Source organism: Oncorhynchus masou, chromosome 1 (genome assembly GCF_036934945.1).
Source record: "Oncorhynchus masou masou isolate Uvic2021 chromosome 1, UVic_Omas_1.1, whole genome shotgun sequence".
Lineage (NCBI taxonomy): Eukaryota > Metazoa > Chordata > Actinopteri > Salmoniformes > Salmonidae > Oncorhynchus > Oncorhynchus masou.
Genome location: NC_088212.1, coordinates 40149664 through 40270643, shown reverse-complemented (window position 1 = coordinate 40270643; position 120980 = coordinate 40149664). Strand labels below are relative to the sequence as shown.

The window sequence follows — 120980 nt, the reverse complement described above, 5'->3', positions numbered from 1 at the left end:
TTAGACCGTGCACTGAGTCCATAATGTCCCGTGCCATGGAGCCCCAAGCTCCGGAGCCTTTGGCACCTGCTGGCCAACTCTTGGAGAACACTGTCCCCCAGGTGGCTGAGCCCATCACCCTCACCCTAACCTCTGCACCTGCAGTAGCCCTGGAGCAGCCAGGCCTACCCAGAGGGAAAAAGGGAGAAACCCCTGGAGTGGACTCGGACTCTGACCCAGGGGCCCCTGTTGCTGAGCAGATGCTCTCCTTCGTGATGGATGATCTTGACTTTGAGTCTGAGGAGGAGGCAGTCATCCAGAAGATAACTAAGGTGGCTAGGTCAAAAGGATGTTATTTAGAGTTGTAGGTTACAAGTCATCATAGTTAGATTGAGTAGTCAACCTATTGAAATGACTTTTCTCGTAAAATATGTCGTGCTGAATTTGTGAAATATCCAATACATTTTCAATAAATTATTTGATGGGCCTTTTTGGTTCGGATGCATGGTTACAATGTATATTTGCATTTGTAATAGTTTGGACTTCATTATTTCCTTCTGCATCCATCCACAGGAGGTTTTCCCAGTCAGGGATGAAGTACTGTCTGATCTGGAGCTGTCAGATGATGACATCCCTCCAGCCACGCTGATCCCAGAGCCTCTGAAGCCCACACCGGTCCTGAAGCCCTCCTTTCAGAGCAATAATGAGACAGACCTGTTTGGCTTGGGCATTACGGAGGAAGCCACCAAAGCCAAGGACAGCAGTGAGGACCTAGAAGGCAAGTCCACTACCACAAATCTATAGAGAACAGGGACGTATTCATTAGTGCATACTGTATTTCAAAGTTTAGCAACGTAATATGAAAACAATTGTTTATTTTTGGACAAGAGTTTAGATAGTCCTTCTCTGTTTAAATCAGTTTTCTTCGGTTTGGCATCTAGTGAATACAACCAAGTGCCATAGAATAGTATCCTAGCACATGACAGAGAACGGTACCAAAGTGTATCACATTATAAAACAAAATTACATTGTATTCATTCATTTCTCAAATTCTATTAATTGCTTTTCAGAGAAGGAAAGCAAACACTCCGCAAAAGAAAAGAAGAAAAAGAAGAAGAAAAGCAAAGAGGTAAGGGAGTGGATGCCTTTTCAAATGGCGATCGTGTTTATACAGCATAGTAGACATACGTTTTAAAAACCTTTTTTCTTAGGAGGATGAGAAGAGCAGCAAGAAGAAGCATAAAAAGGACAAGAAAAAGGAGAAGGATGAGACCGGAACAGAAGATGACAAAGAGAGGAAAAAGAAGAAATCTCGGACCAAGAAAATGGATGACTTGGAGGATTTCTTGGCTGGAGGGGAGGGGTCAGCAAATAGAGAGGGCGGAGACTATGAAGAACTCTAGATCCCAAGTCATCCTTATTTTTGGACCTTGACTCTATAGAGATGCGGAAGCCAAGTTGTCATTTCAAACTTGTTTGGTTCCTAGAACCAGATTAATTTGTGCACAAGCAGCATCCATAAGCCATACCCAAGGTTCATGGTCACCCATTCCCAGGCAAAAATCTAGACTCCGCTGTGGCTGTATGATGCGTTAATATTATTTCCCATGAGCACTATCACACATTATCTTTGAATGAGATGAGAAACTAGGTAGAAGATACAATCTTGTTACCATCAACCTTTGAGGAGAAACAGGAAGGAGATGACTGACACTCACTGTGGTGTGATACAAACTATATGATCACTACTGGGCATGATAATTAGTAGAGCCACTAAGGAAAGATTTGACTTTTTATATTTTCAGACGTTTAACTTCAAATGTGTGTTTGCTTACTATTTTATTTTAACTTTTTAAATGATGCTCTCCTGAAGTGAACCACTCCAAATGGGCTTGGCAGGGCTAACGTTTTTGTTTGAATGTCCTGTATTTGGTGTAAGAATTGCTTGAGGGCATATTCCTGTAAAGTGATGGTTGCTTGACGGTGTTGATATTTCACATATTGAAGATTGTCCTCTTACTTTGATCCACTGGTTTTGTTTCTCCGACTCAGTGATGTAATGGTTGTTGAAAGTTTTGCTGCTTTAATTTACTTTTTCTATTGTTTTCTATTTCTATTTTCTATGTACTATCTCACTCCATTTGATAATTTACTCCCCTCCACTCCCACAATGGAACAGGTCCCCCAATGCACCATTTTACAGTGACTGTAGTTTTCAGTTTGTCTGCATTCCAAATTGGCACCTTATTCCCTATGCACAATATATATATATGGAATAGGGTGCAATTTGGGATGTGGCCTTTGTCACCTTTTCTACCGCCTCAGTACACATTTCAGTGTGTTTTAATTCGATGCCTTAAATGGAAGTGTAAATGGAAATGTAAATGTAATGGAAGTGACAAACAACACACGTACATGTCCGCAATCCTTATCAACTATGTGTCAAGTGTTCTTATGGGAAGTCAAGACTGTAATGCATCAGAACTGACAGGTTGTAGCTTCAGACAGATGTGATATGTCTGGTGCCTTCTATTGGTGAACTGTAATGTATCATATACTGTCTTTTTTTGTTTGTTGCTGAAGCCAGTACCAAAATCTTGGCAGCACACTATACAATATATGTAAACATTTGCTTTTAGATAATAATCTTGATTTATGTTGTTAAGGGACTCATACCAGTTTAGAAATGAATGATTTGCTAAAGTCATAAACTGCTTACACAATAAGGTAACTTAAATAATGAACTGCTAGTATATATATATATTCTTTCTCAATATTTTGCTGCATTCCAAGGCTCCTACTGTTCTTGTGTTAACTTTACATAACCGTTATCATGTCTGTCTCATGAGATTCCATGAACTTTACCTGCGCTTCAGATGTCCATTTGAAATACAATTTCTTGCAATAGCTGTAGTTCTTGGAGATATTTCAATGGCAGCCTACTAACATAGAATGCAGCTATTTTTGGACTGAAACATGTCGACAACTATAGTGCTTCATTAATGCTACTCTCGTCTATGGTATTTATCATGGTCATATTTTCCTGACGAGGAAATACAAATAGGATTGATTAATGCGTACGATGTGGTGGATTGTCATCTGGTTTGACTTAAACATAAGGTTTATATTGCCTGCTCCCAATGTGTACGTATGTCCCATGTGTTAGTGTGCTAAAGCAGGTTGACTAGTTGCATCACCAAAATGAGTATGTAATTGCATCACTGCAGATGAAAGCAGTCATTGAAATCTGTTTACATTGCAACGATACCATGCTATTCTGTAATGATGACAGACACCCATCAATTTAATTAAAAGCAGCATGAATTCATATCAGACAAGAAAATAAATGCAGGTGGTATTCAGGAATGATATACAGTACATGAAGCTTTTATTCCGACAATGTTACAAGGTATGTTTATTAACTGACGAGACAGACTTTTAGATGTATTATATACTTGTCACGTTAGATTACATTCCATGGTTTAAAATGTAAAAATGTATCTTTCAAAATATGAAACTATGCATTAATCCAAAGTACTGCTGCATTGTCTGTCTATTGTTGTCATTCAATGAGTGGTTCATGAGGCAAAAATAATGCTAAGAGCAAATTTCCAATTGGCGCATGAGGCTTATGTTGTACAATAAGAAAATAATGTATAGAAAGGTCCATTGATATTTATTTTCATCCCATGAAATGTTTCCATATTTTCACTGGATGTGAACCTGTATTTGGCTCGTCCTAATAAATACAAACGTATTTCTTCATAGATGGCATTTACCTTTTTTTCCCATTATGAAAATCATGAAAGCTACGACAAACTATTGGTTTATATTCTTTTCACTTAGCTCTTGTAACCACCAGGAAGGAGGACTAATACATTTTCTTGAGGTACAGTACTTCAGTTTGTGTAACTGTAAAAAGCTGTAATGCTGTCTCGTTTTGTAGCATAGAATTGAAAGCCCCTTTAGCATTTGGTGTGTCCTTTGGCAATGCCCATCATTCCAGCTCAGTTATCTCTTCTTCAGTATGTGGATTATTTTGTGCCAGATCTGAGATCATAGTGATGTTCATGTATACTCCCATCTCCTTCTGAATTAAGAAATACCAGGTGTATGTTATAGCTGTTGAATAACAGTAGCTACATGGCAATTGCCATTCTCTTTCAGGAATTAAATGTTTTAATGTCATACTTTACCTTGTTTTGGTCTTTTCCTGTTGTTTGGAGAGAAAGCGTTGAAGTTAGTTACTTAAAATGTTATGGACCAGTATTTGTCAATGGAAGAGCAGTACTTTATGGATGCATTTGGGCTCATTGCATGATTGGAGGTTGTAAGGACTTACTTTTTAAGTAACAGTAAGAAAAGATGATTGCCAGGGGGAGCAGAGGCATCAGAATCCAGCGAAGAATGTCCCAAACGTAGGAACCTGAGGCCGATGCGAGTAGAGGAGATCCAAATTAAGTCAAATGTTCTCTACAGTGCATTCGGAAAGTATTCAGACCACATTACCCTTTTTCCACATTTTGTTACGTTACAGACTTATTCCAAAAATTGAATACTTATTTACAAAAGTATTCAGACCCTTTGCTATGAGACTCGAAATTGAGCTCAGGTGCATCCGGTTTCCATTGATCATCCTTGAGATGTTTTCAACTTCATTGGAGTCCACCTGTGGTAAATTACATTGATTAGACATGATTTGGAAAGGCACACACCTGTCTATATAAGGTCCCACAGTTGACAGTTCACGTCAGAGCAAAAACCAAGCCATGAGGTCGAAGGAATTATCCGTACAGCTCCGAGACAGGATTGTGTCAAGCCACAGATCTGGGGAAGGGTACTAAACAATGTCTGCAGCATTGAAGGTCCCCAAGAATACAGTGGCCTCCATCACTCTTAAATGGAAGAAGTTAGGAACCACCCAGACTCTTCCTAAAGCTGGCCGCCCGGCCAATCGGAGGAGAAGGGCCTTGGTCAGGGAGGTGACCAAGAATCCGATGGTCACTCTGACAGACCTCCAGAGTTCCTCTGTGGAGATGGGAGAAACTTCCAGAAGGACAACCATATCTGCAGCACTTCACCAATCGGGCCTTTATGGTAGAGTGGCCAGACGGAAGCCACTCCTCAGTAAAAGGCACATGACAGCCCGCTTGGTGTTTGCCAAAAGACACCTAAAGGACTCCCAGACCATGAGAAACAAGATTCTCTGGTCTGATGAAACCAAGATTGAACTCTTTGGCCTGAATGCCAAGCGTCACGTCTGGAGGAAACCTGGCACCATCCCTACGGTGAAACATGGTGGTGGCAGCATAATGCTGTGGGGATGTTTTTTAGCGGTAGGGACTGGGAGACTAGTCAGGATCAAGGGAAAGATGAACGGAGCGATGAACACCTGCTCCAGAGCACTCAGGACCTCAGACTGGGGCAACGGTTCACCTTCCATCAGGACAATGACCCTAAGCACACAGCCAAGGCATCTCAGGAGTGGCTACGGAACAAGTCTCTGAATGTCCTTGAGTGGCCCAGCCAGAGCCCGGACTTGAACCCGCTCAAACATCTCTGGAGAGACCTGAAAATAGCTGTGCAGCGACGCTCCCCATCCAACCTGACAGAGCTGGAGAGGATCTTCAAATAAGAATGTGAGAAACTCTCAAAATACAGGTGTACCAAGCTTGTGGCGTCATACCAAAGAAGACTCAAGGCTGTAATCGCTGCCCAAGGTGCTTCCATAAAGTACTGAGTAAAGGCTCTGAATACTTATTTAAATGTGATTTAGAAACCTGGTTTTGCTTTGCCATTATGGGGTATTGTGTTGATTGGTGAGGGAAAAAAATGTGGGAAAAGTCAAAGGGTCTGAATACTTTCCGAAGGCACTGTATACATAAAAAAATCAGAGAGGACCATTTACAGCAGAGCACATGTAATCCAAGACCTTGTGATGGACTTGTAAGAGGTTGGATAGCAATTAAGCTAGCAGGCCTATCAGTGTCGGTACCTGAGGCTACATTTCAGGGTTCTCGCTTCTTCACTCATGGTTACTTTGACTTACATCATCTGGCACAGTCAAGGACAAGTATAACACTTACTGCTGTAGAAGTACTCCTCAGCGAGTTTGATGATGGTTTTATTGCTGCTCAGCACACCGCACCAATACATTCCCTCTCCCTGGGCCAGGCCCAGGACATCCACAGTGAAGGAGTCAACACCCTGAGTCACCTTCAGCCTTCCTGCATCCAAAGACTGGCTCTCCCTGCTGAAGCTGAAGCCTGAACAGCACTGTGGGGACGTCTCCTTACACCACACCCTGGGGAGGTCCTCGTCCTTTAGATCATAAGGACAGGCCAGTCTCTGCACACCATCACATATGCCTGTGAAATATAATTATAGATTAATATTACAAAACCTAGACTCATATTGGAAAAATCCGAATACCTACACTCCCCTCCATGTGTACTGTATTTGGACAGTGAAGCTAAAATAATACATTTGTCTCTATACTCCAGCATTTTTGATTAAATGTTTCATATGAAGTGACAGTAAAGAATGTCATCTTTAATTTGAGGGTATTTTTATACGTGTATTTTTGACCATTTAGAGATGAAAAGACTGTCTAGTCCACCCATGCGAAGACAAAATTAATGTATAGTGTATTAAAGTAGTTGAAAGTGTAGTATTTGGAACAAATATCCTAGCACACAATGACTACATCAAGCTTGTGACTCAACACACTCATTGGAAGCATTTGCAGTGTGTTTTGGTTGTTTTTCTTATATTTTTCTTGTCCAATAGGGAAATTAATGGTAAATAATGACTTGAGTAATTTTATTTCTGGGAGTAGATAAGGTGTTTCTAAAGAGTTTTAAGTTAATCCTGATAATGCCACGATTAAGGAAAATCATGAATAAATCATGATTATTGATAATGTTACAGAGGGGTAAATACATTTGAATTCAATCACTTTTTGACAGCAACCCTTTTTGTTTTGAACGAAACCTTCCATATATATATATATATCCGTTATTTAACTAGGCAAGTCAGTTAAAAGCAAATTCTTATTTACAATGACGGCCTACCCCAGCCAAACCGTAACCCGGACAATGCTGGGCCAATTGTGCGCGCCCTATGGGACTCCCAATCACGGCCAGTTGTGATACAGTCTAGAATCAAACCAAGGTCTGTAGTGACGCTTCTAGCACTTAGATGCAGTGCTTTAGACCACTGCACCACTCGGGAGTCCGAATGCAAGGTGCCATATTTGTCCATTTATAGAAGAGTTTGGAAGGTGCCTTGAATACCAAAACATTTTTGGACCAGAATTTTTTTTTTTACCTGAATGCCAAAACATTCAAGGGATAAAGGTGCTCAAAATGTACTTATTTTCCATACCTCACCATACCATGAGACATCCATGTTTTCATCACTGGAAATGACAAACGGTTGAGATTTATATAATTTAAAATATTACAAACAGGGTTGTCACACTGATTTAATTCTTTCTTTAAAGTTTTTTTAATAGACAATTATTTAAAATGCATAAATTCCACATCAAAATGTACATATTCGCATATGTTGTAGCTTAGACCCAATTTTATATTATTGTAGGTTTTTGTATTGTGTCTGCCATCGGTTGAGACACAACATGCTTTTGAATACAGAGTGGGTGTCCTTTCAATCATAGAAATAGCTGGTAAGGTAATAGCTTGACCACTATTAGTGAATTTGTCTAAATACTTGTGAAATATGAAACATTTGATCTCAAATCCAAAATTCTGGAGTGTAGGGCAACATTTTAAAATGTTACTTCACTGTCCAAATACATACAGAGGGGAGTGTATATGATATGTTGATGAAAGAATTCCACTGACCAACCTATACGTTACATACAATACATGACCAAGAGTATGTGGATAACTGCTCGTCGAACATCTCATTCTAAAATCATGGACATTCATATGGAGTTGGTCCCCCCTTTACTGCAATAACAACCTCCATGCTTCTGGGAAGGCTTTACACTAGATGTTGGAACATTGTAGCGGGGACTTGCTTCCATTCAGCCACAAGTACATTAGTGAGGTTGGGCAATTAGGCCTGGCTCGCAGTCGGCGCTCCAATTCATCCTAAGTTGTTAGATGGGGTTGAGGTCAGGGCTCTGTGCAGGCTAGTCAAGTTCTTCCACACCGATCTCGACAAACCATTTCTGTATGGGCCTTGCCTTGTGCATTGGGCATTGTCATGCTGAAACAGGACATGGCCTTCACCAAACTGTTGCCACAAAGTTGGAAGCACAGAATCGTCTGGAATGCCATTGTATGCTGTAGCGTTAATATTTCCCTTCACTGCAACTAAGGGGCCTAGCCCAAACCATGAAGAACAGCCAAAGACCATTATTCCACCTCCACCAAACTTTACAGTTATCACTATGCATTCGGGCAGATAGCGTTCTCCTGGCATCCGCCAAACCCAGATTCGTCTGTCGGACTGCCAGATGGTGAAGCATGATTCATCACTCCAGAGAACGCGTTTCCACTACTTCAGAGTCCAATGGTGGTGAGCTTTACACCACTGTAGCCGACGCATGGCATTGCGCAAGGTGATCTTAGGCTTGTGTGCGGCTGCTCAGCCATGGAAACCCATTTCATGAAGCTCCCGACGAACAGTTTTTATGCTGATGTTGCTGCCAGAGGCAGTTTGAAACTCGGGAGTGAGTGCACTTCAGCACATGGTGGTCCTGTTCTGTGAGCTTGTGTGGCCTACCACTTTGTGGCTGAGCCGATGTTGCTCCTAGTCATTTCCACTTCACAATAACAGCACTTACAGTGGACCAGGGCAGCTCTAGTAGGGCAAACTTGTTGGAAAGGTGGCATTCTATGACAGTGCCACATTGAAAGTCACTGAGCTCTTCAGTAAGGCCATTCTTCTGCCAATGTTTGTCTATGGAGATTGCATGGTTGAGTGCTCAATTTTATACACCTGTCAGCGACGGGTGTGGCTGAAACACCCAAAGCCACTAATTTGAAGGGTTGTCCACATACTTTTGTATATATAGTGAATCTATCAAGACAAAAGTTCCCAGAAAAGTTTTTAATTTCCTGTCTCAAATATCACAACCAACCATGTAGCATGTTTCAAGCGCAAAGGATTTTTTGTACAATGTATCTTGTTATTCAGCCCAAATTGTTTCATCAAGTAAAATATTGAATTGTTCTTTGAATCATTTGGAGTAAATTACACTGACAATTTAATCTATGATTTTCTCATCTCCATTCTGCAGTGGTGGAGAAAATGAGAAAATGACTCAAGTAAATCATATTTACCCAGTAAAACCCTACTTGAGTAAGTCTAAAAGTATTTGGTTTTAAATATACTTAAGTATCAAAAGTATAAATAATTTCAAATTCCTTATATTGAGCAAACCAGACCGCACCATATTCTTGTTTTTTTTAAATTTACGGATAGCCAAGGGCATGCTGCAACCCTCAGACATAATTTACGAATGAAGCATGTATTTAGTGAGTCTGCCAGATCAGAGGCAGTAGGGATAACCAGCGATGTTCTCTTGATAATTGTGTGAATTAGACCATTTTCCTATCCTGCGAAGCATTCAAAATTTAACTTTTGGGTGTCAGGGAAAATGTATGGAGTAAAAAGTACGTCATTTTCTTTAGGAATGTAGTGAAGTAAAAGTATAAAGTTGTAAAAAATATAAATAGTAAAGTACAGATACCCAAAAAAAAGACCTAAGTAGTACTTTCAAGTATTTTTACTTAAGTACTTTACATCACCGCCATTTTGACAGATGAGTTGTAACTTTGTAACAAACACTTAAAGAATTGTGAATACTATGAAATTTATATATTATGAAATGTTTTGACTTGACTCATTCCATTATTGAAAATCAGTTCAGTCAAATCAATAATCCCTCTGTTATCCATGTTTTTGTTGCTATGCCTTCATTTAGTTTACATTACTGAAAATGTCAGTTTGAACTCCATCATTGGTCAGAATAAAGATGGCAATATGCAAAATAAATACATAGTCATAAGCTATTTACTAGGAAGTGCAGGCAACATACAAATGTACATGGCACACAGATGTGGTCCTTACCAGCAAGCCAGAAAACCAATGTAGTCAGTAGAAGCATTTTTGTTGCTGAATGTTGCTGGAGTCAAAATATGAAGTAAAACACAGAAGAAAGTATGTCAGGCTCTGCTATGGAAGATGTCAGGAAATGGCCAACCACAGTAGTCTTGCCTAATATAGAGAGAACTGTTTTTTCTTTTTTGCATAGTTAGGTTGACTTGTGATTTTTTTTTAAAAGGCAAACCGATAGGCTCAGTACGCAGCAAGGTTATTATACACTGAACAAAAATATAAACACAACAATCCCTAATCTATGGATTTCACATGACTGTTGGTCACAGATTTGTTTTATTTGTATTATTTCACCTTTTTTTAACCAGGTAGGCCAGTTGAGAACAAGTTCTCATTTACAACTGCGACCTGGTCAAGATAAAGCAAAGCAGTGCAATTAAAACAAAAACACAGTGTTACACATAAACAAATGTACAGTCAATAACACAATAGAAAAATATATGTACAGTGTGTGAAAATGCAGAAAAGTAGGGAGGTAAAGGCAATAAATCGGCTACAGACCCGAAATTATTACAATTTAGCATTAACACTGGAGTGATAGATATAAAGATGATGATGTGCAAGTAGAGATACTGGGGTGCAAAAGAGCAAGAGGATAAATAACAATATGGGGATGAGGTAGTTGGGTGTGCTATTTACAGATTGGCTGTGTACAGGTACAGTGATCAGTAAGCTGATTTGACAGCTGATGCTTAAAGTTATTGATGGAGATATGAGTCTCCAGCTTCAGTGATTTTTGCAATTCCAGTCATTGGCCGCAGAGAACTGGAAGGAAAGGCGGCCAAAGTAAGTGTTGGCTTTGGGGATGACCAGTGAAATATACCTGCTGGAGTGCGTGCTATGGGGGGGGGGGGGTGTTGCTATGGTGACCAGTGAGCTGAGATAAGGTGGGGCTTAACTTAGCAAAGACTTATAAATGACCTGGAGCCAGTGGGTTTGGCAATGAATATGTAGTGAGGGCCAGCCAACGAGAGCATACAGGTCACAGTGGTGGGTAGTTTATGGGGCTTTGGTGACAAAACGGATGGCACTGTGATCGACTACATCCAGTTTGCTAAGTAGAGTAGAGTATTTTGTCAAGTCAAGGATCGGTAGGATAGTCAGTTTTACGTGTTGTATGTTTGGCAGCATGAGTGAAGGAGGCTTTGTTGCAAAATAGGAAGCCGTCTAACAAGACACCTAAGTATTTGTAGTTGTCCACATATTCTAAGTCAGAACCATCCAGAGTAGTGATGCTAGTAGGGCAGGCTGGTGCGGGCAACAATCGGTTGAAGAGCATGCATTTCGTTTTACGAGTATTTAAAAGCAGTTGGAGGCCAGGGAAGGAATGTTGTATGGCATTGAAGCTTGTTTGTAGGTTTGTTAACAGTGTGCAAAGAAGGGCCAGCTGTATGCAGAATGGTGTCGTCTGCGTAGAAGTCGATCAGAGCATCACCAGCAGCAAAAGCAACATCATTGATAGATACAGAGAAAATAGTCGGCCCGAGAATTGAACCCTGTGGCTCCCCCATAGAGACTGCCAGAGGTCCGGACAACAGGCCTTCCGATTTGACACACTGGACTCTATCTGAGAAGTAGTTGGAGAACCAGGCAGTCATTTGAGAAACCAAGGCTATTGAGTCTGCCGATAAGAATGAGGTGACAGAATCAAAAGCCTTTGTCAGGTCGATGAAGACGGCTGCACAGTACTGTCTTTTATCGGTGGTGGTTATGATATCGTTTAGGATCTTGAGCGTGGCTGAGGTGCACCAGTGACCAGCTCGGAAACCAGATTGGTAGGGGGTAGCCAGGGGGAAAGCATGGCCAGCTGTCGAAAAATGCTTGTTGAAATTATTGATTGTCGTAGTTTTATTGGTGGTGACAGTGTTTCCTGGCCTCAGTGCAGTTGGCAGCTGGGAGGAGGTGCTCTTATTCTCCATGGACTTTACAGTGTCCCAAAACTTTGTGGAATCAGTGCTACGGAATGCAAATTTCTGTTTGAAAATGGTCACAGATACCATTAAAAAAAATAGGGTGTGAGCCAGAAAAACAGTCAGTATATGGTGTGACCACCATTTGTCTCATGCAGCATGACACATCTCCTTCACATAGAGTTGAACATGCTGTTGATTGTGGCTTGTGGAATGTTGTCCCACTCCTCTTCAATGGCTGTGCGAAGTTGTTGGATATTTGCAGAAACTGGAACACACTTTCGTACACGTCGATCCATAGCATCCCAAACATGGTCAATGGGTGTCTGGTGAGTATGCAGGCCACGAAAGAACTGGTATATTTTCAGCTTCCAGGAATTGGACATGGGGCTGTGGGATGTACACAAATCTGTGCACCAAATTCTAGAGAAATAAGATTTTTGTGCATATGGAACATTTCTGGTATCTTTTATTTCAGCTCATGAAACATATTTTTGTTCAGTGTAGTTTTGTGTTTTTATATGAGGCTCTTTTTCTATTACAAATTCACTTTAGTTTCATTTAGTTTTCAGACCCGATTTGCTAGTTTTTATTTAGTTTTAGTTCAAAATGTGGTTTTCCTGCCTGCAGGTGTCGATAGTTTGCAGGTAGACATATTTGGTGAGCAACGAACGTATTTTGACATTATAACGCTAGCAAAGCTGGTGAATTGTCGGTTAAATTGTCGTTTTATGTGCAGAGAGGAGGTGACGTCATATTCGTCGTCTCCTTAGCCCTGGTGGTTCAGTACGCAGCCACACAATTAGAAACATATGGCTTATTTAAACATTTTTCTGAGATCTGGGAAAATAAAAAGAGCTAATGAATCACACATGCAAATGTGAAATGCATTTTCCGTGTATGTTCATGGCTTGTACTTGGGACTTTTACTTTGATAGCTCGTATTTGGGGCTTTCATTTTGAAACGTCTATCGTCCAATCTTCTTGCCAGTTTCGCACACTCCCATTGGATGTTGGCTTATCCAATGAAAAAGAATGTTGCTGACTTCCTCGCAGTTGTGGGTGTGTGTGGTTGTGAGTGCGTGCAATCCAATCAACAAAATGGTAACTCCATTGAGTATTTGTTTAGCTTTTCAAAACTTCGTATCAGCTTGAAGCATCTGATTATTTAGCTCCAGAGTGTTGTAAAGAAACATATATTGTCTGGTTGCTGATCCAGGTTACCATGCTACATTATTAACTAGTTTGCTAGCTAAATACTGCCAGATGGGCATGTTGGATTGATGTAATTCCGATTTCACTAGTACTGATCTTGGATTATAGAGTGGTCTTTCTGAGCAATTCTCGTGTTTGATTATTCTCGTGTTTTTTTCCCCCTGCAATTATTGTGTGTCCGATTACTATTCTGTATCATTTCTGAGCCATAATGAACAGTACAATGCTGATAGTCAGCTTTCTACTGTTCACCATGGTGTGTTTCTCTCTGATGATTGTAGCTTCGTCGAGAAACGAGACTGAGACGGGGGTACCTGTATAGGTAGTCCCAAGAGGACAAGGGTGCGGACGATTGAGGAGAAGAAACAGAAGCTGAAATCTGCTCTTGATGGTGAGGACTGTATGTAATGGAGGAGATTGGTGGGAGGATGAACAATCTAAAAGACCTTGACACTTTTTAAAATGGCAGCGCTAACAAATTACAATTTGGGAATCTGTGAAAGTCATTGACTTTTGTTTTCCCCTACAGACAATCGTCTCATCCCAACTGAGGTTCGCAGAGAAGCTGTGCAGTTACAGAAATTGCTGGAGTATGATGATGAGGGAGCAGAAGGTTTGTTTCTGCACACCAACATTTAAACAACACCCCATTCCCTATATAGTGCACAACTGTTGACCACCGAGACACTAGGCTCCGGTCAAAAGTATTGAACTATATATTGTATAGGGTACTCTTGGGACACATCCTCAGTGTTGTCTTGTTTATGACGTTGACAACACATCTCATGGAAAAGCAGCCTTACCACAGTTTCCCATAAAAACAATGTGCAAACAGTGACTGAGAGATACTCTGTGTGTGCATGTGTCAGCTCTCACATGGATGATGAGTATAAATGGGCTGGAGTGGAGGATCCAAAGGTCATGGTCACAACATCAAGAGACCCCAGCTCTCGACTCAAGATGTTTGTCAAGGTATGTTCATTTTATGTCTCAATTCTTATTCAATATCTATCCTCTGCTCCACCTCTATAACAGAGCATATTGTAACCAGAAAAAAATAATTCCCAAAGAAGGAGCTAACAGACAGTATAATAGATTCAGTTTTAAACAAGTAATAATGACTCACCCTCAATTTTTGCTGACGTGCAATGTTTGCTATTGGCAGGAGGTGAAGCTGATCTTCCCTGGGGCTCAGCGTATGAACAGGGGACGTCATGAAATTAAAGCTCTAGTACAAGCCTGTAAAGCCAACTATGTTACAGACCTGGTCATCGTTCATGAGACTAGAGGACAGCCAGGTAAGCCCATCTAGGCGTATAACAATCTTCTTTTTTAAATAAATTTGTATTTATTTATTTCCACACAAGAAAATACAAAACAATATGATCCGAGTTTAAAAGGCAAGTGAAACTTGCCTGCGCAGAAGTAGTTTAAAAAAAACGTAGGTTTTCAGAAGTGTCTTGGATGGTTGGAAGTGTTGGGCCAGAGGTCGCTGGTTTGGGACCCTGCGTCGACTGGGTGGGCAATCTTTCGATGTGCCCTTGAGCTGGGTGCTTGACCATGATTGTTCCCGTGGGTTACTCTGGATGGGATTCTTTGCTAAATGACTAAAATGTAATGTATATGTTGAGGGACTTCACAACAGGTGGATTTTATGTTTTAAAATTCAATAATACTTTTTTTAACTGAGGGGCTTGCAAAGCCCCTCCTAATTTCAAATGTTTAATTAACCAACTATAATCATCTCGAACCATCTATTACCAACACCAAATGATTATAGCCATAGCCTGGTTCAAGTCTGTTTATGCTCTTTCTAACTCCATTGCTGTCATTGTCAACATGTTTGGCATGACAATTCTATAAGGACTTGATAAGAGAGCAGAAACAGAGACTGTCATTCTTCAAATAGCCACCTTTGACATCTTTGCACACTCTTGGCATATGTGTTATTTCATAGTTTATGTCTTCACTATTATTCTACAATGAAATAACACATATGCCAAGAGTGTGCAAAGATGTCAAAGGTGGCTATTTGAAGAATCTCAAATATAAAAGATATTTTGATTTGTTACACACTTTTTTGGTTACTACATGATTCCATATGTGTTATTTCATAGTTGTGATGTCTTCACTATTATTCTGCAATGTAGAACATAGTAAAAATAAAGAAAAACCCTTGAATGAGTAGGTGTTCTAAAACGCTTGACCTGTAGTGTATAGATTTTTTTTTTACAGGCTGGAATGCATCAATCCAAGTAAAAACACTACATCAAGGGAACTTTAAAATAACTACTTTTATATTGCCTGTGTGAACTGTATAGATGGGCTGGTGGTGTGCCACCTACCTTTTGGACCAACTGCGTACTTCACTCTTTACAATGTGGTACTGAGACATGATGTGCCGGACATTGGAACCATGTCTGAAGCCTACCCCAACCTCATCTTTCACAACTTCTCCTCACGACTTGGCCAGAGGGTGAGAGACTTGGCACTTCACAATTCTCAGTAAATGTTTACCCTGGTACTGTTAGTGCATCCAAAATGTTCTGACACCGACTGTATGTAAATCTCTCTTAATCAGGTTTCCAATATCCTCAAGTATTTGTTCCCACTGCCTAAAGAGGACAGCAGACGTGTTATCACATTTGCCAACCTGGAGGATTTTATATCTTTCAGGTGAGTAGAGGGATGCTTTGAAAGAGCTATTTGCGAACATGTACCTAATCTTGGGCAGACAGGTTGACTGTAGACTCCTTCAGGTAGCGGAATGTAGTTACACATTCTTATTTACTTAAGTAAGGACCTATTTTTATTGCAGACATCACACTTACAAGAAAACGGACCACAAGAACGTTGAGTTGTCAGAAGTTGGGCCCAGATTTGAAATCAAATGTAAGTACAATGTTTTACCTTTCTCATCATAAGCAACACCATGTTTTTGAACAATGTGTAATTTTGGATTAATTGCAGTTTTAGCTTTTCCTGCACTGCTCCTCCTATACATTTAGTGTTTAAAAAAATATATATCTTGTGTGTATTGATAATGCATACGCAAAATTGTAATTGTTATATTATAATCTAGTGATAACTGTTTTTCTGTCTGTAGTGTACATGATCAAGCTTGGTACCCTAGAAAATGAGGCTACAGCGGACGTTGAATGGCGCCACCACTCATATACACACACTGCCAAAAAGAGGAAGTTTCTCAGCATGGAGTAATATTAGCTACGTCTCAGTGTGCCCCTCTCATTGACAGGCCATGGCCAAAGCAGCCTCACCACATAGTAGTCCTATGTTGTGTTTTCAGTTTTACACACCATACCTCAGATTTGTATTTCATGGAAATATGTCATCAGACATTGAATAATTTCATTGAAACAGACTCTACCAGAGAAGTTATGTATACTACAATTTTCCTAACTCCAAATTGGACTATTTTCCATGAAATTAACAGAACTAAAGAAAAGAAATATTCTTCATAACAAGGCTATTGTTGGCTTTGCTATATGTCTGATGTTTTAGTTATTTACCTATTTTCCAGGGGGCTACAAAAACACTCAATACTTTTTTTTAAATGGCTAAAATGTACATTTTTTCCTTTATCAACCTCACAATATTATAGGCGTAGAATTATGTACTACATTTGCACTGTATCTGAGGTAGTGACTCGCCCAGAGATGAACAGTATGTCAAAATAAAAACATTTCCTGGTTTTAACCTTGTTTTTCCTTGCTCTTATGATACATACTGCATTACTGTTGTTAATTTGAATCATACATACAATCTGAACATTTGCCTTATCACAGGATGCGTTGGTGGTCGGTGCCGTTTGAGGATGTTTATTTTTTATGAGCTTGGCCTTATTTCTATTACAGCATGTAGGATGACTGTCATTCATATTCCATTCACCCACTTCAATATAACAGGTTTAGGCTACTACATGATACTAAATTTTTCCCTATGGTTCCTTCAACCTAGCCTATGAATGAAAGTTTGCAACGTAGGTACACACTGATTCAGGGTGTAATCATTAGTCCAACAGTTGCAAATGAGTTTTTATTGGACAAATTCAGATATGATTATCCCCGTTCCATTTGCTTCTGTAAAATAAACATTTGTCAACAGAATTGGTGGAATGAATTCACCCCTGATCAAACACAAACCGTTAACTCTCATAGCCACATATAAACGCCTCATTGTATACCTTCTTGCATCTACGCACTCTCCTCTTACCTTTTCCCTTCACTTGTGGACTAAAGTGCACAACACATCAGCTGTCCATGACCAGGCGAACAAACCTTTCCAAGCCAAACCTTCATATCATAAACGCTACACACAGCCTACATCGTTGTCACCATATTAGCTAAAGTAATGTCAAGGTTAACATAGTTAATAGATATAGCGTGTAAGTAAATCCGCTACAATCATGCAGCACAGTGTACAGACAGTAAGCAGTTTAGCTGGAACACCGGTGGCAATACATTAGTAAAACCAAAAGCTTACCTTGGAAGAGTTCCAATGTTGGATAGTCATAGCCAGTTAGCTAACATAGCGTCCCTCTGTTTGAGTAGGCTAAATTATCCAGCTAAGTAAGTGAAAGTGAAAAACATTTTGAAATATAGCTCTCTCTTGCTCCTTCATTTTTGAAATTATTCATTTGTTCAAAACTGTTCAACTATTGTCGTTGTCTTTGAGTCAGCTACTCACCACATGTTATGCACTGCAGTGCTAGCTAGCTTAGTTTATACTTATGCTAGATTCATTTTGATCCTTTGGGTGGACAACATGTCAGTTCATGCTGCAAGAGCTCTGATAGGTTGGAGGATATCCCCTGGAAGTTGTCATAATTACTGTGTAAGTCTATGGAAGCACCTAATACACTTGCAATCAGTCGATATAATCGACAACTATCATCAGAAATCAAACAATATGAATCAGACAGTGAGGCGCCGCCTGACCCACTAGTTGGTCAGAAGGTTCAATGTTCCATATCGTGGTGTAGATGTACTGTAGATCGAATTGCATTCAATAGATGTTCTTCCCTTCTATGGGTCATTTTAGCCGGTTATCCCGGGGTAAAAACACTTTAAAAATCCATTACGTACCTTTGACGAAGGGAAAGGACATCAGAAGATCTTCTAGTTTCAGTTACAGCACAATAAAAATGATCTTTACCGCCTACTCGGAAATTACGACATGAAACGTTGATTTTAACCTTCTGACCAACTAGTGGATCAGGTGGCGACCCACTGTCTGATTCATATCACGTGATTTCTGATGATTGTTCTCAATTATATCGACTGATTGGTTCTGTATGGGGTGATGGAAGGGGGTGAGAACCATGGGCCTCCTAGGTTTTGTATTGAAGTCAATGCACCCAGAGGAGGACGGAAGCTAGCTGTTCTCCGGCAACGCCATGCTGCTACCCTACAGAGTGCTGTTGAAGCTACTGTAGACCGTCATTGCAAAACAGTGTGTTTCATATTTGGCGACGTGAAAATGTTTTGCATAGTTTTATCTAAAAATGATAACTTTTTAAATGTTTCACTATTTAAAAAAATGTAATTCACTGAGGAGGATTGTCCTCCCCTTCCTCCTCTGAGGAGCCTCCACTGACACTGAGGCCCTAACTCTATTTATGGTATGCAGCTGTTTTGCTTTTTGCTTCTTCTTTTTGTAGTTTAATTTTATACATTCTGATGTAACCAATGGTTACCCTGAATCATCCACGTAATTTGTCTGTGTAGCATACTGTGACATGAATTTATACAATGTAATTTTTTGTTGTTGCTTGTAACAGCCGCCCCCTTTATGTATCGATTCTGTCATCCAATGAGCGAGTGTAAATGTGAGAATGGCCCAATACAGAGCGTGCATCACGGAGGTGTTCCGCTATCCCAGAGATACTTGACAGATTCTACTTCAGATTGAGATAATTCAAGATGGCTGCTTCAGGTAAGACTTTATTCCGAAACCAAATATGCAATTAGTTGTTTATGATTGACTCGTTTTGCAGTTGTATTTAATTGCCTATTATGAATAAAACAGTTGCTTATGCGTAAACAAGCTTTTCATTACTTGATAAAGACAGCAAAAGTAGCAAGCTAACGCGCTACGTTAGCTCTGGTTTTACTAGCTAGTTTGCCATCAAGCTAACTAATCCCTTTCCGCCTCATGAAAGCGCTCAATCGAACGTGAAAAAACACCTGACAGGAATTAAGAAACTATTTATAATTTAGCCTCGTCGAAGCGGTATTGTCATTTCATCAAAAATAATTATAAATGAATAGTAATCTAAAGTGGTCAACTGAGACAAACATGGCTTCCAAATTGTCGAAATGTCATATTGCTAAGCAGTCAAATCCCACTATGCTAAACTAGGATACGTAACTAGTTATCTTATTTGCCAGACTTCTGCTAGCTATAGCATTTGTAGATAGCTAATTACTTTGGGCTATGATGAGCCAACTCTTACAATAACGTTACTGGTTAATGCCATTTCGCATACACATGAAATGTTTCCAGCTCAGAGTAAAAGTGCAGCGAGACATAGTGTAGCTAATGTTAGCTAGATGTCTAGGCTATGAAAAGTTGCCTATAAAGCTACTATATAGCTGGTTAGCTAGTACATTTAGTTGACGTGTCAAAATAGTAATCATTTTCATACGAGAATAACGTTTGCTCGAGTTATTGACCATTTACCCCAGCTCACTCACTTGTGTGGTGCAAACAACCCTAACAGTCAATGATTTTATTGTGAGCAGCTGGATTTTGGAATGTCAAAATGAGGCCTCTTCTGTTTATTTACCAGTTCTGTACACACACCAGTGTGGTATCATCCTAGCTAGTTGCAACATACTCTGTCGATCTAAGATCATGATTATGGGCACATTTGTTTCACTCGGTCATTGGCGTCAGATGGATTGTTGCTAATTAGTAGCGCTGTTTGTCTCAGGTTCCAGGTAAGGGCTAACTCCCCCGGATCCCCAGTGCATGAAGTTCTCCTGTTGTTGAAGGATCTCAGTGCTGCCTCCCTTGCTCTTCCTGCCTGTCATTATGTCTTCAAACTCTTCCTCCTGCTCCTCCTCGGGAGAGACTAGTCCAGAGGATGTGCCCCGAGGTGGGGGCACCATCCGTGTCTTCCTCCCCAATCAACAGAGGACCGTGGTAAGACATTCAGAATAATCTCTTGGGGCCCTCGCATACTAGTACATTTGAAATATTTTCAACAGTAATGTTTCACAACGTTTTAATGACTAGGCCCAACCCCTACGCAGCAGACAGTTAATGTTGTGCACCAGCTGGTGCCTAAGGCCCAGTTCCAATTTCTCATCTTGTCTCTCAAACATGAAAACCCATTAGGGTTGGGCGGTGTACCTTATACAGTATCCCGGGGTATTTTGAAATGCACTCCAAAACCATTTTTAAATACATTTGTATGTTTTAAATAATTACCTGCAGTCAACTTGTGCACTTGGTAATACACAAAATATGCAAAAGAATGTGGACACCCCTTCAAATGAGTGGATTCGGCTATTTCAGCCACACCCATTGCTGATTGGTGTATAAAATTGAGCACACAGCCGTGCAATCTCCAAAGACGAACATTGTCAGTAGAATGTCCATACTGAAGAGCTCAGTGACTTTCAACTTGGCGCCATCATAGGATGCCACTTTTCCAACAAGTCAGTTCGTGAAATGTCTGCCCTGCTAGAGCTGCCCCGGTCAACTGAAAGACTGTTATTGTGAAGAGGAAACGTCAAGGAACAACAGCTCAGCCAGGAAGTGGTAGGCCACACAAGCTCACAGAATGGGACGCAGAGTGCTGTAGCGCGTAAAAATCATCTGTTAGCCGAGAGCTTTTTGAAATTAATTTCCATGGCTGAGCAGCTGCACACAAGCCTAATATCACCATGTGCAATGCCAAGTGTCGGCTGGAGTGGTGTAAAGCTGGAGTGGGTTTGGCGGATCCCGGGAGAACGCTACCTGCCCAAATGCATAGTGCCAGCTGTAAAGTTTGGTGGAGGAGGAATAATGGTCTGGGGATGTTTTTCATGGTTTGGGCTAGGCCTCTTAGTTCCAGTGAAGGGAAATTTTAACGCTACAGCATACAATGACTTTCTAGATGATGCTGTGCTTCCAACTTTTTGGCAATAGTGTGGGGAATGCCCTTTCCAGTTTCAATGCCCCCTTGCACAATGACATTGTCCCCGTGCACAAAGTGAGGTCCATACAGAAATGGTTTGTCAAGATTGGTGTGGAAGAACTTGACTGGCCTGCACAGAAACCTGACCTCAACCCAATTGAACATCTTTGGGATTAATTGAAACTCTGACTTCGAGCCAGGCCTAATCGCCCAACATCAGTGCCCGTCCACACTAATGGTCTTGTTGCTGCGGGGACTTGCTTCCATTCAGCCATCTTCCAACATCTAGTGGAAAACCTTCCCAGAAGATTGGAGGCTGTTATAGCTGCAAGGGGAGACCAATTACATAATAATGCTCATGGTTTTGGAATGAGCAGGTGTCCACATACTTCTGGTCATGTAGTGTAGATAAAGCAGATCATGTTCCTAATTTCACCTGTTAGATTGTTTCATTATGAAGCTTACTAGAACTAGTTTCCCAAAACAGCTGTTTGAGCGATTCACATGTTTGTTTACAAAGAAACACAACGAGCAAAAACAGCAGCTTCGTGAGGTGAGTCACTCCTGCAGCACAACTTAAGTGAGGTGATCAGGTTACACTTGTATGAAATTCACTACTGTTTGACAGATATTTGTCTTATAACTATTACGTTATTTAGCTACTCTTAGTTATCTCCAGCGGGGTTTTTGCTAATATTAGGTAAGTGGCTCATGCTTGCAAGATCAAGCTTCTTTGTAACAGCAGCAGAGACAATCCCCTCCTGGATTAAGGTCCCTGCTGTCTAATATTTGTTTTGTGCGTTCTGCAAATTGCATTTTGATATACTTGCATAACCGTATGAGCTGTGTTGTCTGTCTTAAGGCCTTTTCTCACCAACTGCGTTGAGATCTTTTCGTCCTAATCACGAAAAATACAGACTCAAATTTTATTTTCTTCATAGCAAGTCAAATTTCTGTATGATATCCAAAACTAGTCTACATTATAGGCTACATTGATTTAGCATTATCCTATCATTTAAATTGATGAAGAAACATTTAAGGTGGAGATATAGAGAGACGAAGATGAAGATGAAATTGCAATAGAAACTCATGCTATCAAGCAGTCCATAGCCTAATGATCAGCCATTGATACATCTTTGAAGTAATGGGTGGTTATTTTGACATTTTAATTTGAGTGCGTGATTTATCTAAATCTGTGCAACCACTTATTGATGAACGTGTGTATATATTTTTGCCTCTTTGGGTTGCCTGTAGCACAGGTGGTCGCAAAGATTCACTTTAGCAGACCTATAATATTTTAACTTCCAACTTCCACATCTGTCTTCACTGTTCCTTTCTTGCGCAATTCACACCTCTGCTGGCTACTCCACTGGCACTATCATGACATTTGAACATTTTATGCTACAGATGACAAACAATCTCTTCTATTTAGGACTTATTATATTGGCAATGACTAAGAGTACATTATTTTGTATTGTACTGATTAACAGCATTTGCATGGAAGAAGCAATATCTTTTCGAAAACGGTGCGCTGTCTCTTCAAGACGTTAATTGTCATTTGCAGGCATAATGTGTCTATGGAATCTAGTGAAAACCCAAAGGGAGGTAAAAGAAAATGAAGTGAATGTGTTTTTCTTTGCGAGGGATATTCCGTTGTAAGCTAACAAGGAAAGGTAGCCTATAATTCAAGCTGGAAGCTACCTGTATCGTGTTGCATTGTAAATGTGTCTTAGCCTGTGTGGATATATATTTTTTGCGACAGTAATGAACCGTTTCGATGTTTACATACTGTGTTGCATTATTCAAGATTGTTAACTTCTGTGCAGCATGAGTGGGGACAGGGAGATAAATGCTGGCCAGACAGCCCTAGCAATGAATAAGTGGAGCAATAAGTGGAGCAGGTACTTTGCTCATCGCGCTACAAAGGGGCTGCGCTGATACAGACTTTATTTATTTATTTTTATTTCACCTTTATTTTATTTTTTTTAACCAGGTAGGCATGTTGAGAACAAGTTCTCATTTACAATTGCGACCTGGCCAAGATGAAGCAAAGCAGTTCGACACATACGACACAGAGTTACACATGGAGTAAAACAAACATACAGTATAAACAAGTCTATATACGGTGTGAGCAAATGAGGTGAGATAAGGGAGGTGAAGGCAAAAAAAAGTCCATGGTGGCAAAGTAAATACAATATAGCAAGTAAAACACTGGAATGGTAGATTTGCAGTGGAAGAATGCGCAAAGTAGAAATAAAAATAATGGGGTGCAAAGGAGCAAAATAAATAAATAAGAGGTAGTTGTTAGGGCTAAATTATAGGTGGGCTATGTGCAGTGATCTGTGAGCTTCTCTGACAGTTGGTGCTTAAAGCTAGTGAGGGAGATAAGTGTTTCCAGTTTCAGAGATTTTTGTATTTCATTCCAGTCATTGGCAGCAGAGAACTGGAAGGAGAGGCGGCCAAAGAAAGAATTGGTTTTGGGGGTGACTAGAGAGATATACCTGCTGGAGCGTGTGCTACAGGTGGGTGATGCTATGGTGACCAGCGAGCTGAGATAAGGGGGGACTTTACCTAGCAGGGTCTTGTAGATGACATGGAGTCAGTGGGTTTGGCGACGAGTATGAAGCGAGGGCCAGCCAACGAGAGCGTACAGGTCGCAATGGTGGGTAGTATATGGGGCTTTGGTGACGAAACGGATTGCACTGTGATAGACTGCATCCAATTTGTTGAGTAGGGTATTGGAGGCTATTTTGTAAATGACATCGCCGAAATCGAGGATTGGTAGGATGGTCAGTTTTACAAGGTTATGTTTGGCAGCATGAGTGAAGGATGCTTTGTTGCGAAATAGGAAGCCAATTCTAGATTTAACTTTGGATTGGAGATGTTTGATGTGGGTCTGGAAGGAGAGTTTACAGTCTAACCAGACACCTAGGATTTTGTAGTTGTCCACGTATTCTAAGTCAGAGCCGTCCAGAGTAGTGATGTTGGACAGGTGGGCAGGTGCGGGTAGCGATCGGTTGAAGAGCATGCATTTAGTTTTACTTTTATTTCAGAGCAATTGGAGGCCACGGAAGGAGAGTTGTATGGCATTGAAGCTTGCCTGGAGAGTTGTTAACACAGTGTCCAAAGAAGGGCCAGAAGTATACAGAATTGTGTCGTCTGCGTAGAGGTGGATCAGAGACTAACCAGCAGCAAGAGCGACATCATTGATGTATACAGAGAAGAGAGTCGGTCCAATAATTGAACCCTGTGGCACCCCCATAGAGACTGCCAGAGGTCCGGACAGCAGACCCTCCGATTTGACACACTGAACTCTATCAGAGAAGTAGTTGGTGAGCCAGGCGAGGTAATCATTTGAGAAACCAAGGCTGTCGAGTCTGCCAATAAGAATGTTGTGATTGACAGAGTCAAAAGCCTTGGCCAGATCAATGAATACGGCTGCACAGTAATGTTTCTTATCGATGGCGGTTAAGATATCGTTTAGGACCTTAAGCGTGGCTGAGGTGCACCCATGACCAGCTCTGAAACCAGATTGCATAGCAGAGAAGGTATGGTGAGATTCGAAATGGTCGGTAATCTGTTTGTTGACTTGGCTTTCAAAGACCTTAGAAAGGTAGGGTAGGATAGATATAGGTCTGTAGCAGTTTGGGTCAAGAGAGTTCCCCCCTTTGAAGAGGGGGATGACCGCAGCTGCTTTCCAATCTTTGGGAATCTCAGACGACACGAGAGGTTGAACAGGGTGGTAATAGGGGTGGCAACGATGTCGGCAGATAATTTTAGAAAGAAAGGGTCCAGATTGTCTAGCCCGGCTGATTTGTAGGGGTCCAGATTTTGCAGCTCTTTCAGAACATCAGCTGACTGGATTTGGGAAAAGGAGAAATGGGGAAGGCTTGGGCGAGTTGCTGTGGAGGGTGCAGTGCTGTTGACCGGTGTAGGGGTAGCCAGGTGGAAAGCATGGCCAGCCGTAGAAAAATGTTTATTCAAATTCTCAATTATAGTGGATTTATCAGTGGTGACAGTGTTTCCTATCTTCAGTGCAGTGGGCAACTTGATCCTCTCATTCATGTGAGACACATTTGACAATAACACAGACCTGTCAGTGGCAGTGTCCCAGCTAGCAATCTCTATTGGTCAAAAGCTTATCTTTGCATGTGAAAATATTATAAAATCAAACACGTACCACATTAATAATTGGCAGATTGCGGCAGGACGATATTTCTCAATTGCCAATGAACAGTGTCAAAAACAAGACATATGCTGGCATATATTGAACCTTGGTGAGAAAGTGTCTTTTGTAGTAAATGTTTGCATGCACTTATCATTTTCCTAGAATCCGTTATGGGAATTCATTGGTATTTGTAAGAATTTTGTTATTATTCTGGTAAGTGAACACCGCCAGTTTACATTTGAAAATAATTGCTCCCCTTGTGCACTGCCTGTAATACTGTATATTCCGGGACGGCACATTATGAAGGTATGGAAATCTGCATACCGACCAACCCTAGAACCTATTGGGGCAGAAGTCATGAGTTGTTTTTAATCTGGATGGCCAGATGGTGAGCAACAATGACCTGTCATGTGTGGAATTGAGTGGCTCTTGATACCATGTCTTGTTTTGACTGATTTCATATCGATGCTAAAATTCGCTAGCTAGCTAACCAACAACTGTAACGATGTGCACTACATTACCAAAAGACTTACACGTCGAACGTCTCATTCCAAAATCATGGGTGTTATATGGAGTCAGTTTCCCCCCTTTTGTTGCAATAACAGGTAAGGCTTTCCACTAGATGTTGGAACATTACCTAGGGGATTTGCTTCCATTCAGCCACGAGCATTAGTGAGGTCGGGCACTGATGTTGGGCGATTAGGCCTGACTTGCAGTCGGCATTCGAATTCATCCCGATGGGGTTGAGGTCATGCTGAAACTAGAGGTCGACCGATTAATCGGAATGACCGATTAATTATGGCCGATTTCAAGTTTTCATAACAATCGGAAATCTGTATTTCTGGACACCGAATTTTTTTTTTTTTATATATTTCTTTACACCTTTTATTTGACTAGGCAAGTCAGTTAAGAACACATTCTTATTTTCAATGACGGCCTTGGAACGGTGGGTTAACTGCCTTGTTCAGGGCCAGAAAGACAGATTTTCACCTTGTCAGCTCGGGGGATCCAATCTTGCAACCTTACAGTTAACTAGTCCAACGCAATAACGATCTGCCTCTCTCTCGTTGCACTCCACAAGGAGCCTGTTACGCGAATGCAGTAAGCCAAGGTAAGTAGCTAGCTAGCATTAAACTTATCTTATAAAAAACAATCATAATCACTAGTTAAGCAGGCGCGTAGACATTAATTCAAACAGAACTTTCGGGCGTTTTGCCAGCAGCTCTCTGTTGTGCGTCAAGCATTGCGCTGTTTATGACTTCAAGCCTATCAACTCCCGAGATGAGGCTGGTGTAACCGAAGTGAAATGGCTAGCTAGTTAGCGCACGCTAATAGCATTTCAAATGTCACTCGCTCTGAACCTTGGAGTGGTTGTTCCCCTTGCTCTGCATGGGTAACGCTGCTTCGAGGGTGGCTGTTGTTGTGTTCCTGGTTCGAGCCCAGGGAGGAGCGAGGAGAGGGACGGAAGCTATACTGTTACACTGGCAATACTAAAGTGCCTATAAGAACATCCAATAGTCAAATGTTAATGAAATACAAATGGTATAGAGGGAAATAGTTCTATAATTCCTAAAACTTCTTACCTGGGAATATTGAAGACTCATGTTAATTAAAAGGAAACACCAGCTTTCATATGTTCTCATGTTCTGAGCAAGGAACTTAAACATTAGCTTTCTTACATAGCACTTATTGCACTTTTAGCAAGACACTTCTGAATGCTGGCAGTGCTTTCACTCTAGTGGTAGCATGAGACGGAGTCTCACCAGCCTAATCTCGGGAGTTGATAGGCTTGAAGTCATAAAGGGATTGCATAGCAGTTCAGACGTCTTTTGTCCTCGTCTTGTCGTGTCCCATATATATATAACTTTTCATACATTGTTTTTTTTAAATTTCCATAAATTCATCTTCAAAACACTCTCCTGCAACCCGCCTAACCAATTTATATTCATAAAAAAGTATTATTTACCTCAAATCTGTAATCCTCCAAGAAGCTAGCCAGAAACTCCAAGAAGCTAGCCAGAAGCTAATCAGAAGCTAGGTCAGAAACTAGCCAGGAGCTAGTTAAAGCTTTCGTCGATTCCGTAGCAAACATCAGTTGTTCCAGAGCTAGCCAGCTGAGGAGTTCCATCAATCACTCCTTGGCTGCGGTCACCTATCCGGACCCGTTTTGCTGCGGAGCCCCACCGGGCCTTCATGGCTGGACTGCCGACGTTTTCTACCCGAAGGAGTTATCCGGCTGGCTCCTTCGTCGCGACGTTGCCTGGGCGCCCATCTGCAGCCTGCTAGCCATTAGCTGTCTTATCGGCTGCTATCTGAATAGACAATCGGACAATTTATTTTTTATTTTATTTTTTTCTTCTTGGGCCTCTAGCTATATCTATTGTTTTTTTTTTTGTTGTTGTTGTGTGATTTGGATTATTCCCCTCTACCACACGGAACCCCACTAATCAACTGACGGAACGCAAAAGGTGGCTAATAACAGATGTCCATCCTATGCTAGCTTGCTACCGATGGCCTGGCTAGCTGTCTAAATTGCCGTGACCCCCAACCAACCTCTCCACTCTCCGGACCCTTTTGATCACTCGACTAAGCATGCCTCTCCTTAATGTCAATATGCCTTGTCCATTGCTGTTCTGGTTAGTGTTTATTGGCTTATTTCACTGTAGAGCCTCTAGTCCTGCTCACCATACCTTATCCAACCTATTAGTTCCACCACCCACACATGCAATGACGTCTCCTGGTTTCAATGATGTTTCTAGAGACAATATCTCTCTTCATCACTCAATATCTAGGTTTACCTCCACTGTATTCACATCCTACCATACCTTTTGTCTGTACATTATACCTTGATGCTATTTTATCGCCCCCAGAAACCTCCTTTTACTCTCTGTTCCAGACGTTCTAGACTACCAATTCTTATTGCTTTCAGCCGCACCCTTATTCTACTCCTCCTCTGTTCCTCTGGCGATATAGAGGTGAATCCAGGCCCTACAGTGCCTAGCTCCACTCCTATTCCCCAGGCGCTCTCTTTTGACGACTTCTGTAACCGTAATAGCCTTGGTTTCATGCATGTTAACATTAGAAGCCTCCTCCCCAAGTTTGTTCTATTCACTGCTTTAGCACACTCTGCCAACCCGGATGTTCTAGCTGTGTCTGAATCCTGGCTGAGGAAGACTACCAAAAATTCTGAAATTTCAATTCCAAACTACAACCTTTTCAGACAAGATAGAACTGCCAAATGGGGCGGTGTTGCAATCTACTGCAGAGTTCTGTCCTACTATCCAGGTCTGTACCCAAACAATTTGAACTTCTACTTTTAAAAATCCTGACTGCCCTTAACCAACACAAAATATCCTATGGCGTTCTGCATTAGCATCGAACAGCCCCCGTGATATGCAGCTGTTCAGGGAAGCTAGAAACCATTATACACAGGCAGTTAGAAAAGCCAAGGCTAGCTTTTTCAAGCAGAAATTTGCTCCCTGTAACACTAACTCAAAGTTCTGGGACACTGTAAAGTCCATGGAGAATGAGAACACCTCCTCCCAGCTGCCCACTGCACTGAAGATAGGAAACACTGTCACCACTGATAAATCCACCATAATTGAGAATTTGAATAAACATTTTTCTACGGCTGGCCATGCTTTCCACCTGGCTACTCCTACCCCGGTCAACAGCACTGCACCCCCCACAGCAACTCGCCCAAGCCTTCCCCATTTCTCCTTTTCCCAAATCAGCTGATGTTCTGAAAGAGCTGCAAAATCTGGACCCCTACAAATCAGCCGGGCTAGACAATCTGGACCCTTTCTTTCTAAAATTATCTGCCGACATCGTTGCCACCCCTATTACCACCCTGTTCAACCTCTCGTGTCGTCTGAGATTCCCAAAGATTGGAAAGCAGCTGCGGTCATCCCCCTCTTCAAAGGGGGGGGGGGGCTCTCTTGACCCAAACTGCTACAGACCTATATCTATCCTACCATGCCTTTCTAAGGTCTTCGAAAGCCAAGTCAACAAACAGATTACCGACCATTTCGAATCTCACCATACCTTCTCTGCTATGCAATGTGGTTTCAGAGCTGGTCATGGGTGTACCTCAGCCACGCTCAAGGTCCTAAACGATATCTTAACCGCCATCGATAAGTAACATTACTGTGCAGCCGTGTTCATTGATCTGGCCAAGGCTTTCGACTCTGTCAATCACCACATCCTCATCGGCAGACTCGACAGCCTTGGTTTCTCAAATGATTGCCTTGCCTGGTTCACCAACTACTTCTCTGATAGAGTTCAGTGTGTCAAATCGGAGGGTCTGCTGTCCGGACCTCTGGCAGTCTCTATGGGGGTGCCACAGGGTTCAATTATTGGACCGACTCTCTTCTCTGTATACATCAATGATGTCGCTCTTGCTGCTGGTTAGTCTCTGATCCACCTCTACGCAGACGACACCATTCTGTATACTTCTGGCCCTTCTTTGGACACTGTGTTAACAACTCTCCAGGCAAGCTTCAATACCATACAACTCTCCTTCCGTGGCCTCCAATAGCTCTGAAATACAAGTAAAACTAAATGCATGCTCTTCAACCGATCGCTACCCGCACCTGCCCGCCTGTCCAACATCTACTCTGGACGGCTCTGACTTAGAATACGTGGACAACTACAAAATCCTAGGTGTCTGGTTAGACTGTAAACTCTCCTTCCAGACCCACATCAAACATCTCCAATCCAAAGTTAAATCTAGAATTGGCTTCCTATTTCACAACAAAGCATCCTTCACTCATGCTGCCAAACATACCCTTGTAAAACTGACCATCCTACCAATCCTCGACTTCGGTGATGTCATTTACAAAATAGCCTCCAATACCCTACTCAACAAATTGGATGCAGTCTATCACAGTGCAATCCGTTTTGTCACCAACGCCCCATATACTACCCACCATTGCGACCTGTACGCTCTCGTTGGCTGGCCCTCGCTTCATACTCGTCGCCAAACCCACTGACTCCATGTCATCTACAAGACCCTGCTAGGTAAAGTCCCCCCTTATCTCAGCTCGCTGGTCACCATAGCATCTTCCACCTGTTGCACACGCTCCAGCAGGTATATCTCTCTAGTCACCCCCAAAACCAATTCTTTCTTTGGCCGCCTCTCCTTCCAGTTCTCTGCTGCCAATGACAGGAACGAACTACAAAAAGCACTGAAACTGGAAACACTTATCTCCCTCACTAGCTTTAAGGACTGTCAGAGCAGCTCACAGATTACTGCACCTGTACATAGCCCACCTATATTTTAGCCCAAACAATTACCTCTTTCCCTGCTGTATTCAATTTATTTATTTATTTTACTCCTTTGCACCCCATTATTTTTATTTCTACTTTGCACATTCTTCCATTGCAAATCTACCATTCCAGTGTTTTACTTGCTATATTGTATTTATTTTTGCCACCATGGCCTTTTTTTGCCTTTACCTCCCTTATCTCACCTCATTTGCTCACATCGTATATAGACTTGTTTATACTGTATTATTGACTGTATGTTTGTTTTACTCCATGTGTAACTCTGTGTTTTTGTATGTGTCGAACTGCTTTGCTTTATCCTGGCCAGGTCGTAATTGTAAATGAGAACTTGTTCTCAACATGCCTACCTGGTTAAATAAAGGTGAAATAAAATAAACAGCTCAATGCTTGAAGCACAACGAAGAGCTGCTGGCAAAATGCACGAAAGTGCTGTTTGAATGAATGCTTACGAGCCTGCTGCTGCCTACCATCGCTCAGTAAAACTGCTCTATCAAATCATTGACTTAATTATAACATAATAACACACAGAAATACGAGCCTTTGGTCATTGATATGGTCAAATCCATAAACTATAATTTCGAAAACAAACCGTTTATTATTTCAGTGAAATACAGAGAAGTGCCGTATTTTATCTAACGGGTGGCATCTATAAGTCTAAATATTGCTGTTACATTGTACAACCTTCAATGTTATGTCATAATTACTTAAAATTCTGGCAAATTATTCAGCCCAAACTGTTGCATATACCCTGACTCTGCGTGCAATGAACACAAGAGAAGTAACACAATTTCACCTGGTTAATATTGCCTGCTAATGTGGATTTCTTTTAGCTAAATATGCAGGTTTAAAAATATATAGTTCTGTGCATTGGTGTTAATGGTTAAGTACAGTCGTGCAACGATTGTGTTTTTGTCGCGAATGCGCTTTTGTTAAATCATCCCCAGTTTGGCGAAGTTGGCTGTCTTTGTTAGGAAGAAGTAGACTTCACACAGTTCGCAACGAGCCATTGGATGGATGTGCTCTGTGTTAAGAAGCAGTGCGGCTTGGTTGGGTTGTGTATCGTAGGACGCATGACTTTCAACCTTCTTCTCTCCCGTACGGGAGTTGTAGCGATGAGACAAGATAGTAGCTACTAACAATTGGATACCACGAAATTGGGGAGAAAGAAGGGGGTAAAATAAAAATAAAAGATGTGTTCTTAACTGACTTGCCTACTTAAATAAAGGTGTAAAAAAAAATGGTGTCCTAAAATACCGATTTCCGATTGTTATGAAAACTTAAAATCGTCCCTAATTAATCGGCCGACCTCTTGTGTGTGTATCTATATGTGTATCTCTATGTATGTGTATATGTATCTGTGTATATATGTATCTGTGTATATATTGTCGTGTCTTTGGCTATGCCAGATTAAGTGATATGACATGCTATTCTATAAAATAATTTCTCTGTAATTAATGTTACCTGATTGAGCTAATCATGTAAATGTAATTAACTAGTCGGGCACCACAAAATAATATTTATAGAGCCGTTATCTTCTGAATAAACTCTTACAGACCTAGTAATATTTTACATCAATAGCAGTCAATATTAATCGTCATCTTAATTCAGTCTCATCTGAAAGTTGTAAATTCTTGGGTATCCGCACAAACCCTGGCTAACAAGTTGAATCAGCAATACAAAATTGGGTTTAATTCTTTATTTACTAAATACCTAACTAATCACACAATTACACATATACATAATTAAATCATAACTTGATTACAAATTATGACAAAGGAAAATGTCCCTAGCAGGCGGAACAGATATGACAGCTTGTTACACAAAAGAAAAGGGGCTGGGTTTGAGTGAAGGAGCGGGAAGACTGAGGAACAAAGGGCGAAGCTGTGCTATCGTAAATACAGTATCTTATGCATTCTAAATTACCGCCCATTTGGAACAGGAAAATGCAATAAATATTTACTCTGAGCTGTGCTTCGGTATGTTGGTGGTAGATGGAAGGCCGTGTTGCCCAACCGAGTCCTTTGTCCTTTGAAGAATGTCTCTGGTTGTCAATTGGATACGTTGTAGTAACGCTGTTAGGTGATAGACGGAATACTCTGTCTGTTCCTTCCTAACCCTCGTTTTCTAACTCAACGGCTAGGAAGTATCACTTCTGTAGTGAATAAGAGTTCAAAGTTTATAGCATTCGCAACCAAAGCTCACGCTGATGTTGGCTTCGTTCTGTAGTTATCTGAACCATTCTGACATCGGACCGTCATCCTCGGAACAGGAGGTTATATTGTCGTCAAGGGCTTATATCGGAAGGGAGAGGAAGGCGTGTTTGAAATGTTGTATAGCCCATGTCCCTTCACAAAGGCGGGCCACTGATTGAGCAGAGCCCTACCTTATGAAAACCCAAATCTCACATTTTAGAAGCTAAAATCACATTTCATCCCATCCATGTGAATCCGATAACTCTGTGTAGACTTTCCACTGTAGAGTTTGTCATCTTATCATTGATGAGAATGTCTCAGATGACAACCGAACTGACATATTCATTAAGTACCACGCACATGTTCAATTGGTCGGATTACCAGAATATAGTTCATTTCCCCCCACCTTCTGATGTTCCCAGAATCTCTGTTAACCAAGGGTTTTGCAAATGTAACCTCAGTAGGATCGAGAGAGGAAAAAGGGGGGATGAGGTATTTATGACTGTCATAAACCTACCCCCATGACAATATATATCTATATGTGCTCATTGTGCAAATGTATTTGTTTTCAATAAACATTGGAGACAAAATATCCATATCAACAATCTAATCCAACCCGGTCTGTTTAGACCCATAGTTGTGCACGCGTCGGTTTTGTTGCATGACAACCAACTGTCTACGTGACTTACAAGATTTCTTAACTCTAAATGGTTTTTAGTGTTGTATTTTATCACATGAAAGTAGTTCTTTCTCTGACACAAGCAGCCACATTCACACCCTAGTTGTCATTGCTAAACTAGCTTTCATATACCTCCTATTTTGTTCAAACATCTATTTGTGTCTGCAGGTGAATGTTCGCCCTGGGCAGACCGTTTATGACAGTTTGGATAAAGCCCTTAAAGTAAGGGGCCTGAGCCAGGACTGTTGCGCTGTGTTTCGACTCCTAGAAGGGTAAGTGTCTGTCGTAGCCCATATAACTCAGGTCAAAAGTAGTGCGCTATATAAGGAACTGGGTGCTATTTGGGACTTGGACATCTTGTCAGTGTCATACTTTATGAACAGTTAACTAAACTGGCAGACTGATTTGAATCCATTTGAGTCACTCCCCCTTTAACCTGATTTGTAACACAATTTTCATATATATTGTTGCTCAAACAATATTTCTTAACTTTCTATGTACAACCCCAGAATACATTTTTAGCTGCTTTGTCTTCCATAGCAATACAGTTTTCTGATTCAGTTTTGTTCTCCCATTTCCTTTGTCTTTTTGTCCACCACCCCCTCCTGCAGTCGCAAGAGACTAACTGATTGGAACACTGACATCACCCCGCTGGTAGGAGAAGAGCTTCTGGTGGAGGTGTTGGATGATGTCCCCCTCACCATGCATAACTTTGTAAGTAGCTCTTGTAATTGTTTCACTCTGCATTCGTGTATTGTATGGCAACACCTATTTTTCCAGTAGTGGTTACCACCACCACGTTTAATGAATGATGAATGTGCTTGTTAGAATACTGGACCTATCACTACTTTGCCACAAACCCTCGCCTCACTTTCCTTCTTTAACACTGCCCTACCGTTTCAATTGAAATGTCTAAAAAAAACACAACCTATTTAAAGTCATTTGTATTCCAGGTACGAAAAACCTTCTTTAAGTTGGCCTATTGTGACTTCTGTCACAAGTTTCTGTTCAACGGCTTCAGATGTCAGACATGCGGCTACAAGTTTCACCAGCACTGCAGCAGCAAGGTCCCCACTGTGTGTGTGGACATGGACACTATAACAAAACGGTGAGTCTGTCGAGTACATGGAGACGGAACAGGGATACTGTCCTAGATTGTGTGAGTCAATAATGTGGTCAGTCTCCAGTACATTGTGATAAGGTTTAAAATCCTACAATGTTCTTGATTCATTTTGTTTGTGTGTCCATGGGTTCTTAACTTCTTGCGTCGAGCAATCCCGTATCCGGGAGCGTAATCATAGCCTCAAGCTCATTACCATAACGCAACGTTAACTATTCATGAAAATCGCAAATGAAATGAAAGAAATATATTCACTCACAAGCTTAGCCTTTTGTTAACAACACTGTCGTCTCAGATTTTCAAAATATGCTTTTCAACCACAGCTACACAAGCATTTGTGTAAGAGTATTGATAGCTAGAATAACATTAAGCCTAGCATTCAGCAGGCAACATTTTCACAAAAACAAGAAAAGCATTCAAATAAAATAATTTACCTTTTGAAGAACTTCGGATGTTTTCAATGAGGAGACTCAGCAAATGTTCAGTTTTTCCAAAAAGATTATTTGTGTAGGAGAAATCGCTCCGTTTTGTTCATCACGTCATTACAACGCCAAACTTTTTTCCAAATTAACTCCATAATATCGACAGAAACATGGCAAACATTGTTTAGAATCAATCCTCAAGGTGTTTTTCACATATCTATTCGATGATAAATCATTCGTGGCAGTTGGCTTTCTCCTCTGAAGCAAATGGTAAAATGCACGCAGCTGGAGATTACGCAATAATTTCGACGGAGGACACCAAGCGGGCACCTGGTAAATGTAGTCTCTTATGGTCAATCTTCCAATGATATGCCTACAAATATGTCACAATGCTGCAGACACCTTGGGGAAACGACAGAAAGTGTAGGCTCATTCCTGGCGCATTCACAGCCATATAAGGAGACATTGGAACACAGCGCCTTCAAAATCTGGGCCATTTCCTGTTTGAAATTTCATCTTGGTTTCGCCTGTAGCATCAGTTCTGTGGCACTCACAGATATCTTTGCAGTTTTGTCAGAGTGTTTTCTTTCCAACGCTGTCAATTATATGCATAGTCGAGCATCTTTTTGTGACAAAATATCTTGTTTAAAGCGGGAACGTTTTTTTATCCAAAAATTAAGAGCGCCCCCTATATCGAAGAAGTTAAGTCTAATATTAATATTTATCTGATTGAGGTCTTAATTCTTAAAATGTCTTCAATCCCATTGTCAATGGTCTTAAAAAATGCGAAGGAGACGATTACAGTGTGTCCGTTATATTGTGCTGCTGCTTAATTGTTGCCACCACAAAAAATAAACAAAATAAATCATCAAATACTGTAAGTGCAATTTCAAGATGTTCAAGAGCTATCCACATGTGCGCCTGTGTGTGTGCACTTCACGTGTGAGTCGGGCTGTTGCCAGAGCAGAGCAAGGTAGCCTATACAGTCATGGGCAAAAGTTGAGAATGGCACAAATTCATTTTCAGTCTGCTGTCACAGTTTGTATGATGGCAATTTGCATATACTCCAGAATGTTATGAAGTGATCAGATGAATTGCAATTAATTGCAAAGTCCCTCTTTGCCATGCAAATGAACTGAATCCAAAATAAACATGTCCACTCCATTTCAGCCCTGCCACAAAAGGACCAGCTGACATGTCAGTGATTCCCTTGTTAACTCTTGAATCTCCCCATCCCGGATCCGGGATCGTGACTAAAGCCTCAGGCTCATTAGCATAACGCAACGTTAACGATTTCTGAAAATCGCAAATAAAATGAAAATAATGCGCCTGCTCTCAAGCTTAGCCTTTTCTTAACAACACTGTCATCTCAGATTTTCAAAATATGCTTTTGAACCATAGCAATTGACTAATTTGTGTAAGAGTATGCTAAGCTAGCTTAGCATTTTGAGTAGCATTTAGCACGCAACATTTTCACAAAAACCAGATAACCAAATAAATAAAATCATTTACCTTTGAAGAGCTTCGGATGTTTTCAATGAGGAGACTCTCAGTTACATACCAAATGCGCAGTTTTTCCTGAAAGCGTCTGTGTGTAGGAGAAATCGTTCCGTTTTGTACATCACATTTGGCTACCGAAACGAACCGAAAATTCAGTCACCTACAACGTCAAACTTTTTCCGAATTAACTCCATAATATCGACCGAAACATGGCAAACGTTGTTTGGAATCAATCCTCAAGGTGTTTTTTCACATATCTCTTCATTGATATATCGTTCGTGGAAGCCTGCATTCTCCTCTGAATTCTGTGGAAAAATACTTGCAGCTGACTTTTGCGCACCAATTTCGGCGCAGGACACCGGGCGGACACCTGGTAAATGTGGTCTCTTATGGTCAATCTTCCAATGATATGCCTACAAATACGTCACAATGCTGCAGACACCTTGGGGAAACGACAGAAAGGGCAGACTTACTCCTCTCGCATTCACAGCCATATAAGGAGACAATGGAAAACAGAGCCTCAAAAATCCTGCTCATTTTCTGGATGCCGTCTCATCTTGGTTTTGCCTGAAGCTCACGTTCTAGGGCACGCACAGAAAATATCTTTGCAGTTCTGGACACGTCAGAGTGTTTTCTTTCGAAAGCTATCAATTATATGCATAGTCGAGCATCTTTTTGTGACAAAATATCTTGTTTAAAACGGGAACGTTTTTCATCCAAAAATGAAATTGCGCCCCTAGAGTTTCAACAGGTTAACACAGGTGTGAGTGTTGACGAGGACAAGGCTGGAGATCTCTCATGCTGATTTGAGTTTGAATAACAGACTGGAAGCTTCAAAAGGAGGGTGGTGTTCGGAATCATTGTTCTTTCTCTGTCAATCATGGTTACCTGCAAGGAAACATGTGCTGTCATAATTGCTTTGCACAAAAAGGGCTTCACAGGCAAGGATATTGCTGCCAGTAAGATTGCACCTAAATCAACCATTTATCGGATCGTCAAGAACTTCAAGGAGAGTGGTTCAATTGTTGTGAAGAATGCTTCAGGGCGCCCAACAAAGTCCAGCAAGCGCCAGGACCATCTCCTAAAGTTTATTCAGTTGCACGATTGTGGCACCACCAGTACAGAGCTTGCTCAGCAATGGCAGCAGGCAGGTGTGAGTGCATCTGCATGCACAGTGAGACGAAGACTTTTGGAGGATGGCCTTGGTGTCAAGAAGGGCAGCAAAGAAGCCACTTCTCTCCAAGAAAAACATCAGGGACAGACTGTTTTGCTAAAGGTACAGGGATTGGACTGCTGAGGACTGGGGTAAAGTTATTTTCTCTGATGAATCCCCTTTCCGATTGTTTGGGGAATCCGTAAAAAAGCTTGTCCGGAGAAGACCAGGTGAGCGCTACCGTCAGTCCTGTGTCATTCCAACAGTAAAGCATCCTGAGACCATTCATGTGTGGGGTTACTTCTCAGCCAAGGGAGTGGGCTCACTCACAATTTTGCCCAAGAACATAGCCATGAATAAAGAATGGTACCAACACATCCTCCGAGAGCAACTTCTCCCAACCATCTAGGAACAGTTTGGTGACGAACAATCCCTTTTTAGCATGATGGAGCACCTTGCCATAAGGCAAAAGTGATAACTAAGTGGCTCAAGGAACAAAACATCGATATTTTGGGTCCATGGCCAGGAAACTCCCCTGACCTTAACCCCATTGAGGACTTGTGGTCAATCATCAAGAGGTGGATGGACAAACACAAACCCACAAACTTCAAGCATTGATTATGTAAGAATGGGCTGCCATCAGTCAGGATGTGGCCCAGAAGTTAATTGACAGCATGCCAGGGCGGATTGCAGAGGTCACTGCAAATATTGACTCTTTGCATCAACTTCATATAATTGTCAATAAAAGCCTTTGACACGTATGAAATGCTTGTAATTATACTCCAGTATTCCATAGTAACATCTTACAAAACTATCTAAAGACACTGAAGTAGCAAACCTTGTGAAAATTAGTATTTGTGTCATTCTCAAAACCTTTGGCCACGACTGTACAGTTTGATAGACAACTTTAATTAAAGCTGGGATGATAAACCCTCCTCTTACCAATGCAATTTTTTCTTATGTCGGAGATTAGGCTTTCCTAATCTTTCACAGCGTTCCTGGTGATTTATGGGTTCTAAAACCATTTTTGGAGAACAGTAATGTGCGTTAGCCTGCTTCCTGCAATGAAAGCAAATCAAATTGTATTTGTCACATGCACCGAATACACCATGTGTTTTGAGTTCCCACTTCCTCATGTTGTAAATTATGTAGCATAGGATAAAGCCTAGAACAGTATACATAAACACATGCAGGCAAATTAATCTCTAAAGAGCCGAAAATATATCAGATTATTTTGAATAGCCATCATGTATTCCCTGAGCATGTTAGCTATTTCATCTAACTTCTTTCAGGTCTTACTTGGCACTGGAAAAGGTATGACTAGAGCCATCCTGCTTAGCTACCTTACCTCAAAGTATAGGCATTTGATACATGATTCACTGAATAAGGTTATTTTTTATTTGACTTTTTGGATGTAGGCTTATGTTCTAATGTTATAGAATAATACCTCCGGGAGAGCTACTGTGTGTGTGGACTTTTCTTCCAGCCCACTATAACACACAAGATTCTACAAATCCACTGCTCAACAGGACCTTGTTAAGCTGGTCCAAGTGTGATCAAAAGCCTGCATACCCTGTGGCCAAGCTCTAAAGATGGAGAGCACATATGTTTTATACAGTAACAGTGCTGTATATTTGACTTTAAAGCATTTTTTCCCCCCACAGTTATGGTATTGAGTATCATTATACTAAGCTCGTATTGACATCGAAGCCAAAATTCTTAACCTAGTTTGTGATCTCGCTAATGATTAGCCCACCAGGGTAGCCTAAACAAATGCACATGGCCAACCCTGCACTTCAGCCATGTATAGCCTAGCCAGTAGCCACTATGCTACTTCATCTGTCAGGCTCATTGCTAAGAAAGCACACCTGCCTGATAATATGAGCCATGTAGGCTATAGCCCTAAAATAACTTTTTTGCCAACATGGGCTCATTCCTGGAGTGGAATATTAGCATGTGTGTTGCATGCACACCTCAGAATTGGCATTACATTGAATTCCAAGTGGCATTAAGGTATTTTCAAAAAGTCTTGAATTCAACCTCATGGAGCCTGTGGAGACCCTGTTTTCACAAGGTCACTCATGTCACTTCATATTTGTTGTACTGTTAGCATTGTGTGACTGGAACAGTGCTCCTTACCCCTGGTTTAGTCTCTGTATGTACTGTACCTTGTTTCCAGGTGCACACCTAATCCTTGCCCAGATGAGTACCCTCAGATATCCATACTGTTGCCAGACAACTCCATATCCCAGAGCGACATCGCCTTAACCCCGGATCCTTCTGGGTAAGTGGATCTGAACCATAGTCAAATGCATCCCAAATTGTACCCTATTCCTTGGGTCAGTAGTAGTGTGCTATAAAGGGAATAGGGTGCCATGTGGGATGCAAGTCCCAGTCTAGAAACCATATGGTATTGGTGCCCCCCTTCAATGGAGAACGGTAACTCTTCAAAAATTAACCTTAACCTATACTGTTGTGCTCCTATGTTTTCATATAGGCACGGACTACTGTCCCCAACCTCGGCCTTCCGGTTTCCTCTGCCAGGTGGAGATGGTCAGTCTCTACAGAGGCATCGGTCCACCTCCACCCCCAATGTCCACATGGTCAGCACCGTAGGCCCTGCCGGTGTCAGCATCATAGAGGTGAGACAGTCACACCCACAATGCAGGGTCTGGTATTACACGCCAGGATTTACTATACTATGCAATTTCAGCAGTCCATTTATTACAGCTAATTTCTCATCCCCTACAATGGCATACATCACACCTATAGCGGGCATCGATCTGAGTCAATGTTTAAATGATATTGGACCTTAGTGGTTATGCTAAGTGTTTTTGTTCTCTTTTTAGGATGCGTTAAAATTACAAAACAATACAATGGGTGAGATTTTAAAATGATCAGATTTATTTATTTATTTGAGATTACTATTAATGAGATTATTCGCCCTTTGCAAGTGTTTAATAACTTGCTCATTTGTACTGTATTATATACAGTTCCTGAACCATCACCCAAACCCTCTACCAGCCCGCCCTCCCTGGGCTCCCCTGGCAGGAGACCCCCCAAATCCCCCTCAGAGCACAAGGAGCGCAAGCCCTCCTCATCTGACGACAAAAAGAAAGTGGTAAGTAGAAATTAGATATGCCAGCGGTACTAAAAGGCTTCTATGGAATGAGATTTTTATCTGGGGAAAGTCCCAAAAATGTAAAGGTGGCCTCCCAGGTGGCGCAGTGGTCTAGTGCACTGTATCGCAGCGCTAGCTGTGCCACCAGAGACTCTGGTTTCGAGCCCAGGCTCTGTCGCAGCCGGCCGCGACTGGGAGGTCCCTTGGGCGATGCACAATTTGCCTTGCATCGTCCGGGTTAGGGAGGGTTTGGCCGGTAGGGATGTCTCATTGAGCACCAGCGACTCCTGTGGCGGGCCGGGCGCAGTGCGTGCTAACCAAGGTTAGCACGGTATTTCCTCCGACACATTGATGCGGCTGGGTTCCGGGGTGGATGCTCGCTGTGTTAAGAAGCAGTGCGGCTTGGTTGGGTTGTGTTTCGGAGGACGCATGACTTTCGACCTTCGTCTCGCCTGAGCCCGTACGAGAGTTGTAGCAATGAGACAAGATAGTAACTTCTAATAATTGGTAACTACGAAAACTGGGGAGAAAAAGGGGGAAAAATTCAATAATTTTTTTTTTTATGTAAAGGTGACGGCATCAACGGTTGTTGCAGTCTTTTTTTGGAGATGCCATCACCTTTTTTTTTTAGAAAGTGATGTCCGGGACTCTGAACCCTTTGTGTTTGCTGTTAATTAGTGGTGGGGATGTTGTTGAAAATAGTGTTGAGTATAGGTTTGTGTTTTAGCACCGTGGCGGCTATAGAGACTCAAGTTACTACTGGGAGGTCCACTCGCGAGAAGTCAACATCCAGAAAAGGATAGGTGCAGGCTCCTTTGGGACTGTCTTCAAGGGCAAGTGGCACGGCGACGTGGCCATCAAGATCCTCAAAGTGACAGAGCCAACACCTGAGCAGTTGCAAGCCTTTAAAAATGAAATGCAAGTGCTACGGTGAGAAGCTGCTCTCTTCTTGTTAGTTACATTGACAAATTAATGAATGCTATTTTTATCAGGTCCTGGTATACCGGTATGTACATTACTCAATGACGGTGCTGTGCCGGAATGTACATTATTCAAACGTTATAGATAGAACATGGTGAATTGAGGAAACATGCAGTTTTAGGAGTGATATGGAGAGTTATGCAGTGTGTTTTGTGACTAATATTGCTTCCTGGTGGGTTCCCTCCCCCGCAGAAAGACACGCCACGTCAACATTCTGCTGTTCATGGGCTTCATGACTAAGCCTAACTTTGCCATCATCACACAGTGGTGTGAGGGCAGCAGCCTGTACCGCCATCTGCACGTCTCTGAGACCAAGTTTGAGACCATGCGTCGCATCGACGTGGCCAGGCAGACAGCACAGGGCATGGAGTAAGGCTGCAGCTCTTTGCACACTGTTATTAAAGGGAAAATCTGGAATTTGTACATCTATTTTTGAACTTTTAAATTCTTGATTCGTAGCAATGGATTCTTGAATATAACTTATACATGCCTCATGAGTTGGGTTCGACTGTCTTATTTCGTCACGTGGTGCTTTTTATTCGCACCTGAAAAGTTGTAGTTTTTTAAAGTAAAAAAAAAAAGTTTGACTGCTTTGGTATATTCAATTATAAATAACATTAGTCTTTTTTCTTTTTTTTTAAATTTTCAGTTATCTTCATGCCAAGAATATAATTCATCGAGACCTGAAATCAAACAGTATCCTTTCTTGAGCTGGGCTTTTCTCTCTGAAGATTAATACCATTATATGGATAAGAAGGCCCTGATCCTAGATCAGCAGTCATACTCTTACGACGCTTTTTGTATATTGTCAGTGGTGAGGCTCTGTCAGAGCTTCCTTTACCTAGTGTAGGCCTTTGCAGCCAATAAAGAATAACCACAGAAGTATTTTTAAACACCCCTTTTATTTTGTGTTTCTTTGAGTTCAGAGCTGTGCTAACCACTAATCATGTTCATGTTTTTATAGTGTGTCACTGTGTGGCAGTTGTGAAATCTATCCATCATGAATTGCATGTTATGTTGCTTGGTGTGAGCCTGTTTGGCTTCAAACTGTCACAGCATCTCCTCTTCTTCCCCTTTTTAAAGGCTAAGTAGAATGTGTTGTATCAGGCTTTCTAGCAGATCCATGGAGATGTATTAGAACAAATTGATCTAACTCTCGTATTTGTCACGCTTCAACATAAAATGGATCAAATGTTTGTCAGCCCCATCGGAGAGATATTTTGTGTCCAAGTCTTGATCACCTTTGTTATCAATTTCACGTCTATTTAGATGTGTGATTGATTGGCTTTTCCAAATGTACACACCTACCAACCTACTTGCTGCCATGTTCCTGAGCTCTGTTGTCAGACATCTTCCTCCATGAGGGCTGGACTGTGAAGATCGGGGACTTTGGGCTGGCAACGGTGAAGTCTCGATGGAGTGGCTCCGAGCAGGTAGAACAGCCCAGCGGCTCCATTCTGTGGATGGTAAGTTACTGGCACTCCTGGGTCGTATTCATTACGGCACACTGTAGCAAGCCATTTTGCAATGGAAAACGTTTTGCAACATTCAGGTAGTTCACTACCTGTTTCAGTCCGTTGTCTTCCATTTGGTGTCTAGGGAGTTGGACCTAGATATCACTCTCTGGTATTGCGTGTGGCATCATTTCACCTCGACTGTCAATCTACATTTAGCCATGTGATTTTTAATGTCTTGTGAGTGTTCTAGACTTTCAACGGGTAGCATTTCTCTTGTGTGATTTTATTGTTTTGGAAAAAGAAACAGTTGTAACATCAGCTAGAAAAAGTTTCATTTTAGAAAATGTCCCATCTGCTTGCGTCAGCTGTCCAATGATGTGTGTGTGTTTCCGTTGTAGGCTCCTGAGGTGATCCGGATGCAGGACGCCAACCCTTACACGTTCCAGTCAGACGTGTACGGCTACGGGGTGGTGCTGTTTGAGCTGATGTCGGGGACTCTGCCTTATTCCCAGATTAACAACCGAGACCAGGTGAGAATGTTTTGTTTTTTTACAAGTTGCAGCTTCAAGCACACATACTTTACAATTAAATTATTAAATATTTAAGTATTACAAGTTTATAAACCACCATAAATATAACACTTGATGGCTGAGAGGAGGATGGGAACTGTTTGACTCTAAGTAAATGCACTACCGTTCAAAAGTTTGGGGTCACTTAGAAATGTCCTTGTTTTTGAAAGAAAAGCAAAAATGTGTCACTTTTTAAAAATAACATCAAATTGATCAGAAATAGTGGAGACACTTAATGTTGTAAATGATTATTGTAGCTGGAAACGGCTGATTTTGAATGGAATATCTACATTTATCAGCAACCATCACTCCTGTGTTCCAATGGCACATTGTGTTAGCTGATCCAAGTTTTATCATTTTAAGTCTAATTTTTTCATTAGAAAAAGCTTTTGCAATTATGTTAGCACAGCTGAAACTGTTGTGCCGATTTTAGAGAAGCAATAAATCTGTCCTCCTTTAGACTAGTTGAGTGTCTGGACATCAGCATTTGTGGGTTCGATTACAGGTTAATCGGGTCTTTGTTTCTGGCCATTTTGAGCCTGTAATCGAACCCACAAATGCTGATACTCAAGATACTCAACTAGTCTAAAGAAGGCCAGTTTAATTGCTTTTTTAATCAGAACAACAGTTTTCAGCTGTGCTAACATAATTGCAAAAGGGTTTTCTAATGATCAATTAGCCTTTTAAAATGATAAACTTGGATTAACGAACACAGGAGTGATGGTTGCTGATAATGGGCCTCTGTACACCTATGTAGATATTCCATTCAAAATCAGCTGTTAACAATGTATCCAATGTACTCACATCCTACCTTACCTTTGTCTGTACACTATGCCTTGAATCTATGCTATCGTGCCCAGAAACCTGCTCCTTTTACACTCTGTTCTGAGCGTGCTCGACGGCCAGTTTGTATAGTCTTTAGCCGTACCCTTATCCCACTTCTCCTCTGTTCCTCTGGTGATGTGGAGGTTAATCCAGATCCTGCAGTGCCTAGCTCCACTCCCACCCCCCAGGTGCTCTCATTTGTTGACTTCTGTAAACGTAAAAGCCTTGGTTTCATGCATGTTAACATTAAAAGCCTACTCCCTAAGTTTGTTTTACTCTTTGCTTTAGCACACTCTGCCAACCCAGATGTCTTAGCCGTGTCTGAATTCTGGCTTAGGAAAACCACCAAAAACCCTGAAATCTCCATTGCTAACTATAACGTTTTCCGCCAAGATAGAACTGTCAAAGGGGGCGGTGTTGCAGTCTACTGCAAAGATAGCCTGCAGAGTTCTTTATTACTAAGTCTGTACCCAAACAATTTGAGCTTCTACTTCTAAAAATTCACCTTTCCAGAAACAATTCTCTCACTGTTGCCGCTTGCTATAGACCTCCCTCTGCCCCCAGCTGTGCCCTCGATACCATATGTGAATTGATTGCCCCCCATCTATCTTCTGAGCTCGTGCTACTAGGTGACCTAAACTGGAACATGCTTAACATCCAGGCCATTCTACAAACTAAGCTTGATGCCCTCAAGCTCACACAAATTATCAATGAACCTACCAGGTACAACACCAAATTAGTAAACACGGGCACCCTCATAGATGTCATCCAAACTAATTCACCCTCCAAATACACCTCTGCTGTTTTCAATCAAGATCTCAGCGATCACTGCCTCATTGCCTGCATCCGTAATGGGTGTGTGACCAAACGACCACCCCTCATCACTGTCAAACGCTCCCTGAAACACTTCTGCGAGCAGGCCTTTCTAATCGACCTGGCCTGGAATGACATTGACCTCATCCCGTCAGTAGATGATGCCTGGCTATTCTTTAAAAGTGCCTTCCTCACCATCTTAAATAAGCATGCCCCTCTCAAAAAATGTAGAACTAGGAATAGATATAGTCCTTAGTTCACGCCAGACCTGTCTGCCCTTGACCAGCACAAAAACATCCTGTGGCGTTCTGCATTAGCATCGAATAGCCCCCGTGATATGCAACTTTTCAGGGAAGTTAGGAACAAATATACACAGGCAGTTAGAAAAGCAAAGGCAAGCTTTTTCGAACATAAATTTGCATCCTGTAGTACTAACTCAAAAACTGCTCTGAGGCTAGGAAACACTGTCACCACCGATAAATCCACAATAATTGAGAATTTCAATAAGCATTTCTCTACGGCTGGCCATGCTTTCCACATGGCTACCCCTACCCCGGTCAACTGCCCGGCACCCTCCACAGCAACCTGCCAAAGCCCCCACCATTTCTCCTTTACCCAAATTCAGATAGCTGATGTTCTGAAAGAGCTGCAAAATCTGGACCCTTACTAATCAGCCGGGCTAAACAATCTGGACCCTCTCTCTTAAATTATCTGCTGAAATTGTTGCAACCCCTATTACTAGCCTGTTCAACCTCTTTCGTATCATCTGAGATTCCCAAAGTTTGGAAACCTGCCGCGGTCATCCCCCTCTTCAAAGCGGGTGACACTCTAGTCCCAAAGTGCTACAGACCTATCTATCCTACCCTGTCTTTCTAAGGTCTTCGAAAGCCAAGTTAACAAACAGATTACTGACCATTTCGAATCCCACCATACCTTCTCTGCTATGCAATCTGGTTTCAGAGCTGGTCATGGGTGCACCTCAGCCACGCTCAAGGTTCTAAACGACATCATAACCGCCATCGATAAGAGACATTACTGTGCAGCCGTATTCATCGACCTGGCCAAGGCTTTCGACTCTGTCAATCACCACATTCTTATTGGCAGACTCGACAGCCTTGGTTTCTCAAATGATTGCCTCGCCTGGTTTACTAACTACTTCTCTATCAGAGTTCAGTTTGTCAAATCGGAGGGCCTGTTGTCCAGACCTCTCGCCGTCTCTATGGGTGTGCCAAAGGGTTCAATTCTTGGGCCAACTCTCTTTTCTGTATACTTAAATGATATTGCTCTTGCTGCTAGTGATTCTCTGATCTACCTCTACGCAGACGACACCATTCTGTATACTTCTGGCCCCTCCTTGGACACTGTGTTAACTAACCTCCAGACGAGCTTCAATGCCATACAACTCTCCTTCTGTGGCCTCCACCTGCTCTGAAACGCAAGTAAAACTAAATGCATGCTTTTCAATCGATCACTGCCCGCACCTGCTCGCCCGTCCAGCATCACTACTCTGGATGGCTCTGTCTTAGAATACGTGGACAACTACAAATACCTGGGTGTCTGGTTAGACTGTAAACTCTCCTTCCAGACTCACATTAAGCATCTCCAATCAAAAATGAAATCTAGAATCGGCTTCCTATATCGCAATAAAGCATCCTTCATTCATGCTGCCAAACATACCCTCGTAAAACTGACCATCCTACCGATCCTCGACTTCGGTGATGTCATCTATAAAATTGCCTCCACCACTCTACTCAGCAAATAGGATGCAGTCTATCACAGTGCCATCCGTTTTGTCACCAAAGCCCCAGACACTACCCACCATTGCGACATGTACACTCTCGTTGGTTGGCCCTCGCTTCATACTCGTCGCCAAACCCACTGGCTACAGGTTATCCACAAGTCTCTGCTAGGAAAAGCCCCGTCTTATCTCAGCTCACTGGTCACCATAGCAGCACCCACTCGTAGCACTCGCTCCAGCAGGTGTATCTCACTGGTCACCCCCAAAGCCAATTCCTCCTTTGGTCGTCTTTCCTTCCAGTTCTCTGCTGCCCATGACTGGAACGAATTGCAAAAATCTGAAGCTGGAGACTCACATTTCCCTCACCAGCTTTAAGCACCAGCTGTCAAAGCAGCTTATAGATCACTGCACCTGTACATAGCCCATCTGTAAACAGCCCATCTATCTATCTACCTACCTCATTCCCATACTGGTATTTATTTATTTACTTTGCTCCTTTGCACCCCAGTATCTCTACCTGCACATTCATCTTCTGCCGATCTACCATTCGTGTTTAATTGCTATTTTGTAATTACTTCGCCACCATGGGCTATTTATTTCCTTACCTCATTTGCACTCACTGTATGTAGACTTTTTTTTCTCTACTGTATTATTGACTGTATGTTTTGTTTATTCCATTTGTAACTCTGTGTTGTATGTGTCGAATTGCTACGCCTTATCTTGGCCAGGTCGCAGTTGCAAATGAGAACTTGTTCTCAACTAGCCTACCTGTTTAAATCAAGGTGAAATAAAAAAATTAATAAAAAATGTCTACACTATTTCGTATCAATTTTATGTTATTTTAATGGACAAAACATGTACTTTTCTTTAAAAATAAGGTAATTTCTTTGTGACCCCAAACTTTTGAACGGTAGTGTATCTGAAGGGTGCAGCTCACATGCATGCCATGTAAGATAATTCACATTAAAACCTCTCATGCATAAAAAAACACGATACTTCTGTACTGTATCATGTTTACCAACCTGTCTTTCCTCTCAGATACTCTTTATGGTTGGGCGTGGCTACTTGTCTCCAGACCTCAGTTTGCTGTCCAGTAGCTCACCCAAGTCCATGAAGAGGCTCATCATTGACTGCCTGAAGTTCAAACGTGATGAGAGGCCCCTCTTTCCACAGGTGAGAGAGAGCACTGCCAAAGCATTTGTTGTGTGCTTGGTTTATCATAGTCAGCAACAAGAGGGTATTTTACTCATTCCTCTCTTTATTTACTGTTCTCTTATTGTATTATTTTATGCATGTCGGCCTCCTTGGTTTTTAGTGTTTATGAGCAGGAGTACATTTCCCACTTATATAATGTTGGTTTTGTTTCGCCCCAGGTCATGTTAGGCATTGAGCAGGTCCAGGACCTGTTGCCAAAAATCGAGCGGAGTGCCTCGGAGCCCTCCCTCCACCGGGCTGTCCATGCGGAGGAACTGAACCCACTCCTGTTCCACACCACTCGGCTGATGCCACTGTGAGCTCTGCTAAGCCAGGCCCAGGAGTTGTCTGTCCTTCTGTCTGAGGAAAGAGACCATCACCACTGACGCCAACGCTGGTCGCATTACTCCCATGAGAGCGAGTCCACAGACAGCTGCCCATCCAAACACCCCCAGGGTTGTGTCCCAAATGGCACTCTTCCCTCCATAGTGCACTACTTTTGACGCGAGTCCTATGGGCTCCGGTCAAGGTAATACAGTATAAGGTGAATCGGCTGCTGTTTCGGACGCAACCCAGCATTCCCCTTCCTCTGGCACTGGTTGGGGGCTCCTACAGACAACACCACCACCACCAAATGTAACCCTTCCTCACGCCGACACTCCACAGCACATCACAACCCCCTGAGCCCTCAGACTCTCCCTACTACACATCAGAACCACACAGCTCCCCTCCCTCTCCTCCTCCTCCTCCTCACAGGCCTAGACACACTGGAACACATGCTGGCCTGGCCAGATCAGAACCCCTACATTCCTATACTGTCACTCTACTGGCCAGGCCATGTCAGAACCCCTACATTCCTATACTGGCCTGGCTATGGATTTCTCAATGCTGCTTTTAAGTGTGGGACGCCAGACTTTGTAGTCGTATCATAATGACGTCAGTGTTTTGCGCTTTTGAGTGCAAGCGATGAAAGAGAAATGCTTACAGAACAACATTGGCATGCACAGAAGATGACTTTCACTTGGTTGTTGTGACCATATTTTAAGTTATTGGTCCTTTTGGTCCCATAATGGTTTTGGTAAATCATTGTGTCGTCGTGCAGTCTTAGGATATGACCATGAATAAGCTGCTATACAACATGGATTTGAAATGCCACTGTCAAAGACAAGCAGTTTGGGACTCAAGTTAACGGCGGCATCAAATGTGTACTGCACCATTTTAATAGACACAGCAGGGTCGTATTTAGTAGTGCACACCAAAGCAAAACTTTTTGCAACTGAAATACGAAAACACAAGCTTCTTATTGGACATGGTTAGGTAGTCCCTCCCTGTTTCAGTCCATTTTCTTTCATTTGGTGCCTAGTTCATATGACCCAGACCCGTATAAACCTTTGCATTGTTTCCAGTGAATACATAGGCTAGTCTAGCCCAGAGGCCTTCTGTATGGCCTGAAACCTGTAGTCTTAACAAGTAAAGAGTATTATCAATGCTTTACATGCTTAAAGTCAGCTTGACTCTACATTGCACCATGGACAAGCACTTGTGCTAGCAAATCTGGTTAAAACAAGCTGCCTTATATGTAGTTGCTTTTTGCTCATTGTGACACATGAAGCTTACTCATTATCAATCACGTGACACCTAGTTTATCTGAATCCTGCTTTCAATATAACTTTTATGGGGGTATAATAACTTGAAAATGTCAATGTTTGGAACATTGTTTGTTTTCTTAATTCCTGATTGTAGAAGCTTTTACACTTTGACTGGCCTTTAGGAAATGGTAGCCTTTAACTTAAATGAATGACTTCTCCTCTTCCTGCTTCCTATTGCTTTCGATTGTGGGTTGCTACTTCAATTGAGTGTTGCACCTAGTGGAAGATGGTTGGTTGCTTGGTATTAACAGTGATTAGCCTATTGCCCTCAGACTCAACTCTGGACCTCGAAGCCAGTTCCACTGGGTTTTTCTTTCATTGTTCCCCTCTAATCAGGGACTGATTTAGACCTGGGACACCAGGTGGGTGTAATTAAGGTAGGACAGAAAACCAGCTGGCTCCGAACATGGTAGGGTAAGAGTTGAATACCCCCGGCCTATTGGTTTCCTCCTCCTGTCAGTGAAAGTGCATTGATGGTTATTTTGAGTGAGGCTTGTTCAATTGATACTAAGTAGATTGCTCCATGGTGCAACTGGGATGGGATGACTTATTTTTGCTGCGTACTGGTTACAACGAGGGGCAGATTTGAATCATCAATGTTAACTTGTTCTTTTTTGTGTGTGTGTCATGCTTAATTTGAACTAATCGTAACTGTGATTTTAACCCATAAGGGTCTGTTTTTGGTCTTATGTATGCTGGAAATGGCTTGGACAGTAGAGGGCGTGATTTCGTAATACCTTATTTGACATGATCAATTTAAACTAGTGCAGAGTCTATTGTGGGGTGATGGTTACTGAACAAACAATAACTGACAGGTTTTTTTTTTTCTATTAAAAAGCAGAGTTTTAACCTAGATGTTTTAAAGAGGGGCTGGGTACCCTATTGTTATTTACTCATTCCAATTATGTTGGGTTGTGTGAATAGGTTTGATTTTGTTAGACAAGGGTTTGTGAAAGACTACATTTCTCATCTTATTTATTGATGTTATTGTCATTGCAGATGGCGGTGTGATAAATCTGCTGTCATGGACCTTTTGGTGGATTAAATGTTTACTGAGTGATAAGAGATCACTCTTTGCAGCATTTAAATCATGGCTGGTTTGGGTTCTCTAACCTAACGGAATGTACTTTCAAGACATGGTACTGTCTCAAACTACTCTAATTGAGCTTCAGATTGTTGATACTCTGTGTCATGCACGTGCATTTAATTAGCTTTTGATTGCATTACATTTTCACCCGGGGCTGTAGTGAGCACTGCATTATTTACTGGGGTGGAATGTGGTATACACCCCACTGAGGTGGTGTATATACCCGCCCTCATGCGGATTCAGTATCCTCCTGAGACTTGGGCTACATTGTCGTTTACCCTTCTCTGGTCAGACCCAGGAAATATGTAATGTCATTAAAGTGCCATTTATACTGTTATTAATGCAATATGCAGCAAAAGAAAGAAAAAGGCATGGAAAATCTGTTTTTGAAGACATCGCACATCAAACATTCATTTGTCCCAGGTGTAGGTCATACACAAATAATTGAAAAGCCCAAAGGCTTTAGAATGAAACATATCTTTCCAAATGAAATCCCTTTTATAGACCTGAGTTTCTGTTAAAGTATCCAGTGCATTTACAGGTGTCCATGATGCAGGTATAGTCTAGCTTCTTATATTTGGTGGCATTGCTTTACCATAATGGCAGTCGGTTTCTGCTGAATTGATAGTGAGTCCATTTGTTACTCAGAGGGACTCTGGTTTCTTTAATGACCTCCCTATTAAATAAGGAAAATATGTCACTTAGAGAAGATATCTTAACATTTCAGTTTAGTCAAATGCATCTCCCTCTCTCTTCCAAAGAGGATATTGTTTCTTCTGTTGTGTTCAGAGAGGAGGACAAAAGTGCGACAGTTACTGAAATTTTGTACAAGTTAAATATAAAGAAATTGACCTCCCCCGAAATCGACTGCGCTAAAGGCATAACATCACATTGAAGATAGCAGTTGCTGTGCTTCAGACACCGGGTAATTACAGGGGTAGCGTGGGGAAACAAACCGGACTCATTTAACAGCTGTCATATTTCAGAGCAGTAAAGAGAACGAATGATCTGTGTCGGAGTAGTTTTGCATATCTAGGTGAATTGCAATAATTGTGTGTATAGTTTCTGAGGTATCAGGGGTGTTCAGTTTGCAATAAATGGTATATTCTGCTGTGTACAGTTACATTTTTTTTTATGACAAAATTGTACTTGTTTCTATTTTTTGTGATGGTTTCAAAAAAAGAACACAATTATTTTAAAATGTAAAGGACATCTTAGTATTTTTTTAGTTTGTCTTAAAATATTGAGGATGCAGGATTTTATTCTTTAAATAAAACTGTGGAATGCTTAAATGTATTTTTATTCTTAAGTATGTACCTGCAAGGTGTTGCTTTTGATTCCACTTCATATCTCAATCTGAAGTGAAATATATCTTGCTCCAGGGTTGAGAAAACATTAAGGTGGTGTGAAAAACTGCAAATCTACATACAAAGGGACCCGAATGTAGATGTTAGAAAAATGCAAAACAGAAAGGTTTCTTGTAAACTCCCACAACAAACAACCCAGTCTAAACAAGGTGGTGGTGTTTTCACACCTTCACACAAGAGTTTTAACAAAGTTTTCTCAAAGAAAGGAGGGTCCTTTTACTGACTGCTTCGTTGTGATATTAGTGAAGTGAAACCATCAGTTTCGCTATAAGAAGAAGTGGTTAAATTCAGTTTCACCATGGAGGTTGAAAGTAACAGGAAACCATGTGACGTTGACAAGCCGCTGTCATACTGTGTTGTTAGAAAGATGGTGATGGGAATGTTTTTGTTTTTTTTAACTCCCAAGATACTTTAATTTAGGAAATCCATTTCAGTCTTCTGATGGCAGAAACATTTTATACAGTTACGGATCGGGAGGGAAAATTGCTTTTAGTCAATCTTTGTGGGGTTAAAATTAATTTAAAAGCTCAATGTTTATTGCATTATTTGGGTTTACATTATAAAGTGCCTGCCTTTCAGCATAAAATGAACTGATGACATTATTACAGAAGACAAACATTAATTTAAGTGTATAAAATCTCATAGGTGCCTGTAAATGTAAGTTTAAAGTTCTGTAAAACAGTTGAAGACAGATGTTTTCAGTTAGAACAGAAAGGTCCTAACCATGTAAGCAGAAATGTCATAACTTGTAGCCGAGTCCAGACCGGCTTATGTGACAGAACAAAGTCATGGAGAAGCACATGCCCAGGACCTACCAACAGAAAAAAAAACAAAATGAATGTGTTAGCCTACATGGTGTTATGGTATAGTTATGCAACACCATCCCAAATGGCACCCTATTCATCTGGTGAAAAGTAGTGCACTATATAGGGACTAGTGTGCCTTTTGGGACGCACACCATATTCCTTAGACACTATTCAAGATAGTGTATAGGCCTCGCGTCTAAGGAATATGGGGTGCGTACCAAATGGCACACTAGTCCCTATATATATAATCCACTCGTTTTCACCAGATGGACCAGGTGACAAGATGCTTCTGGTCTGGAATGTTTTTTTTTTTTTACGTGAATGCCAATATAAACCTATCACCGATCATACCTCGATAATGCAGAGCACAATCACACCAACACCGGTGACTAGGAAGTTCTCCTCAAACCACACCTTCAGCTTATTGTAACAACCCTGAGATGAAGAGAAAATATCCTTATTGAGTGACATCGGCTATGTTTTTCTACAGTATTGTAGTTCATTTGAGGCTTGTTAATCATGAGAGGATATTGTATATGTGATGTCATACGGCCTTCCAGTATACTGGCGTCTTGAGAACACATGGGCTTTCTCGGCAGCAGGACAGAGGCACTTTGTCCTTCCAGTCACTTGAGTTGTGAATCCCACAGCACTGGAACTAAATGTAATAGAATTGAGCATGAGAAAAGCAGCGTCATTTCATGTGCTACATATTTCCACTCAATTTTGTTCGGAACTATGGCAGGGTGAAAGAAGGGTCATCCAAGTTTCATTGTAAAGTTTAATTGTTTCTCAATTCACACTCACCGTGACCTGAATGATGTCCCAGTCGTCCGTGTTTGTGGAATTCACACCTTTAGTTGACTCCCTGGATTTCATCAGACTTTCTGTGAGATCCTCCTCTAGGAATCTGTCAATCTAAGCGCACATATTCATTTCTTAGCAGTATGAACGTCTCATAAAACGTCACCTATCATCTTTGACCTTTCCTCACAACCCTGGCCCTCTCTCAACTCCTGATTTTCCTGGTATAAGTCCTCATTAGTAATGTATTAATGATCTCTTCACTTCATTTTCTCTCACCCCTTAACCTACCAACATCTGATGGTACACCTGCTTTATCTTACCTCTTTCTCATATACCAGCAGTAGACAGGCTACAGTCAGTTCCACCAACATCAGAATGAACAGCAGGATGAAAAACTGCAAACCAAGAAAAATGGAGTTTGTGTACATCCTTCTGGAAAATCCTTATGTTATCACGTTGCACTTTTAATGAATGATTGTACCTAGATCACTAAAAATAGGTTATTTACCAGTTTTTGTTAGTCAGTTTAAAGCAAGGACAGTGAATGAAGATACTGACATGTCTGATGAATACAAAATAATGTCAGATATGTGAGACCTACAGTGATGAGGAGGCAGCGGTTCTCTTTAAGAGCCCCCAGGAACCCCAGGAAGGACACGCAAGTGATGATGATGCCAGTGATGAAGAGTGTGTTGGCCAGATTCAAGGTGGCCAGGGTGGGGATGAGAGCAGAAACCTTGGTGTTCAACATCAGGAACACTCCAAAACCAAACACTGCCGTTCCACACATCTGACCCAAACACAACATGGCGTCAACATACATCATACAGAATATGGTGTCATGTGACATAATTGTGTCTATATTAGGGACAGTCTCATCAGGAGGAGGCTGTCCTAAAATGCACCTTATACAGGATAAATGGAAATTGAAATATTGAACATGGGAAGGGTTGCTTTGGGTACGTAACTTTCTAAATGTAATTCGTTACTTGTCCAAAATTGTAACCGTTTTTGATTACTCCCCCCCTTAACCTTGAGGCAGTAGAAGAAGACAATGTATCCGTGAAACACATTTTATGTGTCTTCATAGTGGTCTTTGACTAGTGGTCAGACTCTCTCAGGTGGGACAAACTTCAACTTGTGCCTTTTTCAATGCTGATTTGAATGTCATTGAGAAAACAGAAAGGTGTCAATGTATTTTTTTCTGAATTTAAAAGTAATCCAAGAAGTAATCATGTAGTTTTTACGAAGTACTGTATCTGTTTATCTGATTACAATATTTTTTTCTTTTCACGTGACCAATTACTGTAATGCTTTTTGTAATCAGATTACATGTAACTGATTGCATGTAATCAGTTACTCCCCAACCCTGAACATGGGTTTCAATCTCATTGAGGAAGTAAGAGTAGAAGGCTAATAGGTGAATGTTGGAGATACGTACAAAGCACAAGAAGTTAACCATACACATGGTGTATTTCAAACACTTGAGGCAATTTTGAGCCATTTCCCAGAAGTGCTTCCAGACCTGCAAAATAAACAAGAGACAGATAAACACATATTATGCCAATACATTAATGATAAGCTTGTCTTTAACACAGAGACCGTCAGTGAAAACAGCAACATATACCACACAAATACACAGCAACAATTGTTAAAAATAGTAATAACATCACTGAGTCAGATTTTTCTCTCTCCATCTGAAGATATTAAAAGGAACTGGGTACTGTTTGTGAGGGAGTAGCAAGGCCATCAAGTGTCACAGTGTGAGGAAATTAGCCTGCTGTATCTGGTTTACTTCCTTTTAAATTTACCCATGGGACTCGGCTGAACATTTTTAAATGGTTTCATCATAGTTTTTAACATGTTTAGACCAATGCAGTTTTGATTTCTATGGCAAACTCTGTAACACTTCAGTTTTACAGATTGAATAGAGTCCTTATTCCTTGAGGAAAAATCAGTGAAAGAATACCAACATAAGTGTTTCGACCCACTGCAGAGTGGAAATGTGGGTGGAATTGTACACGCACTCAATCACAGGAGGCTGCTGAGGGGAGGACGGTTCATAATAGTGGCCGGAACAGAGCTAATGTAATGGAATCAAACTCATGGAAACCATGTGCTTGATGTACAGTACCAGTCATAAGTTTGGACACACCTACTCATTCAAGGTTTTTCTTTATTTTTACTATTTTCTACATTGTACAATAAAAGTGAAGACATCAAAACTATGAAATAACACATGGAATCATGCAGTACCCAAAAACAAATCAAAATATATTTTATGTTTTAGATTCTTTAAAGTAACCACCCTTGGCCTTGATGACAGCTTTGCATACTCTTGGCATTCTCTTAACCAGCTTCATGAGGTAGTGGAATGCATGTCAACTAACAGGTGTGCCTTGTTAAAAGTTCATTTGTTGAATTTCTTTCCTTCTTAATGCGTTTGAGCCAATCAGTTGTGTTGTGACAAGGTAGGGGGTGGTAAACAGAAGATAGCCCTATTTGGTAAAACACCAAGCCCATATTATGGCAAGAAAAGCTCAAATAAGCAAAGAGAAATGACAGTCAATCATTACTTAAAGACATGAATGTCAGTCAATTCAGAAAATGTCAAGAACTTTGAAAGTTTCTTCAAGTGCAGTCGGACAAACCATCAAGCGCTCTCATGAGGACCGCCACGGGAAAGGAAGACCCAGAGATCCCTCTGCTGAGGAGGATAAGTTCATTAGAGATACCAGCCTCAGAAATTGCAGCCCAAATAAATGCTTCGGAGTTCAAGTAACAGACGCATCTCAACATCAACTGTTCAAAGGAGACTGCTTGAATCAGGCCTTTGAATTGCTGCAAAGAAACCACTACTAAAGGATACCAATAATAAGAAGAGACTTGCTTAGGCCAAGAAATACAAGCAATGGACATTAGACTGGTGGAAATCTGTCTGTTAGTCTGAGTCCAAATTTGAGATTTTTTGTTCCAACCACTGTGTCTTTGTGAGACGCAGAGTAGGTGAACGGATGATCTCTGCATGTGTGGTTCCTACCGTGAAGTATGGAGGAGGAGGTGTGATGGTGTGCTTTGCTGATGACACTGTCTGTGATTTATTTAGAATTAAAGGCACACTTGACCAGCATGGCTACAACAGCATTCTGCAACAATACGCCATTCTATCTGGTTTGCACTTAGTGGGACTGTTGTTTGCTTTTCAACAGGACAATGACCCAACACACCTCCAGACTGTGTAAGGGCTAGTTGACCAAGAAGGAGAGTGATGGAGTGCTGCATCAGATGACCTAGCCTCCACAATCCCCCGACCTCAACCCAATTGAGATGGTTTGGGATGAGTTGGACCGCAGCATGAAGGAAAAGCAGCCAACAAGTGCTCAGCATTTGTGGGAACTCCTTCAAGACTGTTGGAAAAGCATTCCAGGTGAAACTGGTTGAGAGAATGCCAAGAGTGTGCAAAGCTTTCTTCAGGGCCAAGGTCATCTACTTTGAAGAATCTCAAATATAAAATAAATTTAGATTTGTTTAACACTTTTTTGGTTACTACATGATTCCATATGTGCTATTTCACAGTGATGTCTTCACTATAATTCTACAATGTAGAAAATTGTAAAAATAAAGAAAAACCATTGAGTGAGGAGGTGTGTCCAAACTTTTGACTGGTACTGTATTTGATACCTTTCCACTAATTCCACTCCAGCCATTACCATAAGCCTGTCCTCCCATATTAAGGTGCCACCAACCTGTGCAATGTGTCTAACCCAAATCTGTATCTGTGATTATTAGCCATATTTAAATGTGCCTCACTGAGCCAAACAACCTCTAAGGCTGAGTTTGCACAGGAAGCCCAAATATGATCTTTTTTTCACTAATTGGTCTTTTGAAAAATCACATGAGATCTTCTAACATCAAATCTTTTTCAGAGCTGATCTGATTGGTCAAAAGACTAATTAGTGAAAAAAATATCAGAATTTGGCTGCCTGTATAAACACGGCCTAAGAATCCCCAAACCTCTTCATCTTTGTTGTTATATGATTTTACTGGAGAACTGTTGTTTTTATATTAAATATACATGTTTTCAATATATAACACTCCCAACATTTAATTTTAGATTATTCTCATAAATCTGAGAATAATCTAGCGGAGGCGGCTGACGGGGGGAGGACGGCTCGTAAAAATGGCTGGAACGGAAAGAAAGAAATGGCATCATTGATACTGTTTCGCTTCAGCCATTACGACGAGCCCTTCCTCCCCAACTAATGTGAGACCAACCTCCTATGCTTTTTATATACACATGACCAATTTCTCTTATCCCTTGATGTCTATTAGACTAGTCACATCACTCATAACAATCTAAAGACAATCAAATGTTGTCACTATTTTACATTTAAATGAATACAATTGAGACATTGTACTTACCTTGTCAGTTGAAATAGTGATACAAGTTTTAATCAAGCCCGATACCCTTTACAATCCGTTGTGTAGAGAATGTACTGCACCTTTGACTTGGCTGTACTGGTACTTCCTGTTCTCAATACATTCTACTTCCTTATTCTAGGGTATATTATGGTAAATCTATACTGAGAACTTGTGCAGGGCGTGCATTTCAAAATAGCACTGAGGGGAAAGACAAAATGACAACTTCTGTTACGCATTACCTACATTCCAGAGGAGGCTGGTGCGAAGAGGTTTGGTAGGAGGTGCTCATTGTAAAGGCTGGAATTAAATGAATGTTGTTTCCATGTGCTTTATGTGTTTGGTACCATTCCATTTATTCCATTCCTGCCATTACAATGAGCTCATCCTCCTATAGCTTCTCCCGCCAGCCTCCTCTGCCACGTTTAGCAAAGATGTGAACCCTGTTCTCCCTTACGCTGAGGGAAATTTGGGGCTGTTGTTTTCTACCATAAAAAAACTATGTTCAGAAATACTTAATGAAGAAAAAGATTACTCATTGTTGTTTCAATCATACAGTATATTTACAGTGCATTCGGAAAGTATTCAGATCCCTTGACTTTCCACATTTTGTTACTTTACAGCCTTATTCTAAAATTGATTACGTTGTTTTTTTCCTCATTAATCTACACACAATACCCCATAATGACAAAGCAAAAACAGGTTAGAATTTTTGCTATAACAAATACAAAACTGAAATGTACATAAGTATTCAGACCCTGCTTTGAGACTTGAAATTGAGCTCAGGTGCATCCTGTTTCCATTGATAATCCTTGAGATGTTTCTACAACTTGATTGGGGTCCACCTGTGGTAAGTTCAATTGATTGGACATGATTTGGAAAGGCACATACCTGTCTACATAAGGTCCCACAGTTGACAGTGCATGTCAGAGCAAAAACCAAGCTATGAGTTCGAAGGAATTGTACGTAGAGCTCTGAGACCAGATGGTGTCGAGGCACAGATTTGGGGAATCGTACCAAAACATTTTCTGCAGCATTGAAGGTCCACAAGAGCCCAGATGCCTCCATCATTCTTAAATTAAGCAGTTTGGAACCACCCAGGCTCTTTCTAGAGCTGGCCACTCGGCTAAACTGAGCAAACGGGGGAGACAGGCTTTGTATCAGGGAGGCGACAAAGAACCCAATGGTCTCTCTGACAGAGCTCCAGAGTTCCTCTGTGGAGATGGGAGAACCTTCCAGAAGGACAGCCATCTCTGCATCACCCCATCAATCAGGCCTTTATGGTAGAGTGTCAAGATGGAAGCCACTCCTCAGCAAAAGGCACATGACAGCCCGCTCTGAGTTTGCCAAAAGGCACCTAAAGACTCTCAGACTATGAGAAACAATATTCTCTGGTCTGATGAAACCAAGATTGAACTCTTTGGCCTGAATGCCAAGCGTCACGTCTGGACGAAACCTGGCACCATCCCTACGGTGAAGCATGGTTGTGGCAGCATCAAGCTGTGGGGATGTTTTTTAGCAGTAGGGATTGGGAGACTAGTCAGGATCGAGAGAAAGATGAACGGAGCAAAGTACAGAGAGATCCTTGATGAAGACCTGCTCCAGAACGCTCAGGACCTCAGACTCGGGAAAAGGTTCACCTTCCAACAGGACAACAACCCTAAGCACACAGCCAAGACAATGCATGAGTGGCTTTGGAGCAAGTCTCTGAATGTCCTTGAGTGGCCCAGCCAGAGCCCGGACTTTAGCCCGATCGAACATCTCTTGAGAGACCTGAAAATAGCTGTGCAGTGAAGCTCCCCATCCAAGCTGACAGAGCTTGAGAGGATCTGCAGAGAAGAATGGGAGAAATTCCAAAAATACAGGTGTGCTGAGCTTATAGCGTCATACCCAAGAAGACTCAAGACTGTAATCGCTGTCAAAGTAGGTTATTTACTCAGTCAAAGTACTGAGTAAAGCATCTGAATACTTATGTAAATGTGATATTTCTAAAAACCTGTTTTTGCTGTGTCTTTATGGGGAATTGTGTGTAGATTGATGAGGGGAATTTTTTAGGGGATTTCTTTTTTCTTTTTTTAAAATCTATTTTAGAATAAGGCTGTAATGTACATTTTTTTGGGGAAAAGGTCAAGGGGTCTGAAGACTTTCCAAATGCATCCAGAATGACACTAAGAGTAAAAAGGTTTTTATGCACATCCAAATTTTTATTGCGAATCTATGGTTTAATAGACAGGTATGAGCAGTCAAGAATCCAGTTGATTAATGTTAATTTACCTGTGGTTTTGAAACAATCACAATAACATACATACATATTAGTTTCTACGGTGCAATTCATCCAGAATGAAATTAAAACACAAAAATACAGAACGATAGCTCAAATTCACAGGAGGTTGCTGAGGGAAGGACGGCTCATAATAATGGCCGAAACGGCGCAAATGGAATGGCATCAAACACATGTAAACCGTGCGTTTGATGTATTTGATACCATTCCACTAATTCCACTCCAGCCATTACCATGAGCCCGTTGTCCTCAATTAAGGTGCCAGCAACCTCCTGTGCTCAAATTACTCAAAAGTGTCAATAGCAACTGTTCTTGCCAATTTATTTTGTTAGATACTTGGTCATATGCTAAGTATTACTACTCATAGCATTACTTCTCTCAGAAAGGTTAAATATAAACCCCCGAGGGGCCTTGTTGCTATTATAAACTGGTTACCAACGTAATTAGAGCAGAAAAATACATGTACCCGTGGTATACAGTCTGATATACCGCAGCTGTCAGACAATCAGCATTCTGGGCTCGAACCACTCAGTTTATAATTACTCTGCGTTGAGTTGTGCATAAGAACAGCCCTTAGCTGTGGTATACTGGCCATATATCACAGCCTTTTGTGCCTTATTGATTAATTATATACTGGGTGGTTCGAGCCCTGAGTGCTGATTGGCTGACAGCCGTTGTATATCAGATCATATACCACGGGTATGACAAAGCATTTATTTTTACTGTTCTAATGATGTTGGTAACCAGTTAATGAAAGCAATAAGGTACTCCGTGTTGCATCCTGCATAGAAGGCCCTTCGCCATATATCACACCTCCTCGGGCCTTATTGCTTAAATAAACAATCAAACAAAAGCTAAACATCTGAAGGAAAAAGATATCCTTATTACATCTACATTTTAGTCATTTAGCTGACGCTATTATCCAGAGCGACTCACAGTGAGTGCATCGCAATGCTCTCCCGTGGGAATCAAACACACAATCCCGGCTTTGCGAGGGCCGTGCTCTACCAACTGAGCCACATAGGACATCAATACATCTTTGAGAATTTTCATGTATTAAAAAGCTCTACATAATTTAATCTATTGTTATTTTGTCTCCTGTTAATGAGATCCTGTATTGCGTAATAAGCCAGTTGAAAGTCATGGGTTCTCCTTTCACTTGTAACCATATCCATTACGACTGAACTGGCAGAAGATGGGGATGGTGAAACACATGCAAATGAACTGCAAACAAGAACAAAAACATGTTTTGGATACATAGTCAGTACATTCTAACTCAGACCAAAGTACATACAGACTAAGGAAGAGGAAACAGGCTGGTGGTAATCATAAAAAGAATGACCACTTGTATTTCTATAGTAATTACAGTGGGGCAAAAAAGTATTTAGTCAGCCACAAATTGTGCAAGTTCTCCCACTTAAAAATGAGAGAGGCCTGTAATTTTCATCATAGGTACACTTCAACTATGACAGACAAAATGAGGAAAAAAAATCCAGAAAATCACATTGTATGATTTTTTATGAATTTATTTGCAAATTATGGTGGAAAATAACTATTTGGTCACCTACAAACAAGCAACATTTCTGGCTCTCACAGACCTGTAACTTCTTCTTTAAGAGGCTCCTCTGTCCTCCACTCGTTACCTGTATCAATGGCACCTGTTTGAACTTGTTATCGGTATAAAAGACACCTGTCCATAACTTCAAACAGTCACACTCCAAACTCCACAATGGCCAAGACCAAAGAGCTTTCAAAGGACACCAGAAACAAAATTGTAGACCTGCACCAGGCTGGGAAGACTGAATCTGCAATAGGTAAGCAGCTTGGTTTGAAGAAATCAACTGTCGGAGCAATTATTAGGAAATGGAAGACATACAAGACCACTGATAATCTCCCTCGATATGGGGCTCCACACAAGATCTCACCACGTGGGGTCAAAATGATCACAAGAACGGTGAGCAAAAATCCCAGAACCACACGGGGGGACCTAGTGAATGACCTGCAGGAAGCTGGGACCAAAGTAACAAAGCCTACCATCAGTAACACACTACGCCGCCAGGGACTCAAATCCTGCAGTGTCAGACGTGTCCCCCTGCTTAAGCCAGTACATGTCCAGGCCCGTCTGAAGTTTGCTAGAGAGCATTTGGATAATCCAGAAGAAGATTGGGAGAATGTCATATGGTCAGATGAAACCAAAATATAACTTTTTGGTAAAAACTCAACTCATCGTGTTTGGAGGACAAAGAATGCTGAGTTGCATCCAAAGAACACCATACCTACTGTGAAGCATGGGGGTGGAAACATCATGCTTTGGGGCTGTGTTTCTGCAAAGGGACCAGGACGACTGATCCGTGTAAAGGAAAGAATGAATGGGGCCATGTATCATGAGATTTTGAGTGAAAACCTCCTTCCATCAGCAAGGGCATTGAAGATGAAACGTGGCTGGGTCTTTCAGCATGACAATGATCCCAAACACACCGCCCGGGCAATGAAGGAGTGGCTTCGTAAGAAGCATTTTTAAGGTCCTGGAGTGGCCTAGTCAGTCTCCAGATCTTAACCCCATAGAAAATCTTTGAAAGTCCGTGTTGCGCAGCAACAGCCCCAAAACATCACTGCTCTAGAGGAGATCTGCATGGAGGAATGGGCCAAAATACCAGCAACAGTGTGTGAAAATCTTGTGAAGGCTTACAGAAAACGTTTGACCTCTGTCATTGCCAACAAAGGGTATATAACAAAGTATTGAGATAAACTTTTGATATTGACCAAATACTTATTTTCCACCATAATTTGCAAATAAATTCAGGCCTCTCTCATATTTTTAAGTGGGAGAACTTGCACAATTGGTGGCTGACTAAATACTTTTTTGCCCCACTGTATATTCCTATGCTGGTAATCACATTGACCCAATTTAGATTAGACGTAGAAGGTGATGTTTCCTGTACCTGTAGAATGAAAAGGGAGACGACACCTGCTCCAGTGCTTAGAAAGTTCCTCGCAAACCAGTTCCTGAGCTTCATATGGCAGCCCTGAAAGAGACAGAGGTCATATTGTTGTGGCTGTTTTTGATACTTCTTTTTTTTTCTTTTTTTTTTTAAGATGAAATTCTGCATCCAAAATGACACCCTATTCCCTTTTATAGTGCACTACACATGTCCAGGGCCCATAGGGCTCTGGTCAAAAGCAGTGCACTATATAGTGAATAGTACCTTTTGGGATGTTGACAGAGAATCAAGCACACCTCCTGCCAGTTGGGTTGGGGGATGATGTTACAGGGGTTTTTGGTACAACAGGAGAGGGGCACGTTGCCCTCCCAGTCTGCCACGCCGTGGACCCCACAGCACCTGAACTAAACACAGCAAACCCACTGGGTTACCACCCTGTAACAACATTGTCCAGGCAAGCAGAATAGAGAAATGTATTGGAATGTCATGGAGGTCTAGGTACAGCTTGTATTATGTATACAGTGCGATATGTATGAATTTACCGTTATAACTACTGAATACTCACAATATGCTGGACCACATCAAAGTCCTCTTTAATGGTTACGTTCCCCTCTGACGTAGAATTCTTGTATGTCTCCAAGCTACGCATCAGGTCTTTCTCAAAGAAATTGTCAATCTGTATTGCAAACAGGTCACATGCTTACATGACTTCTACTAGCACCATTACCTTTATTTAGTCAATAGAAGTCATACGGACAGCAGAGAACCCTTTTAGATGTTTCTTACCTCCCTCTCGTACACCAGAAACACGCAGGCCATGGCCAGCTCCACCAGCATCAAGATAAACAGCAGGATGAAAAACTGCAATTACACAACGGATCCCGGATTACTCATAGACCATGGGCGCGTCCCAAATGGCACCTTGAGAGTGCACCACTTTTGACCGGGGGGCTATAGAGTGCCATTTGGGACTTACTGTGCATGGTCCCTGACAAATGACATAAATAAAAGAAAGAAAGAATATGTGTGCAGACTCACAGTGATGAGCATACAGCGGTTTTCCATCAGGGCCCCCATGATTCCCAGGAAGCATACACACGTCACAATGGTACCCGTGACTATCAGGGTGTTGGCAGGGTATATGGGCCAGAAGGATGTGATGAGGGAGCCAAATCTAGAGTGCATCATCTGGAACTCTCCAAAACCCACGATGAAGGCACCACACAACTTGGAAGACACAAGTGTAAAAGGCTTACTTTGGGGTCAAAAAGGGGAATACATGATCCAGTAGATCTCTCAAATTGTTGACATGAAAATGTTTAAATAACTTAGGAAAACGTTTGTTTTGGTGACAGTAGTATCGGAATAAAGAAAGTATCTTGAATAAAGTGATGTTTATGCTTTCATCCCCTCTACAGGCTGAGTTTGATATTACAGATGTCACCACGTTTTAGAGACCATAAAGAGCATGATAACCTACCCAGCAGATGAAGTTGAGGAAGGTGACAAAACCTTTCAAGCAGTTCACACAGGGACGATTCATATTTCCTTATGGCGATGATCCCATTGACCTGAAGAAAAACACACAATTCAATATCATGTTGAACCGTTAGTGCTTACCGTTCATTTGAATGATAACAGGATGGGGGAGGAGCTAAAGGGTGCGAATGTCACCAGCCAGACCGCATTCAAAACCATGTCTGAGGATTTCACCATTTTCCAAACGAAACACCTGACAAGCACTCTTTCAAAGAAGACTACCTCGAAAATCTATCGAGGCTCAATAACATTTTAATCGATGGAATTGAGAACGTAAAGACTGCAGCTTGGCATGACACAGAATTCAAGGCCAATAAACTCCTGGCAGATCAACTCAAACTGGGCCCTAAACTCATCGAAATGGAGAGGGCACATATGAATGGGAATTTCTTCCCCGATGAACGGCCCAACCCCCCCCCCCCCCATGTGACTCAGCTATAGTCCACTGATTTGACACACACGCATACACACCACACCCATATTTACTCTACTTTGTTCATGTGTTTCACCCAACCACATGACCCAAACAAAACACATTGCTCTAAATGTCATAACCCTCTTGAGGTCTTCAGTGGTGTTATGTGGACTGTGTCAATGTGCATTCCATAGGAAGTGCACCCGAACTAACAAAATTAACACAAATGTGTGGTTGTATTGGACATGTAAGGCATGAACTATATTTAACCTTCATTTAACTAGACAAGTCAGTTAAGAGCACATTCTTATTTCTAATGACGGCCTACCAAAACGCAAAAGACAAAACACACATCACTACAAGAGAAACAACACAACACTACATAAAGAGAGACCTAAAACAACAACATAGCAAGGCAGCAAGCAACGCATGACAACACAGCATGGTAGCAAAACAACATAACAACAACATTGTAGCAACACAACATAGTGGTAGCAACACAACATGGTGGCAGCACAAAACATGGTACAAACATTATTGGGCACAGACAACAGCACAAAGGTGAAGAAGGTAGAGACAACAATACATCACACAAAGCAGCCACAGCAGTCAGTAAGTGTGTCCATGATTGAGTCTATAAAGGCAGAGATTGAGATAAACTGTCCAGTTTCAGTGTTTGTTGCAACTCGTTCCAGTCGCTAGCTGCAGCGAACTGAAAAGAGGAGCGACCCAAGGATGTGTGTGCTTTGGGGACCTTTAACAGAATGTGACTGGCAGAACGGGTGTTGTATGTGGAGGACGAGGGCTGCAGTAGATATCTCAGATAGGGGGGAGTGAGGCCTAAGAGGGTTTTATTAATAAGCATCAACCAGTTGGTCTTGCGACGGGTATACAAAGACGATCAGTTTACAGAGGATTATAGAGTGCAGTGATGTGTCCTATAAGGAGTATTGGTGGCAAATCTGATGGCCGAATGATAAAGAACATCTAGCCGCCCGAGAGCACCCTTACCTGTCGATCTATAAACTATGTCTCCGTAATCTAGCATGGGTTGGATTGTCATCGGAATCAGGGTTAGTTTGGCAGCTGGGGTGAAAGAGGAGTGATTACGATAGAGGAAAACAAGTCTAGATTTAACTTTAGCTTGCAGCTATGATATGTGCTGAGAGAAGGACAATGCATCATCTAGCCATACTCCCAAGTTCTTGTATGACGTGACTACGTCAAGCTCTAAACTATCAGAGGTAGTAATAACACCTGTGGGAAGAGGGGCCTTCTTCTTACCAAACCACATGACCTTTGTTTTGGAGGTGTTCGGGACAAGGTAAAGGGTAGAGAAAGCTTGTTGGACACTAAGAAAGCTTTGTTGTAGAGCATGTAACACAACATCCGGAGAGGGGCCAGCTGAGTATAAGACTGTATCATCTGCATATAAATGGATGAGAGAGCTTCCTACTGCCTGAGCTATGTTGATGTAAATTGAGAAGAGCACGGGGCCTAGGATTGAGCCTTTTGGTACTCCCTTGGTGACTCGCAGTGGCTGAGACAGCAGAGTTTCTGACTTTATACACTGCACTCTTTGAGAGAGGTAGTTAGCAAACCAGGCCAAAGACCCGTCAGAGACACCAATACTCCTTAGCTGGCTCACAAGAATGGAATGATCAACCCTATCAAAAGCTTTGGCCAAGTTAATGAAATTAGCAGCACAATATTGCTTAGAATCAAGGTCAATGGTGACATCATTGAGGTTCTTTAAGGTTGCAGTGACACATCCATAACCTGAGCGGAAATCAGATTGCATACCCAAAAGAATATTATAGACATCAAGAAAGCCAGTCAGATGATTATTGACAAGTTTTTCCAACACTTTAGATTTTTTTATTTATTTAACTAGGCAAGTCAGTTAAGAACAAATTTTATTTTCAATGACGGCCTAGGAACAGTGGGTTAACTGCCTTGTTCAGAGGCAGAACGACAGATTTGTACATTGTCAGCTGGGGGATTTGAACTTGCAACCTTTCGGTTACAAGCCCAATCCTATAACCCCAGAGCAAAATAGAAATAGGCCTATAACAGTTAGGATCAGCTCGATCTCCCCCTTTAAATAAAGGAGCTGGCTGCCTTCCAAGCTATGGGAACCTCCCCAGAAAGGAAAGACAGGTTAAACAGGTTGGAGATAGGCTTGGTGATTTAAGGGGCAGCAACCTTAAAGAAGAAATAATCTAAACCATTTGATCCAGATGTTTTTGGGGGGTCAAGTTTAAGCAGCTGCTTTAGCACCTCAGACTCAGTGACTGCTTGCAGGGAGAAACTTTGTAGCGGGGCAGGGGAAAAAGAGGGAGAAGCATCGGGGATAGTCACATTAGAATGGGTGGGAGATGAGGAAATGTTGAACGGGCAAGGAGGCATAGCGGAGTCAGATAGGTAAAAAAAAAAGAAGTGGTAATTGGATGCCTCTATCGGCCACCCGATTCTGACATTAGTAGTTTCATTGTTATCCTTACATCAACCTTGGATTTGATTCATAATGAAGATAAAAATGTGTTTTCTATTTGGTTATTACAACATAAATATATTTAAAATTGAGAAGCACTCACTGACATCTGACTTTTTGAATACTTTAGACTCCAGATATCTGTATCCCCTCAACTATAAGCCCACAAGAGAGACCAGTACATCTGTCATCCTTTTTGATACTATTTGTATAAAGTCTTTGAATAATGTGGTATACTTTATACAGGTATACTTTATACTGACATTTTCTGAACATTTCCCAATTGTCCACTTCTCATTGGCAGCTTGAAATAAACAGATGGGAATGATTGATAGCATTACATGTAGAATATTTAACTAAAGTAATTGTAAGCGCTTTAAGTTGATTCGTAATATTTAATGAGAATTTTTTTGTAATCAGGCCGATGTAGAGTCTGCTTACCAGACTTTTCTCACATCTTCCAACTCTGTATTTCACCATTGATTTCCCTTTTTGGAGGTTAGTAGATTAGCTTTAATATTGCAGATAGATTCTAGCTTCCATCAATGTATTTGTCTGCATAATTTCCAGTCCCTTATATATATATATACACACACTGCTCAAAAAAATAAAGGGAACACTAAAATAACACATCCTAGATCTGAATGAATAAAATATTCTTATTAAATACTTTTTTCTTTACATAGTTGAATGTGCTGACAACAAAATCACACAAAAATGATCAATGGAAATCAAATTTATCAACCCATGGAGGTCTGAATTTGGAGTCACACTCAAAATTAAAGTGGAAAACCACACTACAAGCTAATCCAACTTTGATGTAATGTCCTTAAAACAAGTTAAAATGAGGCTCAGTAGTGTGTGTGGCCTCCACATGCCTGTATGACCTCCCTACAACGCCTGGGCATGCTCCTGATGAGGTGGCGGATGGTCTCCTGAGGCATCTCCTCCCAGACCTGGACTAAAGCATCCGCCAACTCCTGGACAGTCTGTGGTGCAACGTGGCGTTGGTGGATGGAGCGAGACATGATGTCCCAGATGTGCTCAATTGGATTCAGGTCTGGGGAACGGGCGGGCCAGTCCCATAGCATCAATTCCTTCCTCTTGCAGGAACTGCTGACACACTCCAGCCACATGAGGTTGAGCATTGTCTTGCATTAGGAGGAACCCAGGGCCAACCGCACCAGCATATGGTCTCACAAGGGGTCTGAGGATCTCATCTCGGTACCTAAATGGCAATCAGGCTACCTCTGGCGAACACATGGAGGGCTGTGCGGCCCCTCAAAGAAATGCCACCCCACACCATGACTGACCCACCGCCAAACCGGTCATGCTGGAGGATGTTGCAGGCAGCAGAACGTTCTCCACGGCGTCTCCAGACTGTCACGTCTGTCACATGTGCTCAGTGTAAACCTGCTTTCATCTGTGAAGAGCACAGGGCGCCAGTGGCGAATTTGCCAATCTTGGTGTTCTCTGGCAAATGAAAAACGTCCTGCACGGTGTTGGGCTGTAAGCACAACCCCCACCTGTGGACGTCGGGCCCTCATACCACCCTCATGGAGTCTGTTTCTGACCGTTTGAGCAGACACATGCACATTTGTGGCCTGCTGGAGGTCATTTTGCAGGGCTCTGGCAGTGCTCCTACTGCTCCTCCTTGCACAAAGGCGGAGGTAGCGGCCCTGCTGCTGGCTTGATGCCCTCCTACGGCCTCCTCCGCGTCTCCTGATGTACTAGCCTGTCTCCTGGTAGCGCCTCCATGCTCTGGACACTACGCTGACAGACACAGCAAACCTTCTTGCCACAGCTCACATTGATGTACCATCCTGGATGAGCTGCGCTACCTGAGCCACTTGTGTGGGTTGTAGACTCCTTCTCATGCTACCACTAGAGTGAAAGCACCACCAGCATTCAAAAGTGACCAAAACATCAGCCAGGAAGCATAGAAACTGAGATGTGGTCTGTGGTCCCCACCTGCTAATTGCTTATAATTTCCACCTGATGTCTATTCCATTTGCACAACAGCATGTGAAATGTATTGTCAATCAGTGTTGCTTCCGAAGTGGACAGTTTGATTTCACAGAATTGTGATTGACTTGGAGTTACATTGTGTTGTTTAAGTGTTCCCTTTATTTTTTGAGCAGTGTATATATATTTGTTTTTAAATATATACAGTACCAGTCAAAAGTTTGTGCACACCAACTCATTCAAGGGTTTTTCTTATTTCCTACATTGTAGAATAATAGCGAAGACTTTAAAACTATGAAATAACATGTATAGAATCATGTATTAACCAAAAAAGTTAACAAATCTAAATATATTTTAGATTCTTCAAAGTAGCCACCCTTTGCCTTGATGACAGCTTTGCACACTCTTGGCATTCTCTCAACCAGATTCATGAGGTCGTCACCAGGAAAGCATTTCAATGAACAAATGTACCTTGTTAACTTAATTTGTGGAATTTCTTTCCTTCTTAATGCGTTTGAGGTAATCAGTTGTGTTGTGACAAGGTAGGGGTTGGCATACAGAAGATAGCCCTATTTGGTAAAAGACCAAGTCCATATTATGACAAGAACAGCTCAAATAAGCAAAGAGAAATGACCATCCATCATTACTTTAAGACATGAATGTCAGTCAATCCGGAAAATTTAAAGACCTTTGAAAGTTTCTTCAAGTGCAGTTGCAAAAACCATCAAGCGATATGATTAACCTGGCTCTCATGAGGACAGCCACAGGAAAGGAAGACCCAGAGTTACCTCTGCTGCAGAGGATAAGTTCATTAGAGATAGAGACCAGCCTCAGAAATTGCAGCCCAAATAAATGCTTCAGAGTTCAGGTGACAGCCACATCTCGACATCAACTGTTCAGAGGAGACTGCGAGAATCAAGCTTTCATGGTCGAAATGCTGCAAAGATACCACTACTAAACGACACCAATAATAAGAAGAGACTTGCTTGGCCAAGAAACACAACCAATGGACATTAGACCGGTGAAAATTTGTCCTTTGGTTTGAGTCCAAATTTGTAGTCCCAGAGTGAAGCATGAAGGAGGAGGTGTGATGGTGCTTTACTTGTGACACTGTTGGTGATTTATTTAGAATTCAAGGCACCACAACATTCTGCAGCAATACGCCATCCCATCTGGCTTGCGCTTTGCGGGACTATAATTTTTTTTCAACAGGACAATGACCCAACACACCTCCAGGCTGTGTGAGGGATATTTGACCAAGGAGGAGAGTGACGGAGTGCTATATCAGATGACCTGGCCTCCACAATCACTCGACCTCAACCCAATTGAGATGGTTAGTGATGAGTTTGACCGCAGAACACTTTCTTGGTTACTACATGATTCTATATGTGTTATTTCAAAGTTTGGTGTCTTCACTACTATTCTACAATGTAGAAAATAGTAAAAATAAAGAAAACCCCTGGAATGAGTAGGTGTGTCCAAACCTTTGACTGTCACTGTATATACAGCGGGGAGAACAAGTATTTGATACACTACCGATTTTGCAGGTTTGCCTACTTAAAAAGCATGTAGAGGTCTGTAATTTTTATCATAGGTACACAATCTAAAACAAAAATCCAGAAAATCACATTGTATGATTAAGTAATTAATGTGCATTTTATTGCATGACATAAGTATTTGATACATCAGAAAAGCAGAACTTAATATTTGGTACAGAAACACCTTTGTTTGCAATTACAGAGATCATACGTTTCCTGTAGTTCTTGACCAGGTTTGCACACAATGCAGCAGGGATTTTGGCCCACTCCTGCATACAGACCTTCTCCAGATCCTTCAGGTTTCAGGGCTATTTTGTCTCATGAGACCACATGACTTTCTCCCATTCCTCCTCTGGATCATCCAGATGGTCATTGGCAAACTTCAGACAGGCCTAGACATGCGCTGGCTTGAACAGGGGGAACTTGCGTGTGCTGCATGATTTTAATCCATGACGGCATAATGTGTTACTAATGGTTTTCTTTAAGACTGTGGTCCCAGCTCTCTTCAGGTCATTGACCAGGTCCTGCCGTGTAGTTCTGGGCTGATCCCTCACCTTCCTCATGATCATTGATGCCCCACGAGGTGAGATCTTGCATGGAGCCCCAGACTGAGGGTGATTGACCGTCATCTTGAACTTCTTCCATTTTCTAATAATTGCGCCAACAGTTGTTGCCTTCTCACCAAGCTGCTTGCCTATTGTCCTGTAGCACATCCCAGCCTTGTGCAGGTCTTCAATTTTATCCCTGATGTCCTTACACAGCTCACTGGTCTTGGCCATTGTGGAGAGGTTGGAGTCGGTTTGATTGAGTGTGTGGACAGGTGTCTTTTTTATACAGGTAACGAGTTCAAACAGGTGCAGTTAATACAGGTCATGAGTGGAGAACAGGAGGGCTTCTTAAAGAAAAACTAACAGGTCTGTGAGAGACGGAATTCTTACGGGTTGGTAGGTGATCAAATACTTATGTCATGCAATAAAATGCAAATTAATTACTTAAAAATCATACAATGTGATTTTCTGGATTTTGTTTTAGATTCCGTCTCTCACAGTTGAAGTGTACCTATGATAAAAAATGACAGACCTCTACATGCTTTGTAAGTAGGAAAACCTGCAAAATCGGCAGTGTATCAAATACTTGTTCTCCCCACTGTATATGCACACACATATATTAAAAAATATATATATATTTTTCTTTATTATTTTCCGCTAACCCAACTATCCCTTCCCCTAATTGGAGTAAACTAATGAACAACAACACTAAAAGGCTTATACACACTATATACATTTGACAGACACAATGTATTTTACAATAGTTATATTTGATTTGCTTTTAGTCCTTCCTCTGCCCTTCTTTTCTTCTATTTGCCATATATCTTTAACTGTGCTGTTTCACAAAAGTTCTGAACCTACATACATTTCACAGACACAGATCATTTTACATTTGTTATTTTATTAATCCCATCCTTCAGCTCCATTCAACTCCCGCCATCTATCTCTCAACATCATCCATTTTGGAATCTATTTGCCATATATTTTTCAACTGTGCTGTGATGCTTCACAAAAGTTCTGAACCTTTCTATTCTTATAGTTTCTACAGATATAAATTAAAGATAAACATTTTTGCTAAAAGTATTATTCAAATTATTGATCGATTGACTATGTCTTTTCAAATCACCCACTATTCTCTTCGCAGCAAAATCTGCAGAGCTGGGAAGGTTGTATCCCCCATATATATAACATTCTATTGGTTGCAAAAATGTTGTATAATAATTGAAATTGAAAAATTATAGATTTTGAATCTGGCGTCATTTTGCATATCAGTTCATAAACCATGTGCCATGGAATTGGTACATCGAAATTATTTTTCAATCTATATAGCACAGCTGTCAATTCTTTGGTCCGTATATGAAACTGGTATATACTTTTATTTATCACAATTTTCTTTAACCAATTTTGGTCTTTAATGCACGGCAAACATACAAGTTCCTTACTTTCCCCCCCTTCCACTTGCCTCAATTTACATTTCCATATATTTTTGTTAGCTGCATGTGTGACATAACTCCACCAGTCCTATTTATGATATTGTTTACACAGATTATACCTTTTTTGCATTTTTTTTCAAAAATAATTTGTATTTAATCAATTTGTATATTTGAGTTTAACCACAATATTTGTTATATTATTTGTTCAGGCTTTTCCTTAGTTAAACCACATAAGAGAGGAGCAGAAAGGTTCTGGAAACATTGGTTTACATCCGGTCTCAAAGAATTCTCATAAAAAAATTAAAAAAATTGTAGAAAAGGTTTCTCACAAATCCCTCTCCTTTGATTTCTGCAAATTACTAAAAGTATAATGACAAATTTTCTCACCTACTTCAGATATCCCAAAAATATATTTTACTAACAAATTCCAAGAATCCTTAAATAATATAAATTCTACTTGGAAAATCATTAATTAACTGTTGAATAACAAAAAGGCATCTACAACTATCCCATCTCAATGTATTGTTGGAAATAAGACCTACAGTGATCCTGATGTTATTTCATGTGAATTTAATAACCTTTTTGTGAATGTGGGTTCCTCCGTCAAAGAAAATGTAAAATTGATGAAAATCCCTTGGATTACATTTCCCTTCTCTGCTTCAATTTGATCCTCCTGAGGTAATGGAGATGTAAAGGTAATTGCTAACTTAAAGATATCAGCTGCAAGTCATGATGAGTTTGGTGCCTCTTTGGTGAAATCAGTGTCTTCCTCGATCACTGAGCCTCTAACATATACCATCACCAAATCTATGCAAACTGGTACTGTTCCGACAGACTTAAAAATTGCCAAAGGTTTATAAATCTGGGGATCCAAGATCCCTGACAAATTATCGCCCAATATCTGTACTACCATGTTTTTCTAAAATCATAGAAAAACATGGTGTATAAGCGACTGTTGAAACATTTAAATCAACAGCATTCTATATGAGCACCAATATAGTTTTGCAAAAACTACTCCACAGATATGGCTCTTTTGCAACTTGTGGATAAAATATTTACAGCACTTAACAACAATGAAAGGAAAAGGAAAGTCAGTTGTACAACTGAATGCATTCAACTGAAATGTGTCTTCCACATTTAACCCAACCCCTCTGAATCAGATACATTCTTGGCATCTTTTTAAATGTATCCAAAGCGTTTGACAGGATTGATCATGAAATATTACTTTCTAAATTGCATTATTATCGTTTTCATTAATATACATATAATGGGTTATATCGTTATGTTTATGATAGAGAACAATTTGTTTATGCAAACGGCTGTGCATCTACCAGGGCCACGATATCCTGTGGCGTCCCACAGGGTTCAATAATTTAACCTTTGTTATTCCAAATCTATATCAATGACCTTGCTGCTGTGACTTCTACCGTACTTCCCATTCACTTTGCTGAAACCAATTTGATTTTATCACACACAAATTTTGATTCACTAATTAATGAAGCCAACTCTGGCATAGCCACATTTTCTGAATGTTTCAAGATAAAAAATTACCTTTCAACTTTAAAATATCCAACTTTATTGTATTCAATAGTAAGAATAATAAGTATTGTAAAAAGAGAGCCAGAATCTCAGCTGATGGGAATGAAATGGAACACTAGATTCTTTGGAGCTCTAATTGATAAAAACATATCCTGGAAAGATCATATTAAAAAATTCTGCAGCAAAGTGATAATCTGTTGGTATCATCAGAAAGATTTGTGGTTTGGTTCATAAGGCTCGCTAACTCTATACTACAGCTTAATTGACCCATATCTCATTTACTGTAATATTGTCTGGGCCAGTACATATAACTCCTACCTACAAAGTACTCATACAAAATACATTTTCAAGACTAGCCACCTCTAATTACTTAGCTCCATCTGCAGCCTTTGTTTAAGATACTCAATATCTTGTCTATGTAAATCAAGTCATATTTGTCACATGTACAAGCGTACTGTGAAACACTTACTTACAAGCCCTTAACCAACAATGCAGTACAAGAAAGAGAGTTAATAAATATTTACGAAAGTAAAATATCTAATCAATCAAAATGTAACACAATAAATGTACATAACAATAACAAGGCTATATACAGGGGGTACTGGTACCGAGTCAATGTACAGGTTAGTCGAAGTAATTTGTAAAGTGACTATGCATAGATAATAAACAGAGAGTAGAAGCAGTGTAACAACAAAGGGGATAGGGGGGGGGGGTTAATGTAAATACTCCAGGTGGCCATTTGATTAGTTGTTCAGCAGTCTTATGGCTTGGGGGTAGAAGCTGTTAAGAAGCCTTTTGGTCCTAGACTTGGTGCTCTGGTACCGCTTGCCGTGCGGTAGCAGAGAGAACAGTCTATGACTTGGGCGACTGGGCTTTCCTCGGACACCGCCTAGTATATATGTCCTGGATGTCAGAAATCTTGGCCCCAGTGATGTACTGGGCCGTACGCACTAGCCTCTGTAGTGCCTTTACGGTCAGATGCCGAGCAAGTTGCCATACCAGGCGGTGATGCAGCTGGTTAGGATGCTCTCGATTGTGCAGGTTGTTGTCCTGGGACCACTTTGCCTGGTCTCTGACCTCCCCCCTATAGGCTGTCTCCTCGTTGTTGGTGATCCGGCCTACTGTTGTGTCATCAGCAAACCTAATGATGGTGTTGGAGTCGTGCTTGGCCACGCAGTCATGGGTGAATAGGGACTACAGGAGGGGACTAAGCACACGCCCCTGAGGGGCCCCAGTGTTAAGGATTAGCGTGGCAGATGTGTTGTTGCCTACCCTTACCACCTGGGGCGCGGCCCGTCAGGAAGTCCAGGATCCAGTTGCAGAGGGAGATGTTCAGTCCCAGGGTCCTTAGCTCCCTCAATAGCTTGATGACGCTAATGTACGCCAATTATGAATTTTAAAAGGCAAATACTAATACCTCCCAGACAGTTGACCTAAACCACTCAAAGGATTCTTCCAAGTTTATTTTGAAATCCATCTATATAACACAGTCTTGTGATAACCTTCATCCTCCACACTGCCGCACCTCACATAGTCAATTCTCTACCAGATACATACTCTGGAATTCTTATCTTCACATTGCCAAAACCTCATCATCCCTCAATAACTTCAACTGAACACTGGGGGTCAGCCTGATGAACCAAACTACTCAGTAATCTCCTCCATATAGCCCAACTCTCTCACACACATTTAAACAAAACATACTTTTTTTGTGATTGCTGATCGGTTCATTTGTACATTTATGATTAGTGGGTTTTGGTATCTGTTTTAAAGCTTTTTTACATTTTTGTTCTTATGTATTGTATATTGTTTTTTTTGTAGTGTGGTTTTTATATAATCCCGTGGGCTTCCAACCACACCTGCATGCCTTTAAAAAAATGTTTTATCTATATTATTGTTGTGTATCACTTATTTTCTTCGGTGCAAATAAATGAAACAGGATACAAAATGTCTAATCCCGCTTTAGAGTAGAAAAGCAGTTGATTCAAGTGACCATGACTACTCCTCATGTCTGATGGTTGAAGTGTTGACAAGACAGCACTGTTTGGTATGACAACAATGAGCACGGTGCCTGACCTATCCAAACATGTTATAGCCCCACTCCTATGCAAAGTATTGTTCCAAGCACATTTCTATTTCATTTAACATTTAAATTGCCATCGAGACTTCCTATTCATTGCAGGATTTACCATTACAGAGCAATGACTAACAATTACACATTTTCAGAGCTTGTTGCAGTTCTTTTAAAGTCTAGATATACTTTGTACAATAAGATATTTTTCATCTACTTCAAATCTAAATAATTGTGCTGATTTTAAACAACATAACTTTTAAACATCTCAGTAAATATATTATATATGTTTTTTTAAATCACCGAAGAGGACACAGTACCTTACAAACAAAGTGATCAAAAGTAATCCACAATGTTCCCTCAGTTAAAACAGCAGATATAATACCTGTGTACCATTGGTGTGACACTGAACCTTCTGGGTGTTGACAGGTAAGGGCTGGAGCTTGGTGTCACAAAGGGAACAATGCGGTGAGCAGACTGACACCTAAGTGTACTACCTGACAGACAGTAGAGCCCGCCCCACTATACACAGCGTCAAAATGTTTTAAGTTACAACAAGTAAATGCCAATGAATAATGAATAGACTGTATGCAAATACTGTAGATGGCAAGGACCTGTCTTTTCTATACATTTACAGAGTTTGAGTGGACTGGAAGGTGTCCCTTTCACCTGATCATCTACTGGATGCCAGATGATCTACTGTTAACAGAAACACCAGTCATCGTCACCTCCCGTCCTTGGCTAAAGAGGTAATTACTTAGTTTACAGTATTAATTACCAACGTTAAAAATATATATTTTTATCCATACATAACCGGAGTATGCCTCCTTCTTTACCTAGTCACAGCAGTCTAAGAACACTAAGAGGGGTAAATAGACATTTGGCAAAGGAGGACGTTTCCAAATGAGAAAGAATGTCATAGACATTTTTATTCAAAAAGATTTGACACAAGAGCACTACAGTGCACATTCTCCTCATATAGACCAACAAGATAATATTTTACAACTGTAGATTTCCAAGAATTTAACATTTGACAGAAGCCAAACAGCATTCACAAAATAAAGATTGAAATAGTCACGTTTGTGTCGCTTCCAGATGTTTTATGACACGATAAATTACTCTCATTCCACACAGTCCCAAACATATTTAACTATAGATGTCAACATTAAAGAAAACCTTTTGGGTTAAAACAGCACATCGGGCCCTATCTATTCGAGCTTCATCATGAACTGACAGAAATACAGCGCTGGAGTTTCATACAGGGCCCCTACCCTTTTGGGGGCCCTAGGGGAGATTTGCCATGGGGTGTAGAGAAAACGTTGCAGTTTTAAAGCTACTTTTTTGCAATTTTATACATTTTGCCATGAGGCGGAGATACATTTTAGACATTTTAAAAGGAATTTCCTGAAATACCACACATTTTTCCATGACATGGCATGTAAATATGATATTTGAGTGACTTGGGGCTCCCTGGAGGTCAGGGCCCCTGGGGCTTGATTTATCAAGGTGTGTGCACAACAACAACAACAAAAAAGCATCCAAACATGCATACTTCAGTTTTCCCGCAAAGGTTGGTATTTATCCATTTTGAACATGACAGGAAAGTGGGCCTATATTCACACAAATCTCAAACCACGCACACAACTAGTGGTTGATCAACTGTATTGCGAGCAAATATTGCTATTTTGCGGAAAATGGAGGTATTTGATGCACGGGAATTATAACAATGGTAGGCTAATAAAAACATTAAAAAGCAGGCCTAATGATAAAACAGATGCAGTTAATAAGCAGATCACATATCACCATGATGTCTAATATGTTTATTTTATGCAAAAGGAAGGTATATCCAGTGTTTGGCACTTGCTATAGGCAGCATGCATTTTTTTCCTGAAAAATATTAAAACATTCTGCCCACGCCTCTAACAGAAATGTGATCAAATTTGCCATTGTGCTTTCTTTTAGAAACTCTTGTTCCAGGAGGACATTTTCCAGGTGGGGTTGTAGCACACAAACAAACATAGTATGGCTCTGATTTATAAAAACAACGTGCACAGTATGTTGCCTGTGACAGTGTGATAAACCCCAACAAATTTGTTGCATATGCAAATCCTAGACTTCCACAAATGCCAGAATTTAGTAAGAAATGTACGCATGGTTGGTTAAATGAGGCCCCTGCCCTTTGTTCCCGGTCAGTAATTCAGACGTAGATAGCTGGACAAATTAATTTAGCAATAACTTTTTTTTGCTGCCATGGGCTAATTAATTGAATGACATGAGTAAAACTACCGATGCACAACCAAATTTCAATATTGCGTTCAACAGTAAGTTGAGACCTTAAAATAAAAATACACCATTTTAATGATTGGGTCGGGGGACCCCCTAGCAGCCGGCGACCACCTACGTCGCTTATGCCCAGGGCCGGCCCTGGACTCTCGCGTACGACCTTTAACCTTTTAGAGACTGACATTCATTTGTGCATACCGTAGCAAAACTTTTTGCAATGTTAACCCAAATGCTCTAAGCGGTTTCCATTGCAAAACAGTTTTACTACAGTTTGCATTAATGAATACGACCCAGGTAAGGCACCAGAAAATAAGTGCCTGGAGAGGATTGGTAATGTAACTGATTACAAACCAACCGTTAGGCTACTTTATCTTATTTTGGAATTACAGTTTAGCCACGAGGCTTAACGACACCGTGGATGGACAATGTACAGTTTTTCATAACAATAATATGTTTTAAAAACATTGTCAACATAGAAAACAACCAACAAAATTTCACAGGTGAACAAGAGACATTTGATCAATCATAAAGGTAAATATAGGCTGACATTATTAATTAGAATAAATATACTGAACAAAAATATAAAACGCAACATGTAAAGGGTTGTTTCATGAGCTGAAATAAAAGATCCCAGAAATGTTCCATATGCACAAAAAGCTTCTTACATTTTGTGCACAAATTTGTTTACATCCCTGTTAGTGAGCATTTCTCCTTTTCCAAGATAATTCATCCACCTGACAGGTGTGGCACGTCATTACATAGCACCTTGTGCTGAGGACAATAAAAAGGCCACTCTAAAATATGCAGTTGTCACACATCACAATGGCAGATGTCTCAAGTTGAGGGAGCATGAATTTGGCATGCTGACCGCATGAATGTCCACCAGAGCTGTTACCAAAGAATGTAATGTTCAATTCTCTACCATAAGCCGCCTCCGTCATTTTAGAGAATTTGGCAGTATGTCCAATTGGACACATAACCGCAGACCACATGTAATCACACCAGCCCAGGACCTCCACCGTCTTCACCTGCAGGATCGTTTGAGACCAGCCACCCGGACATTTGATGAAACAAAGGAGTATTTCTGTCTGCAATAAAGCCCTTTTATGGGGAAAAAACACATTCTGATTGGCTGGTCCTGTGCAGTCATGTGAAATCCGTAGATTTGGGCCTAATGATTATATTTCAATTGACTGATGTCTTATATGAACTGAACCTCAGTAAAATAGTTGCATTTATATTTTTGAGATATATCTATATATGCCACAGGTGAGATGATCGGTTTTGATATCTGTGCTTGAGATGATAGCTGGTGGACAACAGTTTAACAACCTACAAAAGAGGGTAGAGCGTTTCAGAGAAAACAATCCAATAACCCGTACAGTATGATACAGTTGAAGTCGGATGTTTACATAGCCAAATAAATTTAAACCTAGTTTTTCATAACTCCTGACATTTAATCCTTGTAAAAGGTCCTTGTCTTAGGTCAGTTAGGATCACCACTTTATTTTAAGAATGTGAAATGTCAGAATAATAGTAGAGAGGATGATTTATTTCAGCTTTTATTTCTTTCATCACATTCCCAGTGGGTTTGCATACACTCAATTAGTGTTTGGTAGCATTGCATTTAAAATGGTTTAACTTAGATCAAACGTTTTAGGTAGCCTTCCACAAGCTTCCCGCAACAGATTGGGTGAACTTTGACCCATTTCTCCTGACACAGCTGGTGTAACTGAGTCAGGTTTGTAGGCCTCCTTGCTCGCGCACGCTTTTTCTGACAACAAATTGTCTATGGGATTGAGGTCAGGGCGTTGTGATGGCCACTCCAATACCTTGACTTTGTTGTCCTTAAGCCATAACTTTGGAAGTATGCTTGGGGTCATTGTCCATTTGAAAGACCCATTTGCGACCAAGCTTTAACTTCCTGACTGATGTCTTGAGATGTTGCTTCAATATAGCCACATTGTTTTCCATCCTTGTGATGCCATCTATTTTGTGACATGCACCAGTTCATCCTGCAGCCAAGTACCCCCACAACATGATGCTGCCACCACCGTGTTGGGGGGTGGGGGGGTTTGCGATGGTGTGCTTCGACTTGCATGCCTCCCCCTTTTCCTCCAAACACAACGGTCATTATGGCCAAACAGTTCTATTTTTGTTTCATCAGACCAGAGGACATTTCTCCAAGTGCAGTTGAAAAATCCTAGCCTGAGCGGTACGACGGCTGCGTGGTCCCATAGTGTTTATACTTTGTACTATTGTTTGTACAGATGAACACGGCACCTTCAGGCATTTGAAAATTGCTCCCAAGGATGAACCAGACTTGTGGAGGTCTACAATTTTTTTGGCTGATTTATTTTGATTTTCCCATGTCAAGCAAAGAGGCACTGAGTTTGAAGGTAGGCCTTGAAATACATCCACAGGTACACCTCCAATTGACTCAAATTATGTCAATTAGATTATCAGAAGCTTCTAAAGCCATGACATCATTTCTGGAATTTTCCAAGCTGTTTAAATGCACAGTCAACATAGTGTATGTAAACTTCTGACCCACTGGAATTGTGATACAGTGAATTATAAGTGAAATACTCTGTCTGTAAACAATTGTAGGAAAAATGACTTGTGTCATTGCACAAAGTAGATGTCCTAACCGACTTGCCAAAACTATAGTGGTTAAAAAATTAGTTTTAATGACTTCAACCTAAGTGTATGTCAACTTCCAACTTCAACTGTAGGCAAATGGTAGTTACAGCACAGCAATACAGAACCAAGAGCCAAATGTTAGCTCATGAAGCAAAATATAGAACTAGAGGATTAGCATGTACATTGCGATACCTGGGCCCATATTCAGGAAAACATCTCAGAGTAGGACTGCTGAACTCAGATCAGTTCCCCCAGCAATATAATTTGATTCATTACGATCATGAAGGCCCTGGTCTTAAACTGGCCCGAGCTAGGTACTTTTGTTGAGAACAATTCTCTCATTACTTAGTTATTATGGCAGCTCAATAGAAGTCTTCTCACGGGCATTTCATGTCAGTGCAAACAATTCGGAAGTCTCAACGGCAGAACATGACAAAAAGGCTGGAAGCCATCATGCACACTGCATATAAGTGAGTGCAGTCTGCTGATGACAGTGTCAGCAATTCACAGGTCATGGCCTCCTACGTTAAACACTAAGGTGAAACAAAAGACAAAAAAATATTAATCTCAGTATAAAAAAAATGTTATAAAAAAAAAAAGGGTCACGTTTGATTTATTTGGGCCGAGATGGTCCGAGAACGGTTCATTTGTCGCAGTTGAAGTATTATTGAGGTAAGGGAATTGTTATGTAGTAAAGCTATGTATGGCTGACAGCATGTTCGTTGCATGTTTAAAAATCTACATCCTCATTCACATAGAGCATCCCTCAGACGACATCCCAAATGGCACCCTATTCCCTACAGAGAGCTCACCTTTTGACTAGACCCCTATTCAAAAGTAGTGCACTATAAACAAGAGAATAGGGTGCCATTTGGGATGGAGCCATAGACTACCCAGCTCTCCCTCTTAGTAGAAGCGTTTGCGGCTGTTCTCCTTCCAGCGCCCATACATGACCACTGCCACCACCCCCAGTACAAAGATACCAATGACAGAGAAGACTATGGTGAAGAAGAGCTGGACTCCACTCATCCCCTCTTCTTGCACCTCCACTGTAATGAGAGACAAACAACCATGAAGAAAGAAAAAATGACCTCATGCTACAGTTCAATTGAAACTGGACAGACAAAACCAATTATCACACCTTTTCTGAAACAAAATCAAACCATGCGTGCAAGACGTGAAACTGTTGGCTTGTATCATCTTACCTTTGTTCAAGTGCTCAAAGTTATCAACACTGGGGATGAGCTCTTCCTCCTCCTCTTCCTCCGGAGTACGCTCCACAGTCAGCTGGTACAGCTTCATAGAGATGAGATCATGGTTGTCTGGGAAATGAGAGGAAGGAAGAAATACATTTGACATTTTAGTCATTTAGCAGACACTCTTAGCCAGAGTGACTTACAGGAGCAATTAGGGTTAATTGCCTTGCTAAAGGGCACATCGACAGATTTTTCACCTAGTTGGCTCAGGGATTAGAACCAGCAACCTTTCAGTTACTGGCCCAACGCCCTTAACCGCTAGGCTATTTGCCACACATAAATCAATACAATCCAACATTTAACATTTCACACTTTATTCAGACAGCTGGAAACATAGAGGGAGACAGGAAAGTGGAAGCACAGTAGGAAGGGTGGACTTGGGGATCAAACCCAGGTCTCCAGTGTTACCGCTCGACTACAGGATCTCCACCAATCTCCATTCAGAAATTAAAGATCCGATTGCCATGAACAGATTTCAAAAACCAGTGAGAAGAATGCAAATGGTGAACCCCAAAAACAGTATTGTTCTGAGATGTTCATAGAGGCCCAGTACCTGACAGGTCTCCAGTAACAGAGGAGGCTCCAAAGAAGTAGCCCCGAGGTAGACGTACCCCTGGAAGATCCAGACAGTCCTGCCACTCCTGTTTACCGTCAACGTCGATCTGTATCTGTAGGTCAGGAGGTCAAACATAGGTCAATAAATATGTAATGTTAGTGAACACTTTATTGAACATGGTGCCCTGTGCGTTTCTCTCACCGTCAGTCGGTTTTTGGTGTATCTGATGAGGAGGAAGGTGTCATGGGGGATGTTGCGCACCAGGGCTGTGCACCCGCCAAGCTCTGTGGACTGGCCATCACGATCGTGCTCATAAGCCAGAGTCCCGTTCCCCACCATCCCAGAAACGTATGGAAAGACCCTCTGCAGAGACGGAGGAAGTTGTGATAAGCCAGCTGATAATGTCAATCAGTGACCAGGGGGATACTGCGAGATTACTTATCCAGAGTCAGATGAACTCATGGATACCATTTTTATGTATGAAGGAAGTTAAGGGGTTGTTTCGCAAGCCAATGCTAACTATCCCTTTAAAACACAGTGGTTGCATCTGAAAATGGCACCCTATTTACTATGGAGTGCACTACTTTGGTCAAAAGAAGTTCACTAGGAGTCATTCCACTTCAAAAAGCACAAACAAGAGCAATCTCTGATTGTTCTGAAATTGTTCCAGTTAGAAACAAATAATATTAACATTCCTGAAACATTTAGTTGATTAAGTTGGTCTCTGAGAAATTAAGATAATTGATTGAACCCAAAGTGGCCAATTTAATTAATAGGATTCATATAATATTCAATAAATATAGTACCTAACATCTGACTTGGACCAAAAAAAATTCTCACAATGAGTGAGGAATCACTCACATGAGGAATCCAGAAAATGGTCAAAAGCCATCCATGGACCCCCCCACGCCAATCCGACCCAAACATGTATATAGTAGATTGTGTGTAAACATTTCTAAAAACATAACTCCACTTTGGCATTATGGGGTATTGTGTGTATGCACACACTATACCCCATAATGTCAGTGGAATTATTAATTTGTAAATTAATAAAAAATGAAAAGCTGAAGCCAAAAGATGACTGTAATTTGGGTAAACTATCCCTTTAACATATTATTAAGCATAAACAGCACCATCTAGTGGCCAGAACCTGTTAATTTCAGGATGATTTAATGACAAATTTCCTTGAACGGAAGAAAAAAAACTAACTTCACTGGGAATAATTTACAGAGTATGAAGAAACAATGCTCAGTTGCAGTTCCATACTATGTATCACGCAAAAACTAACTTCACTGGGAATAATTTACAGAGTATGAAGAAACAATGCTCAGTTGCAGTTCCATACTATGTATCACGCAAAAATAACTGATAGTGTATACTCATTGTTGGGGTACGTGGGTGGATATTTACAATTTCTTTGGATTCCTCATGTCTTACTCATTGTTAGAAAAAAAAGTTGTCCAAATCAAATGTTAGGTACCATATCTATTGAATATTATATGAATCCTATTAAATAAAAAAAATTGTTGCAGGAATGCTAATCGTATCTATTTCTAACTACAGAAATTATTTCTGAACAATCGGAGGTGGGGGTCATGGCTTTTTGAAATGACCCCTATTTAGAAAATATTTTGCTATTGGAGAGACAGTGACTAAATCCATTAAGCATTGCAAGATCCAAATGTCTTAGGTAAACAGGAACAACTTCTGACACTAGTCTGTACATTCGTACATCACATATTGCATGACACAATAGGGATGAGAAATGCATGATGTGGGTGAGTCAACAATGATGAAATAGGTGGAGTGTTGAGGATAGAAATAAATAAGCATGCACTGTTCAATTCAGCCAGAGGATGACTGGGATTGGCTGATAGGTTACTGTAGCTACCTGAGTCGAAGGATTGTACTTCTTCTGTGTGCCCAAGAGGGATGCAAGAAAACACAGGACGCAGCGTAAACACACAACATTGCACACCCAAACTAATTATACATGACTGAGTGTTTGGGAATAGACAAACCCCCATCACTAATACGTTTTGGGGGTGTCCACCTGAGTATGAGTGAGCATATGGGGGGGTGGGGGGGGGGGTTAGTGTAATACCTCATGGTTCTTATTTTCATTGGGGTAGGTGTCCACAAACACTCCAAGGCCAGTGAAGAGGTTCATGTTTCCAAACACAGGACCTGCAGGTGATAAACCCTGGCAGTCAACACTTTAGGAAGACCATGCTGAGATCATTGTAATATATTACCACAACACTTGAGACTATCTTTTAACCTTGGTGTGTGTCCCAAATGGTACCCTCATATGGTACCCTATGGGCGGTGGACAAAAGTTGTGCACTATATAGGGGATAGGGTGCACTTTGGGAAGTAACCCTGGTTTGTGTGTTAGACAGTGCAAGCTCAGTACCAGTCTGCATGCGTTCTTTGGTATACCACAGAGCCATTCCATCTCCATTCAGGTTCTTCTTCCCGTGGCCGTGGATCTTAAAGTGCACCTGCAGCTCCCAGTCCCGCAGGAAACAGGGCTGCAGTAGGAGCGTATAGAGACAGACAGTACGGGGAATGAGGAAAAGACGGTTGTGGCATGGCATGTTAGCTGTCGTAGTATATTGAAATGCTATGTGCTATAGAATTGTACATGTAGTCAGGAAGCATAAGCCTAATTGATGGTATAGTCACTACAAATTAGGTGATGCGTTTGCCATACGTTGTGGCATGTCTGCTAGGCCTATAGATAATACATCGTAGTCTAAGTGCAGTAGAGGTTTCAGGTTGTTCAAGGATAAGCAGTAGTGTGCTGGTTTTTACTTCGGGATGGAAAGAGCTGAACTCACAACACGGCTCCACACTGCTCCTTGTCTGCTCTGCAAGTCAGGGGTCAGTCGCACATGCTCAGTGGTGATCATGGCATTGCCCATCAGGTCCCAATAAGAGGAACTGGAGGAGCCCAACCCTACACAAACACAATCAATATGTATAACTTGATATAGGCCATTTAAAAAGGGACATCTTTGTCCAATGTTTTCACCATTGGATCACAACAATGTGAAAATTACCTTTGCTCACCTATGAGAACAAATATGGATTTGTCAAGACCTTTTAGATTAGGGACCAATTTGTAAAATACTTATCTACCAATAATGTCAATACTAAATGGTTGTTTAATGTGGTGATCCACTTTGGATTACACAACGCTCCAAAAATGTTAACTACATCCTATTATTTCACTGTCAATAATCTACCCGCTTCCGTTGTGTGTGTAATCAAATGCAATTGCATGACGTGGTGTCACTTGTGTTTTTTGCCCAAACACTACATAGCTGATTCAAATAATAAAATCTTAATCATCTGATTATTTGAATTAGCACGGCAATAAACAAAACGTGCGCCCCTTGGCGTCCCCAAGACCGAGATTGGGCAATCCTGTACTGTTAGATACTTGAGTTAACACTATCCTGCCAATACCCATATCGTACAGACAATAATACTATACTTATCTGCTGAATACCTCAATAGTGTTTTTGTACACTACAAACGTAAATGTTTGTGAACATTGTCGAGAAAGCAAAACAATAGTTACTGATTGCGAAACCAAAGCAAGCAAAGCGTTTGGATAGCCTACCTTGGTATGGTTTGGTAAGAGAGTACTCCCTTTTCAAAAAGTCATCCATCTCGTATCCATCGTCTGCCAGACACTGGCAGATTGAAAGAAGAACAACAGCAAACCGACATGTTAATTCATGAATGTTTCGCTGATTCAACATTAAATCAAATATTTTAAAACTGCCCATCCGAAACCGATTAGACTTATTCATGGTGGAGAACAGCATCCCGTCAGCAACACTAAAAAAAAGTGCTTCCGGGTCACGGAATTTCGTAATAGTAGAAGTGTTATTAACCTGTATTTATTCATGATGTATAAAAATAATTGTCTAAACATTAACAATGATTTATATTTGTTCATATTTAAGTAGCATTTGCTTTTAATGTGGGGTTTAAAAAAGTTTCAAAGTCAATAAATGCCCCCAATGCAAATAACAAGAGAAAAAAACGAGTGTTTGTGCCCATGTAAAAGTGGATGTGGAGTACTCCGTAGGGCAGGATTCCCCAACCGGGCGCTTTTGGTTTTATTTGGCCCTCAAGTCTTCTGAGCAAAGAAAACAACAAAAAAACTGTTTTGATTGTTGGACATAAAATACTGTAAAAAAAAACACCAGGAAATCTGCTCTAAGTGATTTTAATTTAAGAAATCTGTTCAAGTATTCCCACACATAGACATACATGATCAAATCCAATTTTATTGGTCACATACACATGGTTAGAAGATGTTATTGCGAGTGTAGCGAAATGCTTGTGCGTCTAGTTCCGACAGTGCAGCAATAATCAACAAGTAATCTAACAATTTCACAACAACTACCTAATACACACAAATCTAAGTAAAGGGATGGAATAAGAATATGTACATATAAATATATGGATGAGCAATGACTGAGCGGTATAGGCAAGATGCAATAGATGGTATAAATTACAGTATATACATATGGGATGAGTAATGCAAGATATGTAAACATCATTATTAAAGTGGTATTAATAAAGTGACTAGTGATCCATTTGTTAGAGTGGCCAATTATTTCAAGTCTGTATGTAGGCAGCAGCCTCTGTGTGTTAATAATGGCTGTTTAACAGTCTGATGGCCTTGAGATAGAAGCTATTTTTCAGTCTCTTGGTCCCAGCTTTGATGCACCTGTACTGACCTTGCCTTGCCTTCTGGATGGTAGCGGTGGTAGAGGCAGTGGCTCGGGTAGTTGTTGTCCTTGATGTTATCCTTGATGATCTTTTTGGCCTTCCTGTGATATCAGGTGCTGTAGGTGTCCTGGAGGGCAGGTAGTTTGCCCCCGGTGATGCATTGTGCAGACCGCACCACCCTCTGGAGAGCCCTGCGGTTATGTGTGGTGCAGTTTCCATACCAGGCGGTGATACAGCCCGACAGGATGCTCTCAATTGTGCATATGTAAAAGTTGTTGAGAATTTTAGTTGACAAGCCACATTTCTCAAGCCTCCTGAGGTTGAAGAAGCGCTGTTGCGCCTTCTTCACCACACTGTCTGTGTGGGTGGACCATTTCAGTTTGTCCGTGATGTTTATGCCGAGAAACTTAACTTTGCACCTTCTCCACTGCTGTCCTGTTGATGTGGATAGGGAGGTGCTCCCTCTGCTGTTTCCTGAAGTTCACGATCATCTCCTTTGTTTTGTTGACCTTGAGTGAGAGGTTGTTTCCTGACACCACACTCCAAGTGCCCACACCTCCTCCCTACAGGCTGTCTTGGCGTTGTTGGTGATCAAGCTTACTACTGTTGTGTCGTCTACAAACTTGATGATTGAGTTGGACGTGTGCATGACCACGCAGCCATGGGTGAACAGGGAGTACAGGAGGGGGCTGAGCACTCACCCTTGTGGGGCCCCAGTGTTGAGATTCAATGAAGTGGAGATGTTGTTTCCTTTCTTTGCCACGTGGGGGTTGCTCGTCAGGAAGTCCAGGACCCAGTTGCACAGGGCCTGGACCAGGGCCTCAAGCTTAATGATGAGTTTGGAGGGTACTATGGTGTTGAATGCTGAGCTGTAGACAATCAACAGCATTCTTACATAGGTATTCCTCTTATCCAGATGGGATAGGGCAGTGTGTAAGCAAGGTTTGAAATTATTATGTTTTAGTCAAACATTATATATTTTTAGGCTTCTTCCGGTCAATTTAATAGCGTACAAATGATTTGTAATTATGTTCCGGCCCCCGCCCATCCGCTCAAGAAAGAAATCGGCCAGTGGTTGAATCTAGTTGATGAACCCTGCAGTAGGGTCCGTAGAATCTGGTGTCATTTATGGGGCTCTGAGTAATACAGAGTGTTGCTAGCCATTTATTCCGCAAATTACACTGGCCACAATGCAAATCAATGTATATGCATTACATATGTGCCGATGTAAAAGTGTGGTGGGGAGTACTTAGTAGAATCTATATATAGTATGGTGTTATTTCATGGTGGACTGAGGTCTATGTGCTCAGCAACACTTTCTACTCCCTACACTCCATTGGTCCCAATGCAATACACTGCAGACCTCTCTATATGTTGTCATTTCATTATAGCCATATAAGGGAGTTGGTCGCAGATGTCTGGTGTTGGTGGAGGGACTGGTAAAGAGTGGACCTATAGTAGGAGTTGACTGTACTGATAGTGACGCTGTTGTCTGTGGTGACCTACTGATAAATACATAGACCTGAACAATTTGACACAGATGATACATTTAAATAATGCTGTTGAACCACCAAATCTGAAACTGAAATTGTATGGGGGTGACAGGGATGTTGGGGAGGATCAGAAAGTTATATAAAATAACATTTTTAGATTTTCATGCTATTTCAATGGCAATACATTCGGTTAAGCAGCACAATGAAAGGAGGTTGGCAAAACTTTGCAATAGCCAATCGGAAAGCCCATTGTCCCTAAAGGTAGTGCCAAAAATCTTAGGAATATGTGTGACAAGAATAGTGGTAACATTCAAAGTCTTGTTTTGACCAAACCTTTGAGCCCGCCACCCATATGTAATGAGATAAGAGATGAGGATGACAGCAAACTTAAGTCAGTGCCACACAGTCAAAGATTAATGGCAGTGGTGGAAAAAAGTAACCAATTGTCATACTTGAGTAAAAGTAAAGATACCTTAACAGAAAATGACTCAAGTAAAAGTGAAAGTCACCCAGTAATATTCTACTTCAGTAAAAGTCTAAAAGTATTGGGTTTAAAATGTACTTAAGCATCAAAGTACTGGCTTACTGGTGCTCTTCCATGCCGTCCCTAGGAGGGGTGCGTCACTTGAGTGGGTTTAGTCACTGACATGGTCTTCCTGTCTGGGTTGGCACCCTCCTCGGGTTGTGCCGTGGCGGAGATCTTTGTGGGCTATACTCGGCCTTGTCTCAGGATGGTAAGTTGGTGGTTGAAGAAATCCCTCTAATGGTGTGGGGGCTGTGCTTTGGCAAAGTGGGTGGGGTTATATCCTGCCTGTTTGGCCCTGTCCGGGGGTATCATCGGATGGGGCCACAGTGTCTCCTGACCCCTCCTGTCTCAGCCTCCAGTACTTATGCTGCAGTAGTTTATGTCCCAGGGGGCTAGAGTCAGTCTGTTATATATATGGAGTATTTCTCCTGTCTTATCAGGTGTCCTGTGTGAATTTAATTTAAGTATGCGCTCTCTAATTCTCCCTTTCTCTCTCGGAGGACCTGAGCCCTAGGACCATGCCTCAGGACTACTTGGCATGATGACTCCTTGCTGTCCCCAGTCCACCTGGCCGTGCTGCTGCTCCAGTTTCAACTGTTCTGCCTGTGGCTATGGAACCCTGACCTGTTCACCGGTCATGCTACCTGTCCCAGACCTGCTGTTTTCAACTCTCTAGAGACAGGAGTTGTAGAGGTACTGACCTGTTGCACCCTCGACAACTACTGTGATTATTATTTGATCATGCTAGTCATTTATGAACATTTGAACATCTTGGCCATGTTCTGTTATAATCTCCACCCGGCACAGCCAGAAGAGGACTGGCCACCCCTCATATTCTGGTTCCTCTCTAGGTTTTGGCCTTTCTAGGGAGTTTTTCCTAGCCACCGTGCTTCTGCACCTGCATTGCTTGCTGTTTGGGGTTTTAGGCTGGGTTTCTGTACAGCACTTTGAGATATCAGCTGATCTAAGAAGGGCTATATAAATAAATTTGATATCTGTACAAATTGCTATCACTGATTGTGTTGGCGTATCTCTAGATTGTCAAAAGGATGTATAATCTGTTACTTTTCTATGCAATGAATAGTGTTGAGTTCAAGTACAGCTATTGCAAATTACAGCCATCATTTTACTGACAAATATCATTTGATTTAGTCTTAAAGTGGACTGTGACACATTTATACATTATTGCTAGTGACAACAAGGTGAAATTAAACAAAATGGTACAAACAGAGAATGTAACTGAGGCTCAGGTACAACATCTATTGCCCTTGGAGAGTTTAATTGAGGGAATGTCAACTGCTCAGAGAAGACCCTCAGACTGCTAACTTAAAATGTACACACCTTTGAGGATAAAGAACCTGCTACTGATCTTCATCTTGATGTAACCAAGAGTTCATATGATGGAGTGTCAGTGGTGCAGCCCAATCAAATCTCAGACCCCCAAGGTATTGGGAAGGAATACTACCACTTAGAGACAGAAAGCTGTGGTAGAGGTGTATCAGATGAGGAAATCGTAATCAGATGAGCAACATGCAAATGGAGAAGTTGACATCGAAATAAACGAAGATAGGATTCAGGCTTGCCACTCCAAACAATGGTGTGTTAACGTTGACTCGTGACGAATTGGAGAGGATTCATTCTGAAAGAAGTGGTAGGTATTTTAAAAGGTCGTCATGGGTATGCTTACCTGCACCTCCGAGAAGTGGTGTCCAGAAAAGTCGGATCCGCAGCATCTGCCTTTCAGAAAACAGTAGCAGTTTTGGGGTTTATATGTGAATGTTCTCTATAGCAGTCTTGTGAGAAGGCAATGTGAATACGCTTTTTTCTAAATGGCACGCGAGACTGTGTTAACATGAATTGTCGGAGAGGAAATTACTTTGTAGAAAGAAGTTAATGTTTTAAGCAAAAAGTCCTGAGACCTTCTCACAGGCTGCTCACGCTAAGCATACTTTAAAAAACGGACTCTTAAACAAAAACAGGTTGCCCAGCATACTTAATTGCCTACTGATAAGCCATCAACTATGGATGGGCTTCCCATTGTTTTTAAGTCACATAATAAGTTGCATGGACTTACTCTGTGTACAATAATAGTGTTTAACATGATTTTTGAATGACCACCTCATCTCTGTACCCCACTCATACAATTATCTTTAAGGTCCCTTAGTCAAGCATTGAATTTCAAACACAGATTCAACCACAAAGACCAGGTAGGTTTTCCAACACCACGCAAAGGGCACCTATTGGTAGATGGGTAAACATAAAAAAGCAATCATTTAATTACCCTTTGAGCATGGTGAAGTTATTAATTACACTTTGGATGGTGTATCAGTGCAATCAGTCACTACAAAGATACGGGCACCCTTCCTAACTCACTGGCCAGAGAGGAAGGAAACCGCTCAGGGATTTCACCATGAGGACGATGGTGACTTTAAAACCGTTACAGAGTTTAATGGCTTTGATAGGAGAAAACTGAGGATGGATCAACAACATTGTAGTTACTCCACAATGCTAGCTTAATCAGAGTGAAAAGGAAGCCTGTACAGAATACAAATATTCTAAACATGCATCCTGTTTCAACAAGGCACTACAGTATTACTACAAAAAATGTTACAGAGCAATTAAAAAAAAATCTGAATACAAAATGTTATGTTTGGGGCAAATCCAATACAGTACCACTCTCCATATTTTCAAGCATATTGGTGGCTGCATCATGTCATGGGTATGCTTGTAGTTGTTAAGGACTGAGGAGTTATTTAGGATAAAAAAGTTAATGGAATAGAGCTTAGCACAGGCCAAATCCTAGAGGAAAACCTGGTTCAATCTGCTTTCCACCAAACACTGAGAGAGGAATTCACCTTTCAGCAGGACAATAATCCAAAACACAAGGTCAAATTTACACTGGAGTTGCTTACCAACAAGACAGTGAATGTTCCTGAGTGGCCGAGTTACAGTTTTGACTTAAATCTGCATGAAAATCTATGGCAAGACCTGAAAATGATTGTTTAGCAATGATCAACAACCAATTTGACAGGGCTTGCAGAATTTTGAAAAGAATAATAGGCAAATGTTGCACAATCCAGTTGTGGAAAGTTCTTAGAGACTTACCCATAAAGACTCACAGCTGCAATCACATCTTATTCTAACATGTATTGACTCCTGGAGTTATACTTATCTAATCAAGATGTGTTTTTAGTAGTATTAGTAGTCGTAGTCGTAGTCGTAGTCGTAGTAGTAGTAGTAGTAAGGATCGGAGGACCAATGCGCAGCGTGGTATGTGTTCATGCTCTTTATTAAAACAAGCGAAGACACAGAAAATAAACACCCACGAAACACAAGTACGAAAAGGCTACCTAAGTATAATTCTCAATCAGAGACAACTAACGACACCTGCCTCTGATTGAGAACCATATCAGGCCAAACGCAAAACACAACATAGAAAACGGAATATAGACAAACCCACCCAACTCACGCCCTGACCATACTAAAACAAAGACAAATCAAAGGAACTAAGGTCAGAATGTGACAATGTTTAACATCAGAGCATTTTGTGTAGATCGTTGACGACAAAAAATGACAATTAAATCCATTTTAAAACAACAAAATGTGGAATAAGTCAAGGGGTGTGAATACTTTCTGAAGGCAGTGTATATAGGCATTGACTTTAGGATCATGGATAACACCAGATTATTTGAAGGTGGTTTCTACAGTCTGTACTGAGTACTCCCAACCACACTTTTACCTCTGCACATAGAATAGTTTTTTCTCTATTTGCCATTATGTCAATTATAGGCCTACAGTGTATTGCATTGGGACCGATAGAATGGGTGGAGTAGAAAGTGTTGCTGGGAATTTAGACCTCAGTCCCCCATGAAATAACACCATATGTAGATTCTACAGACCCTACTGAGTATTCCCATCCCCAATTTTACATCAGCATATAGAATTGTTTTTTCTCTATTTGCCTTTATGTCAATTACAGGCCTACAGTCTATTGCATTGCAGTGAATGGAGTGGATGGAATAGAAAGTGTTGCAGAGTATTTAGGACTCAGCCCCCCAAGAAATAACACCATATATAGACTCCAGTAGGGTCTGTAGAATATTTTCTTTACATTGATTCACTTAAGCTCCAAACATTTCTCATTGTGCCCCACTTTATAATATTATTTATCTTATATAAAGTGGTAATTCTCTTTAGTTTTAATTTTGTAATGTAGTTTTAACATTATGCGATGTGCAAAGCTGCAAAAATTATTAATTTTGTATTATACATACAGAGTTTTAACGCAGACTTAATTTTAAGGCAAAATCGGAATGTTGCTGTAGTGATGCTAATATTGCTCCCCCTACTTCAAAATAAGCCCGTCCACATTTCCCATTGGATGGTTCGGGTTTAAGTCCTTCAAACATTGGTTAAATCAACTGACGAGTAAAACCAGTGAATCCCGAAAGCCTCCTGTAGAGGGCGCAATTCGAACATTCGATCAAGTGAAGGGATTTGAACCAAATACCCAGTGTACAAAACGTTAAGAACACCTTCCTAATATAACACCCACCCCTTTTGCCCTCAGAACAGCCTCAATTTGTCTGGGCATGGACTCTACAAGGTGTCGTTCCACAGGGATGCTGGCCCATGTTGACTCCAATGCTTGCCACAGCTGTGTCAAATTGGCTGGATGTCCTTTGGGTGGTGGACCATTCTTGACACAGATGGGAAACTGTTGAGCGTGAAAAACCCTGCAGCACTGCAGTTCTTGACACAAACCGGTGAGCACAAACCGGTGTGCCTGGCACGTATTACCATAACCCATTCAAAGGCACTTAAATCTTTTGTCTTGCCCATTCACCTTCTGAATAGCACACATACACAATCCATCTCTCAGTTGTTTCAAGCTTAAAATTACTTCTTTAAGCTGTCTCTCCCCTTCATCTACACTGATTAAAGTAGATTTAACAAGTGACGTCAATAAGAGATCATAGCATTCACCTGGATTCACCGGGTCAGTCAATGTCATGGAAAAATATTAATATTTGGTACACTCAGTGTATATTTAAGCAATAAGTCCCAAGGAGGTCTTCGTGCCTGGACACAGCCCTTAGCCGTGTTATATTGGTCATATATCACAAACCCCAGAAGTGCCTTATTGCTATTATAAACAGGTTACCAATGTAATTAGAGCAGTAAAAATAAATGTTTTTCATACCCATGGTATGCAGTCTGTTATACCATGGCTGTCAGCCAATCAGCATTCAGGGCTCGAACCACCCAGTTTATAATGAAGACTACAGCTCAGTCAGCATTGCAATACTTGATATGAATTGTTTGGTTGCATGCAAAGTAGCCTACCATTCTCTGATGCCCATCTCTGAGAATTTCATAGAACTATTTTATGAATATAGTCTGCACTGGTGAGTGTGACATGAACGTTTATCACAGGCTCCTCAGAGCTCTGATGTCTGATCTCTTTGCTGTCACGTCCTCAAATGCAGTTTCAACACATTTGTTTAACGGAAAGCAACAGTATTAGGTATACCAAAGTCAAATAAAAGTGATAAAGATGCATTTTTACAAATGTACTTACAGTTGACCATTCATGTCAAAAAGAAGTGCTGGATTTATTTGGAACGATAGTCGAGAAAGTACTGTATAAGTAAAGTGTCCCAAAAGCAGGTCAACCCCTGTGAGTCAGCACTTCCTGATCCTGTTTATGTCTACTCATCCCTACTGTATCTCGTCTCACAAAGGGTGATAGTGGGTGCGATTAATGAAGTCCACTATTGACAGCTGATTGAAGCCAGACGTTTTCTGGCACTATCCTAGGAGGAATTACACTAATGCAGTTTACTGTGCAAAACGTTATTGCTCCCCGGGGAGAAGTCGGTCGCTGAGAAACAAATAGAGGCCGGGAGTCGGGAGAGCCGGAAATGAGAGAGCCGATACCGAGGTGTTAAGACGTCCACAGATCATATGTTTAGGATCCAGCATCTGACTTTAAGTCATCAGTATTTCCCTTATGTCCCTTGAGAAGATATTGCTTACATTGGAAAAGCTGCCGAATGTCAGCTTACAGCTGAAACCTGAAACACCCAAGTCAGCCAGTCAGTCTGTCACATCCACTGTCTGACACCCACACACCACCATTTGTGTTTTCCATAATCCTCGTTCCAGAGAAATACATTATGTATAGGTCTTAGTGTTATACACCACGGATATACTGTATTGGGTGTGTCCTATACTCAGCTTTGTGAGTGTAGAGGGATTTCAGAGCTCCAGACCATGTTATTTACTGTCTGCTCCTGCTGTGTTGGTCTACCACTTAATCCATATTGGCAATGTTAGGAGATATTATAATGTCTTGAGGCTCCAGTCCCACTGAGTCCCAGTCATACTCCATTTATATTGATCTGTGTGAACCAGTTTGCACCTGTTCCCATGGCCATGGAAGGAGTTGGGGGTGATATCAACATGTGTTGCTGTCTATGAGAAAGGAAGGTATTCTTTTTACAAGATCAAGCTCTTGTCTTTTCCCTTTTTTTCAGATTCCTCAGTCACCACTGTGTCTGCTACAGCATACCTCAAAAATCACCAATATATGCCCCCCCCCCCCCCCCCCATTCACCTCAGTCGATCTACAAACACATAGCCTGTAAGCTATACAATTGTAATGTTATACTCCTGAAAGGGGGGAAATATGAGTAACGACTCCCACTGACATGTAGCATCAGAGACTGTTCAGTCAGTTGTAATGATGAAATGCATAAAATCATCAACTCTATACATAGATATCTCTTGTCTCAAATGACATAGCGTTCACATTTGTTTTCCTGGGCATTACTAATCAAGCTCCGCACAAACAGACATCAATGGAGCACACAGATGATCGTATTATCACATACACACTCATTATTAGAATGTTACTGACTCTGTACTAATATCAGTGATGCAGTGGTAAAAAAAAAGGTGGGTAATGGATAAGATGAACAACCACCGAAATAAATTAAAACGTATGACATTTTTATTTGCCTATTGATTGCATTTTAATGTAGGCCTTTAAGAAAGATATGCCATGTCCAGATGTTCATATTGAAACATATATTATTTTTTAAAGTTCCTAACTTGTTTGATAAGATTAGTACAGATTTTCTCTGTGGATCCCACATGGGGCCCGACCCCAAGCTTGGGAACCACTGTTCTGACCTCTCTCTCTGCTTGCTTCCTCTCTTTCTCTTTCTCCTCTGCATGCATTGCAGTCTGCTTCAGCCTCAACACTGAGCGCCACATCACTGTCGGTCTCAGCATAGTCTCTGTAAATTAAAGTTATTATGAAATCTTTGTAGCCTATTTTTTGCTCCTGCTGAGGTAGGCTCTGTTTAACTTTATCTTTTTAATTCATCCTTCTAACGTTAGCTGGCTAGGTAATATTAGCCAGAGCCCTTCAACGTAACTGGAATAGAAGTCTCTCCCGGCAGCTAGCCAGCTGACTGACATATTTATAGGCGACTATTTACCAGTTGCGCACTCATTCTCCGAGAGTCGTGTTTGTTTGTTTGGTGGATGTCTGTAGACATGGCCGGAGTCACGGCCCGGCATCTCGCAAACACTGTCAGCAGCGTCAGTGGCCATCGGCCTGTGCCACGAGACCGGAGTTTTAGCCGTTAGATTGAGTGGTGAATGTGCTGCTAAAAGGATAATCTGTTCGGCAAATCTGTGGGATGCAGGCACGCATAACGAACAAACCACTGTTAATTATTCCACTTATTCGCAAAGAGGCAGGCGCGAATAGAACTCAAGCCTCAACCACACCGACCGTTTTTTTAAAGTTTTGGTACATCAGAAGTACATTAATTTCCAATGGAACTTTGCGTTTGCCGCATGCGTTGCAGAGCAGTTGCTGTACATTCTGTGTGGTGCATGCGTTGGATTTTTCAAACATATGCATTAAATTGTATGCATAGACGGTTTGAACTTCTGTTGCACACATATCCATCCACATGATGCTCCGTGCCATTTTGTGCAAAAAAACTGTCGGTGTGATCGAGGCCTAAGTCAGATCAAGAATATAAGCATGCAGGGCCTGCTGAGTGACACAGCGGGCTAGAGGTGTCACTACAGACCCGGGTTCGATCCCGGGCTGTATCACAACAGGCCGTGATCGGGAGTCCCATAGGGTGGTGCACAATTGGCCCAGCGTTGTTCGGGAGAGTCTCCTCATATGTAGCTACGGCCATGAATGTAAGTGTCTCACGGTGGTCCCCTGAAACGTCATTGGCCCGTTACAACAGTGATGATGGACCAGAGTGGAGACATGGGAAACAGCACAGGTCCATGCAAACCACTATCCCTCATGTTACTGTATCTATATGCTCATTCTAGGAGCATTGCTTTTCCAATAGATATATGGTCTATGGCTCTATGCCTTTTCCTTTCAACCCGCATAAAATGAATGCACTGAATGTGGAATTTTGGCAAGCAGAATAATTTTTGAAAATGTGTTCCTATCTGTCTGTCCCATCCATATATTTGACATATTTTACCAACGGGCAACCGCCCCATAAAAAAAATATATAGATATCATTTTTTTAAATACATGTAGATTGATTGGGGAATGAAAACCAGGTGTGCAGGGAACAAGACAAACCAAATGGATACATGAAAAATGGAGCTGCGGCCTCCTGGGTGGCGCAGTGGTTAAGGGCGCTGTACTGCAGCGCCAGCTGTGCCACCAGAGACTCTGGGTTCGCGCCCAGGCTCTGTCGCAACCGGCCGTGACCGGGAGGTCCGTGGGGAGACGCACAATTGGCCCAGCGTCGTCCGGGTTAGGGAGGGCTTGGCCGGTAGGGATATTCTTGACTCATCGCGCACCAGCGACTCCTGTGGCGGGCCGGGCGCAGTGCACGTTAACCAAGGTTGCCAGGTGCACGGTGTTTCCTCCGACACATTGGTGCGGCTGGCTTCCGGGTTGGATGCGCGCTGTGTTAAGAAGCAGTGCGGCTTGGTTGGGTTGTGTATCGGAGGACGCATGACTTTCAACCTTCGTCTCTCCCGAGCCTGTACGGGCGTTGTAGCGATGAGACAAGATAGTAGCTACTAAACAATTGGATACCACAAAATTGGGGAGAAAAAGGGGTAAAATTCACAAAAACAACAAAAACAAAAATGGAGCTGCGATGGCTAAAAAGCCGGTGACGTCGACCGAACAAGGAGAGGAGCCGACTTCGGCGGAAGTCGTGACACGTGGGGTCCGTTGATCATTAGTTCTAATATTAAAAACTGCAAAATTTGCCTCCAGAAGATTAGCTGTAAAATTGCAAAATTCCTCCGTCCCATGGCAAAATGTGCAGAATTGCAGGAAATTAATTTACAAACTAAGTGGGGCGGCGGGAGAGGATACGCCACTGCGGCCCCCTCATGAGTTCCCTGATGAGTTCTGTTTTTTTTGTGGCCCCCCACCCCCATCAAAGTTGCCCTTCGCCGTTCTACCATCACTGTCATGATTAGCTTTTATCTCATCATTGCATTTACATTTGCTGTATGGTAGTCTATTTTACATTGTATGTGATGAATTCTATGGACATGGCATGGGAAACTTTCTTTCTTGTAAAAGTCATGCATTTATTAACACAACAATTTGAACGACCAGATATATGATACTATTTATAATAATCACAATGTAAATATGTGACATTTTTTAAAGATATGTTCTATGTTAACTCTTTGTTTAATCAGATAGATAGAACATATTTGCCATTGTGTTAACCAGGACTGGGTTAATTTGGACAGTATTCGTTGGGCCTCTTCTTCACATTGATTGTGTACCTGAGAATGATGAGATAATGAAGAGCCCTTAATGCTTCCTCTGTCAGGACAAGCTTCCTATAATCCATAGCCACTTATCCTGGCAATAACTGTCATCTGTATCTTCCTGCAGACAGCACACATTAAGAACAGACAAACACCTTTGGACATAAATATTCACACTATTCAAATCAAAGAATATTGTCAGGCCCATCAACAGGAAGACATAGAATGCATCTCAAATGGAACCCTATTCCCTATATAATGCATTGCTTTTGACCAGGGCCCACTCTGGTCAAAAGTAGTGCTCTATATGGGAATAGGTTGCCATTTGGAACGAGCTTATAGTGTCGGGTGGTCTTTCATGGGCTTCTTCTTCCTTATAGCTGTTTGTGCTGACGATAAGGAAAACACATTTTTTTTAAATTGAAGAGCTCATTTCCTAACTATCCTCTATTAGGGATGTCTTATCCAAGCACTTAAGTCAATATTTCACAGCCACAGTGACCTCATAAACACTATTGGTAAACACTAAATCAGTCATAGTGTATTCATTGGTCTTCATGGCGTTTACCGCTAACAATTTACAGGTAACTGCCAAAATAACGGAAACACTTGAGTAAATGAGGGATACAAAGTATATTGAAAGCCTGTGCTTCCACACAGGTGTGGTTCCTGCGTTAATTAAGCAATTGACATCCCATCGTGCTTAGGGTAATGTATATAAATTCTGGGCAAGCCATTATTTTGCCTACCATGGCTATGCCCCATAGGATGACAATGCCCCCATCCACAGGGCACGAGTGGTCACTGAATGATTTGATGAGCTTGAAAACGATGTTAACCATATGCCATGGCCGTCTCATTCACCAGATGTCAACACAATTGAACACATATGAGATATTCTGGAGAGGTGCCTGAGACAGTGTGAGAGAAAAAAATGAGTTAAAAAAAGAATGACAATTTTTTTGAAAGTGTGTGGAGATTTTTTCCAGTTTTTTTTCTTCCAGAAATCAATTCAAATGAAATGCCCTACAAAGCATCCAAGCTAAACCATGAAAATAGCATTCAGTAGATTCCATAACTGTTTAAGCCTAAATTATTCTAAAGTGGTGATGGATGGGAAAATATACATTGGGTTTAGACAGTAAGGTGTTATGTTCTTCTTATACATCTATGCCATTGAATTTGTAAGGCACTCTCCGCTATCAAAGCAAGACCAAGGTAACTTAAATCTCAGCATTTAATCGCCAAACTCTGCATTGAAGGATACCGATAGAGAAACAGCTGTTATCCTTGGTTTTAAACTGGTGTGGCACTCAGGATCTTGTGTGGGCATTGTATTGACTCATTGTGTGTGGGGCATGAGATTGGAGCACTTTCATTTTGCAGCAATTGTATGTGTGTGTGTTGGTGTGAAGGGCACGCAGGACTGTTTTTCTGGAGGGTCATTTAAACAGCACATAACAAAGTGATCATTCTGATCTAAGGGGCATGGACAGGAGATAACCTGCTCTAGGATGGGGTGTAAGGAGGCCAGTGGGATGGTCCAGTACATTCACATGGAGATGCTAGACATTCCTTGCATTTTCCCAAAGCTTTAGATATCCTTGTGAAGGCGAAGAAGGAATCCAGCCTTATTGCAAATGCAACACAATGTAATTTAGCAATATATGAAAGTACCACTAAATATGCATTGGGTTTGAGATGTTGACTAAAACATCTTTAGGTATAACACTTATCTTGGTGTGCTTGCTAATAGCCTTATATTGAGAAGCCTATTTGATATTCTATGTTAGTACTTCCAATGTACACTGAGTATACAAAACATTAAAAACACCTGCTCTTTCCATGACACAGTCTGACCAGGTGAATCCAGGTAAAAGCTAGGATTCCTTATTGATGACACTTGTTAAATCCACTTCAATCAGTGTAGATAAAAGGGGGGATACAGGTTAAAGAAGGATTTGTAAGCTTTAAGAAAATTGAGACATTGATTGTGTATGTGTGCCATTCAGAGGGCGAATGGGCAAGAGACAATATTTCAGTTCCTTTGAACGGGGTATGGTAGTAGGTGCCAGTTGTTGAAGTTGTTCCTAATGCTCGTATACTCAGTGTATAAGTACAGAACCACTAGTTAAAGGGGCAACCTGCAGTTAAAACAATAGCAAAGCTGTCACCACCACTGATTTGGTAAACAACTGAGGGATGGGGCTGGAGAAATGTAAACACTTTCAAAGTCATACAGACAGATATGGATCCATATTTTCCATATACAGTGGCAGTTTATCATTTTGTTGTTTACAAACATTGAATTAAAACAAGCTTATATTTGAGGTTTGGATGGGTTACTTAAGACAGTTAAACTAAGCTTGTGGCATTTATAAGTTATAATATTCACGAGTCAATGAGTATCATTATTTAAAGTACAAAAATTGATGTAACAACCACAGATTGCCCCTTTTAGTCTTGCGGAACAAGTCAGCCTATATAATGTCTGGGTATAAGACACATGATAAGAGGAAGAGGAATGTGATCTGTTTATTTGATTTCAGCTGCTGTGACTCACACACATATTGCAGGGGTGCAAGGCTGCTAACGGTTGTGTCTTTGGTGTAAAGAATCTGACAAGCTGGTTGACATTTTGAATGACTGCTTTTGAGTGGAGAGTCAGTCCCCTGGACCTCATAGGGTTTCCATTACCCTGTAGGGCAGTGTGAGTATGAGAAGAGTCTGAGAGTGTGTGTCTGAAAATAAGACTTTTATTATTTGTAGAGCTTAATGGTGCAATATGCAGAAATCAGTCAGCCATTTCCTGATTGATAAAATTCTCTAGCTGGGCTTGTTGTGGGCTAGCCTGGGGTTGGTGTGAGCTAGCCTGGGGTTGGTGTGAGCTAGCCTGGGGTTGGTGTGAACTAGCCTGGGCTTGGTGTGAGCTAGCCTGGGCTTGGTGTGAGCTAGCCTGGGGTTGGTGTGAGCTAGCCTTGGCTTGGTGTGAACTAGCCTGGGCTTGGTGTGAGCTAGCCTGGGCTTGGTGTGAGCTAGCCTGGGGTTGGTGTGAGCTAGCCTGGGGTTGGTGTGAGCTAGCCTGGGGTTGGTGTGAGCTAGCCTGGGGTTGGTGTGAACTAGCCTGGGCTTGGTGTGAGCTAGCCTGGGCTTGGTGTGAGCTAGCCTGGGCTTGGTGTGAGCTAGCCTGGGGTTGGTGTGAGCTAGCCTGGGGTTGGTGTGAGCTAGCCTGGGGTTGGTGTGAACTAGCCTGGGCTTGGTGTGAGCTAGCCTGGGCTTGGTGTGAGCTAGCCTGGGCTTGGTGTGAGCTAGCCTGGGGTTGGTGTGAGCTAGCCTGGGGTTGGTGTGAGCTAGCCTGGGGTTGGTGTGAGCTAGCCTGGGGTTGGTGTGAGCTAGCCTGGGCTTGGTGTGAACTAGCCTGGGCTTGGTGTGAGCTAGCCTGGGGTTGGTGTGGGTTAGCCTCTGTTAGGCTTAGTGTGGGCTAACCTGTGTTGGGCTTGTTGTGGGCTAGCCTGTGTGAGGCTGATGTGGGCTTGGTGTGTGCTTGGTGTGGGCTTGGTGTGTGCCCACCTTGCCCACGAAATACCCACGTGGGGCCAATGGGGTCATATTTGCTCGGTAAACACTTATGAACATTCAGCTCTCAAGTGAAGCATGAGCAATGATCCTCCGATTAGTAGGAGTGCAAAATTAAAATACAAAAAGCAAGATCCCCCTACAGTCTGTTGGCATAATAGAGCACCTGACTTGTTTAGTGGAACATTGTTCTTAATGACGGTGGTCACTCAACATCTATGGGTGCATCCTGAAAGCAGCAGTTCTTGTAGAAGTGTTGGTCTAAGTCATTGACTTCTATTGCCAAATTCTAGATGTTTGTTATTAAAAAGCAGAGCCACCATTGCCATGAAAGGAGTATGGTTATAGGGCAGAGAGAGAGAGAGAGAGAGCACAGGAAGGAAGACATAGGCTAGCCTTTTACTTCCTGCTTAACCCTGTGTGCCTCTTTCAACAATAGACACGAGGGAAAGGTGAAAAGCAGTAACTCGAGGGTTGTCTGTTTCAGAGAAGGATCAAAATGATGTAGAAATCGCAAGAGAATGTCAAGCTCTGAGAATGTTAGGGAAAGGGGATTAAGGAGGGGGGAGAGGTGGCCTCTTTCATTCAGAGGTAATGCAAACAAGGAAAAAAGAAAAACATACAGTATGTATTCTGCCTATCTACCTACTCCTAATTAAAATATCTGGCCTAATTAAGGGATTTGGGCATATTTTCTTTTCGAGTGGCCAATCTCGTCAAGAGGAGGTTGGGAGGACAAATGCTGAGGGCAGCCTTTGAGGATTGTGTATTCTATATTTTTTTTAACGAAGTCCCTCTAACAAATTCACCTATTTCTGTTAAATGCTTAAAAAATAATAATAATCCACTTCCCCCACACACAGGAAGGAAGAGGGACATCAATAAACCAACTCAGCCTCATTGTATAGTTGACCAAAAGAGTAAGGCAGCAAATTACCAGCTGAGTTTTGGGTTAAATCCCCAGGGGTTGTCAACAACAACCACGTACATCTTGCCACAGCTGCTGCTCTTTTGTTATTAATCAAGTATACTAAGAGGTTTCCATTTACCGGGAGGTTACTATCCAACTACATCTTATTTCTTTGCTAAACACCACAACAGAAGTTTACTCAGGATATGGCTGCCAGGGATCAGTACTGTTAAGACATTTGGGCTGATCACGAAAGCAGCGAAAATGATGAGGCTTTGTGCTGAGAGTAGCACTGTCTACTAAACTCAAAGGCTGTACAGTATATCTTTATTTCCACCTCAAATGTATGTGCCAAGGCCTGTTGAATGAAAATCACTATTCAGCAAATACACTTTCCATGGACCCCGAACTTTACACAAACCAAAGGTTTTATTATTGAGTAAAATTCATTTCCGCTTATCAATAACAACAAGGCTATAAATCCTTTTAAAGCTGAGTGAAAGAGGAAAGTGAATGAAAAAGGGTTGAGCAAGGAGGAGGTAGCAGGTCCCGAGAAATCAATTTTCACACATTAGAACTATTAGCTTATTGAGAGGTGGCTGACAGATTGAGGGTTTGCAGTTAAAAAGAGCTGTACCTGTGAAATAGTCTCTTCATCCAAGTATTGATGAGTGTGTGTGTGTGTGTGTGTGTGTGTGTGTGTGTGTGTGTGTGTGTGTGTGTGTGTGTGTGTGTGTGTGTGTGTGTGTGTGTGCCTGCGCACATGTGTGGGGGGTGGCTAAGTTGAGTAACCCGGTGTTTGGAGAAGCCCTTCCCATACTCTCCCAGACAGAACAGGACCACACCACTGTCAGCATACTCTTCATGGAAACAGCTCCAGCTAAACACAACACCATATCAAACTTAGCTAATTCATACTTGGGAAAACCATCAAACTCTGATTTGATGAAGGTATTTCAAACTGTTAATAACTTAGCTAATGCTGTAAGTTGAGAGGGAAGAAAAAGCTTGAGTCTTAAATAAATGACAGCCGGTTACTTCAGATGATTTCCCCTTCTGTGTGCTGTCCAAGCACCTCTCTGTCAGTGGCATCCTCTATCACAATACATACCGCCATAAAATCTCAAATATACAGACCTGTGTCAGAGCTATCCTTTACAAAAGGGCTGAGGAATATGTTCAAAGGGAGCTAGATGTATAATGTAGCCTATTCATTCTTTTCTTTTTCCTAATTGACCTTTCACTACTTTCATTATCTGGATTCATGTTCAATTCTGCAAGGGTGCTGGAACTGCGGGACTTTTATTCACAGAGTCTGGCAGTCCTTTGCTAATCTTGAAGAGTAGCTTTTCGCTGCACAGAACTGCCAATACAGTATATCTGAAGTGTTGTTGAGTGTGTTACTTTTACAATGTACCCAGTCCTAGGAGGACAGCTATCCATCTCAAAAGGCAGGACAGCGAGACAGAAACTCAGATGTCCCAAGATGGCTCAGGACAGTCTAATAGGAGTCTAGTAGGAGTCTAATAGGAATCTAATAGAAGTCTAATAGGAGTCTAATAGGAGTCTAGTAGGAGTCTAATAGGAGTCTAATAGGAGTCTAGTAGGAGTCTAATAGGAGGCTCATTGAGTCCCAGAACTATGATAAAATGTTAATCTCGTGTCAAATCATTTCCACCTGTGTATCAGGGGAACCAACAGGATCCTAAATCAGCTCAGAATTTCAAACTACACACTCAAATGAATAAACATAAACAAATAACCAGAAGGGGGACTCAAGCCCAATAGGGGTTGGCCTTGATATTTATAGGACCTATTGATCCCAGAGAAACAGTGAAGAATTTCCCGTTAGAATAGGGTGCCATTTGGGACACATGAGTGTACCAGACCTGGTAGTCTTTGGGGGGCATAGTGCACACAGCAGTGTGAGAGCTGTGTTCCTGTAGAGCCACCATGCTCCACTCTCCCTTCACGCCACTCAGATGTCACATTAATCATGCTGATCGCCAGCTGCCTCTAGTGTAGTCAGACGTCCCAGGCGGCATCACAAATGGCACCCTATTCCATGACAGAGTGCACTACTTTTGACCAGAACCCTATGGGCCCTAGTGCACTACACAGGGGATAGGGTGCCATTTGGGAAATATCCCCAGTCTATCTGTGCCAGTGGACCACAGGGAATGGTGACAGGCAGCCATGCTAAAAGTTCCCTTTCTAGCACTTTGTTGAAACATCATGTTTCACTTTATTTAGTTACCGTATAATTTAGTGAGAACAGCTTTATAGCTTTTGATGTTGATTCTGTCAAAGACAGATAATACTGGTATCTACTGTTCTCCGTGACGGAAGGGAAGATGAGGTGATGCCTTGTGAATGATAAAGGGGAAAGACAGTCCCTTGTGTGAAGTAAAAGGACATTGTCTGGATCATGGAGATAGTAATAGAACATACTGAAATATCTCCATGATGTGGCTTGTCCCCTATTTTCCCCCATTCCCAGGCCAGATATTCTGCTGACCAGTAAGGTGGTCATCAGACCCTTATATAACCACTACCTTCACATTAGTTTTCATAGTCTGCTCCATCACCCTGCCACTTGGCTGCTGCTGTGTGTTTGATGCCCAATCTACTCCAGGGCGTCGTCCCAAATGGCATCCTATTCACTACATAATGCACTACTTCTAACCACTGCCCATAGGGCTCTGGTCAAAGTAGTGGGGTATAGAGGGAATAGTGTGCTATTTGGGACGTAACTCAGGATTTCTCCTTTAGCACCTCTGCTCCTCTGTTTAACTACATTCCTTGTACCTGCAAAGTCCAAATGTGTTCAGTCACACTGACCTGCTACCATTAGACCATTCATCAGTGTTCAACTGCCGAAACATCAGAAGTGTTAGGGAGACAGCATGGCCATGGCGGTTTGGAGAGCTTCCAATGACCCTGGCCCTACCTGTGAGCTGGGATTCCATGGCTAGGCTAGAAGAAATGGCTAAATAATATGGCAAGATGGTTGACTTACATTGTATAGAATGCAATTATGAATCTATAGACCTTCAGTGCGAGTGTAGACTATTTTCTCAGACTTTTAGCGTGCTGTGGTTTGTCACCTAGTAACCAACACACTCCTCTGGCCATCTCACTCTACCTTATGACTAAGACATAACCTGAATTTAAAGTAACTTTGGTGCATAAAAGAAAAGGGACAATGCCTGTCAACATAACACCTTTACTTCCAGTGCCCAAGTGGTCAGGGAACCTACAGTGGAGGGTGGTACGTTGAACCCTGGCGACGAAAAGTTGATTGGCACGGCATGACCCAGGGGTGTACAACATGTGTAGTGTGTACACTGTTTCCACTATAAGGTGATACCAGTGCCGTCTTTGTTGATGACAGTTAGAGTTAGGTGACCGCAACAAGACTGAAATCTACTGCTGGCAAGCTCCCCCAAGGTCCCTCAACAAGTGTTGTCCCAGAGTCCGGACCCCTTATGTCCTTCATGTCCTAACAGGGGCATAATGTAGAAGTTTTGCAGGGAGAGGATGTCACTGGGCTGTGACCCAATAGAAATCTGCGGTTAGTCCCTTGTGACAGGTTTCACACGCAGCTTGTGGCCAAGCCCACAAATAACAGCCAGGCATCTTGTTTGCTCTCATTCTCCGGCTTGTTTCAGATTACTCAGTGGGCCTTTTTGAAGTTGGCTGATGGACAGGCAGGGTTTTCCCTTTCCTCTCCTGACAAAAAAAGATTGGGTCATCGTCAGTCCCATTCGCTGCTGGGTATCTAGTGTAACCCCAGAATACGACGCATATTTAGTTCAGGATTTGATCAGAGACACATAGAGACCTATACACAAAGGTTCCATGTTGAGGTATCATCTAATTTCACAGCGACAGTGACTGCCTTGCTTGAATTGTATTAGAAGATGAAAGCAACCTATAGCATAGTAGTACTGAGTCCTTGTAACAATTCACACAGATCCGGTTCTCAACAATCGCAGAAAGGAAATTAACATCGCCAGCTTTGGTGAAAGCAAACCAATGACACTGGAGGTTGAACGCCTGTCTGAGACTTTGTTGTCCCGAACCTGCTGCTCTCACTCAGTAAGAGGTTTCACTAGTACGTTCCTAGCCTGCCATGGACCATTGAGCAATAAAAAGCTCTGTAACTAAATCCAGAGACTAATCCATCCTGGACAATCACTGGCAGAACTTCTACACTACATGACCAAAAGTATGTGGACACCTGCTCGTCAAACATCTCATTCCAAAATCATGGGCATTATTATGGAGTTGGTCCCTCCTTTCCTGCTATAACAGCCTCCACTCTTCTGAGAAGGCTTTCCACTAGACGTTGGAACATTTTTGCGGGGACTTGCTTTCATTCAGCCTCAAGAGCATTAGTGAGGTCGGGAACTGATGTTGGACGATTAGGCCTGACTCGCAGTAGGCGTTCCAATTCATCCCAATTAAGGTGTTTGATGGGGTTGAGGTCAGGGCCCTGTGCAGGCCAGTCAAGTTTTTCCACACCGATCTCAACAAACCATTTCTGTACGGACCTCGCTTTGTGCATGGAGGCATTGTCATGCTGAAACAGGACAGGGCCTTCACCAAATTGCTGCCACAAAGTTGAAAGCACAGCATTGTCTAGAATATCATTGTATGCTGTAGCATTAAGATTTCCCTTCATTGGAACTAAAGGGCCTAGTCCAAGAAAAACAGCCCTAGACCATTATTGCTCGTCCAGCAAACTTTACAGCTGGCACTATGCATTCGGGCAGGTAGCGTTCTCCTGGTATCCGCCAAACCCAGATTCGTCCGTCAGACTGCCAAATGGTGAAGCGTGATTCATCATTCCAAAGAACGCGTTTCCACTGCTCCATCGTCCATATGCGGAAAGCTTTACACCACTCCAGCCGACGCTTGGCATTGTGTATGGTGATCTTAGGCTTGTTTGTGGCTGCTCGGCCATGGAAACCCATTTTATGAAGCTCTCGATGAACAGTTATTGTGCTGACGTTGCTTCCAGAGGCAGTTTGGAGCTTGGTAATGAATGTTGCAACGAAGGCGATTTTTACGCACTCTGCTGCTACAGCACTCGGCGGTCCCATTCTGTGAGCTTGTGTGGCCTACTACTTCGCGGCTGGGCCGTTGTTGCTCCTAGACGTTTCCACGTCACAATAATAGCACTTACAGTTGACCGGGGCAGCTCTAGCAGGGCATGCTATGACTGTGCCAGGTTGAAAGTCACGAGCTCTTCAGTAAGGCCATTCTATTACCAATGTTTGTCTATGGAGATTGCATGGCTGTGTGCTCAATTGTATACACCTGTCAGCAATGGGTGTGGCTGAAATAGTTAAATAATAATAAATAATAGAATCCACTAATTTGAAGGGGTGTCCAAATACGTTTGTATATAAGGTGTATATATATATACTATATATATATATATATATATATATATAGTAGCTGTGCAGAGCAAAGGCCCTGACTGTAGACTGTACCCATGCAGCCCCGTTCTCATGTCACAAGGCTGTCACAGTGTGGGTCCAGGAAGCCATGGGGCACAGGAATGGTGTGGGAAGACTGAAGCAAGTGAATGTGTTTTAATAGGCATACCAGTGTTTGGGATGGCCAATGGTATTTCCTTGATGATGCAGCAGTTGAAGGTGGTATTGGTCTATAAAATAAAACATTTGAGTATGTAATATGGACTGAAGATGGACTATTGAAACACTCCAGATAGAGTGACAAGAGAGGAGGTAGACAGAGTGATTGACTTTGAAATTGTTGTCTGGGGGTCAGACATATTTGCTGAAATGATCACTGTCTGAATGTATGATTTGAGAGATTAATAAACATAGCCTACTTGATGACAAGACTGTATTTGAATTATAGCCAGAGGCATTTACTTGAATTGTCAATCCTAATTATTTAAAATGAGCCTATAGTGGATAATAGTTGTCAAATATAAACTTGAAATATCTTTATGATTCTAATAATTCAAAAAGTAAGTTGTGCTTATAGTTAACGGATTAGCCTAAAGACCTTACACGTTTAATAACTAGACATTCTCCAGCCTTTTAGCTGGTAGTTTGGATAACCACACTTATTTATGATAAATGTGTAAGTCCACTATTTTGTGCTCATTCATTGTGAAGTGAAACATGGGCTACTGTCTACTACAGTATGGTTACATACCACACTGAATCTCTTCAATCACTGACTTTCTTGGGTGTAGCCTATGTTCTTTTTAAATGTCAGCAAGGCAATATAAATAGGACAAAATTAAGTCTACCCCGCCAAATTATTGATGAGAAGTGGAATTCAGCATCAGACGTACGTGGACAGCTCCTAGTTGCAATGGTGCGCACTAATCCTTCATTGCTCACGAACACTGACTATATGGCTCGACGTTTCTTGCAAAGTTTTCTTTTGATCACTAGTGAAGTGGCAGAGACCGAACTGCATATGAACCCAACACCCGATGTTACAATACTGCTTACTGAACCGCTCTACCCACCTGATCCGTGAAACCACACCCATAATGGAATATACAAGGTCCAAAGTGTCAAAGAGCCAATCAACTCCGGCTCGGACTTCGTAACGTATTCGCACAGTTCGGGAAGGAAGAACATGAGCTAAGTGCACGCTACATCTTTGATGGGATAGGCTATTGCCCCGATTCTGGGTTTGTTTTTCTCCTAATAGCCTAATATAATGCTAAGAATAGAAGACGATTCCTTGGAATGAGAGGGAGATGCACTTATCGAATGCAACCGGTAACATTTGTTCGGATTTAACACAAACTAGCCAAATCGAAATTTGAAATAGGTGGCATATGGGTAGGCCTACTTGTGTCTTCTGAAAGGGGTAAGCTACATTGTAATTACGATGAAATGGCAACGAAATACCAGCTTGAAATACACTTGAGAAAACGTGACAGTTTGACTGAATATAGCTTATTCCAAATATCAAAACGTGTGCATTTAAGAAAGTATTGAAGACATCGGTTGTCCTACCTTGACATGAAGAGGATTCACTTTTGAATTAGAGATCCACTTGTACCAGGAGATATGGCATTCCAACCGTTTTTACCAAACACTGCTTCGGATTTCACCCTCGACGCAATGCTGGCCCGACAATCTCCGTTTTTTCCTGCTATTGCGTTAACTTCCCACGGGTCTCTTCACATGCCTGTTGCGCAAAGGCATCGCATGCTGGATCCGGTCAATGCTGAAACGATCCTCCGCAAAGCCTCGCTGGAACAGCATAATGCAACCCAGTCTGCCAAGCTCAGTCCTCCTAAAACGCTGGAGACGGAAGCCACGGAGGATGATCCAAAAGTTCACTTGGAGGCAAGGCACCTTTGGACACAATTCCACAAATTCGGCACTGAAATGGTCATAACAAAATCAGGAAGGTAAATGTTCTAAAATATCATCGATAACCATAGCCTATAAAGTTATTCGTTTTTTTCAGCCTATATTCTATACGTCTGTGATTTAGAATCGATGTGTTTAACCTTTTCTCCAGGCGCATGTTTCCACCGTTCAAAGCAAGATGTACTGGCTTGAACCAAAGGGCAAAATATATTTTGCTCGTGGACATTGTTGCGGCCGACGACTTCAGGTACAAGTTTCACAACTCCCGTTGGATGGTGTCAGGAAAGGCAGATCCTGAAATGCCAAAGAGGATGTACATACACCCAGACAGTCCCGCTTCTGGCGAGCAATGGATGTCAAAAGTGGTCAATTTTCACAAATTAAAATTGACCAACAACATCTCGGACAAGCATGGGTTTGTAAGTTCCAAAAATACTAGCGTTTTGTGTTAATAATGTAGTCTATTTATAGTGCAGTTTAACTAATGTAATGTATTGTTATATTGAAATATAACTGAAAGACTAGTTTTTCTTAAACTAAAGTTCGAGTTGATGACTAGGCCTAGTTTATTATTTAAAATGTATGTTGTCTCCAATTACAGACGATTCTTAACTCAATGCACAAATACCAGCCCAGGTTTCACGTTGTGAGGGCCAATGATATCCTCAAACTACCTTATAGCACGTTCAGAACCTATGTCTTTTCTGAGACAGAATTCATTGCTGTGACTGCATATCAAAACGACAAGGTAGGCACTCATTAATTTCATAAAGCAAATTTCAGAATATCAATGTATTTTTCGTATTGATAACACCCTGGAAAATATAAATAATATATATATACATACTTATACATACTTATACACACATATTTATATATATATATATATATATATATACATGTATATATTATGCATAAAGAGTTTGTAAAGAGTTTATAGATGGTGATGAACAATTATTGCAGTTATATAGACTTCAATCCTGATCTAAATTCAGTACTGACATATAGGCCGAGCTATACACTATAGCATATTATGCCCAAGGCTCAATATTCGGCAAGTAATGAAATGTTGATGTTTGTGTTTTCAAATATTTTGTTGTAATATGCAATATATTTACACAACGTTTATTTACTGCTTATAAACCCTTTACAAATTTCTTGTGGACAAATATTTTGTTGGAATCGTTTGAAGGATTTTATAGGCCAACTCCTGGTTTATCACTAGCCTATAGCCTATGAGACTATGATTAATAGTGTTAAAATGTAATTACTGGTCTAATGTTTAGAAACATTACAGTCCTTAACAGTCATTTCTATTTTCAGATCACACAACTGAAAATTGATAACAATCCTTTCGCCAAAGGATTCCGTGACACTGGCAATGGTAGAAGAGAAAAAAAGTGAGACAAAAAACGAGAAATGTAAATCTAAATACTTCTAGAAACTCTTAATTGTCAATAGGCCTACTAAAATGTTCATTTTTTTATTAGGAAACAATTGGGGATAAATATACAAAAGTTCAGTGAAACCTCTGGTGACTCTTTGGATGAGGCTCCACTGAAAAGCGCAGGAAATGCAACGTCAATTGGTGAGTTTGTATGATAACGAATTGAATACATTTGTACCTTTCGTACCATAATATATTGTAATGGTAAAATGTTTAGCCTCAACTTGTTTTCAGTTTACAAACAACATTGTATTTAACCAATCATGTTAGAGGGCTGCCAAAGTGACAACGAAAGCGGTCAAGAAAGCAAACATTGGAATAATGTTGGACAAGACTTGAGAAAAACCTCAACCACCACAGAGGAACTGACACCTGAGCCAAATGTCACCACATTCCACGACAAAGCGGACAGGGCTTCAACGGACTCACTTAGGACCGAAACAGACTCAGAGGATCCAAAAGAGGACCATATAAACTCCATAACTGGTGGTATGACACGTTGCTTTGGAGCAGAGGATCCGAGGGCAACAGAACACTTCCAGCCTTTAACCGTGGAAACGGACCAAAGTGCTCACATCACAGGCCTAGGACGCAGTTTTTCACACTGCTATTCTTATCCACCGGATTGGACAAGATATATTCTCAACCCCTTGGGTGTCGCTCACCGTCTCCTACACAATGCCCAAGTCAACATGCAGGGAGAAACTTTATCCAGTGTAGCAGCAACAGCAATGGGGCACATGCTGATGGCTGTGTCATCTGGCGGAGTGTGCTCCATGGGCACGGCTGGTATCCCAGTATCTTCTGTACAAAGAGTGTCAGGAACGTCAGGATTACCCTTGAACTTTCAGCATCATGCTATGGCATCACAGGTATGCCTACCATCTATTAATTCAGCAACACTACTCAACAGGCGGCTTTTACGCTTATGACGTCGTAAATTGATTAGGCTAATTTAAGTAATGAACATAAGTAATGCAAATAACAGCAAACTTTGCAGCCCTAACCGCTCTTTCTTTGTTTCCCATATAGGGCCTCACGGTTTCTCCTTTTGGTGCTATTTTCCCCTATCCCTACTCCCATTTGGCCGCAACGGCTGCTCTCTCCACCACAGCATCAACCCCAGTGCATCGCCGCTCAGTAACCCCAGTGCATCGCCGCCCAGTGCGCCCTCCTACCCGGTTCAGGCCATACTTAATTTCCAATAGAGTAGGCCTACCAGACAACTGTTCGACGCCCCCGACATCTATTCGCCTTATGACGGATAGAGACGTGAATTGTCACACTATTGCAAATAGTCCGATTGCTGCTCCATTGCACTGTAGGCCTATGTCAGAGGTAAACAGCGATTCCTCGCTACATAGTTCTGGTGCGTCAGCGGCAAAACGTGTATCCAGCAAGGATTGCATGGATCAGCTTCAATGTATACAACAGTTGGTCAGAGGTATTGACTCCTATCAAGACAGAGACTCATATTCCTAGGTCATAAATCTAACAAACTGATTACAATTTAGATTTTTTTTTCATAGCCTGATGAATGAAGATTGAGATGTTTGCTATTATACCAAACGGCATTTTAACATTTCTAATGCGGAATGTTTGCATAATAGATAACATTGTTTGCGTCTGTGAATTATGGTTGCGCTTGTGTGTTGATGATACTGTAATTTGTTCACTAATGGCACTGAAGTTTATTTGCAATAAATCCCTAATGTTTTTATATATCACTTAGCCATGCAACGAACCGCTATAAACCACTGTATTTTACAACCAAAGCACGTGTGTAGTTCAAATATGATTTATTTCTTGATCTTGACAAAATAGTTAATAAGGACGTTTTGAAAATTCGTTTTAAATAACCATTCTATGGAGGAATGTTTTTGCTGACTTGTTTGTTAAACATTGAAAAGTCAATGGCGTTGCTTCGGTCAGTTAATCAATATCATTTGCAGTTTCAGTAAGACAACATAACCATTTCATGTCGTGGTGTGTGTTTTGTCCTCTTAATTTTTTATTTATTTTATCTTTAATCCCAGCGCCTGTCCCCGCAGGAGGCCTTTTGCCTTTTGGTTGGCGTCATTGTAAATACGAATTTGTTCTTATTAGCTGACTTGCCTAGTTACATAAAGGTAAAAAAAAAAAAACTATTTTTATTTTCTGTAATTATGTGCATGCGTTGTAGATCAACATACATTGTCACAATAGTTATTGCCTATCATTTATTACAACCCATTATATGCCTACAAAGCTCTTTGTTATAACATGTTTGTTCATTTGAAAACTGCTCTTGAATGCGTGACATCAACGCAACAAAATAATGTTAAACGAAATAAAAGTATACTGTTTTAATGATTGAGGAGGTTCTTGGAATGGATGCTCATGTTTGTGCATTTTATGTTTGAAAAGTTTCAGTTGATTTAAAACGAAAAAAGTTCTAAATTAATTTCCTACCTCCCTACTGTGTGCGTTTTTAACATGTGCAGCCTAAAAGTATATAAAATACATTATTAGGCTAACCTACTATTACGGTAATCGTTTACTATCATAGCGCTTATAACTACTAAACTACTACTTTGCAAATATATATATATAATTATATATATATATATATAATTATATATAGATATGTAAATGATCCCGTAAGTTTCATATGATGATCTATATGAACAAATTATTACAAAACATTTATATTATAAACATAAGTTATTGTTCTTTATTGCATAAGCCTATATACTTAACAAATATATACTTCACTTTTTAGCCCCTTAGATGTTGTTCTGGTATGGGCCTACAGTACACAGTCTTCATATTCAACGATCATGCTTGAATACAAATATTGTTTATCAAATACATTCAGCATCATAGTTTTTATTTCGAAAACGTTTTATTAAAATGTCATAAAATCTTCGAAAATATGAATGGCAAGGTTATTACGAGCATTTAGTGTTTTGATTTATGGAGATATATAGCCTACCAGCACGTGCAGTATTACTAAATAACAAATAATTTGGCAGGTGGGAGCTTCACCTGCCCTCTGATAAGTGAAAGTTTCCCATACATTGCTTAAACCAATCAAACCCTTTCATATCTCCACAAGGGCGTGGCTAAAAAGGATACAGCTTGTGTCAAATTAACATAACAAATATATTATTTGTGCACATTTGATCTACCCTAACCCCCAACTCATTCGTCATTGATTTTTGTCATATCGCTAATATTCAAAAGATTTGAAATACCTGGTTGGAGGTCAATACTATATAGCAGGGCTAGGCAACCCTGCTCCAGTAGTGCTGCAGTCACTTCATGTTTTTGTTAACCATCCTGGAAGACCGGCTTGGTATCCCACAAAGCAAGCTATATCTACTCAGGGTTTTCTAAAGCTAACCATCTTCACATTTCAGCTCAGGCTTCATCCATACCATAACGGTGGATATGGCTAGTCGAACGCCGAACTCTTCATTGAGACAATTCTGAAACATAGAATTCAACAGGTGTAGAGTTTACAGTGAAATGCTTACTTACAAGCCCTTAACCAAGATAACAAGTGAAGTAAAAAAAATAAAAATAGTTAAAGAGCAGCAGTAAAATAACAGTAAGGGAGGCTATATACAGGGGGTACCGATACAGAGTCAATGTGTGCACAGGTTAGTCGAGGTAATTTGTACATGTAGGTAGAGTTAAAGTGACTATGCACAGATGGGGGGTGGCACTGCAAATAGTCTGGGCAACCATTTGATTAGCTGCTCAGGAGTCTTATGGCTTGGGGTAGAAACTGTTAAGAAGACGTTTGTACCTAGACTTGGTGCTCCAGTACCCTTTGCCGTGCGGAAGCAGAGCAATTTTTAAGGCCTTCTTCTGACACTGCCTGTTATAGAGGTCCTGGATGGCAGGAAGATTGGCCCCAGTGATGTACTGGGCCATACTCATTACCCATACGCATTACCCTCTGTAGTGCCTTGCGGTCGGAGGTAGAGCAGTTGCCATACCATGCAGTGATGCAACCATTCAGGATGCTCTCGATGTTGCAGCTGTAGAACTTTTTGAGGATTTGAGGACCCATGACAAATCTTTTCAGTCTCCTGTGTGGGAATAGGCTTCCTGGTTTAATTATAATGTTGCTAGTTTTCTAGTTGTGGCCATCTGGTTAGTATCAACAAAGGCTTACGACAAATTTTAGTTCGCTAGCAACAACATTAGCACAGCTTGCTAGTTAGCTTACATGAGCTACAACAGGCACAAGGCAAACAAGCTACTGTCATCTTGTGGCCTGGAGTATTTAAACAAAGCAAATCGGAGGTAAAACTGTTCTATGTGAACATCCAAAAGTTAACTGCAGACACTCTGGGCAGAGGTGCTAAGTACCTATAGGCATTCAGATTTCTCGGTGTGTCTGACCCTTAACAAAATTAATGGGAGCCCCCTGGAGGTCAGGGCCCCCTGCCCTGCGTGCCCGGTCAGTATTTGGCCATGATTCCTACAAGTTTAGATAAATGGCTAGACTAATTGACCAATTGAAACATTGTTAGCTGACATGACTAATTGAGTGACTGTCAGTGAGAAAAACTGCTGAAGAACTTTGCTTTGTAGGATATCCCTCAAGACTTGAATGGAAATGGAAGTTGTTTTGGGAGCTAACATATCTTCACCACTAGAGAGCAGTATTTACAAACCAATATATCAATAGCCTTGATGTTTCATAAAACCCCTTTTCTCAATCATATAAAAGCATTTTTTTAACAATGTTGTCAATTTTCAAAACAGTGTCCACAGTAAATGCTTTTTCAAAATGAAGTTACCTTCTCAAAACATAGTTACATCATCAAAACAATATTATACTGTAAAAATTGCAAAAACATTCATAAAAGGATTCATGCAAAAAGATTCATGCAACCATAGTTTCCCTTGAGTCCAAGCACACAAAAACAAAAGTTAGACTGTCTTTTAAAAATACCAGTAGATCAACAAATGTTCTTTGCATTCACTAAATCATGATGATCAAAATTGGAAGTACAACTATCCAAAGTTACAGAATTATGTGCAATTTCTCTACTTTTATGCATATTTCACCAAACGATTTCATATACATCAAAACAAATATTATTCTTGATAAAACATTTAATAAAAATAAGCACATTGTGTGCAAGATTCATTTATCGGTATCATTATTATTAGTATTCAACATTTGGCTGGTTTGCTCTTAGTTTTGTAGACTTTCCCTTGCCACACAGAAACAAGGAAGGTGAATACAGAGGAGGAACACAACTGATATGAATATATAGGCCTTAATCCACACCAAAGCTCTATAATGGAACTGCACAATGTTGGAGATGATGACTTTGGATTTAAGTCATTTTGCAGACACCCTTATCCAGAGCGACTTACAGTAGTGAGTGGATACATTCTTTGTACCCCAGTGGGAATTGAACCCAAAACTCTGGCATTGCAAGCACCTTGCTCTACCAGCTGAGCTACACAGGACCCAAAGTTGCTAAGAGGCAGAGTAGTCAAGCCCACAGGGGGCACGTGCGCCCTCAGATTTGTCCTATTTAAAACATTTTCAGATGCAAAATCTATTACTGAACTTTGTGTTGATTTCCATGTGGAATGGAGAAAGAATAACAAGCAGCGCACTGACAGTTGGCTAACCTAGCTAGCTAATGTTATCTTTTGTTGCTCCACTGTATTCAAAAGATTAACCAGCTAGCGAGAATATGGCTGATTCTGGAGCTGAATATGTCATAAGCATTTAGGGAAACCTTCACCACAAATGGATAGGGGAAACCAGTATCTTTGACTTTGCCATCTATTGTTATCTCCAAAGTTTTGGCATGTTTCATAAATTGCGGCTGTGAATCTGACATATAAATATAAAGAACAATAAGATAAGAAGTTGGGTGCTTACATTTGTCCTATTTCATACATGTACAAGTGCATTTTTTGCACATCCCACTTGGTCAGAGATGAGCCATTATGGGTTAAATGCCTTTCTCAAGGGCACATCGACAGATTTTTCACCTAGTCAGCTCTGAACCAGTGGCCCTACGCTCCTAACTGCTAGGATACCTAGCTCTGGTAATATGGATAGCCTAACTATTGAACAGTTACAGCTGTGTTTTTTTTACATTGTAATGGACACAGTGCAACCTTTGGTAGGCTGCTGGCAGGCTATTCGGCTGCTGTCAAGCCCTGGCCATGGAGAGGCTTTTATTCTCCATTTTGGTTAGGCCAGGGTGTGACTAGGGTGGGCATTCTAGTTTCTTTATTTCTATGTTTTCTATTTCTTAGTTTTTTTTTGCCGAGTGTGGTTCCCAGTCAGAGGCAGCTGTTTATCGTGGTCTCTGATTGGGGATCACATATAAGTTGTCATTCTCCTTTTGGTGTTTGTGGGATTTTGTTTTTTTGTTAGCTCTGTGAAGCCTGCAGAACGTGACGCTCGTTATTCTTTTGTTGTTTTTGTTTGGTGTTCTGAGTAATTAATCTATCATGAACACTTACCACGCTGCCCCTTGGTCTCCTTCCGACAACAAACGTTACAACTGTGCTATAGCAATGCCGAGTCAGCCTGTGCTCACGCCATGGTTCTCACAGCTAGGGGAAGTGAAATGATAGGTTGCAATGACTTTCTTTGTTCATGCGTGCTGCATATTATATGTAACAACACCCTGAGTGCATCGGACACAAAACAAAACACCAATATACATTAACAGCCCAAATAGATAAAATTGTGGAATTTTCTTTCATAAGTGCCTTTTCATTATATTGTAATGAAACAGCAGGGAGCAGGTCTCGAATCATCGACCTTCGAGCCCGAGGTCCGGCGCGCTATCAACTG

General features: G+C 41.3%; 8 protein-coding genes across 13 annotated transcripts in view; 4 read left to right on the top strand and 4 right to left on the bottom strand.

Annotated features, from left to right (window-relative positions):
* rabl6b (RAB, member RAS oncogene family-like 6b) overlaps window positions 1–4174 on the top strand; it is a 29579-nt gene extending 25405 nt beyond the window's left edge. For both annotated transcript variants that reach the window (XM_064971500.1, XM_064971491.1), the window contains 4 exons: window positions 5–311; window positions 553–757; window positions 1050–1108; window positions 1191–4174. In XM_064971500.1, coding sequence (XP_064827572.1) covers window positions 5–311; window positions 553–757; window positions 1050–1108; window positions 1191–1382 — 763 coding nt within the window. In that variant the 3' untranslated portion in view covers window positions 1383–4174. The remainder of the gene's footprint in view (window positions 1–4; window positions 312–552; window positions 758–1049; window positions 1109–1190) is intronic.
* Window positions 3351–10219, bottom strand: si:ch211-102c2.4 (uncharacterized protein LOC568178 homolog). The gene is made up of 5 exons (XM_064971512.1): window positions 10084–10219; window positions 6066–6347; window positions 4322–4405; window positions 4176–4192; window positions 3351–4069 (listed from the first exon to the last, which is right to left on the bottom strand). The coding sequence occupies exons 1-5, from the start codon at window positions 10118–10120 to the stop codon at window positions 3977–3979; spliced, it is 513 nt and encodes a 170-aa protein (XP_064827584.1). The 5' UTR covers window positions 10121–10219; the 3' UTR covers window positions 3351–3976.
* A 2842-nt stretch (window positions 10220–13061) lies between these two features.
* On the top strand, window positions 13062–16973 carry LOC135544097 (U3 small nucleolar ribonucleoprotein protein IMP4-like). Its single transcript, XM_064971479.1, has 9 exons — window positions 13062–13145; window positions 13538–13647; window positions 13786–13869; window positions 14126–14228; window positions 14422–14554; window positions 15578–15732; window positions 15838–15932; window positions 16075–16148; window positions 16363–16973. The coding sequence occupies exons 4-9, from the start codon at window positions 14133–14135 to the stop codon at window positions 16473–16475; spliced, it is 666 nt and encodes a 221-aa protein (XP_064827551.1). The 5' UTR covers window positions 13062–13145; window positions 13538–13647; window positions 13786–13869; window positions 14126–14132; the 3' UTR covers window positions 16476–16973.
* A 2132-nt stretch (window positions 16974–19105) lies between these two features.
* On the top strand, window positions 19106–52648 carry araf (A-Raf proto-oncogene, serine/threonine kinase). Its single transcript, XM_064971428.1, has 16 exons — window positions 19106–19211; window positions 20212–20423; window positions 33896–33999; window positions 34339–34441; window positions 34681–34835; window positions 40102–40206; window positions 40420–40564; window positions 40772–40802; window positions 40916–41043; window positions 41771–41973; window positions 42217–42393; window positions 42674–42720; window positions 43372–43490; window positions 43880–44011; window positions 48465–48599; window positions 48800–52648. The coding sequence occupies exons 2-16, from the start codon at window positions 20313–20315 to the stop codon at window positions 48938–48940; spliced, it is 1836 nt and encodes a 611-aa protein (XP_064827500.1). The 5' UTR covers window positions 19106–19211; window positions 20212–20312; the 3' UTR covers window positions 48941–52648.
* Window positions 52649–53237: 589 nt separating this feature from the next.
* Window positions 53238–58863, bottom strand: zgc:64051 (leukocyte surface antigen CD53). The gene is made up of 8 exons (XM_064971437.1): window positions 58759–58863; window positions 55778–55861; window positions 54938–55126; window positions 54657–54731; window positions 54337–54447; window positions 54080–54187; window positions 53881–53964; window positions 53238–53534 (listed from the first exon to the last, which is right to left on the bottom strand). Exons 2-8 carry the CDS (start codon window positions 55838–55840, stop codon window positions 53463–53465), a joined length of 702 nt encoding a protein of 233 aa, XP_064827509.1. The 5' UTR covers window positions 55841–55861; window positions 58759–58863; the 3' UTR covers window positions 53238–53462.
* A 158-nt stretch (window positions 58864–59021) lies between these two features.
* On the bottom strand, window positions 59022–77997 carry LOC135544077 (leukocyte surface antigen CD53-like). 4 transcript variants are annotated; one of them, XR_010456301.1, is made up of 8 exons: window positions 77906–77989; window positions 65459–65549; window positions 65017–65205; window positions 64765–64839; window positions 64544–64654; window positions 64243–64382; window positions 63979–64062; window positions 59022–62260 (listed from the first exon to the last, which is right to left on the bottom strand). XR_010456301.1 is itself a non-coding variant. In XM_064971465.1 (8 exons), the coding sequence occupies exons 2-8, from the start codon at window positions 65519–65521 to the stop codon at window positions 62192–62194; spliced, it is 699 nt and encodes a 232-aa protein (XP_064827537.1). In that variant the 5' UTR covers window positions 65522–65549; window positions 77914–77997; the 3' UTR covers window positions 59022–62191. The 4 variants fall into 4 exon arrangements, 3 of the variants coding, with proteins under 3 accessions (XP_064827537.1, XP_064827522.1, XP_064827530.1); XM_064971465.1 differs by having other exon boundaries at window positions 64275–64382; window positions 77914–77997; XM_064971450.1 differs by having other exon boundaries at window positions 64275–64382.
* Window positions 77998–78412: 415 nt separating this feature from the next.
* Window positions 78413–88099, bottom strand: lman2lb (lectin, mannose-binding 2-like b). Of its 2 annotated transcripts, XM_064971409.1 has the most exons (9): window positions 87890–88099; window positions 87102–87220; window positions 86675–86792; window positions 86363–86445; window positions 86150–86173; window positions 84460–84621; window positions 84256–84370; window positions 83652–83768; window positions 78413–83495 (listed from the first exon to the last, which is right to left on the bottom strand). In XM_064971409.1, exons 1-9 carry the CDS (start codon window positions 88095–88097, stop codon window positions 83353–83355), a joined length of 1089 nt encoding a protein of 362 aa, XP_064827481.1. In that variant the 5' UTR covers window positions 88098–88099; the 3' UTR covers window positions 78413–83352. The 2 variants fall into 2 exon arrangements, with proteins under 2 accessions (XP_064827481.1, XP_064827488.1); XM_064971416.1 differs by lacking the exon at window positions 86150–86173.
* A 23660-nt stretch (window positions 88100–111759) lies between these two features.
* On the top strand, window positions 111760–116491 carry tbx3b (T-box transcription factor 3b). The gene is made up of 7 exons (XM_064971398.1): window positions 111760–112739; window positions 112853–113120; window positions 113303–113449; window positions 114025–114101; window positions 114192–114289; window positions 114419–115020; window positions 115181–116491. Exons 1-7 carry the CDS (start codon window positions 112393–112395, stop codon window positions 115628–115630), a joined length of 1989 nt encoding a protein of 662 aa, XP_064827470.1. The 5' UTR covers window positions 111760–112392; the 3' UTR covers window positions 115631–116491.
* Window positions 116492–120980: the final 4489 nt, after the last annotated feature.

Coding starts and splice junctions, on each gene's coding strand:
- si:ch211-102c2.4 (XM_064971512.1), bottom strand. CDS start 10,120: ATGCTTCTACTGACTACATTGGTTTTCTGGCTTGCTG. Junction 6,348..10,083: donor ATTGGTTTTCTGGCTTGCTG/GTAAGGACCACA, acceptor TATATTTCACAG/GCATATGTGATGGTGTGCAG. Junction 4,406..6,065: donor TGAGGAGTACTTCTACAGCA/GTAAGTGTTATA, acceptor CATCGGCCTCAG/GTTCCTACGTTTGGGACATT.
- zgc:64051 (XM_064971437.1), bottom strand. CDS start 55,840: ATGGCTCAAAATTGCCTCAAGTGTTTGAAATACACCATGTGTATGGTT. Junction 55,127..55,777: donor TGGTTAACTTCTTGTGCTTT/GTACGTATCTCC, acceptor TGTTTGGGTCAG/ATGTGTGGAACGGCAGTGTT. Junction 53,965..54,079: donor CGCCAGTATACTGGAAGGCC/GTATGACATCAC, acceptor TCTTCATCTCAG/GGTTGTTACAATAAGCTGAA.
- LOC135544077 (XM_064971465.1), bottom strand. CDS start 65,521: ATGAATCGTCCCTGTGTGAACTGCTTGAAAGGTTTTGTCACCTTCCTC. Junction 65,206..65,458: donor TCCTCAACTTCATCTGCTGG/GTAGGTTATCAT, acceptor GTGTCTTCCAAG/TTGTGTGGTGCCTTCATCGT. Junction 64,063..64,274: donor CCCAACCCAACTGGCAGGAG/GTGTGCTTGATT, acceptor TGTCTCTTTCAG/GGCTGCCATATGAAGCTCAG.
- araf (XM_064971428.1), top strand. CDS start 20,313: ATGTCTTCAAACTCTTCCTCCTGCTCCTCCTCGGGAGAGACTAGTCCA. Junction 43,491..43,879: donor GCGGCTCCATTCTGTGGATG/GTAAGTTACTGG, acceptor TTTCCGTTGTAG/GCTCCTGAGGTGATCCGGAT. Junction 48,600..48,799: donor AGAGGCCCCTCTTTCCACAG/GTGAGAGAGAGC, acceptor GTTTCGCCCCAG/GTCATGTTAGGCATTGAGCA.
- tbx3b (XM_064971398.1), top strand. CDS start 112,393: ATGGCATTCCAACCGTTTTTACCAAACACTGCTTCGGATTTCACCCTC. Junction 113,121..113,302: donor TCTCGGACAAGCATGGGTTT/GTAAGTTCCAAA, acceptor CTCCAATTACAG/ACGATTCTTAACTCAATGCA. Junction 114,290..114,418: donor AGGAAATGCAACGTCAATTG/GTGAGTTTGTAT, acceptor CAATCATGTTAG/AGGGCTGCCAAAGTGACAAC.
- LOC135544097 (XM_064971479.1), top strand. CDS start 14,133: ATGGATGATGAGTATAAATGGGCTGGAGTGGAGGATCCAAAGGTCATG. Junction 15,733..15,837: donor CCTCACGACTTGGCCAGAGG/GTGAGAGACTTG, acceptor TCTCTTAATCAG/GTTTCCAATATCCTCAAGTA. Junction 15,933..16,074: donor GAGGATTTTATATCTTTCAG/GTGAGTAGAGGG, acceptor TTTTTATTGCAG/ACATCACACTTACAAGAAAA.
- lman2lb (XM_064971409.1), bottom strand. CDS start 88,097: ATGCTGTTCTCCACCATGAATAAGTCTAATCGGTTTCGGATGGGCAGT. Junction 87,221..87,889: donor TCTTACCAAACCATACCAAG/GTAGGCTATCCA, acceptor GTGTTTGTGTAG/GGTTGGGCTCCTCCAGTTCC. Junction 84,622..86,149: donor AGTACAATCCTTCGACTCAG/GTAGCTACAGTA, acceptor CCGTCTCTGCAG/AGGGTCTTTCCATACGTTTC.